Consider the following 120,004-nt stretch of genomic DNA (forward strand, 5'->3'; position numbering starts at 1 on the left):
CCCTGGTGTCCCTCCCTGTTGCTGCTCCAGATTCTGAGGGTAGTAGCAATGGAGACTCAGAGTTGTACTTGGTGAGTCTCTGGGGAGTCCTTTCCTCCCTTCAGCTGTCCCCTTGTTGGTGGAGCAGACTGGAGGTGGTGTCTCCACTGACAAACTGTCGAACTGTTAGCAGTCACTTAATCTCTCCTTAGGCCCCTCTCTCCTCTCTATCACCAGCCACGCGTGTTTGTACTCACGGGTGATTTACTGGGTTCCTGTGGTCATTATAGTCCTGTCTTGTTTTCGGTCCGGGTGGTCTCCTTTAGTATTCCTAGTTGATCCGGGAGAGGAGAGGAGAGGAGAGAAAGCGATCTGCTGCTCGTAGCTCCGCCTCCGGAAGTCGAAAACCCGGCTTGCCCTTCTTCTTAGGTTGTTTCTGAACAATGTTTCAATGTTTCCCCCTTCTTTTTTTTTTGCCACCAGGGTTATTGCTGGGGGCTCGGTGCCTGCACTACAAATTCACTGCTCCCGGAGGCCATTTTTTCCCTCTCCCTTTTGTTGCCCTTGTTGTTTTATCATTGTTGTGGTTATTATGATTGTTGCTATTGCTGAAGTTGTTTTTGGATAGAACAGAGAGAAATGGAGAGAGGAAGGGAAGACAGAGAGGGGGAGAGAAAGATAGACACCTGCAGACCTGCTTCACCGCTTATGAAACCGCCCCCTTGCAGGTGGGGAGCCAGGGGCTCGAACTGGGATCCTTTGTCGGTCCTTGTGCTTTGCGCCATGTGAGCTTAACCCACTGCACTACTGCCCGACCCCCCTCCTTTTTCTTTTTAAAGTTTTCTAATTTCCTTTCAACTTTTATTTATTTATATAGAAGCAGAGAAATTGGGAGGGAAGGGAGAAGATAGGAAAAGAGACGTAGAGACACTTGCAGCCCTGCTTCACCACTCATGAAGCTTTCCCCCTGCAGATGGGGACCAGGGGCTTGAACCTGGGTCCTTGTGCACTGTAAATGTGTGCATTTAACCAGGTGCGCCACCATCTAGTCCCTCGCTCCCTCTTTATTTCTTTCTTTTTTTTAAATAATTTATTTCTTTATTGGGGAATTAATGTTTTACATTCAACAGTAAATACAATAGTTTGTACATGCATAACATTCCCCAGATTCCCATTTAACAGTACAACCCCCACTATGTCATTCATCATCTTTCATGGACCTGTATTCTCCCCACCCACCCACCCACCCCAGAGTCTTTTACTTTGGTGTAATACTCCAATTCCACTTCAGGTTTGACTTCTGTTTTCTTTTCTAATCTTGTTTTTCAACTTCGGCCTGAGAGTGAGATCATCCCATATTCATCCTTCTGTTTCGGACTTATTTCACTCAACATGATTTTTTCAAGGTCCATCCAAGATCGGCTGAAAACGGTGAAGTCACCATTTTTTACAGCTGAGTAGTATTCCATTGTGTATATAGACCACAACTTGCTCAGCCACTCATCTGTGGTTGGACACCTGGGTTGCTTCCAGGTTTTGGCTATTACAAATTGTGCTGCCAAGAACATATGTGTACACAGATCTTTTTGGATGGATGTGTTGGGTTCCTTAGGATATATCCCCAGGAGGGGAATTGCAGGGTCATAGGGTAAGTCCATTTCTAGCCTTGTGAGAGTTCTCCAGACTGTTCTCCACAGAGGTTGGACCAATTGACATTCCCACCAGCAGTGCAGGAGGGTTCCTTTGACCCCACACCCTTTCCAGCATTTGCTGCTGTTACCTTTTCTGATGTATGACATTCTCACAGGAGTGAAGTGATATCTCATTGTTGTCTTGATTTGCATTTCTCTGACAATCAGAGACTTGGAGCATTTTTTCATGTGTTTCTCAGCCTTTTGGATCTCTTCTGTGGTGAATATTCTGTCCAAGTCCTCCCCCCATTTTTGGATGGGGTTATTTGTTGTCTTGTTGTTGAGTCTGGCAAACTCTTTATATATGTTGGTTATTAAACTCTTATCTGATGTATGGCATGTAAAGATCTTCTCCCATTCTGTGAGGGGTCTCTTGATTTGGGTAGTGGTTTCTTTTGCTGTGAAGAAGCTTTTTAATTTGATGTAGTCCCATAGGTTTATACTTGCCTTAGTCTTCCTTGTAATTGGATTCGTTTCATTGAAAATGTCTTTAAAATTTATGCGGAAAAAAGTTCTTCCAATATTTTCCTCTAAGTATCTGATAGTTTCTGGTCTAACATCCAAGTCCTTGATCCACTTGGAATTTACTTTTGTATTTGGTGAAATACAGTGATTCAGCTTCATTCTTCTGCATGTTTCAACCCATTGTTTCCAACACCATTTGTTGAAGAGACTCTGCTTTCCCCATGTAATAGTCTGGGCCCCTTTGTCAAAGATTAGATGTCCATAGGTGTGGGGCCTCATTTCTGGGCTCTCAATTCTATTCCACTGGTCAGTGTGTCTGTTCACGTTCCAGTACCAAGCAGTTTTGATGACAATGGCCCTATAATATAGTTTGAGATCTGGCAGTGTTATGCCTCCGGTTCTGTTCTTTTTTCTCAAGATTGTTTTGGCAATTCTAGGTCTTTTCTGGTTCCAGATAAACATTTGTAGTATTTTTTCTATTTTCCTAAAAATGTGCTTGGGATCTTGATGGGGATAGCATTAAATTTGTAGATGGCTCTGGGTAATATATTCATTTTGATGATGTTAATTCTTCCAACCCATGAACATGGAATATCTTCAATCTTTGATATCAATAAATGTCAATGGCCTGAATTCACCTATTAAAAGACACAGAGTAGGAAGATGGATCAGAAAACACAACCCAACAATATGTTGTCTACAGGAAACTCACCTAACTCAACAAGACAAACACAGACTTAAAGTGAAAGGATGGAAAACTATCATACAAGCCAATGGCCCACAAAAAAGGGCAGGAACAGCTATTCTCATATCTGACATGATAGACTTTAAAATAGATAAGATTTTAAAAGATAGGAATGGACACTACTTAATGCTCAGAGCATTAGTTTTTTTTTTTTTTTTTCTAGTTCCTTCCTTTTAGAAATGATTTATTAGGTTCTGGGTGGTGACTTTTCCAGTAGAGTGCACACATTACTATGTGCAAGGACATGGGTTCAAACCTGGGCTACCACATGGAGACCACCTATAGGAGGGAAGCTTCATGAGCAGTAGGGTGGTGCTGTGGTGTCTTTCCTCTTCTTTTTGTCTCACTCTCCCTCTCTATTTCTTTTTTAAAATTTATTTGTAAAATAGAAAATATCAACAAAACCACAGTATAAGAGTTTCCCACCACCAGAGTTCCATATCTCATCCCCTCCACTGGAAGCTTTCCTATTCTTTATCTCTTTGGAAGCATGGACCCTGGGTCATTATGGGGTGCAGAAGGTGGGTGGTCTGGCTTCTGTAATTGCTTCTCCAATGGACATGGGCATTGACATTTTGATCCATACTCCCAGCCTGTCCCCTATCTTTCCCTAATGGGACAGGGCTCTGGAGAGGTGGGGTTCCAGGTACATTGGTGAGGTCGTCTGTCTGGGCGAGTCAGGTTGACGTCATGGTAGCATCTGCAACTTGGTGTTTGGAACATATTCCTTTGCTTCCTCCATTCTTGTGGGACTCTATTCAGTAGTCCTTGTAAGGTGGGATTGATTGTGGAAAATTCCTTTAGTTCTTGAATATTTGAAAAAACCTTTTTTTCAAATTTAAAAATGGTTTTATATTTATTTATATTTATTTTTCCCTTTTTGTTGCCCTTGTTTTTTATTATTGTTGTAGTTATTGTTGTTCTTGATGTCATCATTGTTAGATAGGACAAGGAGAAATTAAGAGAGAAGGGAAGACAGAGAAGGAGAGAAAGAGAGACACCTGCAGACCTGTTTCACTGCCTGTGAAGCAACCCCCCTGCAGGTGGGGAGCCGGGGCTCAAACCAGGATCCTTACGCCGGTCCTTGTGCTTTGTGCCATGTGCGATTAACCTGCTGCACTACCATCCGACTCCCAGGAAAACCTTTATTTCTCCCTTATATTTGAAGGATAACTTTGCAAGATACAATATTTGTGGCTGGAATTCCCTCCCCATTAGAACTTTGAATGTCATTCCACTCTCTGCTTGCCTCTAGAGTTTGTAAAGAGAAATCTGATGAAAGTCTTATAGCTCTGCCTTTGTATGTAACTTCTTTCCTTTCCCTAGCAAGCAGCAAAAATTTTATTTATTTATTTATTTATTTTCACTTTTGTTGCCCTTGTTTTTCATTGTTGTTGTAGTTACTATTGTTGTTGTTATTGATGTCGTCGTTGTTAGATAGGACAGAGAGAAATGGAGAGAGAAAGGGAAGACAGAGAGGGGGAGAGAAAGATAGACACCTGGGGGGTCGGTCGGTGGCTCAGTGGGTTAAGCGCATGTGGCGCAAAGCGCAGGGACCGGCGTAAGGATCCCAGTTCGAGCCCCCGGCTCCCCACCTGCAGGAGAGTCGCTTCACAGGCGATGAAGCAGTTCTGCAGGTGTCTATCTTTCTCTCCCCTTCTCTGTCTTCCCCTCCTCTCTCCATTTCTCTCTGTCCTATCCAACAACGAATTGCATCAACAAGGGCAATAATAATAACCACAACGAAGCTACAACAAGGGCAACAAAAGGGGGAAAAAAATGGCCTCCAGGAGCGGTGGATTCATGGTGCAGGCACCGAGCCCAGCAATAACCCTGGAGGAGGAAAAAAAAAAAAAAAAAAGAAAGATAGACACCTGCAGACCTGCTTCACCACCTGTGAATCAACTCCCCTACAGGTGGGGAGCCGGGGGCTTGAACCGGGATCCTTTCGCCAGTCCTTGGGCTTTGCGCCATGTGTGCTTAACCCGCTGCACTACTGCCCAACTCCTGCCAGCAAAAATTTTTCCTTGTCGTTAACTTTTGATAGTTTTACAATAATGTGCCTTGGCATTGATATTTTTGTATTTAGGAATCTAGGTGATCGTTCTGCCTCTTGGATGAGAATGTTCTGGTGGTTTCCTAAGTGAGGGAAGTTCTCAGCTAAAATTGCTCTGAAAATGTTCTCTGGGTCTTTGGCCTTGTCCTCCTCTTCAGGTATACCTACCACTCTTACATTCAGTCTTTTGATGAACTCTGCAATTTCAGAGGGTTGCTTCAGTCTTTCTAAACCATTCCTCTCCCTCATCTTTGAATTGAAAGAGTGGGCTGGCCGTATCTTCTGGATTGTAGATTATTTCTTTTTTTTTTTTTTTACATTTTATTTATTTATTCATGAGAAAGATAGGAGGAGAGACAGAGAAAAAACCAGATATCACTCTGGTATATGTGCTGTTGGGGATTGAACTCAGGACCTCCAGCTCAAGGGTCCAGTGCCCCATCCACTGTGCCACCTCCTGGACCATACATTTAAAAAAATTTTTTTTAATTATCTTTATTTATTTATTGGATAGAGACGCCAGAAATTGAGAGTGTAGGGAGACAGAGAGGGAGAGGGACAGAAACACCTGCAACAATGCTTCACTGCTTGTGAAACTTTCCCCCTGCAGGTGGGGACTGGGGGCTGGAACCTGGGTCCTTGCACACTATAACATGTGCGCTCAACCAGGTGCACCACCACCCGATCTCTCTTTTCTTTCTTTCTTTTTTTTTATTATTTATTCCCTTTTGTTGCCCTTGTTGTTTTATTGTTGTTGTTGTTGGATAGGACTAAGAGAAATCGAGAGAGAAAGGGGAGACAAAGAGGGAGAGAGAAAGACAGACACCTGCAGACCTGCTTCACCACTTGTGAAGTGACTGCCCTGCAGGTGGGAAGCCAGGGGCTCGAACTGGGATCTTTACTCCAGTCCTTGCACTTTGCACCATGTGCACTTAGCCTACTGCACTACCACCCAACTCCCGAGATTATTTCTTCTGAATGTGTGGATCTACTCTACTTAGAGTAGTTTTTACTCTCTGGAGTTCTGACTGAAGTTCTTCTTTCAAGATTTGACAATTTTTAGTGATCTCTGTTATAAGTTCCTCTCATGTGTTCTAATTCCATAGTAACATGTTCTTTTAATTCTTGCTTAATTTCTTGGAGAGTTCTCATAATGAGCTCTGTGTAGTCTGCCTCTGAGAATCTCTCTAAATCTGTAATTTCTTGGATTTCCTGTTTCAATTCTGTCTGGCTGATAAGGAATAGTTGGCTCTTTAGTTCTGTTTCTTTGCTTGTGCATTTTTTTTTTTTTGTGCTGGTTATTGATGGCCAGCAGTGGTGTTTTTGTCATCTCTAGCTTTCTCTTGTTTGTATGATCTGTGGCATGTGGGATGGGGTTAAGGGGGGTGGTTGGGCTGTCTTGTGGTCACAAATGCCCTGTTTTATGTTGTGTCCTTGCCTTGAATTCAGAAGGTTAAAGCCCCCTGAGTCAAAGACTGAGAGGTTTTAAGCCCCTGTCTCTTTCCTTCTGGCTCTAGGAACAATGTTACTTGCTTGCTGTGCTTAAAGTGAAATTGCCAAAATGGTGCCGCTCAGTGTCCATGCTATCCCGAGCTCTGATCTGACTTTGCTGTTCTTCAACCCATACCCACACCCCTTTTCGCTCCAACTGCATGGGAGCACCCACCTGAGGCTGCAGAACTTTCAGCTGTAGATTATGACTTCAGTTGGGTCCCTTGTATTTATTTGTTGTTTTGGGACGAGAGGTGATTTGATTCCAGTTATTCCATGGCCATGCCTCCCAGAAGTCTATTTCTCTCTGTCTTTCACCTCTTATCTAGAGGACAGAACAATTGACCACCAGGAGTGGTGGTATTAAGTAGGCATTGAGCCCTAGCAATAATCCTGGTGGCAAAGAAAAGATTTATTTATTTTCTTGAGTGAGAATCACTATGAAATATATGATTCTGGGGCTAGAACTCAGGCCCTTATGTTCTTTTGCCCAATAATCAAGACACTTTTTTCACTTCCTGGGTCACCTTGTTCTAGTTTCTGATCTAACCAAAACCATAGGGACAAACCCTGAGTCCACACTTCAATCATGTGATAGTGAAGACAGGTCCTGGGGCCATAACTGATAGCATTTCTTTTAAAATTAGTCTTCTTATTTTTTATTTAGAGGCAAAGAGGGAAAGAGACCAAAGCTTCCTTCAGTGCTGGGAGACCTGTGCTCAAACCTGAGTTGCACACATGGCAAGACAGCACACTATCCAAGTGAACTATTTTGCCAGGCCCTGACAGCCCTACCTTTTTTTTTTCAAAAAAAAGATTTTATTTATTGATTGATGAGAAAGATAGGAGGAGAGAAAGAACCAGACATCACTCTGGTACATGTGCTGCCAGGGCTTGAACTCAGGACCTCACGCTTGGGAGTCCAGCACTTTATCCACTGTGCCACCTCCCGGACCACAGCCCTACCTTTTTTTTTTTTTTAACTTAGTGCCACCAGAGTTATTGCTGGGGTTCAGTGCCTACATGATGAATTCAACAACAATGATGGCCATTCCCTCCCTTTTTTTTTTTTAAAGATAGAAACAGAAATGGAGAGGGAAGGGGGAGGGAGAGAGAGAGAGATACATGCAGCACTATTTCACTGTTCGTCAAGCTTCCCTCCTACAGGTGGGGACCAAGGACTTGAACCCAGGTCTTCAAGCTAGGTGATGTGTGCACTCTGCTGAGTACGTCACCACCTGGACCCCCTGACAACTGTGTGGTTGAGTGGTTGGAATGGGCTAGGGTTCCTGGCAAAAGGAAGGGCAAGATGAGGAACCACTATAGAGCACCTCTCATTCCAGGGAGAGACTTGGGCAGCACCCCCAGGTTTCTGGTCCTCCCCACAAAATTAGTCTCCACAGGACTCAGCAGGGTTCAAGTGCAGACCAGTTCATCTGTCACAGCAGGGCAAAGCAAGGTAAAGGTCATCAACAGCTCCACCCTCCCCTGATGAGGTGCGGAAGAATCTCACAAGGTTGGATGGAGAGTAGACCCCAGCAGAGTCACTGATAGGAAGAGGACTTCCACAGGGGACTCCAGACAAAGCTTTGGAAGAAGCAGTTTGCAGGCAATTGGCTCTCTGAATAGGGGGGATAAAAAAGGAGCCCAGGCTTGCAGCAATTTTCTGTGGTGGAATTACCCCACCGTGGCCAATTTCAAGCTCCCAGCTGTTTAACAACCAGCTCACAGTTTTCCAAATATGTGAAATGGTGTCTCCAGGGCCAATAGGAGCTGTTCCAACATCCGTGTGTGTGTGTGTGTGTGTGTGTGTGTGTGTGTGTGTGTGTGTGTGTGTGTGTGATGGGGGCGGGGGTGGGTGGCTATGGCGGCAGCACCCCCCTGAGTCATTCCTCCCCTCATTGTTCTGATTTGTCTGGGCAGCAACAAGGCTAATCTGTTAACTCCTCTCCCCCCCCCCCCGCAACTTGCAGTGTCTAAGGCCACAACTTGCAGAGATGGCAGAAGATAAGTCATAACCTCACATGGAGCTCTGGTTTTCAGAGCACCCCATTCACTGGGCCCCTCAAAAGCCCACAGGAGTAACAAGTGCTGTGGGTGGGGCTGGAGCTTATCCACTGTGGACTCCAGTGAGGTTTGGGTCTGCAATAACGGGAAGTGGGTGATTAGCCCCCCCTCCCCAAGCAGCCAGCACGCAGGCACGTGGTCCCAGCCTCTCAGCACTACCTCCCTTCCGCAAGCTTTTGGCTGTGGCTCTAGGGGAAATGCTCTAGGGGAAATGCCACCCTGGTGGTGATACTACAAGGGGAACTGGGAGTGGGACCCTAATGGGACCCGAATGCCTGCTTTGTCCCCTGTGGGGATGTGGGCTCTTGGAGCTCAAGAACCCTAGTTGCTATTGGAGATGGTGACGTCACTTCTAGGGGCGGGGCTTGGTTCATCCTCTGAGTTAGGGAGGTGAAAGCCAGCTCCAGGGGTGGAGGGGACAAAAAAAAAATAGGGTTGTAAGAAGAAGGAGCCGAGCCATGGGGGAAAAGCGAGATGGGTGGGGAAGAGGCAGGAGAGGGGAGAATAGGCTCTGAGATGCCTAGCAGGACACACCTTAAGGGACCCCGTACCACTTAGTGTCTAGCCTTGATCCGCTCTGCTGCAGGCAGAACTCCGTGTGGTCTCGGTTTCTCCACGGTCGGTCTGAGTCCAGAATGAGGACTCTCCTGGAGGAACCAGCTCATTATGGGGCAGCCACTCTCACCCTAGCTGTTTCCTCAACGCTCCTGCGTAACCTAAATCACATGGCCAGTCATCTGGTCTTTTGGAAAAGAAGCGGCTGTCCCTCCCCCCAACGCCCTCCCCGCCACCCTATCCAAAGCATGGCTTAGGCCTTCTCCCACCCCGGGGTCCCGAAAATATCACTGACTGTGGGGGAGAACTCATGCACGCGTGGGCGCGCGAATGCACACACGTGGGGAAGCTATATTCGGTCCTGTTAACAGGCATGCAAAGCTGCACTTAGTGACCCCTCTGGGCTCACCAAACTCAGCCCCCCCGTCGGTCTGAGGCCGCCCTGGCATGATTCCAGAGGCCCCTCCACCCGCGCGCGCCCCCGCGAGCGTCCCCCTCCCTCCCTCGCTGCAACTCGCTGACAAATGCTCACACGGACGCAGGCGCACAGTCTGGCACAGGAGGCGCCCCCGCTCGGCACTGGGAAGCGGGGGCGGCGGGAGGGGTAGCAGGCGAAGGACCCCTCGCGGTTCCGCAGCTGCTGCAGTCCGCGCAGCGTCGGCACTGGGACCCGGGTCCGCGCAGCCCGCAAGGAGCCGCGGCCGCCGTGTCCTCTGGGTGTTGGGCACCCGGAGCTGCCGGGACCCGTTTCAGCACCGGGGACAGCGCCGGGCGCGGGGCGAGTCGAGGAGGGGGCCGCCACTCCAGGACAGCCCCCGCCCCCGGGGGGGCCCTCCGGCCCTCAGGCGTCCGAGGACTCGGGCTCTCGGGGAAGACGTGGCGACCCCAGCCAGCCGGGCCGGGCGCGCGCAAGACGGCCGGGGCTCCCCGCGGGGGATGCGCCCGAGGCCCCACGTTTGCTTTGCGCAGAGCCGGGGCGCTGCCCGGAGCCCATGAGCACCATGCACCTGCTGACACTAGCCCTGCTTTTCTCCTGCTCCTTCGCCCGCGCCGCCTGCGACCCCAAGATCGTCAACATTGGAGCTGTGCTGAGCACGCGGAAGCATGAGCAGATGTTCCGCGAGGCCGTGAACCAGGCCAACAAGCGACACGGCTCCTGGAAGCTCCAGCTCAATGCCACGTCCGTCACCCACAAGCCCAACGCCATCCAGATGGCTCTGTCAGTGTGCGAGGACCTCATCTCCAGCCAGGTACTGCAGCCTCACTCCCACCTAGGGTACCTCATTGCCAGCTCCTGCTCCTCCCCCACGCATGCTATCATCCCTCTTATTCACCCTCTATCCCTCCTGACTTCCCAGTTCACCCCATCCTCTCTCAACCCTCCCCTCCAGACACAATCCCCCTCCCCCCAGTCAGCTGCCTCCTGTAGAGGACTGGGCTCACTGTCAGTCAAGGACCAGGGTGCCAGCAATCTTGGCTTGAACCCCCGCCCACTACCTGCTAGTCCTAGGGAGGGGAAGGTCCAGGACCTGGCCAGGTGTAGACATGTGGCAGGTGGCTTTGATTTGTCCTATCACTGTGTGTCTGTGCATGTGGGGTAGATTTGGGGGCTGCAGACATGGTGCCAGATCACCACACGCCTTGCAGGACTCTTAGCAGGAAGGAGCCTGGACCACCTTTGTTGCTAAATCGAGATTTCCTTCCCTTCCTCTCCTTCCCCCCCAGGGCGGCCTGAGGTGGGCGGTGCCTAGTTGGGGAAGCAGGGTGACATGTATACTGTGGGAGGCAGCAGGCACAGCAGGACAAGGCAGGCAGCACTGTGGGGGAGGACAGGGCTCCCGGATTCTGCCTGCATAGCTGTCCGCCCCTGGGCCACTGCCTGCTGAATGCCAATGAATGCCATGACTGCAATGCAGCCCTTTATGTAAGCACAGTCCCACCTACTGCGTGCTGCGCACACCCTCATGCTTCAATGATGTGCATGCCTGCCTCTGTGCTGTGTACTGAATGACACCAGCATGCTCTATGTACACCGGCATGCACAACCTGCACGTCTCACATTTGCACATGCACATGGCAACGACAGGCACTTGTGTGCCCACACATCTGCTCACTCACATGCAGATCCAGACTCAAGGCATGTCCCACTACATACTTGGGCACGCCTGCACATTCACATGCACATAGTACAGATGCTCCTGCAAACATTGACTGGCATCTCTAGGTCAGGTCAGAGCTTTGATCAGAAAGTCCCTACCCACTCCCCACATCCAGCCTGCAGCACATGGAGCAGAGCTATGTGAAACCTCTGTGGTTGGTGACTTTGTTGCCTGCTTCATCTGGGCAGGGAAGGGCCATGGAAGGGTGCAAAGGGGTCCCAGAAGGACCATTTCTGTGGTGCCTCCTCTAGCTCACTCATAGTTTTGTCCTCTGGAAGAACCATCCTTTCAGAAGTGGAAGCGTGGAGGGGCAGCAGCTGACACTCAGAGCAGTGCTGGCTGCTATCACCATGCAGGCCAGTGTCCACTGCTCACCCCTTTGTAACAGCAAGTGGGCTCCATGGGTCAGAGAAAAATACAGTTGGGGCAGATACCTGTGAAGGTACTGAAAGCTTCCTTGCCTTGGGAGTTGAACCCTGGTGGTGCCAGCAGTCCCCCAGTACCTCCTTACTCTTCCTTGAGGGTATGGTCAGAGCTCATGGACACTTGTTCTGTTCAAAACTGAGCTCTGCTCCCCACAAACCCCAGCAGGGGACAGACCTGAAGCCCCCTTGTCCACTATTCCCACCAGAGCAGGGTCAGAGGTGTCTGTCAGGGGCCTGAGCTCCCTCCTTCTCTGCAGTGTCAGCCCCTCACAGAAACAGGAGAGGTAGTTTAATTCAGGTCAGCTCACTTGGGTACACATCCCACACTAGGGGTGACAGGGATAGGCTTGGGGACGTCACAAGGACAGCCCCTCCAGTGAAAGAGAGAGGGGATGCATGAAGAGGGGCCTGTCATTCTCCTGTGTTCCCTCAGCCCCATCTCCCTCCCATCCTGCTCTGCCCCAGACTCATTTCTGACTCCTTTGTGCTCACAGCACAGCTGTGGAACTTGTCACCCTGCCCTGTGGGTGTGTGCCCTGGGCTGTGTGTGGAAGTGGCTACCCAGGCCCTGCCCTGGCCTGCCAAGCTCAGCATGTATTCCTGCTGAATGGGCACCTGCAAGCACTGCCCAGCTGACCAGCCTTCTGTCCACAGGTTTATGCCATCCTGGTAAGCCACCCACCAACCCCCAATGACCACTTCACTCCCACCCCAGTCTCCTACACTGCTGGCTTCTACCGGATTCCTGTGTTGGGACTGACCACCCGCATGTCCATCTACTCTGACAAGGTAAGTTGGGCACCTGCTTGGGCTGCAGCCTGCCCCTCTAGTCATTCCTACAAGCCAGGCACCCACAAGGACTTCCACCTTTCTTTAAGGTCATAGTGGCACACTATGCAAGTACGCTCTCACACACACAAACTTAGACACATTTACACACACACACACACACACACACACACACACACACACTTGAAGCACTCAGATCAGGGGCTTCACACTCAAGGAGCAGCATGGTGCTACACAAGCACAGTCACACACCAAGTCTCCGACACATTTACTTTATTTTTTTAAAGAATTTATTTATTTATTTATTCATGAGAAAAATAGAAGGAGAGAAAGAACCAGCCATCACTCTGATACCCGTGCTGCTGGGGGATTGAACTCAGGACCTCATGTTTGAGAATCCAATGCTTTATCCACTGCGCCACCTCCCGTACCACACATTTACTTTCATATACACTCACCCACAATCAAAAGTCTCACGCACATGGAAGCCCTCTCACACTCATGTATATACAACACACACACACTTGAGGTCTTGATGTACTCAAACTAGGGGCTCCTCAGTCAGGAAGCAGCAAGGTGCTACACAAGCATACTCACACACATGCATATACACACTCATACCCTCACACTCAAAGCCTCAGACACAAAGAGACCACCTCCCCTATGCACAAGAACATGCACTTGTACACAGTCATATATACTCACCCACAATCAAAAGTCTCAGGCACACGGAAGCCCACTGACACTCATGTATTTACAACACACACACACTCCAGTGAGCAAAGTCTCAGGTACAAACGCAGCCACACTCATACACACCCACAGCTACTCCATGTCTCAGACTCACAGTAACTCACCCCCACACACACACACTCACATACCCGTAGCACACACTCACATTTGCACAGACTCACAGATTCGAATCCACACACTCACATGCAGGTGCCATCACACTCACACATAGACACTCACCTCATGAAGCCCCATGCTCCCCATACCCACACTCTTGGGCAGATACCTCTGATGGGTGGCAGGTACCAGGGAGCATGGACAGACAACTCAATGGGCAGGCCTAGGGTCCCTGGGAGGAAGAGTCTGGAAGGAGGGCATAATAACAGTTATGCAGTTCCAGTGCTCCTGGGGAACTCAGGTGGGAGGGGCTCCACCTGTGCAGATGAGCAGAGGAGGCAGGTCTGGGGTGCGGCTAGTCTGATAACAAGCCTCATGCAACGCCTGGTGCCCACAGTGGGGGTCTGTCTGTCAGGACCCCTCCTGGAACAGCAGCCAAAACAGTAAGGAATCCAGGTAGTTTTGCAGAAAATTGCACCCACAGAAGCAGGGAACTTGCCAGAGGACACACAACTCTCCCACAGCTATGGCCTATGATTTTTTGGCAGCTGGGGGTGGGGTGGGGGGTGCTTCTAGCCAAAGTTGCACACCAGCAGCCTGTTCCGTGGCCACTTGGCAGGAGATACCCAGCTTGCTGTGCAGCCTGAGGGTCTGGAGGACTGAGCCAGGAGGTGATTGGGGATGCCAGGGTGTGTCCTCATCTTTTCTAGAGCACCTCTGAATCTTGGGGTCACAGATAAAGCTGCACTGGCACCAAGTAACCCCAATTGAAAAAAAAACCCAGAGCACTGCTCAGCTCTGGCTTATGGTGGGGCAGGAGACTGAACCTAGGACCTTTGGTACCTCCAGCATGGCATGAAAGTCTTTTTGCATAACCATTATTGCTATCTCCCCAGTCCACAAGTGACCCCAATCAGACCCAAGGGTGTTGGGGAGGGGTCAGGATAAAGGTCTCTCCCTTTTCACTTTTCCTTGCAAAGGGAAAGTGAAAGCACACTTTCTGAGTCGGAACAACGCCCTCTCCATAGAGCCCCCAGACTCCTCAGAGTGCATGGACTCCTCAGCCACCGAGAAGGGAGTTTCAACTCTGCCCTCTAGCTTCTCCTCCTCCCTGAGCACAGTTTCTTCCTTTCCTGGCAGTGGGGTTGGTCAGCCTCTAGTCCAGAAAGAGGGCCAACCCCACAAGACCCATCCCACCTCCCACCATCACCCCCCGCCCAACAGACTATCTCTGCCTAACACCTGGACTAAGAAGGCCTAGGTCAGGGCCAAGAAAGACTCCAGCTACATCTCCCTGCAACCATAGCACCAGGTGAACAGAAACAGGGGGGCATTCCTACTTCTGGTTCTCACATGCTCCCCTGCTCAGATTACAGAGACAGCAGATGGAAAAAAGAAAAATCTGGAGAGCTTAGAGGACTACAAGCTCAGTGTGGGTTATTTATTATTGCCACCGGCTTTATTGCTAGGGCTCAGTGCAGGCTATGAATCCATAGTTCCCAGTGGTCATTTTTCCTCTCACTCTCTTTCTATTTTATTTGCTAGGACAGAGAGAAATTGAGAGGGGAGTGGGAGTTGGAAATAGAGAGGGAGAAAGAGACACTTGCACATGACAATGTCTGTACTCAACCAGGTGTGCCACTCACTGCCTGGCCCACTCAGTGTGAGTCTTTAGGGACTTGAGGGTTTAGTGCTCCCTGGACAGACAGCAAGGACCTTGGCCTAGGAATCCCCAGTTGATGCCATAGAGAAGCAGGCAGTGCCAGCCACAACCTAGTTTTAGGGAAATGATGGCAGACTAGCCCCAATAGGATGAACTCCTTCCCTACCACTTCTCAGTGAATTTGGTGGTGACACAGCTGTGACCCAGTGGAGATGTCTGTGAGAATGTTCTGAGACCAAGTTGTCTGGTAGAAGGTGTGTGTGTGTGGGGGGGGTGGCTGCCAGCAGGTGTTGGGGGGGGTGGTCAGCTCAAGAACAGTTTCACGATGATCAAGTCTGTGAGACAGGCAAACCAAGGGAAGTGGGGAGGCAAGGGATAAACTCACGTCTCTCAGATTAGATGATGTGGGGTGGAGGAAGAAAATGGAGTGGGGAAGGCAGGGTCCTTGGAGTTTGGTGGTCAGTGATATCTCCCACCCAACATTCAGAGGGCAGCAGTTGGAGGAAGTGGGGACCCCAGGATCTAGGGGTCTATCAAATGATACCCAGTGGTACAGGGTCAGTGGAGTTCCTGGGGTCAGGGGTGTCACTTACTAGTATGAGGACAGCAGGGGCCCAGGTGTGGAGATGCTGGAATTGTCTCTGGCAGTGTGAGGACTGCAGTGTGAGGAGGAGTGGTGGCCTCCCTTCAGCCATTTGTGCCCCCCGCAGAGCATCCACCTGAGCTTCCTGCGCACGGTGCCGCCCTACTCCCACCAGTCCAGCGTCTGGTTTGAGATGATGCGCGTGTACAACTGGAACCACATCATCCTGCTGGTGAGCGATGACCACGAGGGCCGCGCGGCGCAGAAGCGCCTGGAGACGCTGCTGGAGGAGCGTGAGTCCAAGGTGAGCGCAGGGAGGCCCGGAGGGCGCCTGTCTGTGCTCCGTGTGACACCTCTTCTCTCCATCTGCATGCTCAGCGCCACCACGTCTGCGCGCCCCGGCCTGTCCTGGCTCATTTCACTTGCTTTCGCCATTAGTCCAAATCTCCTTCGTGTCAGTTCCTGCCGGGCGAGGGCAGGACCACCTGGAGCTCTGCAAACACCCCGCCCCGCAGCTCCCCACCCCGCAGCTCCCTGCCCCGCAGCCTCAGAATCGGATTCCTGCCCACTCGGCACCCTTGTCAGGCTCCACCCCGCCCCGCCCCATGCCGTCACGCCCAATCCCCCCGCACCTCCCCAGAGGCCCCTCCCTGCCTTGACCCTTACATGCCCTCACACACGCCCCTCTCCGGGTGGCCTCTGCCTCATGGTTGCCCCCACACACCACAGCCCCATCTGTGCATAGCTCACAACCCCCCACCCCCAACTCCCCACCACTCCCAGGCCCTATCCCCTCAGATCCGACCAGACCTCTTGATTCCCACTTCCCACACCAGACTGAGCTCCACTTCTGGGGCATCAATTAAAACTTGGTTCTAGGGAAAAATACAGCCCCACTCTGCTCTATGGCTGTCCAATACCAAAAGGAGGATTTCTGGAGGTCCAGGTGACCTCCATGTTCCTTCCCTTGCCCTCCTACAACCAGCCCTAGGAGCTGGTGTCACCAGGGGAGACCAGGGTCCCTCCTTCACCTGGGAGCTCAGCACCCGGGACATGGCCCCCAGGTTGGGTGGAGGCCAAGGAGGGCAGAGAAGGGGGGAGGCCCACACTGGGAGGGCTCAGGGTGGGGTGGACCAAGGGGGTGCTGGGCAGCAATGTTCTTTTGTGAAGTCAGAGTTAGCTTTTTCAAACTTATTGCCAAATCCCCCAAGGCAACACAGGCCCCAATAAGGAGTAAAGGACTGTGATGGGGGGGTGGAAGCCAGGAGGAAGAGCCAGAGGGTCCTGGGGGTCCTTCTGGGTGGTGGGGTGGAGACTGACTCGGTCTTTGGGGGAAGATGGGCTTCTAGCACCTTGGCACTGCATTTCTGAAAACAGCACCCCATGCTCACACACTCAGCTCACCAGCCACACCCCTACTCGAAGACAGCCACCCCCAGGATGACCCTCACAATCTCCCTCTCCTGCCCACCCCTACCACACCCCCAGGCATACCTAGAGGCTGCCCAACACTCACCTGGGCACAGACACATTCCTGTTGTTTGTACACACACACACACACACACACACACGGCATACACAGGACACATATGCACAAGCATTCAGATGCCACTGCCACCCACAGCTTGTGTATACATAGAGGAACACACCCTCGAAGACACAAGTAAGCACAGTAACCCTTGTCACAACCTTTCCAGAACTCCTGTGGGTTGAGTGCAGAATTAGCAAGATTGCCTGGATCTCCACAGTGGCAGAGGGAGGGCAAGGGGGTGGGGCTGGGCACTGGGGACAGGCACAGGAAAGGGCTGCCACCTCAGTTCAGGACTGACATGGGTGGGTGGGCATTTCTGGGCCCACGCAACAGGTGCATGGCAGGGGTGGCGTGGCAGGTGAGACATAAAGGGACATGTCTGGCATGGATGTGAGCAGGGCTGCCCTTTCCCCAAGTGTGACCACGTCCAAGCGCTCAGCTCCACGTGGGGTGCCTTTCTGGCCCTCGTGCCCCTCCACCCCCAGTAGCAGCCCTCCCCACCCCACCCCAGCCCAGGTGTTTGCGAGCTCCAGGTACGTGCCCATCTGCAGACGTGCCGAGGAGGTGGTGTGATTGCTTTAGCGCCGTCATTTTCAACCGTTTATAATCTTCTTCTGTGTCTGCATATTTTCTCTGTGCACATTATTCATCAGAGTAAAAAAAGGAACTATGAAAACCTCGACCAACTGTCCTATGACAACAAGCGCGGACCCAAGGTATATATGCATGGACGTGCACGCCTCCCACCGACTAGGGAGCCCTGGCCTCCGGCGCCTCGGCCACTGGGGCCACTGTCCGGCCCAGCCGTGCTGCACCGCAGGCCTGAGCTTAGGATAGTGAGGTCATGAAGAGGCAGCCACATCAGGAGAGAGCAGTGTGGCCAAGGGGGCAACTGCAGCCCACCCACCGGGGCCTCACCTCCACCTGTGCCTGAGAGGCAGGTTTGGCCACAGGAGGAGCCGCTCTCTGGGGAGTGCATGCAAATCTCTGGGACCCCCAGGGTTTCCTCGAGGAACCCAGGGGAGATCCCAGCCACCCAGGCCCACCTGCCTGCTGGTTTAGGCCACTCCTGCAGGGGCCTGAGTTAGGCCTGAGAGACTCTCCCGGGGTTTTGGAAAAGCCACCCCAGTCCTGCTCCCAGTTGCATTCCAAAACTCTTCTGTTTCCTGTCCGCTGCACGCCTCTTTCTGAGTCTCGGTCCACTTCAACTTGCATGCTCAGTGCAAAAGTGAGGATGGAAGTAAGTGGTGGAAAAGACAGCACAGGCAGCAGAGAGCAGAACAGGTGCAGGAGAGCAAGCAGGTCAAAATCAGAAAGAAGGAAAGAGGCCAGGCCAGGCCAGGTGTGAGTAAGGCAGGTGGACAGCACCGGCGGCAGGTGCAGGCCAGCAGCCTAGCTAAGCTGTCTCGGGATTCCTAGTGGCTGTGGCCAACCCTCAACCCTGAGGCACTGTGTTCTTACCCTGGCTGTCAGCTAACACCCTCTGCTCATACCACAGGCTGAGAAGGTGCTGCAGTTTGACCCTGGAACCAAGAATGTGACAGCCTTGCTGATGGAGGCACGAGAGCTGGAAGCCCGAGTCATCATCCTCTCAGCCAGGTACGATGGGCCATGGCCTCCCCCACTCACCCAGCTGGCCAAAAACCTCAGCTTCAAAATGCCTTTGCCAAGTAAAACATCTCATCTGCAATACAACACACTATTAATTCAGCACCCCATTAGTCTATTTGTCTGCCCTGGGACCCCCTGACTTCTGATCACTGCTACTGACATCCTAAGCTGGGCAGAGGGATGCACCTCTGTTCTCAGGAAGGTAAAGGTTGACACAGGACTCTGGAAGCTAGGCTCAGGGAAAGGGCCCAAGAGTGTAATGAGTGGGTGCACAGCTTACCAGAGTGGAAGAAGGAAGGGCAGAACATTTGGACAGGCAATGCATAAGAGGAAACCAGTTAGGAACTCAGGAACATAAGGCTACCACTGGACAAGGTCTGAGTCCCCAATCACTTCCAGAACTAGCCTTCCAGGCAATGAAAACATTTTTTTTTTTTTGCCTCCAGGGTTATCACTGGAGCTCAGTGCCTACACTATGAATCCACTGCTCCTGGTGGCCATTTCTTTCCTATTTTATTGAATAGGACAGAGAAAAATTGAGAGAGGAAGAGAAGATAGAGAATGGGAGATGGAGAGACACCTTCAGACCTGCTTCACCACTTGTGAAGCAACCCACCTGCAGGTGGGGAGCCAGGGCTCTAACTGAGATCTTGTCCACGTCCTTGTACTTCGTACTATGTGCACTTAACTACCGCCCAACCCCTGGCAATGAAAACTTCCACTAGCAAATGACTGGCTTCTCCTGGGAAGGAAGGGCCAAACTACCTGCAGTTGGAAAAGAAAAAGCCCTCCCTCCACTCACGGGAGAGCCAGGGGGCCTGGGTGGGCTGACTCCACTCTGCTCTGTGCTGGAAGCTTCTCCAGAGTGGAGAAAAGAAGCGTTTTACAGAGAGAGAGAGAGAGAGAGAGAGAGAGAGAAGAGAATACCTCCACTGCCAGTCTGCACTGTCTGTTCTGGCAAAGGGCCAGAGAGAGTGGCAGGATCAATGTCTGTCACATATGCAGTCAACAAGTCTCTGACAGAAAGTCAAGTACTCCTCTCCTCCCAGGGCTGAGAGCAAGGAGTAGGTGCCAGGGATCCTGGGCAAAGAGCCCTTCTTGGTGGCTGGGACAAAAATGTGCAGATCCCCCACTGTCCCTTGTTTTACAGCAGCAAAGCCTGGGATTACTTGCCCACGCCAGCCCTCTAGACCTGGGCACAACAGGGAGAACTTGGGAAGAAAGGTTTAAGGAGGGCCTTATCAAGCTCAGGGGCTGCACATCCATTCCTGGAAGAAACTATATCCTTGGAAAGTTCCCCCCCCTCTCCCTCCTCCCCAGAAAAGCCTGGTCCCCAAAAGCTCCACCCAGAACAAACCCCAGCCCTCCTCTGAGAAATCCTTGCTTCTTGTAAGCTTCTGCCTGGAAACAACACCTCCCTGATTATCCTTGGGGCTTGGTGCCTACGCTAGAAATCCACAGCTCCTAGCAATCATGCCTGACTTCCTTCTTTCCTTCCTTCCTCCCTTCCTTCCTTCCTCTCTTTCCTTTTTTTTTTTTTTTTTTTGTGAGAACAGAGAGAAATTAAGAGGGGAAGGGGAAATAAAGAGGGAGAAAGAGAGATAGGTGGTAGTGTACCTGATTGAGTGCACATGTTACAATGTGCAAGGACCTGGGTTCAAGCCCCCAGTCCCCACCTGCAGGGGGAAAGCTTTGCAAGTGGTGAAGCTGTGTTGCCGGTGTCTCTCTGTCTCCCTCTCTATCACCCCTGCTCTCTCAATTTCTGGCTATCTTTATCCAATAAGTAAACAAAGATAATAAAAAAATTAAAAAGAAAGAAAAATGCCTGCAGAGTTGCTTCACTACTCATGAAGCTTCCCTTCTGCAAGTGGGAAGCAGGAGCTCAAATCCAAGCCCTCACATAATCAGACCCTCTTTAGTTATTTAAAGTTTGGGGTCCTGAGTCCAATCTTTGGCATTTCATGTCTCTTACCCTCCTCTTAAAACAGTATTAATTTTGGGAGTCGGGCAGTAGAGCAGCGGGTTAAGCGCAGGTGGCACAAAGCGCAAGGACCGGCTGAAGGATCCCGGTTCTAGCCCCTGGCTCCCCACCTGCAGGGGAGTCACTTCATAGGCGGTGAGTTAGATCTGCAGGTGTCTATCTTTCTCTCCCCCTCTCTGTCTTCCCCTCCTCTCTCCATTTCTCTCTGTCCTATCCAACAACAATGACATCAGTAACAAGAATAATAACTACAACAATAAAACAACAAGGGCAAAAAAAGGGAATAACTATAAAGAAAAAAATTTAATAAAAAATATTAATTAAAAAATTTTTTTGTCACCAGGAATATTGCTATGGGATTGCACAATGACTCCACTGCTCCTGACAGCCCCTCCCCTTCTGCTTTTTTCCTCTCTCCCTCATTAATAATCAAATAAAACATGTTTTTAAGAAATAGTAGAGGCTAGCTCACCCTATATAATGCAAACTTCACCACTCATGAGGGATCAGGTTTGAGCTCCGGCCCATTGCATGGGCACAACATACAAAGGGGAGGCTTTGTGAGCAGTGGAGCAGTTGTTGGTATGCTTCTAATTCTGCTTCTAAAAACCCCTTCTGTTTCATTTGGTTTAATCCCCCCTGCTTAACACTGTATTCTATTTACATAACCGCTGGTAACTAAGCACCACCCTCCCTCCAGGGCATTGGTGGTTCAGTGGTAGAATTCTCGCCTGCTCTGTCCCCTCTCCTTGTCACACCCTGACTTCCACCAATCTCTTTTTGCTCCACTCTCTCTACGTCACATCCTGTTTACACCCTACTTGGCAAGTATATTAGTTAGTTTAGCTTAGCTTAGTTGGCTTAGATTGTGCTGCGTTCTGCATGAATAAAGACTGATCTACGTACCACTCAGCCATGAATCCCTGGTCATCTGTCTCTGCCCACAAAGCTAGTCCGGCATAATGGCGCCTGCACAGGGACTGGCATAATGAGCACAATCTAAGCCAACTAAAACTAAACTAAACTCACAATCCTATATATACTCGCCAAGTAGGGTGGAAACAGGATGTGACATAGAGAGGGTGGAGCGAAAAGTGACTGTTGCAAATCAGGGTGTACTACGAGAGGGGGCAGAGCAAAAAGACATCATGAACCAGTGGGGATTAAACCAATGTCCTGCAGGCAGGGTGGTGCTTAGTTAAGCAGGATTAGAGACAGAAGCTTTAAGCCAGGGGAGCTGGCATACTACCCAACACTGTATTGTCTCTCTTCTTTATCTCTGTCCCTCTTTGCCTTTTACCTTCTGTATGAAAAGTTTTCAAAATATTTTACTTTACTCTATTTTAGAGAGGGAGGAGAGAGATACACCAAAGCTTTGCTCAGCTCTAGTTTATGGTGTCTGAGGTTGTAAGTAGGGGATCTGGGGCCCCAGTTCTGAAAATCAGGTGCATAACCACTGTGATATTTTCCCCAGCCCTATTTTATTTTTTTATTTTTATGTATTTATTTATTTTCCTTTTTGTTGCCCTTGTTTTTTATTGTTGTTGTAGTTATTATTGTTATTGATGTCATCGTTGTTAGATAGGATAGAGAGAAATGGAGAGAGGAGAGGAAGACAGAGAGGGAGAGAAAAAGATAGACACCTGCAGACCTGTTTCATTGCCTGTGAAGTGACTCCCCTGCAGGTGGGGAGCCAGGGTCTCAAACCGGAATCCTTACTCTGGTCCTTGCACTTTGCGCCACTTAGGCTTAACCCGCTGCACTATCACCCAACTCCCTCTTTTATTTATTTTAAAAGAGTTCTTGTATTATGCCTGTGGAAATAACTCAACAGTTAGAGCATCAGACTTACTTGTCTGAGGTTCTCATTTTGATCTCTGGCACTGCATGTACTAGAGTTGTGCTCTGGTTTCCTTCTCTCTCATATGTACTTTCTCATGTGAAATTTTCTGTCTCTCATGTAATAAATAAAACAAATCTTAAAAAAAAAAGATGAGGTAGGGTTTCATGAGAGAGAGAATGAAGTCTGAGCATCACTCCAGTACATGTGTCACTGGGGATCAGAGAGCCTCTGGCATGCAAGTCAATATCTCCTGCTACAGACCCTCTCCTTTTGTTTTCTCCAAACTTGCCACAGGCATGAGGCCTTTGAGGAATGTGATAGGATGAGTGGATGGATGGGAAATAAAAAGGAAAGAAAGGATGAGCGGGCAGGTGGACCAATGAACAGACAGATGGGCAAGTGGACAGTTAGCTATCTGCCAGAGTGTCTCTTCATCCAGGATAAAGCAAGTCAAGAAACCAAGATCCCAAAATGTAGGTTCAAGAATGTGGTACCCCAATCTGGCCAGGCCTCCAAAGAGGGATGAGCACTTTCTCCACCGTCTTCTCTCTGGTCATTGAGACCTTGTGCCACACACTGTAGTCCTAGGGAAGTCTTCCTTCCACACATGGGCAAAGAAGGGTTTGCTCTGTTTTACCTGCCCCTACTCCCAACCCCCACCAAGGACAGATTTTGCAGACACAGTGCTAAGAAAAATGTCAGCCCAGAGAAGAGGGCATGGTCATAGCAGACAGATGTATACATGTAATACACATACCCTGTGTAATTCCACCTGTGCACACATCACATATGTACGTGCATATACATACATAAATAAACATGGTCGATACGTATATGCAGACACATCCACAAATGCATGCAAAAGATTGCATTTGTGCCCATTGGCATGCAGCATATCCACAAAATCACTTGCCCTGCATATGCACATCCTGTGATCCCATATGGACGCCCAGACACATGCAGACATTATGTATGCTCCACACAAAATGAGCATGTTCATAATGTCATATGCACATCACATGTGCTCACATGCAAACACCATGTGTAGACATGCCACACATGTCACATGTACATATGCTTGATCCCTCTTTATTTCTTATTTATGATGGAGTTATATTCTGACAAACCCATCCTAAGTTAAAACATTATAATTAAAACATTTTGACTGGGAAACACAGGTGGCTGCTGCTACCCAGAATCACAAGTGTATCCTAGTTTTATTTACTTATTAATGACAGCACCACTCTGGGAACCAGGTGGTGGTACACCTGGTTAATCACACACATTACAGTGCACAAGGGCCCAGGTTCAAGCCCCTGGTCCCCACTTGCAGGGGGAAAGCTTCACAAGTGGTGAAGCAGAGCTGCCGGTGTCTCTCTGTTTGTCTCCCTCTCTATCCCCCTCTCAATTTCTGACTTTATCCAGTAAGAAATAAATAAAAATGTTAAAATAAAATTTTTTAAGAATTATTATTTTAATATTTATTTATTTATTCCCTTCTGTTGCCCTTGTTGTTTTTATTGTTGTAGTTATTATTGTTGTTATTGATGTCATTGCTGTTGGATAGAACAGAAAGAAATGGATAGAGGAGGGGAAGATAGAGATGGGGAGAGAAAGATAGACACCTGCAGACCTGCTTCACCACTTGTGAAGTGACTGCCCTGCAGGTGGGGAGCAGGGGGCTCAAACCAGGATCCTTCAGCCAGTCCTTGCACTTTGCGCCACCTGTGCTTAACCCGCTGCGCTACCGCCTGACTCCCAAAATGAAATTTCTAAGAGAAAGAGAGAGAGAACCACTCTGTCTCAAGAAATGTTGGGGATTGGATATAAGACCTCAGGTTTGGGAGTCCAAGGCTTTATCCACTGTGCCACCTCCCAGACCACCACATTAGTATCTTCCCACCATCATAATATTGAAAAATCCCAAGCTCGGTACCATCTATACTGAGTGTTCATGAACACAGTGAGGCACACTTCACACACACATGTGTCTGTGTACACATGCGCAGCCATGTCATGTATGTATTTGGTGTACACATGTGCTGCATACACACCAAGACATTTGTGTGTGCACACAAGCACACCACCAGTGCACTGCACAATTACTCACACTTATCCACAGGAATGTACACACTTAACATGCATATGTATACATGGCACACACTCTGCACCATCACTCAAGCATATGTGTATAACTTTATATACAAATTGTAGCTGCATGAATACATGCCTTTATGTAGAGTCACTGGAAATAAAGTAGCAGGACTCATCTCAACCACACACCCACTAGCATCCATGAGTCTATACAAGGCCACTGGATTGTCAGGGCTGGTGTTGCCCCATCTCTCACTGTAGTCCTCGGAGCAGAGTTCAACACCCCTCACCCCGAGACCAAACTATAACCCTGAAAGTGGCAGGTTCAGGTGTTCTTTTTTTTAATTTCTTTATTGGGGAATTAATGTTTTATATTCAACAGTAAATACAATAGTTTGTACATGCATAACATTTCCCAGTTTTCCATATAACAATACAACCCCCACTAGGTCCTCTGAATCCTTCTTGGATCTGTACTCTCCCCACCCACCCACCCCAGAGTCTTTTACTTTGGTGAAATATGCCAATTCCAGTTCAGGTTCTACTTGTCTTTTCTTTTCTGATCTTGTTTTTCAATTTCTGCCTGAGAGTGAGATCATCCCATACTCATCCTTCGGTTTCTGACTTATTTCACTTAACATGAATTTTTCAAGATCCATCCAAGATCAGCTGAAAACGGTGAAGTCACCATTTTTTTACAGCTGGGTAGTATTCCATTGTGTATGTATACCATAACTTGCTCAGCCACTCATCTGTTGTTGGACACCTGGGTTGCTTCCAGGTTTTGGCTATTACAAATTGTGCTGCCAAGAACAATTTGTATGTATACACAAATCCTTTGGGATGGGTGTGTTGGGCTCCTTAGGATATATCCCCAGGAGAGGAATTGCAGGATCATAGGGTAGGCCCAATTCTAGCCTTCTGAGTGTTCTCCAGACTGTTCTCCACAGAAGTTGGACCAATTTACATTCCCACTAGCAGTGCAGGAGGGTTCCTTTGACCCCAAACCCTCTCCAGCATTTGCTGCTGTTACCTTTTCTGGTGTATGACATTCTCACAGGAGTGAAGTGGTATCTCATTGTTGTCTTTATTTGCATTTCTCTGACAATCATAGACTTGGAGCATTTTTTCATGTGTTTCTCGGCCTTTTGGATCTCTTCTGTGGTGAATATTCTGTCCATAGCCTCTCCCCATTGTTTGCATGGGGTTATTTGTTGTATTATTGTTGAGATTTGCAAGTTCTTTATATATTCTGGTTATTAGCCTCTTGTCTGATGTATGGCATGTAAAGATCTTCTCCCATTCTGTGAGGGGTCTCTTGGTTTGGGTAGTGGTTTCTTTTGCTGTGAAGAAGCTTTTTAATTTCATGTAGTCCCATAGGTTTATGCTTGCCTTAGTCTTCTTTGTAATTGGATTCGTTTCATTAAAAATGTCTTTAAAATTTATGCGGAAAAGAGTTCTGCCAATATTTTCCTCTAAGTATCTAATAGTTTGTGGTCTAACATCCAAGTCCTTGATCCACTTGGAATTTACTTTTGTATTTGGTGAAATATAGTGGTTCAGTTTCATTCCTCTGCATGGTTCAACCCATTTTTTCCAACACCTGTTGTTGAAGAGACTCTGATTTCCCCACTTAATAGTCTGGGCACCTTTGTCAAAGATTAGATGTACATAGGTGTGGGGGCTTACTTCTGGGCTCACAATTCTATTCCACTGGTCATTGTGTCTATTCATGTTCCAGTACCAAGCAGTTTTGGTGACAACGGCCCTATAATACAATTTGAGATCTGGGAGTGTGATGCCTCCGGTTCTGTTCTTTTTTCTCAATATTGTTTTGGCAATTCTCGGCCTTTTCTGGTTCCAGATAAACATCTGTAGCATTTGTTCTATTCTCCTAATAACTATGGTTGGGATCTTGATGGGGATAGCATTAAATTTGTAGATGGCTCTGGGTAGTATATTCATTTTGATGATGTTAATTCTTCCAACCCATGAACATGGGATACCTCTCCACTTCTTTGTGTCTTTTTCTATTTCCTTGAGTAGTGACTCATAATTCTCAGTATACAAGTCTTTCACTTCTTTGGTTAGTTTTATTCCTAGATATTTTATTGTTTTTGTTGCTATAGTAAAAGGAACTGATTTCTAAATTTCATCTTCTTCTAACTTAGTGTTTGCATAGAGGAATGCCACTGACTTTTGAATGTTAATTTTGTAGCCTGACACCTTACTGTGTTGCCTGATGATATCCAAAAGCTTTTTGCTGGATTCCTTAGGTTTTTCTATGTATACTATCATGTCATCTGCAAATAGGGAGAGTTTGACTTATTCTCTTCCAATCTGTATGCCTTTTATTCCTTGCTCTTATGTGATTGCTATGGCAAGAACTTCCAACACTATGTTGAACAGTAATGGTGATAGTGGGCAACCCTGTCTAGTACCTGATCTGAGGGGAAATGCTTCCAGTTTTTCACCATTGAGTATGATGTTGGCTGTAGGTTTGCTATATATAGACTCCACTATCTTCAGGAATTTTCCATCTATTCCCATTTTTGTAGTGTTTTGATCATAAAGGGATGTTGTATTTTGTCAAAGGCTTTCTCTGCATTTATCAATAAGACCATGTGGTTTTTGGTCTTGCTTTTGTTGATGTGGTGGATCACGTTGATTGATTTACATATATTAAACCAACCTTGCATCCCTTAGATAAACCCCACTTGGTCATGATGAACAGTCTTTTTAATTTACTGCTGTATCTGGTTGGCTAGAATTCTGTTCAATATTTTAGCATCTATGTTCATCAGAGATATTGGTTTGTAGTTTTCTTTTTTGGTTGTGTACCTGGTATCAGAGTGATGTTGTCTTCATAGAAGCTGGAAGGGAGTCTTCCAGTGTCTTCAGTCTTCTGGAAGACTTTTAAAAGTAGAGGTATTAGTTCTTCTTTGAAGGTTTTGTAGAATTCATTTGTAAAATCATCTGGTCCAAAACTTTCATTTTGGGGAATATTTTTGGTAACTATTTCAACTTCATTAGCTGTGATGGGCCTGTTCATGTTATCTACTTCCTCTTTACTTAGTTTTGGAAGTTGGTAGGTATGTAGGAAATCGTCCGTTTCTTCCAGGTTCTGTAGTTTGGTGGCATATAGTTGTTCATAGAAGGTCCAGGTGTTCTTGACCCTGGAACTTCCCCCCTTAGAACATTTGGACCCATTCTTTCATGGGGACTTTTGGCAGACTTATTGCAAAGACTCCCTATAGTGCCCCCTTTTTGTCACTAGGTGTTTTTTTTTTTCCTGAGGGTTGGCAGCTGCACAATTTCACTGATCCCGTTGAACTCTCTTTTTTACCTTTTAGTATTTATTTATTGCAGTGTTTATTTATGGATAAAGACAGAGAGAAGGGGGAGAAGACAGAGGCATACCTGGTTAAGGGCACACACTACAATGTGCAAGAACCTTGGTTCAAAGCCCTGATCGCCACCTGCAGGGGTAAAGCTTCATGAGTGGTGAAGCAATGCTGCAGGTGTCTCTCTGTTTCTTTCCCTCTCTATCTCCCCTCCCCTCACAACTTCTCTCTGACTTTATCCAATAATAAATAAATAATTTAAAAGGCAGAACTTAAGTGGAAAGGAGGACACAAAAAGGGAGAGAAAGAGAGATACCAGGGAGTCGGGTGGTAGAGTAGTGGATTAAGCACAGGTGGCGCAAAGTGCAAGGACCGGCCTAAGGATCCTGGTTTGAGCCCCCAACTTCCCACCTGCAGGGGAGTCGCTTCACAGGTTGTGAAGCAGGTCTACAGGTGTCTATCTTTCTCCCCCCTTCTCTGTCTTCCCCTTCTCTCTCCACTTCTTTCTGTCCTATCCAACAACAAGGACATCAGTCACAACAACAATAGAACAACAAGGGCAACAAAAGGGAATAAATAAATATTTAAAAATAAAAGTTATAATAAAAGAAAGAGAGATACCTGCAGACCTGCTTCACCACTTCTGAAGCTTTCCCCCTTGCACTTCCCCCTTCTCTCTCAATTTCCCTCTTTCTTATTATTTATTTATTTTAATGACAGAGATACAGAGAAAAAGAGCACTGTTCAGCTCCGACACATAGTGGTGCTGAAGATTGAACCTGCAACCTCAGAGCCTCAGACATGGAAGTCTTTTGAAAAACCACTATGCTGTTTCCTTTGGCCCCCTTTCAATTTCTCTCTGTCTCTATTGAAGGAAAGAAGGAAGGAAGGAAGGAAGGAAGGAAGGAAGGAAGGAAGGAAGGATGGATGGAAGGAAGGAAATGTAAAAATAGTCATCAGCAGTGAACTTGTCATGCAATTACCAAGCAACAGCTATAACCTTGGTGGCAATAAAAATAACTAAGTTAGTAAATAAACAAATAAATAGGCTTCGGAGGTTGTGTAGTGGATAGGGTATTGGATTTTCAAGCCCCTGAGTTTCATCTCATGTGCCAAAGAAATACTCTGGATCCCCCCACCATCATAAGTAACTAAATAAAATAATATTTAAAAAATAAAGATGGGGAAGAGACACCACAGCACTGCTTTACCACTTATGAAATTTCACCTTTGCACGATGCTTCCATGTGGTAGACAGAAACTAGAGCCCAGATCTTTTGAGCATGATAACTATGTGCTTTACTAGGTGAGCCATATTCCTGCCCTAATAAGCTGATCATTTTTGGCCATTTTTCTATGGGAAGCAAAGAATTCATTTACAACTTTCTTTTTTTTCCAGAGCTCTGCAAAACTCTGGCTTCTGGTGGCACTGGGGTTTGAACCTGGAAACTTGGGTGCCACAGTCATGAAGGTCTTTCTGCATAACCACTGTTATCTCCCCAGTCTACACTTTTCATCTTTATCTTTACCCAAGGCTGATATTGGGACCTACTACTTCTTTCATATTTATTTTATTTGATAGTATAAAGAGAAATTTGGAGGGGAAGAAGAGATACAGAGGGAGAAAGTGAGACACCTGTAGCATTGCTTCACCACTCATGAACCTTCCTCCCTGCAGGTGGGGACCAGGGCCTTGAACCCGGATCCTTGCACATGGTTATGTGTGTACTTAACTGGGTGTGCCTCTACCCACCCCCAAGGACCTACCATTTCCAGGAAAGCACTGGTGGGGCATACAGAATTTCTTCTCTACACTGGTTTGGTGGATGACATGAGTAGAATTGGATAAAGCATGTGTGTATGCCCACCACACCAAGTCAAATGTCCAGACCTGAGCTGCCAAGTGCTTTGGACACTGCACGTAGTGGGCAATTTTCCTGCCAAGTGCTGTGGACACTGCACGTAGTGGGCACAAGAACCCCACTATATGGAAGGTTGGTTTTTCTGGGTATCTTGCTGGATGCTTTTATTCAGGTCACTAGTGCTGAGTGCCTGGAGCACCTTTGTTGACAGTCAATAGCTGCAGTTTAGGGCAAACACTGAGGGCTTGCTTGTCCACACTGACCAATCGTTGAGAATCAAGGTGGAGGTGAAAGCTGGCAGAGTCCTTAGAGAGGCCCCCCAGTGTAGAGGACTCCCCTGTGAGGTCACCCAGAGGGCTCAGGTTCCTGTGTGCCTGCCAGGTGCCCTGTGCAGTTGGTGACTCAACTCTGGTGACAGGAAGGCACAGCCTGTGCAGACTCCAGAAGGGCGAGCTGAACCCTATTTCCTTGGGGCAACTCCCAGTGGCTGGGACCCACCACATGTCACCAACCTACAGTCCTTCATGTCAAAGTTTAGACAAAGAGAACCAGAGAAGTTGTGGTTCTGATCCCAGAAGCACAGACCTGACTGTTCCTTACACCACTCTGCGCTGGGTGTCCATTTCCCTGCTTGACCCAGGGCAACCGGGCATGTGTCTACCTGCAGGAGACATGTAGGAGTGAATGGGGCCAGTTCCAGGAAAGTGGTAACCTGTTATGATGCATTGCCATCCGGGGCTACCAACACCCTGCCTCTCCAAGAGCTGGGGACTGGGAAATGCTGGGAAATTTGAGTGTCTGGCCCCACCTTTCCTGGGAGGTGGGGATCTCCTGGCCAGATGAGTCTGGGGACTTGGGGCGGGGACCGTCCTAGGTTCCAGAGGAACTGTTGGGATGGAAGCAGCAGCAGGCGGGGCTGGCTGGAGTCCGGGGTCACCCCCCTCTGCCCTACAGCGAGGATGACGCCGCCACTGTGTACCGCGCGGCCGCGATGCTGAACATGACTGGCTCAGGGTACGTGTGGCTGGTGGGGGAGCGTGAGATCTCGGGGAACGCCCTGCGCTATGCACCAGACGGTAAGTGCTGGGCCTGTGGGGTCCCAAGTGCAGAGGGGGAGCCACACTCACATGGGCTCTAAGTGTGAGCTCCGTTTGCCCCAGGTATCATCGGGCTACAGCTCATCAACGGCAAGAATGAGTCTGCTCACATCAGCGACGCCGTGGGCGTAGTGGCCCAGGCAGTGCACGAACTGCTGGAGAAGGAGAACATCACTGACCCTCCGCGTGGCTGCGTGGGCAATACCAACATCTGGAAGACCGGGCCACTCTTCAAGAGGTGGGCGGGGCCCTTTTAAGTGGGCGGAGGTCCTCGAAGCCAGCGTAATTCTTGAGTGGGCGGGGCTCCAGAGATGGACGGGTGTTTCCTAGAAAGGAGCATCTCAAAGCAAGTGGGATTTTCGGGTGGGCTGGCATCCTTCGAAGTGGGCGTGGTCCCTGGAGTGGGCGTGGCTCTCGAAGGGGCCGTTGACTTCAGAGCTGGCGGGTCTCCCTTGAAATGGGCTCTGACTCTAAGGGTAGGTAGGTGGCATCTAGTGGATGGGGACTTCAGAAAAACGCAACTGCTTTTAGCAACCTGCGACCCACATCCTACAGATACCTGCCTGCTACCTCCTTTCCCCCACCGCCTGTCCACCACAATTTTTTTTTTATTGGATAGAAACAGCCAGAAATCGGGAGGGTAGGGTGGGGACCGGGGGCTCGAACCTAGGTCCTTGAGCATTCAAACATGTGCACTCAACCAGGTGTGCCACTACCGGCCCTCACCACAATCTCTATCTCCATTGTGATCATCATTCCGCACTGACACAGTAACTGGAATGCCAATGAAGTCATGGTTGCCTCTACTGCTCTCATCCCCCACTTTTTTTTTTTTTTAAGATTTGTTTAGGAGGTGGGGCAGTGATGAACCTGGTTGAGCGCGCATGTTACCATACACAAGGAAGGACCTGGGTTCAAGTCTTGGCTCTCCACTTGCAAGTGTAGCAGGTCTGCAGGTGTCTAGCTTTCTCCTTCTCCCCTTAATTTCTGTCTGTCCTATCCAATAAAAAAGGAAAGAATGGCTGCCAGGAGTGGTGAATTCATAATGCAAGCACCGAACATAGCCCCAGCTATAACCTCTGGTGGCAATAAAAAGAAGGAGGAGGAGAGAAGGAAAAAATTTATTTATGAGAGAGAAAGGAGAGAGAGAGAGAACCAGATTACCTCTCAGGTACATGCAATGCCAGGGATTGAACTCAGTACCTCATACTTAAAAGTCGAACACCTCATTCACTGTACTACCTCCTAGGCTGGTCTAACATCCACCCTAAATTAATTAGTTAATTAATTAATTGCAGCATATAAGAATGATCCCAGGCCCTCGTGTATGTGTCCATGTGCCATACTGGTGGACAATGTCCCTGGGCTTAATTTTTCATTCTGCAGACCTGTGTGTGAGCGCGCGCGTGCATGTGTGTGTGTGTTATTTATTTATTTATTTTCTTTTTTTTGTTACCAGGTTATTGCCAGTATATATATACATTTTGCCACCAGGGTTATTGCTAGGGCTCAGTGCAGCACCATGACTCCATTTCTCCTAGTGGCCATTCCTCCCCCATCCCTTTATTTTCTGTTGCTAAAGGGTGAGAGACAGAGACTGTAGAGCAAAAGAGGAGAGACACCTATAGTATTGCTCCACTGCTCATAAAACTCCCCACTGAAGGTGAAGACTGGGGCTTAAGCCCAGTTCCCCAAGCAGGGTACCATGTGTGTTCTACCAGATGACCACCATCTAGCTCCTTGTTTGTGTTTACTAATGGGAGGGAGGAGAGAGAAAGAATCAGAGCATTATCTGGTACTTATGATGAAGAGGATCGAACTCAGGACTTCATGCCTTTGAGCCCAAAGCTTTATCCACTGTGTCACCTTACAGGTCACACATTCTTTTTTTAAAATTTTTTAAATTATCTTTATTTATTGTTGGACAGAGATAAAAATTGAGAGGGAAGGGGAAGATAGAGAAGGAGAGAGACAGAGATACACTTGCAGCACTGCTTCACCAATCTCAAGGCTTTCCCCCAGCAAGTGGAGACCAGGGGCTCAAACTTGGATCCTTGTGCATTGTAACATGTGTGCTCAACCAGGTATACCACCACCACCCTAAAAATTCTTTAGTTGGGGAGTCCAGCGGTAGTGCAGTGGGTTAAGCACACATGGCACAAAGCACAAGGACCAGCACAAGGATCCCAGATCGAGCCCCCAACTCCCCACCTGTAGGGGAGTCTCTTCACAGGCGGTGAAGCAGGTCTGCAGATGTTTTTTTTTTTTTTTTTTTAATATTTATTTTATTTATTTATTCCCTTTTTGTTGCCCTTGTTGCTTTATTGTTGTAGTTATTATTGTTGTTGTCATTGTTGGATAGGACAGAGAGAAATGGAGAGAGGGAGGGGAAGACAGAGAGGAGGAGAGAAAGACAGACACCTGCAGACCTGCTTCACCGCCTGTGAAGCAACTCCCCTGCAGGTGGGGAGCCGGGGTTCGAACCGGGATCCTTATGCCGGGTCCTTGTGCTTTGCGCCACCTGTGCTTAACCCGCTGCGCTACAGCCCGACTCCCAGGTCTGCAGATGTTTATCTTTCTCTTCCCCCCTCTGTTTCCCCCTCCTCTCTCCATTTCTCTCTGTCCTACCTAACAACAACAACAACAATAATAACTACAACAACAATGAAAAACAACAAGGGCAACAAAAAGGGAAAATAAATATAAAAAAAAATATTTAGTTGTAGAAAGAAACACAGAGAAAAGAGAGAGAAAGAAGCAGCACACCCTTCCACCCTAATGGAGCTCTTCTGGTGCTAGTCATGGTAATCCATTGTGATGCCGGTGTTCAAACCAGAACCCCAGGTAGCGTAGTGAAAATACTCTACCTGGTCAGCTATCTCCTGGACTCTGCCCTTCTCCTCCTCCTTTTTTATTTAAATGTGTTTCTGGCTAATGGTGGTGTAAGGGATGAATTTGGGACATTGGAGCCTCAGGCATGAGAATTTCTTTGTATAACCACCACACTGTCTCCTCTGACCCACCCCAATTTTTCTGCTGTATGTTTTTTTATGAGAAGGAGTGGGGGGAGAGAAGAAAAAGAGATATATGCCAAAACACCACTCTACAATCCATGGAGTTCTACCTGCCTCTGTCTTCGTTGCATCTATATGGTACCAGGGATCAAAAACAAGATCTCATGTATGAAATATATACATTTTACCTGCTGAGTCACTTCCCTGGTTCTTGCCCCTGCCTTTTTTATTTTTCAAAAGAGTTAAATTAACATTAAAAAAAAAAACAGAGCATTGATCAGTTCTGGCTGGTGGTTTGGGGGATTGAACCTGAGACTTTGGAGCCTCAGGTAGGAGATAACCTACCTGCATAACCATTATGTTATCTACCCACACTCTCAACATTTTTTCTTTAATTTGATAGGACAGAAACTAATTGAGAGGGGAGGGGGGATATAGAGGGAGGAGGGTTGGGCTGTGATGTACCCATGTTGTTACCATACACAAGTGGGTTCGAACCCCCACTCTCTACCTGTAAGGAAGAAGCTTTATGAGAAGTGAAGTAGGTCTTTGGGTTTCTCATTGTCTCTCCTTCTCTATCTCCTCTTCCTCTCTTAAATTCTATCTGTCCTGTGGTCCAGGAGGTGGCACAGTGGATAAAGCATTGAATTCTCAACCATAAAGTCCCGAGTTTGATCCCTAGCAGCACATGTACCAGAGTGATGTCTGGTTCATTCTCTCCTCCTATCTTTCTCATGAATAAATAAATAAATTCTTTTAAAAAATTCTATCTGGGGAGTTGGGCAGTAGCACAGCGGGTTAATCGCACCTGGCACAAAGCGCAAGGACCGGCTTAAGAATCCTGGTTTGAGCTCTTGGCTCCCCACCTGCAGGGGAGTCGCTTCACAGGTGGTGAAGCAGATCTGCAGATGTCTATCTTTCTATCCCCCTCTCTGTCTTACTCTCCTCTCTCCTTTTCTCTCTGTCCTATCCAACAACGACGACATTTATAACAAGAATAATAGTTACTACAACAAGGGCAACAAAAGGGAATAAAAATATTTTTTAAATTCTATCTGTCCTATCTAATTCAAATATAAATAAATGAAAAAAGGTTCCAGGAGTGGTGGATTCATAGTACTGACACTGAGCCTCAGCAATAACCCTGGTGGTGACTAGAAAGAGAGAGAGAGATCCAGGAGGTGGTGCAGTGGACAAAGCACTGGATTCTCAAGCATGAGGTCCTGAGTTTGATCCCTGAAAGCACATGTACCAGAGTGATATCTGGTCCTTTCTTTCTCTTCTCCCATCTTTCTCATTAATAAATAAATAAAATATTTTAAGAGAGAGAGACCTGCAGTACTGCTCCTATATTCATAAAGTTTTCACCCTGCAGGTGGGGACTGGTGACTTGAACCTAGGTCCTTGTGCATACTAATGTGTGTACTCAAGCAGATATGCCACTGGCCAGCCCCCTCCCCGCCACACACCTTTTAAACATTGCATCCAACTCAGCCACCCAACTCCACTTCTCAGGGAAGCTTCTAACCCATAGGAAGAGACTCCTGCAGCAGGCAGGGAATGCGAGGCTCCAGAAACACAGGTCAGGGTGACACCTGTAGAGAGTTAGGGCTGACTGAGTTCCAGAGACCAAGTAACTGGCCCCCAGTGGAGCAAAGGTAACTCACAGCATCCTAAACACCATTCTACCTTGGGCTGGGCAGGCCCACCCATCACCAAACCTCACCATACACAGAGTAGTGTGTGCAGAGCTACTGTCCATGGTACTCACAGCAACAGCACACACAATTCATAAACAGGCAGCACATGTGCATGCGTGTTGTGGGTCCTCCCTCCTGGTTGGCATAGAAGGCAAGGTGCAGGCTGCTTGGATGGCTGGGAAGGAGTGTTCCTTAGCAGGCTAATCCTTGCTGCCCTTTCCAGGGTGCTGATGTCTTCCAAGTATGCAGATGGGGTCACTGGTCGTGTGGAGTTCAATGAGGATGGGGACCGGAAATTTGCCAATTACAGCATCATGAACCTGCAGAACCGCAAGCTGGTGCAAGTAGGCATCTACAACGGCACCCATGTAGGTGGGGGTCATGAGGGGGTGGGGGCTGGGGCCTTAGGGTCCTGGGGCCAAGACCCCTGCATGGCCACCCTCCATCTCATACTCCCACCCCCAGGTCATTCCCAACGACAGGAAGATTATCTGGCCAGGCGGGGAGACGGAGAAGCCTCGAGGGTACCAGATGTCCACCAGGTTGAAGGTGGGGTCTCCACCCAGACTCTTTCCAGGCTTTGGGCTCAGAGGAGGGGACAGTATGACCAGTGAAAGTGACTGAAGGAATGAGAATGTGCTATGGCACATGTCTGGCATCAGGATGGGCAGAAAAGGAGGAAGACAGGTGGAAGGTACAGCATAGGTTGCAGGGGGGTGGGGGAGATAGCATAATGGTTATGCAAAGAGACTTTCATGCCTAAGGCTCCAAAAATCCCAGGTTCAATCCCCCAGCACCACCATACCACCATAAGCCAGAGCTGAGCAGTGCTCTGGTAAAAAAAAAAAAAAAAAAAAAAAAAGCCTGCTGGGCTCTCTCCCAACCCAGCCCATGTAAGTCTGGGAAGCCAGATTCTGCTAGGGACTCCCCTGGGATAGGCTGATGGGGAACAGGAGGTACAGATAGGTGATCACTCTGTGGAATTCATCACATTCTGCTCTGAATCTAGTCCTGGAGATGTCACCTTCACCTTCCTCTAGGTCCCCTCAACCCCACTCTTGACAGTGTCCTGCCATGATTATTCCTTCTCCCTAGTATTCCTCATGGTGAGATCCCCTTCAGGACTGTTTCCTTACACCTGTAAGCATGCCTCGCTGGATGGCCCCATGCTCACATCCCTCTCCCTTGACCTGCCTCCTATCTGCTGCTATGAGCTTGTCCCTGAGCAACCCAGTCTTCCAGGCCCTCTGACACTTGCTCCCACATCACATTGATCCTGTGTCTTAGATCACCAAAGGCATGGACAGTCTGTACTGTGCCCCACAACCTTCTCGTATTACCCTTAGGTTCTCCTGTGAGCCCTGACTGTTTTGGGAGCCCACTGCCTAGGCCCATTTGTCAGCACTTCCCACACAATAGGCAGCATGGGGTTTCCCAAAGCCAACATGGCCTCTCCCTGCAGTTCTGAGCCCTCATGTTGACAAGGTTGAAAGTAATAGCCAAATACTGACAGCCAAGTTTCACAACATACTTCTGGCCTCAATGATTTTTCAAAGTATAAACATATATTGCATGTATAAAAGAAAACAATAATGAATTTTTAGAAAGCAAACAGATTCCTACAAGGAACCCCCCCCCCCAGTCTCTGGGGGAGGGACAAAAGCAAAAAAAAAAAAAAATGTTACCCTCCCAGTAAAAGTTTGGATCACCCATCCCTGCAGGCTCATGTACCCATGTCCAAAACAGAGGCTGCCGGGAGTCGGGCGATAGCGCAGCGGGTTAAGCACAGGTGGCGCAAAGCGCAAGGACTGGCATAAGAATCCCTGTTTGATGCCCGGCTCCCCACCTGCAGGGGAGTCGCTTCTTAAGCGGTGAAGCAGGTCTGCAGGTGTCTATCTTTCTCTCCCCCTCTCTGTCTTCCCCTCCTCTCTCCATTTCTCTGTCCTGTCCAACAACGATGATGTCAATAACAACAATAACTACAATAAAACAGCAAGGGCAACAAAGGGGAATAAATAAATAAATAAATATTTTAAAAAAGAGAAAAAAACAGGCTGTCTCTCACACAATCCCTGCCCACCTCTGCAGGCTTCACTCCAGCACCTCCAGTACCACCACGCCTCGCATGGGCCTGTGTTCAGTTCAGCCCCTTTTGCCCTACTGTCCCCCACTGCCAGACTGCAGCTCTCCAAAGAGCAGGGAGTACTCCCTTAGGAGTCTTACCCCCAAAGCCCCCAGGGTTGAGGAGGCAGGCTGTGGAAGAGATGAAGCATCAGTTGGGAAGAGGGAAGAAAGGAAGGCTGAGGAGGCCTCGAGCCACTGCCAGATGGGAAGACAGGATGGCCCATTTGGGTTTCGGATCCTGTGCAGATTCTGGGGGAGATATCAGTGTGTGTTTGGAGGCGGGGGGGGGGGGCGGGAGCGGGGGGGGGGGGGAGTAGCGCTCAAGGACAGCAGGAGCAGGATGCTGAGTTGAAGGCAAGGAGGAAGATGAACAGGGGTTCTGAGATGGGCAGAGGTGGAAGGGGTGACATTGGAAATGTAGAGGGACTCAAGGGTCACTCAAGGCTTCTCAGTCCAGCTTGGTTGTCCCTCATTGCCCTCTCTCCCAGATTGTGACGATCCATCAGGAGCCCTTCGTGTACGTGAAACCCACACTGAGCGACGGCACGTGCAAGGAGGAGTCCACGGTCAATGGCGACCCGGTCAAGAAGGTGATCTGCACTGGGCCCAATGACACATCACCCGGCAGCTGTGAGTGCAGGGCTGGCCTGGAATGGGGGCGGGGGTGCTGGGGGTGGTAGGGGGGCCCTGGTAGGGGCACAGCCCCGAACCCCCGGTTACCGCACATGTCCCGCCACCCAGCCCGACACACTGTACCCCAGTGCTGCTATGGCTTCTGCATCGACTTGCTTATCAAGCTGGCGCGTACCATGAACTTCACCTACGAGGTGCACCTGGTGGCGGATGGAAAGTTCGGCACTCAGGAGAGGGTAGGAGAGGCTCACTGTGAGGCCCCCACAGGGCGAGGACAGAGAGATGGTGGGCGGGGGCCTGCCAGTGGCTGATCCAATGATCTTTGAGGCCGGCGGGGCGATGTCTGCAGTGGGCGTGGTCTACTTAGGTGGGCGTGGTCAGCATGGGGGTCTGCGGTAGGCGAAGGGCTGGGTGAAGCCTGTCTTAGGCTTAGGCGTGGGGCCCAAGGTGTCTGCGCCTTCTCGCAGGTGAACAACAGCAATAAGAAGGAGTGGAACGGGATGATGGGGGAGCTGCTCAGCGGGCAAGCGGACATGATCGTAGCGCCACTGACTATCAACAATGAGCGCGCACAGTATATTGAGTTCTCCAAGCCTTTTAAGTACCAGGGTCTGACTATTCTGGTCAAGAAGGTGGGCAGGGGCATGACAGGGACGGGGGGTGGGGGCTCCCCGGGAGAATGCGAGCGGTGCTGACGGCCTGTCCACCTGCAGGAGATCCCCCGGAGCACGCTGGATTCGTTCATGCAGCCTTTCCAGAGCACGCTGTGGCTGCTGGTGGGGCTGTCCGTGCACGTGGTGGCCGTGATGCTGTACTTGCTGGACCGCTTCAGGTGAGAGCCGTTTGGGGGTCAGACTCCACCAGCAGGTTGGGCTGAATGGGCGGAGCCAGACGAGGGACGTGCCAGGCTGCCTCTCCCGCCCTCTCCCACCCGCACTCTGCACCCCATAGCCCCTTCGGCCGCTTCAAGGTGAACAGCGAAGAGGAAGAGGAGGACGCGCTGACCCTGTCTTCAGCCATGTGGTTCTCTTGGGGGGTCCTTCTGAACTCCGGCATCGGAGAAGGTGCGGTCAAATAGGGGCATCATGTTTACCCCAAACAACCTGCACTCCGGCCCCAGCTAACCACCCGCTGCCCCGCAGGTGCCCCCAGAAGTTTCTCTGCACGTATCTTGGGCATGGTGTGGGCCGGCTTTGCCATGATCATCGTGGCTTCTTACACCGCCAATCTGGCGGCCTTCCTGGTGTTAGACCGGCCAGAGGAGCGTATCACTGGCATCAACGACCCCAGGGTGAGGCCTGGTCCTGCTGGGGGGGGGGGAAGCTGGAGGTCGGAGTGAATTGGCCTGCATTAGGTTGAGAAGAAACCTGGAACCCCGCATTCTCACTCACAGCTAAGGAATCCCTCAGACAAGTTCATCTATGCGACAGTGAAGCAGAGCTCTGTGGACATCTACTTCCGGAGGCAGGTGGAGCTGAGCACCATGTACCGGCATATGGAGAAGCACAACTACGAGAGCGCAGCCGAGGCCATCCAAGCTGTGCGGGACAAGTAAGGGGCACTGCGTGGGGGTACCTGGTCGTGGGTGCCAGTGAGAGGTGTCAAGGGAGTGGTGGGGGCACCTGGCTGGAGGAGGTGGGGAGGGACATGTCCACCTATGCAAGATAAACTGACAGAGGGCCAGGAGATGGCTCACTTGGTACAGTGCACACTCTATCATGCTTAGAGGACCTGGGTTCAAATCCCTGGCCACTACATAGGAGCCTCATGCAAAGGGGAAGCTTCATTAACAGTGGGGGGTGGCTGTGTTATCTCTCCTCTCTGTATTTCTACTTCTCTGTCTCTCATGTGCTGTCTCAAAAAATAAAAAGAAGGGGCCAGGTGGTGGAGCACCTGATTAAGCGCACACACTATAGTGCTCTGGGACCTGGGTTCAGCCCCTGGTCCCCACCTGCAGGGGAAAGCTTCATGAATGGTGAAGTAGAGCTGCAGATGTCTCTCTGCCTCTTTATCTCCCCGCCTCTTTATTTCCCCCTCCCCTCTCAATTTCACTATCCGTTAATAAATAAATTTAAAGAATAGGCTCCAGGCAGTAGTGCAGCGGGCTAAGTGCACATGGCACGAAATGCAAGGACCAGTGTAAGGATCCCAGTTCGAACCCCCAGCTCCCCACCTGCAGGGGGGGTCACTTCATGAGCAGTGAAGCAGGTCTGCAGGTGTTTTTCTCCCCCTCTCTGTCCTCCCCTCCTCTGTCCATTTCTGTCTGTCCTATCCAACAACAACAACATCAGTTACAAGAACAATAATAACTACAACAGTGATAAAACAAAGGCAACAAAAGGGGGAAAATAGCCTCCAGGAGCAGTGGATCTGTAGTGCAGGCACTGAGCCCCAGTGATAACCCTGGAGCTAAAAAACAAAAATTATAAATAAATAAATAAATAAATAAATTTAAAGAATAAATGAAGGAGGTCGGGTGGTAACGCAGTGGGTTAAGCCATATGGTGCAGAGCACAAGGACCGGCGTAAGGATCCCGGTTCAAGCCCCTGGCTTCCCACCTTCAGAGAAGTGGTTTCACAGGCAATGAAGCAGGTTTGCAGGTGTCTATCTTTCTCTCCCCCTCTCTGTCTTCCCCTCCTCTCTCCATTTCTGTCTGTCCTATCCAACAATGAAGACATCAACAACAATAATAACAACAATAATAATAAAAAACAAGGGCAACAAAAGGGAAAATAAATAATAATTAAACATTTTTTTAAAGAAAGAAGAGGAAAAGTCTGCCAAGCGTGGTGTAATCTTGCAGCATGGAGCCCCCAGCTATTATCCTGGTAGCAAATAAACAAAATATAATAATAATAATAATAATAATAATAATAATGTCACAGTGTTTGGACAGGGCATGAGTCAGTCAGATAGGACAGGAAGATCTCCAGGACAGCAGAAAAACTGATGGAAGCTTCTGTGACCCTGCCCCTCCCCCAGCAAGCTTCATGCCTTCATCTGGGACTCAGCGGTGCTGGAGTTTGAGGCCTCACAGAAGTGTGACCTGGTGACTACAGGCGAACTGTTCTTCCGCTCGGGCTTTGGTATCGGCATGCGCAAGGACAGTCCCTGGAAACAGAATGTCTCCTTGTCCATCCTTAAGTGAGTGGGTCTCACCTCAGCTGCTTTCCCCCATGCTGGAGCCCTGACAAGGCCAGACCTATCACCCACATCCATACAAGGCTCCATCCACTTGGGTCAGGTTCCACCCAACAGACGTGTCCCTGTAGGACCTCCCTCCCCACGCACAGAGCCACAGTCCCTAATTCCTGCCCAGGTCTCATGAGAATGGCTTCATGGAAGACCTGGACAAGACTTGGGTTCGGTATCAAGAGTGTGACTCCCGAAGCAATGCCCCCGCCACCCTCACCTTTGAGAACATGGCAGGTAGGTGCCCCTACCCCCATCCCCTCAGCATCTCTTCTGGGTCTGGGTAGCCACAGCCTGGTCAGCCAATGGCTGAAGTGCTGGGCCCTAACCCCCAGGGGTCTTCATGCTGGTGGCTGGAGGCATCGTGGCAGGGATATTCCTGATCTTCATCGAAATTGCCTACAAGCGGCACAAGGATGCCCGACGGAAGCAAATGCAGCTGGCCTTTGCTGCAGTGAACGTGTGGAGGAAGAACCTGCAGGTAGGGTAGGACACCCTCTGAGGCCTGGTGCCCATGGCCCGGCCTGGCCCTGGCCCTCCATCCCATGGGCCGAAGCACTGGCTTTGGCGCCTGGGAGCCCGTGTGGGCAGGACTGGAGCTAGGAGCCACAGCCAGGGGCAGCGTTGGTGGGGTCCACCTGTGGGTGGCCTCCACTGCAAAACCGGGTCCAGGGAGGCCACGCACCCTGCTCCGAACCTCTGCCTGGCTCCTCTGTCTCCAGAGTCACCCGCCGGTGCCCATCCTATAGGAAGGCAAACTGAGGTAGGGTAAGACAGGGACCCTCTGGGGTGTAGCACGTGAGTTCAAGATGCATTCTGCACTCCACCGCCCCTCCTTGTACCTCTCCAGACACCCTTCCCTTCTGCCCTGCTGTGTCCTGTGCTCCATAACCCAGTCTGATGCTGGGAACCCCTAGGCCGCTCTATGGGAACTCGCTCCCATCAGGGAACTGACTACACCAGAAAGGTGGATGGTGGGGTCCATGCTGGCCACTGACTTGCACCTACAGTCCCTCTCTGGTGTGCTCCATCTCTTCTCTTTCTCTGGGTGCCTCCCCAGAGTCTGTGTCCTGGGATGAAGCTGGCGTTGTAGAGGGCAGCCATACAGGGGCAGTGTTGCCGGAGCCCCACTGCTCTCATCTGTCCACTCTTGCTCTTGGGACCTGGTCTCTGCTCTCACTGGTGGGCTCAGGGTCATTCTGGCCCTCAGTCCAGAGGCCAGGCTCCTGGCAGCTGCCTCCATCCACCTGTCACTCCAATTCCATCTCACCACCAGCCGTCAGCCCCCCTCCCACTCCCTCCTGGCCTTGTTGTGCCCCCTTGGGGCTCAGTATGGCTGGAAGGGGGCTCCTCCCCCTTGGGACACCTGTAAGCAGGGCCACCCAGGAGCCAGGCGGATCTCCTTGGAAGAGAGCCAGATGGGACCCCCGAGCACAGCCCCAGCGCAAACAAGGTCAGGCTGGAGACCAGGCAGGAGCAGAGGCCACCTGCACATGTCCTGATGTCAGTCCGTCCATCCAATACAGGCAGCAGGCAGAATCAAGGGCCCAAGTGGCCGGCCAGGCCGGGCAGCGGCCCCCAAAGAGCAGGCGAGGGCAGGTGTGACCCCACGCTTAGCGTCTAATCACTTATACATATTCATTTTAGGATAGAAAGAGTGGTAGAGCAGAGCCCGACCCTAAAAAGAAAGCCACATTTAGGGCTATCACCTCCACCCTGGCTTCCAGCTTCAAGAGACGTAGGTCCTCCAAAGACACGGTAAGGGGAAGACGCCCAGTCCCCGTCTCCCACTCTTCTCTCGCCCACCCTCCGTGTCTGTGTCCCGTGCATCAGGCGTCCTCCTCCCGCACCATCCCACCCTCCGACCACTGTGGCCATCTCTATTCGCCAGCACACAAGGGCTTCTCTTCAAATCTCTGGGCCTTTCGGTCCTTTCTCCTGCTGGCCCTGGCGGCCTTCCCCATGTGTCTGCATCAGTCTGCCCCACGCCATGATGCCACGCGCCATCTGGAAGCTGTCATGTGTTGGTCAGCCTCACCACCTGGGGGCCATGCCCAGGACCCCCAGAACTCAGAGCCGTCCTGTCCTGGGCGTCTCTCATCAGGAGGCCACCTACCTCTGTTATATCCGTCACTCAGCCTCCCTGGAGGAGCCTCCCCTCCCCTGCAATGACCACAAAGGGTGGCTGTAATGTCCCATCCGTCCGTCTGTCTGGCCGCCAGCCCCGCCCCCAGACACCTGTCTCACGTGTCTCACCAGAGCCATGCCTGTTACACCCCCTCCATGTGGTCTCTGTGTGGGCCGGGTCTGGGGGCCGGGCCTGGCTCCATCTTGGTGGACAGCTGGGGCCCAAAGTTGGAACAGGCCCCTGGCCACCTGGGGACTGTCAGCTGGGGGATGGGGTGGAACCAGAGGGGGTGTGTCCCACCCCAAGCTGAACTGGGGCCCTGTGGGAGGTGGGCCAACAGCCCCCAGGGAGGCCTGAGAATAAGTGGGGTGGCCTTGGAAGCTGTGGGCTTTGCAGCCTTGGATACCAAGGCAACCAGACAGGGGAGGCCTCCATGGAGAGCAGTACCCCAGCTCCTAACCCCAGCCAGGTCCCAAAAGCCACTGTCAATACCAGGCCTTCTGCCAGAACCCCTCCCTCCACCCACCCTTCCACCTTGGGCTGCTTGCCTCCACATGGATATCTACACTTCAGACCAAAGCCCCCCATGCAGACTTAGTGCCTCCCAGAGAATTAGCACAGACCTTGATCCAGAAGCCCCCCAATTCAGAAGCTGCCTCACTCTGCAGGGGCTCATGCTCCAAAGCGACAACAGGGTTGCAGCCTGTCTCCCCCTGTGTTTGGGGTCAAGACACAGGCAGGAGAGTCCAGGGCAAACCCACCTACCTAAATGATGCCCCCAAAAGGGCATGAGAGCTGGTCACTCAATTTCCTGCAAAGGAAGCTGCCACAGGAGGACAGGTGGAGACAGAGGGCCCGGAGCTGGTAGTACAGTCCTGGATCACTGAGTCAGGGGTCCTGCCAGAAATGTGGGAAGAGGAGGGTGGGCATTGGATCTGAGAGGAGCAGGGGAAAAGCAAGGAGCATGGGGGTGGGGGGGTGGGGAGAGAGAAGCAGACAGCTAAAAGGGGAGCTCAAAATCCATACAGGTGATGGGACCCTTTCTGAATCCTCTGCACCCTGGCCGCAGCAGACACGCATACCCCTTAGCTGGTCGGGATGTGGCAAGAGCCCCTCACCATACCTTTCTGGGGACACAACCCTAGGAGACTCCTTGCCCAAGCCTCCCTGGGCACCAGGGACCATTCCCCAGGTCAGCCTTGGTAGTATCTGGGGCTGACCCTACCTGTTAGGGTGACTGGGGACACTGCCAGCTGGAAGGGGGGTGGTGGGGGGAAGGGCAGCCCAGCTCCCACCCTGATTTGGGCTGGATGCCTGCCTGCTCAGAGGGAGGTCTGGGTGGGGGGCTTTGTTGGGAGGGTGGGGTTGGTCCAGCTGCTGAGAGCCTCTGCCCCTGTCCTGTGGCCAGTCTGGGCCAGGGTGGCACTGGGCACTCAGGGCTGGGGTCCCTGGCGGCCGGCGGGGCCAGCGGGTATTGATTGTTGGTTCTTATTTATAGAGCACCGGGGGTGGACGCGGCGCTTTGCAAAACCAAAAAGACACGGTGCTGCCGCGACGCGCTATTGAGAGGGAGGAGGGCCAGCTGCAGATGTGTGCCCGTCATAGGGAGAGCTGAGACGCCCTGCCCGCCCTCCTCTGCCCCCCTCCCCCGCAGACAGACAGACAGACGGACGGGACAGCGGCCTGGCCCACGCAGAGTCCCGGAGCACCATGGGGTCAGGGGGAGGAGCGCCCCCCAGCCTCCCCCAGGCTGCGCCCGCACACCCGCCGGCCGGCTGGCTGGCCGGTCCACCAGTCCTGGCCCTGCGCGTGCCCCCGAGCATCGGGGTTAACGGGCTGCCTTGTCTGTGTATTTCTATTTTGCAGCAGTATCATCCCACTGATATCACGGGCCCGCTCAACCTCTCAGATCCCTCGGTCAGCACCGTGGTATGAGGCCCCCGGAGGCGCCCACCTGCCCAGTTAGCCCGGCCAAGGACACTGATGGGTCCTGCTGCTCGGGAAGGCCTGAGGGAAGCCCACCCGCCCCAGAGACTGCCCACCCTGGGCCTCCCATCCATCCGTCCGCTGGCTGCCTGGCGGGCAGCCCCTGCTGGACTGAGGCGCTGACCAGAGCGGCTGCAGATGGACCAGAGCTGAGCTGGCTGGGCAGGGCTGCAGGCGCTCCGGCAGAGGCAGGGCCCTGGGGGCTCTGAGCAGTGGGGAGTAGGGGCATATCAGGCCCCAAGCTGAGGGGCTCAGCGAAAACTGAAGCCCCGACCACCCCCAGCAGTGACCAGCACCACAGTGAGGGCCCACGGCCCCAGCTGGCTGGGTCTCCCCTCTTCCAGCTACTCCGCAGCCTCAGCTACCCCCCTATGTTGGCTCCCCCACGCCCTTCTCCCACCTGACCCCACCACGAGCTGGCCCTGCCTGTCCTTCAAGCAGACTCTGGGCCCTAGCTGGCAGTTGCCTCCTGGGGCGTCCTGCCTCCGACCGACCTTGACTCAGTGGGCAGAGCGTGCGGCCCGGGGCAGGGCTCCCCTAAATGCTGGCTCGGGACGTCAGCACTTTCCGCCCGCTCCACTTTCCGGGTGCGACCTGCCCGCCGCCATGTACAGGCCCAGTTTCCCGTGTCTGAGCGCGTGCCTTCCCCGAGTGGCCGGTGTGTCCCGTGCTGCCCCTCCGCCCGCGGCCGGGGCGCGCCGCTCCCCGACCGGTGTGTGCAGTGGTGATGCTTAAAGGAATGTCGTGAACGTTTCGTCTGTGTCACTTGTTCGACTACAGGGAGGAACATGAAGGGGCAGCAGGGCGGGGAAGGTCGGAGGCCAGCGCGCCGGCTCAAGTTCGGGCACAGGCGGCGACTCTCCCGAGGTCCGCGGGCGATGCCGGGGCAGATCCGGGGTCCGGAGGTCTCCTCGGGGGGCGGCGGGCAGCGGAGCGGCGGCGGCGGCGGGCACGCCAGGCGGCGAGCACGGAGCCCAGAGCCAGGCAGGCGGCCAGGCTGGCGAGGAAGGAGACGGGCCCAAGCGAGCAGATCACCACCAGGTCGCGGGCGGCGAGCGGCTGCGTGCAGTGACTAAAGGCGGAGTCGGGGAAGGCAGCCAGGGGGCTGAGCGTCAAGCGACCTGGCGACACGCAGAGCAGCGCCTCGGTTTCTGCGGGACACGGGCGCGGGTTAGGCGGCGGCAGTAGAGACCGCGCGCGCCCGATCCCGCCGGCCTGCCCGCGTCCCGAGGGTTCACCTGGCGCGGGCCGCGGGTGCCTGCGCAGCCAGGCGCACAGGGGGCGCAGCGCGCACCCGCAGGCCCAGGGGTTGCCGCGCAGACCGAGCGCGCCTAGCGCGGGCAGGTCGGCCAGCACGCCGGGCGCCAGCTCCGACAACTCGTTGTTCTGCAGACTGAGCGCGCGCAGCAGCGGGAGCGCCCCCAGTGTCGCGGGCTCCAGGCGCGCCAGCCTGTTGTCTGCGAGCGAGAGGTTTCGCAGCGCGCGCAGCTGCGCGAAGGTGCCAGGCGCCAGCGCCTCCAGCTGGTTGGCGCCAAGGTCGAGACACTGCAGTGCCGACAGCCCCCAGAAGGCCCGCGCGTGCACCCAGCGCAGCCCGTTCTCACGCAGATCCAGGCGCAGCAGCGCGCCCGCGCCCACGAAAGCACCGGGCGGCAGCGCGCGCACGCGGTTGTGGTCCAGCAGCAGCCTGCGCACGTGCCAACTCAAGCCCGCGGGCACGACGGGCAGCGCGCGCCCTGAGCAGTTGGCCTGGCCGCCCGCCGTGCACGCGCACGCCTCGGGGCAGCCCTGGGCGCCCGGCGTTCCCGAGGGGGCGGACGCGGTGGGAGCCTGGGCCCGCACAGGCAGCGGGCACAGGAGCAACAGCAGCAGGGGCGGCGTTAGCCGCGAGAGAAAGAAAAGGCACCGCATGAGGGCAGCGGCAAGACCCCCCTGGAAGACCTGTGTCCTACACGGCTCCGAGCCTGCCTGTCTCTGCGGCATTCGCACAAATATTAACTCTCCGGCTCAGTTCCGGCCCCACTGCTGGTCCCGCGCCCAGGGCGGGGGCCGGGCGCGGAGCCAGCTCAGGGTGCTGCCAGCCACCGGTCCTAGAGCTCCAGGTTCCTCTTGGCTCTGAATCACCGGTGGCATTGAGAAGACACCCACCCTACCCCCACCTCACCTCACACTCTACCAAGACCGGAGGAGCTGGACCTAGCATCCCTGCACCCAATAACTCAGTGATGCCATATAGATAAATGGCCACAGCTCCTCTCGCAAACATCGCTGTCATCTTAGGCTCAGCAAAGTGACACATACACAGACACACTGGCCACCATGTAGTGACAGTTCCCTCTGTCTTTGGGTGATGGATGATCCAGGCTACAGACTATGTATGGGTGCCCCTGGGACAGAGCAGGCAGAGTAGTCTGCTGTGTCCTCTAAGGGTAACTCAAGGTGAAATAGAGGCGTGGTTGTCAAATCGGTTTCCTCTGGAATCTCCTCCATTTCAGGGGAGTGGCAGTGGGACAGGCAGGGCCCAGAACAAAGACAGAGTGTCCTCCAGCACAGCAGCAGTTGGACCAAGGTCAGAAAGGAGACACACACATACCATACAGTGGCTTCCTCCCTAGGAGTGTGGACAGCAGGCTTCTGTTGTGCAGATCCAGGGCCTGGCAGGCTCCCCCAGCCCTTGATGCTGCTGGCAGAGAGGACCTCGCAGAACCACTAAATAGTATTTAATCCAACCCCCCCCTCCCATTGCCCAAAGCCCTACTGAGGTGGTGGTGGTGGTGGAGGTGGAGGTGGGGGCGGCAGGTCACTCGACACCTCAGAGGTAGCCATGGATTCTGTGGTCATCAGGTCTTGCTCTTCCACGGATGGCATCTCAGACACTTCCAGCTCGGGGTCCATGAGATGGGACTCCACTTGCACAGTGGGCAGGTCTGTGTGATCTTCCTGGACCCCAAAGTTGCCCTCCATCCTGCAGACGCAGGTGAGTCAGGCTGTGCCTAGGTGGGAGCCCCAGCTCACTCCCTGTGAACCACACTTCCCAGGCAGGGCCATCCTGTAGGCACTCACCTGTTCTGGTTTGGAGAGCACGGTTCACTGTAGGGAACAAAGGTGGGTGTGACTCTGAGAACAGTGGGCTGGCTGCTTGGGGCTCAGAAGTGTTCTCCACCTGCTCCCAGTCCACACTTTGGAAGTCTGGTGACACCCACCCCCCACACCACTCCCAAGTGGTTCCTTTCCTGGCAGGATAGCATGGCCAGAGCGGGAAGTGTGGCCTCATGGTCCTCACCCACCTCCCTGGGCCCAGGGCTCACACACCCCTTGGCTTGAAAGATGCCAACTGTCACGATGACAAGGGCACAGAAGCAGCTGGCACTGATGCCTGCCAGCACCACGATCAGGGCAATGAGAGCCTCATGGCTGAGGCCGAGGTTGCAGTCACAGTTGGTTCCAGCTGCAGAGACAAGCCCAGGCAGCCGAGGAGCTGATGTCACCTACTGGTGAGGAGCCCCAGGCTCACCCCCATCCCAGAAGCCACCAGAAGGACAGGGGTGTGCCTGGCCAGCCTGGACCAGGGAAGCTCCCTGACCCGGGTAAGGCTTGGGGGCAGGAGTAGGCACCTGCAGCAGGAAGGAGCGAAAGGGAAAGACATATCAGGCCAAGGGGACTCCCAAGCAGGCAGGAGTCCAGCTGGGAACAGGGAGCCATGTCCAGCCCCCAGGCCCATGCACACCTGTGGACGGAACTTGTTGGAAGGTGCTGACCTCACAGTAGGGCTGTAACGCAGGGAGGGTGAGAGTGTGGGGGCAGGGCCTGTTTCACTTGTTGGTGGATACAGATTCAAGGAGTCTCAGGCAGATGGAGTAGGCAGGAAGACAGAGGAGAGGGTGGGCTGCTAATCTTGGGGGAACTCACATGTGTTGCCCTGGGGGAGCTCCATGGCAGGCATCCCAGGCTTAATTTCTCTCTTTCTTTCTTTTTTTTTTTTTAGTAAAGAATTTATTTATTCATGAGAAAGATAGGAGAGAAAGAACCAGACATCACTCTGGTGCATGTGCTGCCGGGGATCAAACTCAGGACCTCTTGGTTAAGAATCCAATGCTTTATCCACTGTGCCACCTCCCAGACCACACCCAGGCTTAATTTCTTTTTTATTGATTTTATTTTTTTAATTATGGTAGTGCGGGGGGGGGGATTGAACATGGGACTTTGGAGCATCAGGCATGAGAGTCTGTTTGCATCTACCCTCCACCCCCAGGCTTAATTTCTTCTCAGTAGCTCAGAGCTACTGGTGTCATGGAAATCCAAGTGTGAGTCTCAGGCCCTGCTTACTGTCACCTTGCTGTGACTCATGCCTTCCCCCCAAGACAGGAACATGGACAGAACCTCATACTGGTCATTTCAACCTCTAGGAGGACCCCATCACCCAAAATGAGTCACTGCCCACAGATTCCACCCCTACCCTTACCCCACCAAGTAGAAGGCTTGGAAGTAGGCAGACAATAGATATATGTTATTCTCCTCTGCCACCTCCCTCCACCCCACCCATTATCAAGTTCTGCCAGAGGGGGGTACTGTATAGGATGGCCTATGCTAGCCTGTACCTCCTCCCTGCTCGCCCTCATCTTCTAAGGACCAGCAGAGCAAAGCCCCCAAAGCAGGAGGAAATGTCCTGTCCCTGGCTCACCCCATGGGGGAGGGTGCAGTCTTGCCCCCCAGTCAGCCCTGGTCCATTGGCACCTCCCCCATAGGGTCCTCAGGGACAGTTGGAGCTCCTAGCACACTTCTGTATTGCTATGACTCAAGAGGCTTTATCTCTTATCCACAAACCAAGTCCAAAGAGACCTGAAACAGGTGTGCCCAGCTGGCATTTCCACCCTGCCAGGCCAGTACAGCAGGTTTGCATCCTGGTTAGGGTAACAAGTCATAGACTGGGGGCAGGGGGGGGGAGCGGGGTGCCCTCTCTGCCAGAGCTTAGAGGAGAGCAAAAAGCTCCATGCAGTGGATGGGGCAGATTGAACAATTGGCCCTTAGGTGCTCAGTCTGCTAAGCTTCCAGCCTGATCCCTTCCCTGTCCTCCCCTACCCTAGGAACATCTCTGGGCTAAGAAGTCCTAGAAGGACCACACAGGCTGCTGTGTGGAACAGGTGGGGGTGGGCAGGAGCAGACCAGGTAAGTGCAGCTCCAGGCCCCACAGAGGCACTTGCTCTAAAGGGCCCTCAGAGCCTGTGAGGAGAGCATACCAGCTAGTGGGTCTTGTTTCCTGCTCTCAGTTTTGAGGTGCCCTGGGGCTGTGCAGAATCTGTTCAGAGTCCATGGCTCCCACCACTTCCTGGGGCCTGCAGGCCAGTGCTAGGGTAGGTCTGGCCATCAACTCATACTGGGAGCACCAACTGGATGTACTCCTGGCCACACCTTTTGGGGTAGGAGGAACAGCCTGCCTGAGCCTCCACTTCCTGGTGTGAGACGGTAGGCCCAGTCCCTGTTGCCACAATCCAGGTGATTTTTCAGACATGGGCTCTGCTCTGCCAGGCAGTATGGCCCAATCACAGGTATACCCCAGGGTCCCACAAAAACACCAAGACAAGGAACATAAGAGCCATCAGCTTTACTCTACACGGGGGCAGGGCATAGGGTGGGGCTTGATGGGGCATGGGGGGGCTGGGCATTGGGGAGGAGCCTGGCAGGGGCTCAGCTGCAGTTCTTGGGCAGGCGGTAGACGCCAGCAGCATAGATGAGCTGCTGGTCCCGCACCTTCTTCTGCAGGAAGCCCTGCAGCTCCTGCAGGTCGATCTCGGCCAGCGCGGGGCCGGACACCACGAACATGCGCAGCATGCTGTAGATGCGCTCCAGCGACAGGCTCTCCAGGTTGGTCAGCATGGCCTGAATGTACGTCCAGAAGAGCTGGGGGACAGCACAGCCTGTCAGCCTGGCCCTGGGGTGGCGCAAGGGGAGGGGAGACACTCCACCCCAACCCACCCCAGGCCCCAGCCCCCCGCACCAGCAGCTCCTCTTCTTTCTGGTCAGCCTGGGATGCCATGCCCGAGTCACTCTCGTCATCGCTGTCTAGGAGCACCATGCTATCCCGGTCCTGGGGCCGCTCCTCCTCCACCACTGAGAAGGTGCCGGCTGGCTCCTCCCGCAGCACGCCCTGCTGCAGCCACACTGACATGCGGCGCCGCAGCAGCGCCACCGGCATCTTCACCACCTTGCTCAGCTCCTCCAGGGTCCAGCTGGCTGTGGGGAAGCAGGCATTCTGGCCGCTGGGGGGGCCTCCTCCAGGCTTAGCTCCACCCAAACAGAGCGGGGTCTGTGCCAGCCTCACCTTGGTCCTGGAAGTACAGCAAGACCACAGCCTGCACAGGGGTCACGGCCACAGACAGGGTTCGGTCAGCCAGCTCCACGTCCATAGTCACCAGCCCAAGGGTGTGCTTCCAGCTGAGGGTCCGCATGGCCTGCAGAGTGCTGTGGTCAGTACACAATGGCACAGCAGGGCCAGCGGCCTGGCAGCAGGTAGGGGGTGACCTGGGTGGCATGATAAACAGAGGGAGCTCTGCTTCCCAGACACCTCTGCCCCATCTAACTAAGGCTGCTAGCACAAATTAACTGACTTTGAAGGGAGTTTTAACTCAGGACCTTGAAACATGACCTGATCAGGAAGCAGGGTAGAGGGGCAGTTGTACTTACAGATGTACAGTTCCTATTATTATTATTATTATTATTTATCATTATGTCATCACTGGAACTCAGAACCTGCACAACCCACCATTCTAACCACCCCTTTTCTTTTTTTTATTTGATAGGACAGAGAGAAATTGAGAGGGGAGGAGATACAGAGGGAGAAAGACATTTGTTGACCTGCTTTACTGCTTGTGAAGTGCCTCCACCCCACTGAAGGTGGGGAATGGGGGCTCAAACCCTAGTCCTTGCACAATGTGATTTGTGTGCTTAGCCAGGTGTGCCACCACCCTGCCCTCAGATAGATAGTTAAGAAAGATACAGTCACCTGGACCAAAGTCACTATTACTATGAACTGGAAGGTGGCATGAAGACACATGTCAGAAGGTGTGGAGGCAGAAACTGGAGCAGTGAGGCCACAAGCTGAGAAGAAGCCTATTGGACAGGAAGGCCCCTCCCTACAGCTTTAGAGGGTGAGGACTGGGTCCCCAGATTCTAGGCTCTAACCTCCAAAATCAAGACATTTTTGTTTTTAATTGGCTCTGTGATCCCTCATTATGGCTACCTTAGGAAAATGGAGCTTTTGGCTACAGAAAGGAGGCAAGGGGCGGAGGGATGTTGCTGTTGTAACAAACATCTAAAACTAGGGCTGGGAGTCACATGGTAGCACAGTGTGAAGTTAAGCACAGGTGGTGCAAAGCACAAGGACCAGCATAAGAATCCTAGTTCGAGTCCCCCACTCCCCACCTGCAGGAGGGCCACTTCACAAGCGGTGAAGCAGGTCTTTCTCTTCCCCTCCTCCCTCCATTTCTTTCTGTCCTGTCCAACAATGACATCAATAACAACAATAAAACAAGGGCAACAAAAAGAAATAAATATTTTTTAAAAATTAAAAAATAAAAAAACTAGGCCCATGGGGGAGCAGTGAAGAATTTCTGCAGGTTTGTTTCTCTCTCCCTCTCTTTCTTTCCTTCTCTCTCTCTCCCTTTCTTTCTTGCTTTCTTTTTCCCTATCTCCCTCTCCCCTCTCAATTTCTCTCTGTTCTATCAAAGCACAAAGCAATAAAAATGGCCACAAGGGGCAGGGGTAGATAGCATAATGGTTATGCAAAGAGACTCTCATGCCTGAGGCTCCAAAGTCCCAGGTTCAATCCCCTGCACCACCATAAACCCGAGCTGATCAGTGCTCTGGTAAAAAAAAAAAAAAAAAAAGAAAGAAAATAGAGTAAAAAGAAATAATTTTTTTAAAAATGGCCACAAGGAGTAGTGAATTCATCATGCTGGCACCAAACCCCATCAATAATCCTGGTGGCAAAAAAAAATCGGGGCCATGGTGCTGGGTGAGGGTGGATGTCTAGGACTAAGGCATACTGTGGTGGCCAGGATGAGGTTATACAGATGTGGAGGACAATGGCTCCTCTGGGGTATGTGGAGAAGGAAGAACACAGCCACCTGGGCTTGGTGGCAGGCGAAGGTGTGGAGGATGGCAAAGGAGGGGACACTATGGGCTTGTAAACACACAGGTCTAGCCCATGCCCCTCTCCTGAGAAGGGATGCCCTCCACACCACAGCCCCCACTTATCTACACAGGACTGTAAGTGCTAGACTTTGCCACCCACCACTCCTAACTGCCCCACTGGTGCCCTTCTCTCTCCTCCTGACCCGCAAGCCCTGTGCCCTAGGTCCTCAACAGTGAGTATGGTTAGGTCGTCAAACACTGGTCTGGGAGAGAATATTCCAGCGTGGATGGGGCAGAGAAGAGGCAGGGCTGTGGTTTGTTCAAGAGGCATCAGCTTCTCATCCTTGAAAGCAATCTGTAAACTTCCTAGTGGTGTCTGATGGACAAATGGCCCCATTTTCTGGGGCAAACCAGTGCCCTGACCCCTATCCCCGCAGGTCAGAGGTTGGCAACAGAAGAGGAAGGCAAGGGCTGGCTTGGCCCAGAGCTGCAGAGACTGCTGTAAAGAGGGTGGCCACTCAGCACTTTTGAGGTCTAATGTGGGCTACCAGTCTTGCCCTGTTGCAGACACGCTGGGTTTAGAGGAAGAAAGGAGTTGCCTAGCTGTTCCTGCAGACCAGTACCTAGTGGTAAGTTGGGGTGCGGGGGGAGGGGATGTTCAAGGTCAGGATGTGGGCAGACACGAGGCCTACCTTCAGCTTCTCATACTTCTTGCAGTAGACCTCCAGGGCCTCTCGGATGTCCTCAGGGACTTCCAGCTTCTCATCCTTGAAGGGGGGCCAGAACTCACTGGACAGAATGACAGCATAGACACCAAAGGGCGGCTGCTCCTCTGCGGGCCTCTTCTCATCCTCCTCACGAATGTTGGCATTGATGCGGCGGGAGTCCGCCATGTCCTGGGGGGAAAATGTGGGGTTGTATGCAGGTTCCGGGGCTGGGCTGAGAGGGGCTGGGTAGAGTGGGGGCAGAGGTCTACATACCTTTAGCATGACCTCACAAAAGTGCATGGGGGCCTCGCCAAAGCGCAGTTTCAGTAACTCCACGTTGCGGATTTCCCTGGAAGAATGCATCTCTGAGAGGGTGGTGTACACCCACCCTCTAGCATCTGAGGCTCCCTGGGAAGGAAAGGAGGTGGGACACAGCCCTGCCTGGTCACCTCCAGGCCTGGAAATTCCCGAAAGACCTGCTGAGGTGGCAGTGGCAGAGCACAGGCCCATCCCTGCCTGGCCTCCAGACTGTCACTGAAATGGAGAAAGCGGATAGGGAAAGTGAAGCTGACAGCACCCCCTGGAGTCCAGTGCAGGCCTCACCTCTCAGGGCTGAAGCTGAACTGGTGCAGGAGGCGGTCCGCCAGCAGGGAGCGGTATTCATTGATGAAGAGATCCTTGCTGCCATAGATACTGACTAGCAGGCTGATGATGTCTGAAGAGCGTCGCCTGGAGCTGGAGTTCCCTGCACAGATGGTGAGGGGACCGCTGGGACTTCTCAGGCAGGAGGGGTGCATAGGTTAGGGGTGGGAGATGGAGGGGGAGCAGAGCACCTCCCATGGATCTAATGAGGACTCAGGCTACCTCAAGCCCATCCAAGTCAGCTGAAGGACCCCAGGAACTGGGCTAGGAAAAGCGCTGACCCCTGGTACATTAAAGCCCTAGAGCGTGTGTGCCAGCAAAATAACTCAGAGCACTGCTGAAAGGAGGGAGCCTTGCCCCAATGCAGACCTGGGTCAGCATCCACAGGGTCAGGGACCCAGTCCTCCGGCTCGCCAGAGTCGTCCTCACTGTCCTGGCCAGTCTCCAAGCTCGCGGGGTCCGTCCTGGACAGCTCGATGGCCAGGTCCCCTGTTCCATCCGAGTCCCCTGTCAGCCCAGCCACAATCTGCCGCACGGTGTCTTCCCTTGTCCTACAGGCATTCACGCTGCTGGCCTCACAGTGCCTCATGGCACAGCACGGCACAGCCAACCACAGAGCCCACTGAACCCCTCACCACAGTGATCACAGGTCAGGCACATACTTGGGATGAGCCTGACTTTTTCTCAAAAAGGTAAAATAAAAAGCCACCACTGTGGCTGAGTGGTGGCACGTCTGGTTAAATGCACATGTTATCATGTACGAGAGCCCAGGTTCAAGGCCCCAGCCCCACCTGCGGGGGGGTGGTGGTGGTGGTGGGATGGGGAGGGGAAAGCTTCACGAGTAGTGAAGCAGTGCTGAAGGTCTTTTTCTCCTCTATCTCTCTCCTCTCAATTTCTCTGTCTCTATTCAAAATAAATAAATTTAAAAAATTAAACTAAAAAAAAAAAAACCCACTAGGGTAACAGCAATGGTCAGGTCCAGTCTCTACTGCACCTAGGAGCTTCTCGGCTGCAATGCCACAACCCTCTCTCAAATGTGCTCTCCAAAAGATGGCCTCAGCAGCTCATCCTTGTCATGGGAGTGTCTGAGTGAGGACAGCCCCCTCCTCCCTGCAGGTCTGGTCACCAGGAGGCAAAGATGATGCGAGAGTCCCTATGGGATGGGGGGGGCAGGAGGCCTTTCTCTGCCCAGCGGTGTAAGACACTGGGCATCAGTGCAGGCACTGGCATCTGCAGAACAAGGAGCCCAGGGGAAAGGCAAGCAGCCCTAGTGCCCAGGGACACAGAGGTCCAGAGGCCCACGCCTTGAGTCTGGTGCTCACCTGAGATAACGGCGGATTGGCTCACAAGCCACCTCCAGGATGACCATTGATGGGTCCAGCACACGCAGTGCTTTGATGGCAGAGATGTAGAGGGTGATGATGTCGCATGTGTTGACACCTGTGGTGGGAGAGGGCATATTATAGCAGCATCTGGAGGGGAGGCAGACTTGGGTGACAGGACCCATGAGGTCATTACTGTGACCACACTTCCCTGGAGAATGGTGTGAATGGGGTGGGCTGGCCCCTCCTTCCCCTTTCCACTACTCACAAGTGCTTTCTCTAGAACTTTTCCAGGAGCTAGCTATGGGGGTTAGCCAGGCAGTAAGTCTAAATGGCCCCTGCACCACCCCTACCCCCAGGCCAAGCCTGTTAGTTTGAAAGATCCCTTTCAAGGAAGGCTCAGAAAGTCTGCATGCTTAGCCCTGGCCTGCCAGGTGGGGATACCTGGGTGAAGGAGTCGTGTCTCGAGAGCAGCCTTGAGGGAGAGGAGTAGCTGCTGTCGCTGGTCTGTCCTCTCTAGGCAGTACTTGAGGTCCTCGACAGCAGGCCGGGAGTCTGGGAAGTCTGCAGGAGAGGAAGGGTCCTCATGCATACAGGTACCATATGGAAGAGGATCTGCAGGTGGCAGGTGCTTGGAGGGGCCACACTCTTGCCTTTTGTGTATCCCCATCTGGCCACAACCACCCTACAGGCAGGATAGGCCCCCAGCAGCACCCTTGCCCCCCGGCCTGCCCCCCCCCCCGACACACACCACTGACCCTGACCCAGATGATAAGCTGGGGAGCCAAAAGTGGGAGGGGCTCAGTTCGGTTAACAGCCCCAGGTGCTACCCACCCCCCACCCCCTAAAGGACAGGCTCGTGCAAGCTAGGCAAACCTCGGATGATGCTGAAGAGCTCCTCGATGCGCAGGCTGGCGTAGATGCGATAGAAGAACCTCTGCACATGGCAGCGCCAGCGGCGCAGGGAATTCCCAGCCTCGGGGGACGCAGCTCTGGCAGGCCCATCTTGCAGAAACACCTTGCCCAGCCAGCCAACCACCCTCTCAATCCACTGCAGGGAGCACAGATGTGGAGGGTGGAGGTGTGGGGGGCTGGGAGAAGCCACCGCCCATGTGTCCACTGGGTCCCAGGGAGGTCAGAAGCTACCTGCTCTGGAGGCCACACAGGGGCACACAAAGGGCACCTCAGCATAGCACCAACACATGTTGCCCCTTACAAGGGCATCAGCACTGATGCTCATCACTGCTGTTAGGTGTAGAGTGGGACTTCTGGGGGCCACTTACACAGGCCCCTGACAAGAAGTACACAATAAGGACATGTCTTCTACATGCCAGAGAAGCCTGAGGACAGGTGCACATCCCCAAGGTGGTGCCACCTCAGAGATCACCCTGATAGTCCACCTCTACTCAGCCACCATCTAGCTAGGCTCCAGACTCAAGGTTCCTTCAGTGTGGGGATACCCAGCCTCACCTTGTGGAACTCACGGAGGAAAGAGCGCTCGTACTCGCCTCGGCAGCGGTCCTCCATCCGCTCCCGTGTCACCTGGTGCAGGGTAGTGGTGACAGCCTCGGCACTGACCCGCTCTAGCAGACTGAGCCTGTGTCTAGAGAACAGCCCTGCTGTGAACTGCTGGACTGTATACCCCCATCCCCACGTCCAGGACCTACTCGACCCCCAGCCCCCAAGGCCCTTTCGGCTGGAGTGCAAATGAACCAAGGGCTTCACAAAAATCATGCCAAGAAGATAGGCTGCTGGGAAGGCACCCCCTTTCTGGCTTGGTTGGGTCACAGGTCTTTCCTGTGGAAGCAGCATGTGCCTACCTGGCAGAGTCTCCGCTCATAGCAATAGCTCTGATACCAAAAGCTAAATGTAACACAGGTGAATGTGTCTGTCTCTCTCAGTGCAAATCCTGGTCTCCAAGACCACATCTTTCATCCTCTGGCCTCAAGAGTATACAAAAATGTTTCTTCAGAACTTTCAGCAAAAAATGAATGCAAACGAAGCCTTTGGGGCATGCCCACTGGCCCAAATCAGCACAGAACCCTTCTGACTAAAAGCCAGCTGACTTTCCCTAAATAGCTACACTGCTGTCACTTCCAAAGGACACAAATGGCCAGAAGACATATATGTTCACACAATAGGACATACCACTCTCTTTGAAAAGCTAGAAAGCTCAGTAAATTGGTCTAATCTCTTATTTTAAAAAGACCTTTCACAATTACAGGACACTATTTTACCCCTGGAGAGTCTACTGAAAAGGCACAACAGAACTCTGCATAGCCTAAAAAGGGTGGAACAGTGCAAGCTCTTAGTGTGAGCCAAGTGTGAGATACCAGGTCAGTGTGAGTGACAAAGACAGAAAATGTAAACAGGGACCTGGGGACCTTCTCCTCCCTCCTGCTATGTCCACAGCTGTTAAGAGAGGTGACAGAGACATCCTTGCTGGCTCAGCAGCTCTTTGCAGAGACCAGCTGGACCCAGGGGTGCAGTCAGGGAGTCAAAAGGAATGGGAGCACAGCTGTGTAGACATGTATACTCACAGGACCTGGCTGAGCTGATGAAACTGTTCTAGCGCCTGTCGGCACCAGCACTGCTGTTTGTCACTGCCACATCCTGCACACAGTGGGCTCTGCAGAAGCCGGTAATACCGGCGTCGGGCGTACCTGCTGTCCAATTCGCCCTCCAGTTCTGGGTCTGTGCCCCCTTCCCCTTTCCTCTTACTCTGCATATAGACTCTCAAGAAGCGCCCATACAGGCACTGAATCATCTCTTGAAAGGGTCTGGGGGTGGAAAAAAACAGGACGCCCCGCAAAGTGGTGTGGACCTTTTCCCGTAGCCCCTGAGCGCCGGTGCCCATCAGCAAGCCCAGGCGAGTCCATTTCTCCAGGAGCTCCAGGCTGTGCAAGTAGGGATCCAGGCGATTTTCCAGCAAGCCAAAAGCGTCCAGGAGCAAGGCCAGGCACTGAGGTTCATCCGCACAGTTCTCGCGCTGGGCAATGGCATTCCAGAACTCGGGGGAGATGTTGGCCTGTAGATCGTTCTGCAGCACCTCTATGAACCACTCCTCCAGGATCGAGTGCAGGCCGTGGCCTCTCAGGACCTCCACCGCTGCGCGTAGCTCCTCCTCCTTGGGCGGGACAGCACCGCTGGTACGGGAGGATGCCTGGAGTGCAAAAGCTGTTAGACGAAAGCAAAGCACAGAGACGAGGAGAGCAGGGCAGGGTGAGTGGAGGGAGACGTTGAATGATCGGCGGGGCACAGACGCCAGGTCCTGCTAGGGAAGCGGCGCTAGGGGGAATTAGAGGGCGGACACTGCTAAAGCGCGCGGGTTCCGGTCCTCACCAGTCCCAGCGCGGCCGGGGGCACCAGTCCTGTGCTCACGGTATCCCAGGCGACCAGCAACTCTTGTGTGGGCCCGGGGTCGCTGGCCCCCACGGCCACAGCCGCCGCCATCGTCTCACCCTCTCAATCCGGCCGGGCTCGGCGCGCGGCTATGACGCACACTAGAGGCGCGCAATGATGACGCACACGAGGCGCGCGGCGATGGCGCCATGTAGAGGACCGCCGTGACGTCGCGGGCGCGCGGGCTTCGATGTGGTAGCGGCAGTTGGGCCAGAGGACCCGGGGCGGCGACATGACCCAGCAGGGCGCCGCACTGCAGAACTACAACAACGAGCTGGTTAAGTGTGAGCGGCCGCGCGGCGTACCCGCCAGACAGGCTTGGGGCGCGGGGGCGCCGGCCGGGGATCGGGCGGTAGCTGACAGCGCGCGGCCGAGTATCTTAAGCCGTGCCTGTGCGGGTGACCCAGCCGAGGCCGCGGGGAAGCCTTTCGGACCTGCCCCGCGTCCAGCCCCGGAGTGACTCGCACCGGGTGCGGGGCGTCTGGAGAGGCGACAGAAGGAATAGCTGGGGTCCTCAAGGGCTCCCAGGCCCCGCCCCGCCCCGGGGGTGTTCTTTGTGGCTCCTACTTTCACCCGAGAACCTTGAGGGGGAGGTAGGACACCAGCCGCGTCCTGGAAGGCGACCCAGTCGGCACCTGCACCCGCCACCCCATCTCCTGCAAAGCAGTGGGCTCGGGTGGGTTGGACGGCGGCCTTCTTCCTGTCCTGGGTTCACAGCGCTGCCCCTCTGGCCCCACAGGCATCGAGGAGTTGTGTCAGAAGCGGGAGGATTTGTGCCGGCAGATCCAGCAGGAAGAGGATGAGAAGCAGCGTTTGCAGAATGAGGTGAGGCAGCTGACGGAGAAACTGGCCCGCGTGAACGAGAACCTGGCTCGGAAGATCGCCTCCCGCAACGAGTTTGACCGCACCATCGCAGAGACGGAGGCAGCTTATCTCAAGGTGGGGCTAGGAGCCTGCATGGGCCAGTGCTCTGGCGCTTTGGGCTATCTAGGAGGGGTCCCCATAAACAGAAATAGCAGGGCTATAGGCCCACTGCTGTCCTCAAGGGCTGACTGGAAAGCCTTGCTGGCTGCATTGGGCTGGTAACTGTGGCTGTTAAGAGGGAAAAGAACCCATCCATCCCCCAGGTTTCTCTTGACTCTTGTCCCAAGCCTGATGGCCCTGCATGTGAAAGCAGGGCTGCCAGGGCTTTCTGACAGGAGCAACCACTTTGTGTACATTTCCAGATACTGGAGAGCTCACAGACTCTGCTTAATGTCCTGAAGAGAGAGGCTGGGAACTTGAGCAAGGCCACCGGTTCAGATCAGAAGAACAGCAGCGGCAAGGACAGCTGATGAGACCGCGGGTGGGGAGGGGCCTGTCTCCGCCTTTCCCATGTGTGCTAGACCTCAGCAAGCTGTTCTTAGCATCTTTGCTTTTCATGACTGTAGCTTTCTTCTCATTCCGTCAGGTGCCAAGACAGGCAGCTGCCAGCTTTTGTTAGCCTGTTTGACAGAAGTGCTGGGCCCACCATATAGAGGGTCCAGGTTCTGGGGAAAGCAGGCTCTAGGTCACATCTCCCAGACTGTTGGGAAGATTCTGTTTCAGCTCCGTGGACATCCTATCACCTTGTCCCTAGGCCAGTAGGGGCCCAGGCAAGGCCAGTGGGACCAGGGTCCTCCACCTCAGAGCTCACCCCAGTAACCTGTGACTACCAATAAAGGTTTTTTTTTTTTAAGATGCATTCTGGTGTCCTGCTGGTGTCCTGTGTCAGGAGTGTGGAGATGGCAGACCCCTGCCCAGATGGAGTGGCTCTCCTGTCTCACTGGTCACAGATACAATGTGAAAGGTACCTTAGACTCTCTCCTGGAAGCCCAGTGCCAGTCCTTTCCCTACTAGCACAAGGCTTAGCCCGGGGACATGCCCTTCCTGAGCTCAGGTCCCGGACCAGCCTCAGTTCTGAGATTCCACATTGTCTGGCCCAATGGCTTCCCTACCCCTATCCTTGGCCTGTCAGTTCCCATAGGGTGCCTGCAGCTGCTGACATGAAACTGGGGGCAGGATCAAGAAGACCCAAAGAAACCTGAACCACCACCACTACCACCACCCCCCCCAAAAAAAAAAAAAAAAAAAAACTTCCATTCTAAGCCTGGCCAGGTGTTCACTCTCCAGGGGGGCTCTCAATGATAAAACCCTAAATATCCTGGCTCCTGGACATGCACCAGTAGAAGGCAGTGGAAGCTGCTCAGTGGGCAGCTCCAAACTTATCAAGTGTAGGGGTTGGGGATGGGGTGCCTACCAGCTGCACCAGACCCAGGATAGTGGTCTGTCTGCACAATTGTGCTACAGGCTTGTGGGCCGGGAGCTTCTAAGCTAAGTGGAGGCAGGTTCCAGAGGCTCTGCCTGTCCCTCCTGACTCTTGATCCTTCATGGAAACCTCTTCTGACTTAGCGGCTCAGCACTTGATCCTGCTGGCTAGAGTCTGGGCCCCTGGGCATGAGTTAGACCTCAGTCCAACTGTGAGTAGTGCCCACCCTGCCCACTGAGGAAAAGGAGCTGCTCCAAAGACTGGAAGCAATGCTTGGGGTGGGATGTAAGGGAGAGGTGGCAGTTGTGGGGCGGAAGGGTCTGGAGCAAAACTGTGAAGTAGGCATGCCCTGGGGCTACTTCTCACACCTGGTGTGACACACCCAGACTGGGCCCTCATCACATGATGTGGTTGGCTCCCCAGTGCCAGCACCTAGACTGAGCCAAAAGTTCCCACAGAAATCACACAGGGAGGCGGAGACAGCTCATCCAGTGCTGTTTATTCAGAGTCCATCAGACAAGAAAGGACTTGCCATTCGTTACAAAGGGGGCGACAGGCTCCACTGTGCAGGGTCTAGAGGGTCAGGCAGCAGGCCACCTTTTACCCAGGACAGTTGCAGGCATAGCACCTGACACCCTGCTGTCCCATGGGGCAGTGCCCCAGGCCAGGGCCTAACACAGCTAGGCTGTGGGGCCCCAAGGAGGGCAGGAATGTGGAATGTGCAGAGGAGGCTGCAGAATGATGGTGGATCTCCTGGGCTCAGGCTTGGCATTGCTGGCAGGGTCTGGGTCAGAAATACAGGGCTGGCTCGCTGCGGAAGTCAGAGAGATCATTCTGACTGGCCGGGGTGAGCTAAGAGAGAGGGCAGGAATGTAGGTTCTGGGCTCACCCAGGTAGTTCCAACCCCTCCTTCCCAGGGCCACCCCTGCCTCACTTGCTCACCATGACCTCCTTCGGTGGAGGCTCCTCCTCACTGTGAGTTGGCTCCACAGTCTGCTCCTTCCACTTGCTGAAGGCCATGGAGTGCTTGGGAGTATAACTAGACAGGTCTGCAGGCAGAGGGGTCCCCTGTGATGTCAGGTCCCTTCCCCCCAGCCCCTGGCAGCGGCTCTCTGATTCCCACCCCAGTACCAGTGGCACTTACAGGAGCTGCCTTCAGGCAGCCAAGGGCTCTCTGGTCCCACGTTGTTGATGAACGTGGCTCGGGGCAGGAAGAGCTTGAAGGGCGTCACAGCCCCCTCCTCTTCCTCTTCCTCTTCCACCTCTTCCTCCTCTTCCTCCTCCTGTTCCTTTTCCTCAGCTTCCTGCACCAGGGAGCTTTCAGAAGGGTATTCAAATGTGGTCTGCAGACTCTGGTCATTGAAGGAGATCTTCATCTGGTGGGGGGAGGAAGCTATGAGCTGGGCCCCTTGCAATTGGCCCCATTCTTCCCTCCAGCCAGACCCAGCTGGAAGCACACTTAGACTAGTAACAGAATACATTAAGGGTAGTGGCTGCCCCTTGTCAGTAGACCCTCCATCTGGACCTTGTAGACCAAGCCTCTAAGAACCTAGATGCAGCTTCTTGTCACCTTGTGAGACCCACCCTTTCCTGAGACCAGAAGACTGTAGCCTCAATCTCCAGAAACTCCTATGGCAGAGGGCCACTTTCCCACTTGCACCTGCATGGCAGGAATGGTCATGGGGAGGTTGCACTGGTAGGGAGCAGGTTCTGCACTGATGGGGAACAGGGTCTAGGAAGATTGCACTGGTGGGGAGCAGGGTGTAGGGGGGATGCATTGGATCGACCTTCCTGTGGTGCATCCCGTGAGTACCCATTCATTGGGGAAACTGACGATCCTTCCTAGCCGACTGAATCCACATGGATCCCAGTCACTTTCAAAGCCATTAACTGGCTACGGAAGAAGGGCAAACGCTAGAAGAAGAAGAAGGGTGTAGGGGAGGCTGCACTGGAGGGAGGGGGTATATCCTGATCCCCTAAATGTCTCCTATCATCTGGGGCCCTGCTCCAGGGAGTTCAACCCCATCAGTATCCCCTTTCTCCCTACCCTATCCCAAGACTGCTTATCTGATGTCTGATCTCTGCACCCCTTTCCACTCTGCAAGTCCTCACCACCCCCCCATTCCCAACTCAGCAGACAATTTCTTGTTGAAACACTCAATCTCTGCCAACAGCCTGAAAACAGATGGGGCTTCTGGGTGTCAGGGGCAGTGGGGACAGCCTGGCATTGGGCAGTAGCACCAGGGCAGGTCCTCATCCTCCCCACAGGAGCTGCCTGCCCACAGGCCTACTCAGCAGGGCTCAGCCCGCCCAGCAGGTCGGTAATGAATACGAGAGCCGCCTGCCCACCTGCAGCAGATGGAAGCAGCCCTGCTAGAGCTCGAAATATTAAACTCCTGGGCACAGGACACCAGCAGGCAGCTCAGGTTCCTCCTCCTCCCCTGGAAGGAACTGAAGCAGGAGTCGAGCCTCAGGCAGAGAACCTTGGGGCCCAGGGACAGCAAGCCAAGGAGGGCTACTCAGCAAAGGCTGGCCCTGTGACTGTGGGCAGCAAGGGAGCTGGAGCTGGCCAAGGGGGACAGCAGCACCCAGAAAGGCAGGTGCTTGCTTGTTCTGCCCACTGCTCCTAGAACCCTGGATCCCAGCTCTCAAGTTCGGGGTGCCCCCAGCTCAGCAAAGCTCACAGGAATACCTGCTGGGCACCTGCATGAGGGACATAGCAGATGGCGACAGAACACCTGGGACAGATAAAACTGGGAGTAAGATGGATGTTTGTTGCTCAGCCCCCACCCCCCAGACAAGCGGCCCCTTACCCACTCTGTCCTAGGCAGGCTCCACCAGCCACACCCCCAGAGGAGGCTGAGCAGGGCAGGAGCCAGGCACAGGGGGTGACCATAGAGCCTACATATCCACCTGACTGCCAGCCAGGCCAAGAGTCACCCTCCAGGTCTCAGGGACAGAGACTATGGGAGCCTGAGACAGAACCGGCTGGCTAGCTACCCTGGGGCCCAGTCCCGCAGTGACCAGGATCTCAAATGCTTGTCCTGGGTACCTGTACTGTCTCCAGCGACACCCCCCCCCCCGACCTCAGAGCCCATCCCCCAGTGCTCTCAGCTGGGAAGGGCTGGCTGCCAGGGCCTGGCAACATAGTGCTCATTAGTGCACATGACCGGCTCCCAGCAGGGAGATGAGGGGGCTGGGCACATGGGCATTGAGCCTGGTACAGCCTGGCTGGGAGGGGGGCGGGGCTCCCAAGCTCAGGTCACAGCCTGCCTCTCCTTCAGTCTCCCAGCTTCTGGGGCTCCAGTCCCCCCTGGTGTGTGGATGTATGTAGGTCACAGGACTCATGCTGCCGGGGTGGGGGACCCTCTCTAGGCCCTGACCAACAGGAAGTGCAAGAGGGCATGGCTAGGGCTGGCACACCTGCACCTAGTCACCTGATTCTCGGGGACTTTGCCCACTCCACTGAGGACAGAGCAGCAGGAGGTGGGTCCAAGCTCAGGGACTTCCCAGCTCTCACACACCCTTTGTTCTACCTCAACTGGTCCTGCCAGCGCACGCCCAGCTAGGGTTATGAAGGGCGTCAGCTCTCGACTATGGGCCAGAAACTGGGCTCACCCTGCATGCCCCTCACCCCAACACTGCCCTGCCTGGCTCCTACCCCCACCTGGTCTGAGGGTTGAGGGTGCGGTGCAGCTCTAGACCAAGGAAAATCCCAACCAGCATGGGAGCTGAGTGCAGCAGAGGCCAGCCCTGCACCCAGGACAGAGAGAGGGAGGAAAGCGGGGCTCCAGAAACACCACTGGTGTGTGTGTGTGTCTGAGGGAGTCCCGAGGGTGTCACCCACACCTTGAGAGTCCTGCACACCAGCTGTGGGAAGGTCAGGAGGTGCAGCATGAAGGAGGTCACTCCACAGTCTGAGGGGCATGCAGGCTGAGGGTGGCTAAGCCAGCAGAGCTGGGGTGGCAAACACACTGCAGGCAACAGCAGATGGCTGGGGGGTGTTAAGGATCCAGCTCTGGGGATGTTGGCATGGAGTTAAGCAGAGGACCACAGGGGAGGGAAGAGGACAGGTGCAGCTAGGTAGGAGTCAGGCCAGGTGGCACCACACAAAAGGGAGAGGCCAGGTGTGGGGAGCAGTGAGACAGCCCCACCCACTGGAGCAAGGCTGCAGGGTGTGGCCTCCCTGCAGCCATCAGCCCAGGCTTGGCCACCACAGGGAGATAGGACATCTAACAATTCAGCCAGGAGACAACTTAAGTGGGGACGTGTGCCTCTTGGTACACAGATTGGTCAGGGCACCTGCATAGCCCACAGTCTTTCAAGGCCAGGCCACCAACCCAGGGGCAGCCTCAATAACCCCCACTGCCCAGACAGTCCCACTACAGAGCCACCCTCAACTCATAGCCACCCCACTCCACCCCTAGGGAAAGGTACAAGCACACCTCAGGGGGGTTCTAAAACAGTTGGCTTCAAGGTCATGCTGACCTGGGGGAGCAGGACAGTGACCCCCAACTCAGAAAGGCTGAAGTGGTCAGGGGGAGGTGCAGTGGCTCTGGGGATATGAGGAATATAAAAACAGGAAAGGGATATGAGGAAATGGACTTCTCTGAAGAGCTGGGCAGCCACTTGTGCCTGTGTCGCCCACCCTATGGACACTTGGCTCTTCCTGGGTGGGGCAGCTGGTGCACACCCAGGCAGGAAGTCAGTGCCAGAAGGTCATGCTGCTCTGGCGGGGCCCCTGCCAGTCCACTTGGCCAAGCCAGGTGTCATCCATCTGGACCCCCAAACTCCGAAGGCTGGCTCATGGAGTCTGGGCCTGGCTGTTGTAAGCCCATCTCTGCTGCCCAGGCAGAACCAACTTCCTGCCACCATTCCTTAAAAAAAAAAAAAAAAAAAAAAGATCCTTTTTTATAAAGTAAAAAAGAGACCCAGAAAAAAAAGAAATCACAGTGGGGTCGGGCGGTGGCACAGTGGTTAAACGCATGTGGCACAAAGCTCAAGGACCGGCGTAGGGATCCCAGTTCGAGCCCCCGGCTCCCCACCTGCAGGGGAGTCGCTTCACAGGCGGTGAAGCAGGTCTGCAGGTGTCTATCTTTCTCTCCCCCTCTCTGTCTTCCCCTCCTCTCTCCATTTCTCTCTGTCCTGTCCAACAACGAACAACATCAACAATGGCAAATAATAATGGCCACAACAAGGCTACAACAACAAGGGCAACAAAAGGGGGAAAAAATGGCCTCCAGGAGCGGTGGATTCATGGTGCAGGCACCGAGCCCAGCAATAACCCTGGAGGAAAAAAAAGAAAAGAAAGAAATCACAGCATCAAAGCTTCCTTCACTGCAGTAGGGGCCAGGCTTGAACCTGGGTCACACACGTGCTAAAGCAGTGCACTATCCAAGTGTGCTATTTCACCTGCCTGCCATCATTTCTTCCTATTTATCCCCAATTCCTCCCCTCTCACCCCAGTCTAGACATAAGTATTCCTGTTAGGGGTAGGGTGATCAAGCTGTATGCTCCAGTCTTCCAACCCCAGACGCCAGACCACTGCAGAATGGAGGTAGAGCTGGGGTAGGGGAGGCCGAGATAGCAGCCTGCACCTGGTTCTAGCCTGTTTCCTGTCTGGGAAACACCTCCACTTTGAGGCCAAGTGGGAGGGGCTCCCTCCCAATGCTGTGGGCCAAGGGTCAGGAAGCAGGAGAGGAAGAAGCAGACAAGGGGTGGCAAGCACAAGGTGCAGCCAGGTCAGTTACTACTGGAGGGAAACACAGGGGGGAAGGCAAGTGGGAGAATGGCTGTCTACAGCACTAACAAGGGCAAGGATGAGGCCAAGCATAGGCCCATCACCACAGGGAGATGGGCAAGGATGCCTGGTTTGGCAGATGGAGCTGGCGGGAGTGCCAATGCCCTCACCCAAGGATGTATGGGACAGTGCCAAGCCCAATCCAAGACAGGAAGTAGGCAGAGAGAGGAGGTGGTGGGTCTGATTAGACACTCAGCAGAGCAGTGGTGAGGGAGCTCTGTGTGATGTGAGGCAAGAAGGAAACTAGCCCTGGACAGAGGCAGACTCAAAAATGAGCCCAAGTCCCCCAAGTGCCATCCAGGTTCTAGATGCATCCTCCCCAGGCCGGCTGATGGGGATCATGTGGAGCTGGACTTGGAATTTGCCCCTAGTCACACACAGGCACTGGAATGACCAGGAAGAATCTGAGGCACTTTTCCTTGTTCCCGGAGGGTTCCAGGCCATCAAGCAGGGTGAGGCAGGGGTGAGGCTGCTAGCCTTCACCTAGATCTCTCCCTGGCCCTGTAAATTCCTCCCAGTAAGAGGGCCATCACCTACAGCTCAGAACACCTGGTGTTCAAGAAACATTCTCACCAGGCCGGGTGCTACTGAGCCCTAGGTTAACATGCTTTCTAGAGAGCTGAGCATACACCCCCAGTGGCTCCCAGGACTGGGCCCCTAAAGTGACAGTCCCATCCTTTCCCTCACAGGCCAGGCCTCAGGAGTCACGCTGATTTCCTGTACTCCTAAGGTCTAGATACTTCTCCCAACTGGACCCACAAAGAGACAGGCTTGTCTGGCCAATTCCACATGTAGCCCCCAAACCAAAGGTAGAAACAATACCAGCCCAGCCCTACTTACTAACCTTGAAGGGACAGAGAGGGCAAGCTGTTCCCTGGGTCACTAGTACTCTGCTAGGACTCAGGCCAGGGACACCCCGCACCCCCCTTGCAGTATGACCCCTTGGCCACCCAGCTCTGATAGTCTTCTTTGGTGCATGGAGCAGTTGTCACTCACCCAGGGTGGGGGTCCTGCAAACATGGCTCATTCTTTACCCACAGCTCTTTCTGCCCTTTCTCCTTGCCAGTGACTCTGCTCCCACCACTGACCTTCTTTCTGGAAGAGCTGGCCTTAGTGAGGCAGGACTTCTGCAGGGCCAGGTAGCCACCTATCACCTCAATCTCATTCACGGTGGGGTAGCGCTTCTTCAGCTCAGCTCCTGGGGTGGCAGGGGACTCTGAGAGGTTGCCTTTCTCCTCTGGCTCGGCCTCCAGCAGCCCAGGTTCCCCATTGGCATGCAGGGCCCCTGGCCTCCTCTTGGGCACCACCACGAAGGTGTTGCCACCTCTGTGCTGGAGCTCTGATAGGTGTCGAGGCCTGGTTGGGTGCAGATGATACTGGGGAGGTACATTGGCCCCTGAAGGCAGTTTGGCTTCTTGAGGGATCTCATCCTCTGAGTCCACTTCATCGATGAAGGTGATGGGCAGCCCTGGTCTCCCAAGCTCTCCACCATTCCTAACCAAGATGGGAGCTCTGACACTCTGGGCAGGCTCAGCTTCGGCAGGAACCCTTGGGGATGGGGGTGGTGAGGATGACCTCTGCCACTTAACGGCCTGATCCACAAGGGCAATGGCTGGCCTGGGGCAACCCCTCTCTTCAAACCCTAAAGGGCTCCTCCCATGGGAAAGAGAGCCATCTGGTCCAGGTGCCTGCTGAGTTTTTCTATCCAGGCGTTCAGAGGTCCAGCACCCCTCTGGCTCTAGTAGACCCACAGAAAGCCTCCCCTCAGGAGGAGGGGCTCCGGAGGTCTTGCGCTTGGGAACCAGCAGGAAGGAATTTCGAGAGTTCACACGGAGGTTGGCCAGAGCCCTGGCCTGTATATCCCCAACAGGAATCGTGTCCAGGTCTGGCTTGGGGGCTGGCCGTATCTCAAAGGAGTCGTTGGCGCTGGTGGCCGCAGAGACCCACTGGCGCTGACTGGGAGTGGCACTAGCAGGACTGGGCGTGGGGAAGGCCGTAGGCGCGGCTGAAGTGGCACTGGGGGTCCCGGGACTGGGGGACGGGTGGAGGGGAGCTGACCCCGACTCCACCTTTGGCTTCCATTCGCCCAATCCAGGCGGCTCAGGCCCGGAGCCCTCGAGGCCGTTGGCAGCGGCGGCCTGGAGCTCAGGGGTCGGGGGCCCATTGGGGAGCGGACGAGCGCCCACACCGCCGTGCAGGCCCCGAGGGTGGACAGTGAAGGAGTTGCTGCCGGTCTTTTGCAAGAAGTCGCTGCACCGAGCGCCCAGGCCCAGTCCTCCGCGGCGATCGGACTCGGCGCCGGAGGCTCGCTCTCCCTGGCGCGGGGCGGCGGAGCTGGCGGGTGGTGGCCGGCGGCTGCGCTCCGGGCTCCGGCAGCCGCGCGGAGTGGCGGGCGGGTCGAACTTCTGCAGCAGACGACTGACACGGCCGGGCGGCGGTGGTGCCTCGTACACCACCACTTCAGCGGCGCGAATCCGGGCGGCGGCGCCAGGTGCGGGCTCGAAGTCGGACGCAGACTCGATAATGAGGATGTTGTCTGCGCGGATGGTGCGCACACCCGGCACTCGGCGGTAGAGCTCCAGCAGCTGCTGCACCGGCCGCGCCCCCGCCGCGCCCGCGCCCCCACCCCGCAGCGCCCCGCGCCTCCGCTCGGACTCGAGCCGCATGAATAAGTTCTCGCGCAGCGGACCCAGGCTCTCGGCCAGAACCAGCTTCTCATCCTGCGGCGGCGTGGGTTCCGAGCCCGGCCCAGTCCCCGTCCCCGCGCCCCCTCCCAGGGCAGCTAACTTGGCCCGCTTCCGTTCCAGGATCTCCCGCTTCCAAGCGGGCAGCGCGGCGCGGGGCCCTGGGCCCGGCCTTCCCAGGCCGGCCATGCTGCGGAGAGGCCGCCGGAGCCAGCGCGCGCGGGGAACTGAGGACCCAGCCACCTGCCGCTGGCCACCGCGCGGTCACGCCCCCGACTGCCGCCCATTGGGGGAGGCGTTCAGGCCCGCCCCGCGCCCATAGGACCCGCCCCCAAGATGGTCAGCCGGTATGGTTGGAGGTCGCGCCCCCAAGGTCCGCCTTGCCAGGGGCCTCACTGGGCAGTGCTCCGCCGGAGGCCGGCCCTCTCGGACACGCCCCCGGAATCCCCAGCCATTCTTAGGCTGTCTCCACTTCCGCCTCTGCGCCCTGGACCCGAGGGCCCCCCGGGGGCGGGTCCGTTCCAGGTCAGCAGTCCCAGCAGGACCCCTTAGCCTGGAGCCTTGACTGACCTTGGTGGAGACTGTTTTTTCCTCATCTTGCCCACAGAGGCAAGGACGCGATGGAGGAAACACCTCCAGGTGTCTCAGGACCAGAAGGCATTCTCCGCACCCGTTGGCGTGGCACAAGCTGCACACCAGCCTCTCCATGGCCCACCAGTGGCCCTAGGTTCCCAATGGGACTAGACAGAACCCCACCTAATGTGAAGGGACAGTTCCAGGAACCCCTAGCGTTTACCCAGTCGGATCCCAGGTCCAACTCTTGCTCCTAATGCTGCCTTCCAGAGGTTGCCAGGCATGGTAAGGAAGTCAGAAGCTGTGAGGATATGCAGAACAGGTCTCCCTCTTCACATACAATTGGGAGGCTCTCTGATTCAGAACAAGCCCCAGAGAAGGGTCATTCCAGACAGCCTTTTCCACCCCTTTGCATCACCACACTACTACTTTCATTTGTTGAACTTTCCCCACCCCAAAGCTAGTAGGGGGTGTCATTAACCTTATGCCCCAGTTTCCCTGCCCACGTGTCATAAGGGTGCTTATTGCCCACTGAGCACTGTGCAGTGCCTACCACGTTCTTTCAAACTCCCTGCAGTCAAGAGGAGGGAAATTTAGGAGCACTGACAACAGATTATCACCTGCCTTCCCAACACCTGTCCTGAAACCAGCAGTTTTCAATAATAACATTACTGCTTCCCACACCACTCACCTTTCAGGGTACCTGGGCTCTGCAAAGAGGTGTCTTCTCATTCTCTGGGTATCATGGCAGTGGGAAGCAACCACTAATTTAACACAACATTAATCCTGCCAACTCCATTAGCTGAAGAAAAGTAATTGGAGGGGTCAGGAAGGTAGATCAGTGGTAACCTTGTATGCATGAGGCCTGGGATCCATTCCCAGCAGGAAAGAAAAAAAGGAAAGAAGGAAGGAAGGAAGGGAGGGAGGGAGGAAAGAAGGAAAGAGAAAGAAAGCATGCAGTCCAGGAGATGGCGCAGTAAATGAATTGAGGGTGCAACCGCTGTGAGTTTCAGCAAAACATTCTTTTATTTTCACCTCAGCAAGTTGTTTTCATCTGGCACCTGTCTGACACTGAACCTCAGGCCAATAAATGGGGGCCTGGTATCCAAAAACTTCTCACTTGAAAGTTTTGATGCCAATGAGCATCAGAGGACTGTCTGTCATCCTTTAGGAACACTTATATTTGTCTCAGGTGTACTAACAGTGCCAGCCACAAGGTGGTGGGAAAGTCATGATGCTGCAGTCTGCTGGGACAGGAGGCCAAGCAGCAACTTGATAACAAAGTTCTTTTCTCTGGCCACAGATTTTCAAATAGTCTCAGAGATACTTATCCACCATATTTCTCTTGGCTGGGCTGGAATGAAGAGTCATCCTCCTAGAGGGATAGGGGAGGAAACACACGCTGGTTTACATTTTGGAGTTCAAGCATCTAAGGAAGTCTTGTCCGGATGGATAGATATATGGGACAGTGAGCTCTTTAGGTCCACGCTACTGGCCACAGGAAATTCCCAGTCCAGTTTTGCAACTTGCAAAGTGGGACACTTATGAAGTTATGAAAACACTCAAACTCCATTAGTACATATTAATTCTATGGGGTTTCTAACTGTCAAAGGATTTTAGCACTGTCAGATGTTGGTAGTCTCTTCCCAAGATCTCAATCTCTGAGTAGCTACTCAAAAGTATGAAAAAACAGGAAATACATTTTAAAGATCAAAGTTGCTCTTCTTATCCCTGCTGAGGGGATAATTTCAGACATGACTGGTACATAAAAGTGAGCATTTAGCAGGGGCAAGCTGACATGCTTTCAGACCCAGAGTTCTCTGGTGCGATGGAAAAGAGAACTTAACGTCAGCTACCCAGAACTTTTTCCAAGTCCTCCAAGACTAGTTGACCCGGCAGGCGCGGATCATGAGCAGCTGCAGGAGAATGAAGACAGGAGACGTAATCAAGCCAAACCAGAGCTCCCGAGTCTGCTCCACCAGCTTCTGGCACAACAACATCTCAAAGACGAATTTGAGACTAAGAACCGTGAGGACCCAGAAAAGGCGGAGCACGGCCAGCCGCTTCTCTCCGTCCTGGAAGAGGCGCACCGAGACGATGGTAGTGAAATAGGTGCTGAGCCCATCAGCGGCGAAAAAGGGAACAAACACGTTCCACCAGGAAAGGCCTGGGGCCAGGCCGTCCACACGCAGGGCCAGCAACACGGAGAACACCAGCAGTGCCAGCAGGTGCACGAAAATCTCGAAGGTGGCGAAACCCAGCCACTGCACCAGTTCTCGCAGCGAGAAGAGCATTGCGCCGGTGGAACGCAGGCCGGAGGCCGACTGAATGTCCTCCTCGTCCCACGGATCTCGCCAGCGTCTGTAGCCGTCGCGGCGAGTGAGAGGCGGCGAGCGACCTTGCCGCCTCTAGCCCACGGACTCGGTACCCTGGTGACCCTGGGGCCCTAGCCCAGGACCCACGATTAGCGGTCCGTTGACGCTCGCCTCGTTCGGACGCCATGCCCAGTCGGGCGCGGCCCAACAACGTCACTTCCGGTCGACACAGGAAGCCGGAAACTCAGAGCCTGTCAGCCGCCGGGTCTACCGGAAAGTTTGCTGGCCTGCTCCCAGGGTGCCCCTGATGCCAAATCCAGGGCTTTTGGTTCTCTTTGGCAGCCAGACAGGCACGGCCCAGGATGTGTCGGAGCGACTGGGTCGCGAGGCCCGGCGGCGGCGCCTCGACTGCCGTGTACAGGCTTTGGATTCCTACCCAGTGGTGAGGGCTCCCAAGGACCTGCGCGGGAAGACCTGGTTAACCTGGGGCACCTGCCCCTCGGCCCCACCCCACAGGGCTCTACTTTTTGTCTGAGAGGGTCCTTCCAGTAGAGCAGACTTAGGGGATGGAATAGCTTTGAGTATTGAGGTCACATGGAGGAGGGTGGAGCCTTAAGCGGGAGCTCTCTATCCTATCACTCTGGGAGAAAGGGAGGTGCCAGGCTGCCTAGAAAAATCATTACTGCCAGAGATTTTACATGTGTGTCTTTTTGTTGAGGTGAATCTGATTAATGAGCCCCTGGTGATATTTGTTTGTGCAACCACAGGCCAAGGAGACCCCCCTGACAACATGAAGGTAAGACTGACTTGAAGTCAGGGCTTACACAGACCCCCCCCCCCCGCGCTCCCCGCTCACATAGTTTTCATTTCTCTACAGAGTCCCCAAAGCACTACAAATAGTCGCCCACCTGCATCTGCTGCATATTAGTGTGTATTTAGGGTTATGTTTTTCGGTGGAGCTCAGACTCTGTCTTCCCCAATAAATGTGTTCTTTTTTTTTTCTTAAAGCTCTATTTATTTTATTCTTTTTTCTTTTTTTAATTTATAAAAAGGAAGCATTGGGTGTCGGGCGGTAGCGCAGTGGGTTAAGTGCAGGTGGCATAAAGCACAAGGACGGCGCAAAGCGCAAGGACAGCATAAAGATCCCAGTTCGAACCCCCGGCTCTCCACCTGTAGGGGAGTCGCTTTACAAACAGTGAAGCAGGCCTGCAGGTGTCTGTCTTTCTGTCCACTTCTCTGTCTTCCCCTCTCTCCATTTCTCTCTCCATTTCTCTCTGTCCTATCCAACAACAATGACATCAATAACAACAACAATTATAACTACAAAAATAAAAATTTTAAAAAAAGGAAACATTGACTAAACCATAGGATAAGAGGGGTACAACTTCACACAATTCCCACCACCAGAACGCCGTATCCCATTCCATCCCCTGATAGCTTTCCTATTCTTTAACCATCTAGGAGTATGGACCCAAGGTCATTGTGGGATGCATAAGGTGGAAGGCCTGGCTTCTGTAATTGCTTTCCCGCTGAAAATGGGTGTTGACAGGTAGATCCATACTCTCAGCCTGCCTCTCTCTTTCCCTAGTGGGGTGGGGGTCTGGGGAAGCTGAGCTCCAGGACACATTGGTGGGGTTGTCTGTCCAGGGAAGTCTGTTTGGCATGTAGCATCTGGAACCTGGTGGCTGAAAAGAGAATTAACATACAAAGCCAAACAAATTGTTGACCATAAAGCTCTATTTATCTTTTTATTTTTATTTATTTAAATGTCTTTATTGGGGAATTAATGTTTTATGTTAGACAGTAAGTACAATAGTTTGTACATGCATAACATTTCTCAGTTATCCATATAACAATACAACCCCCACTAGGTCCTCTGTCATCCTTCTTGGACCTGTATTCTCCCGCAGCCACCCACCCCAGAGTCTTTTACTTTGGTGCAATACACCAATTCCATTTCAGGTTCTTTTTTTTTTTTTTTTAATAATTTATTTCTTTATTGGGGAATTAATGTTTTACATTCAACAGTAAATACAATAGTTTGTACATGCATAACATTCCCCAGATTCCCATTTAACAGTACAACCCCCACTATGTCATTCATCATCTTTCATGGACCTGTATTCTCCCCACCCACCCACCCACCCCAGAGTCTTTTACTTTGGTGTAATACTCCAATTCCATTTCAGGTTCGACTTGTGTTTTCTTTTCTAATCTTGTTTTTCAACTTCAGCCTGAGAGTGAGATCATCCCGTATTCATCCTTCTGTTTCTGACTTATTTCACTCAACATGAATTTTTCAAGGTCCATCCAAGATGGGCTGAAAACGGTGAAGTCACCATTTTTTACAGCTGAGTAGTATTCCATTGTGTATATATACCACACCTTGCTCAGCCACTCATCTGTTGTTGGACACCTGAGTTACTTTCAGATTTTGGCTATTACAAATTGTGCTGTTAAGAACATATGTGTACACAGATATTTTTGGATGGGTGTGTTGGGTTCCTTAGGATATATCCCCAGGAGAAGAATTGCAGGATCATAGGGTAGGTCCATGTTTAGCCTTCTGAGAGATCTCCAGACTGTTCTCCACAGAGGTTGGACCAATTTACATTGCCACCAGCAGTGCAGGAGGGTTCCTTTGACCCCACACCCTCTCCAGCATTTGCTGCTGTTACCTTTTCTGATGTATGACATTCTCACAGGAGTGAAGTGGTATCTCATTGTTGTCTTGATTTGCATTTCTCTGACAAAGACTTGGAGCATTTTTTCTTGTGTTTCTTGGCCCTTTGGATCTCTTCTATGGTGAATATTCTGTCCATAGCCTCTCCCCATTGTTTGGATGGGGTTATTTGTTGTATTATTGTTGAGATTTCCAAGTTCTTTATATATTCTGGTTATTAGCCTCTTGTCTGATGTATGGCATGTAAAGATCTACTCCCATTCTGTGAGGGGTCTCTTGGTTTGGGTAGTGGTTTCTTTTGCTGTGCAGAAGCTTTTTAATTTCATGTAGTCCCATAGGTTTATGCTTGCCTTAGTTTTCTCTGTAATTGGATTCGTTTCATTGAAGATGTCTAAAATTTATGAGGAAAAGAGTTCTGCCAATATTTTCCTCTAAGTACCTGATAGTTTCTGGTCTAACATCCAGGTCCTTGATCCAGTTGGAATTTACTTTTGTATTTGGTGAAATATAGTGGTTCAGTTTCATTCTTCTGCATGGTTCAACCCATTTTTTCCAACAGCTTTTGTTGAAGAGACTCTGCTTTCCCCATTTAACAGTGGGCACCTTTGTCAAAGATTAGATGTCCGTAGGTGTAGGGGCTCACTTCTGGGCTCTAAATTCTATTCCACTGGTCAGTGTGTCTATTCATGTTCCAGTACCAAGCAGTTTTGATGACAATGGCCCTATAATACAATTTGAGATCTGGGAGTGTGATGCCTCCGGTTCTGTTCTTTCTTCTTAAGATTGTTTTGGCAATTCTAGGTCTTTTCTGGTTCCAGATAAACATTTGTAGTATTTGTTCTATTCTTCTAAAAAATGTGGTTGGGATCTTGATGGGGATAACATTAAATTTGTAGATGGCTCTGGGTAATATATTCATTTTGATGATGTTAATTCTTCCAACCCATGAACATGGAATATCTCTCCACTTCTTTGTGTCTTTTTCAATTTCCTTGCGTAGTGACTCATAATTTTCAGTATACAAGTCTTTCACTTCTTTGGTTAGTTTTATTCCTAGATATTTTACTGTTTTTGTTGTTATAGTAAAAGAAATTGACTTCTGGGTTTCAACTTTTCTACCTTAGTGTTTGCATAGAGGAATGCCACTGACTTTTGAATATAAATTTTGTAGCCTGACACCTTACTGTATTGCCTGGAGATTTCCAAAAGCTTCTTGCTGGATTCCTTAGGTTTTTCTATGTATTCTATTATGTCATCTGCAAGTAGGGAGAGTTTGACTTCTTCTCTTCCAATCTGTATCCCTTTTATTCCTTGCTCCTACATGATTGCTATGGCAAGAACTTCCAACACTATGTTGAATAGTAATGGTGATAGTGGGCAGCCCTGTCTAGTACCTGATCTGAGGGGAAATGCTTCCAGTTTTTCACCATTGAGTATGATGTTGGCTGTAGGTTTGCTGTATATAGACTCCACTATCTTCAGGAATTTTCCATCTATTCCCATTTTTGTAGTGTTTTGATAATAAAGGGATGTTATACTTTGTCAAAGGCTTTCTCTGCATCTATTGATATGACCATGTGGTTTTTGGTCTTGCTTTTGTTGATGTGATGGATCACATTGATTGATTTACATATATTAAACCAACCTTGCATGCCTGGGATAAACCCCACTTGGTCATGATGAACAATCTTTTTAACATACTGCTGTATTTGGTTGGCTAGAATTTTGTCAATATTTTAGCATCTATGTTCATCAGAGATATTGGCCTGTAGTTTTCTTTTTTGGTTGTGACCCTGTCTACTTTTGGTATCAAAGTGATGTTGGCTTCATAGAAGCTGGAAGGGAGTATTTCAGTGTCTTCAATCTTCAGAAGACTTTTATTTATTTATTTTTAAATTTATTTATTTGTTTTCCCTTTTGTTGACCGTGTTATTTTTATTGTTGTTGTAGTTGTTGTTGTTATTGATGTCATTGTTATTGGATAGGACACATAGAAATGGAGAGAAGAGGGGAAGACACAGAGGGGGAGAGAAAGATAGACACCTACAGACCTGCTTCACGCCTGTGAAGCGACTCCCCTGCAGGTGGGGAGCCGGGGGCCTTGAACCTGGATCCTTATGCCCATCCTTGAGCTTCTCGACACATGCACTTAACCCGCTGCACTACCACCTGACTCCACTGGAAGACTTAAACATAGAGGTATTAGTTCTTTGAAGGTTTTGTAGAATTCATTTGTAAAACCATCTGGTCCAGTACTTTTATTCTTGGGAAGGTTTTTGATAACTCTTTCAATTTCTTTAGCTGTGATGGGCCTGTTCATATTATCTACTTCCTCTTTACTTAATTTTGGAAGTTCGTAGGTATCTAGGAAATCATCCATTTCTTCTAGGTTCTCTAGCTTGGTGTCATAGAGTTGTTTATAGAAGCCTTGCATGATATGTTGAATTTCTGTGATGTCTGTTGTGATATCTCCTCTTTTATTTATGATCCGATTTATTTGGGTCTTCCCTGTTTTTTTAATTTTTATTTTATTTATTTATTCCTTTTTGTTGCCCTTGTTTTATTGTTGTAGTTATTATTGTTGTTGTTGTTGTTGTTGGATAGGACGGAGAGAAATGGAAAGAGGAGGGGAAGACAGAGAGGAGGACAGAAAGATAGACAACTACAGACCTGCTTCACCACTTCTGAAACGACTCTCCTGCAAGTAGGGAGCCAGGGCTTGAACCGGGATCCTTATGCCGGTCCTTGCACTTTACCTGCTGTTCTACAGCCCGACTCCTGGGTCTTCTCCCTTTTTTGTTTTGTGAGTCTGGCTAAAGGTTTGTCGATTTTGTTCACTCTTTCGAAGAACCAACATTTACTTTCGTTGATCTTTTGTATGGTTTTCTTATTTTCAATGATACTTATTTCTGCCCTAACTTTAGTGATTTCTGTCCTTCTGGTTGCTTTAGGGTTCCTTTGTTCTTTTCTAGGTCTTTAAGATGTGCGATCAGACTGTTTATTTGTGCGTTTTTCGTGTTTCCTAATGTGTGCTTGTATGGCTATGAACTTCCCTCTTAGGACTGCTTTAGCTGTGTCCCAAATATTTGATAGCTTGTGTCTTCATTTTCATTGAACTCTTGAAACATTTTTATTTCTTCCTTGATTTCCTCTTTGACCCAGTAGTTGTTAAGTAGTGTACTGTTGAGCTTCCACATTTTGGGACTATTACTCATCTTTTGTTGATTGTTAAGTGTTAGTTTAATTCCACTGTGGTCTGAGAAGATGCTTGGGATGATTTCACTGCTCTTGAATTGGCTGATGCTGTCTTTGTGGCCTAACATATGGTCTATCCTTGAGAATGACCCATGTGGACTTGAGTAAAATGTGTATTCCAGTTTCTTGATGAATAACTCTGAAAATGTCCAACAATTCTAATTTATCTATCTCTTCATTTAGCTCCCTTATGTCTTTATTGATTTTCTGCCTGGATTATCTGTCAAGTTGAGAGAGTGGGGTGTTGAAGTCCCCTACTATGACTGTGTTGCTGTTAATATATTGTTGTAGCTCTTTCAGTAGGTGTTTGATGTATTTAGATGGCTTCTCATTGGGTGCATAGATGTTAATAATTGTTAAGTCCTCTTGATTCACTGATACACTGAGCATTAAGTAGTGTCCATCCCTATCTTTTTCAATTTTATTTATCTTAAAGTCTATCACGTCAGATATGATAATAGCTGTTCCTGCCCCTTTTTTGGGCTGTTGGCTTGTATGATAGTTTTCCATCCTTTCACTTTGAGTCTGTGTTTGTTTTGTTGAGTTAGGTGGGTTTCCTGTAGATAGCATATTGTTGGGTTGTGTTTTCTGATCCATCTTCCTACTCTGTGCCTTTTAATAGGTGAATTTGGGCCACTGACATTTATTGATATCAAAGATTGAAGATATTTTAATGCCATTCTTGTAGAGTTTCAGAGTGTTCTGATATATGTCCTATTTGTGGTGGTCTGGTTGTTTATAGGAGACCTTTCAGAACTTCTTTCAGGGCAGGCTTGGTGATAGTTGATTCCTTCAATTGTTGCTTGTCTGAGAAGGTTTTGATGCCTCCATCTAGTCTGATTGACAGTTTAGCAGGATACAGTAGTCTTGGTTGAAAGCCTTTCTCATTGAGCACTCAACAGATATCTTGCCATTCTCTTCTGGCCTGTAGTGTTTATGTGGAGAAGTCTGCTACTAATCTTATGGGTTCTCCTCTTTAGGTGACTCTTTGTTTTCTTTTTGCAGCCTTCAGGATCCTTTCTTTATCCTTATTCCTTTCCATTCTAAATAGGATGTGTCTTGGTGTCTTTAAGTCTTGGTTGATTCTCTTTGGGACCCTCTGGGCTTCTTGAATCTTTATGTCTTTGATGTTGTCTAGACTGGAGAAATTCTCAGCTATTATGTCCTGAAGAATGCTTTCTTCCTCTCCCTCTCTTTCTTCCTCTGGTAAGCCAATAATGCATATATTATTTCTTTTGAAGTCATCCCATAGGTCTTTGTTGTTGTTTTCAATATCTCTTAATCTCTTTTTGAGATCTCTCACTTCTTTTTTTTAGTTGTCTCTAATTTGTCCTCAATCTTGATAATTCTGTCTTCAGCCTCATTTATCTATTCTCTCTCCTCTCTACTGTTTTCTGGAGTTCATCTATTTTGTTACCTGTTCTGATACTGTTTTAGCTTGTTCAGCTAGTTGTGTGCTTAGCTCAGCTATTTCAGCTTTCAGCTCTCTAAGAACCTTAAGATAGTTAGTGTTTGCTTCCAGGGTCTCATTGTTGTTTCTGCATTTCTGATGACAATTCTTTCCAACTCTTTACTCACTCCTGTGATTATTTCCTTAACTAGTGTTTGGATGCTGACCCTGCTTTACCACTCACAAAGCTTTTCTCCTGTAGGTGAGAACCTGGGGCTTGAACCCAGGTCCTTGCACATTGTAAGATGTTCATTCAACCAGATGTGCCACCACCCAGTCCCAAGCAGCTTTTTGATTGAGTCTACTAAGCAAACTGAATACTGGTGCCCAGGAACAGCCTTCAGATAACTCTGAAAGAACTACTTTAAGTTTTGAATTCTGATATATTTTATATTTATTAATATGAAAGAGAGAAGGTGAAACAGAACCAGAACATCACTCCGCTACCAACTGAGGGCCTTATTTTTTTTTTACTTTTTTAAAAAATATTTATTTATTTATTTGCTTTTTGTTGCCCTTGTTGTTTTTATTGTTGTAGTAGTTATTATTGATGTAGTCATTGCTGGATAGGACAGAGAGAAATGGAGAGAGGAGGGGAAGACAGAGAGGGAGGGAGAAAGACAGACACTTGCAGACCTGCTTCACCGCCTGTGAAGCGACTCCCCTGCAGGTGTGGAGCTGGGGGCTCGAACCGGGATCCTTACACCGGTCCTTGTGCTTTGCGCCTCATGCGCTTAACCCACTGCGCTACCGCCCGACTCCCTTTTTTTTTTTTTAAAGAATTTATTTATTCATGAGAAAGATAGGAGAGAAAGAACCAGCCATCACTCTGGTACATGTGCTGCCGGGGATTGAACTCAGGATATCATGCTTGAGAGTCTATGCCTTAGCCACTGCGCCACCTCCCGGATCACCCTTTTTTTTTTTTTTAATAATTTATTTCTTTATTGGGGAATTAATGTTTTACATTCAACAGTAAATACAATAGTTTGTACATGCATAACATTCCCCAGATTCCCATTTAACAATACAACCCCCACTATATCATTCATTATCTTTCATGGACCTGTATTTTCCCCACCCACCCAGCCACCCCAGAGTCTTTTACTTTGGTGTAATACTCCAGTTCCATTTCAGGTTCGACTTGTGTTTTCTTTTCTTTTTAATAATTTATTTCTTTATTGGGGAATTAATGTTTTACATTCAACAGTAAATACAATAGTTTGTACATGCATAACATTCCCCAGATTCCCATTTAACAATACAACCCCCACTATGTCATTCATCATCTTTCATGGACCTGTATTGTCCCCACCCACCCACCCACCCCAGAGTCTTTTACTTTGGTGTAATACTCCAATTCCATTTCAGGTTTAACTTGTGTTTTCTTTTCTAATCTTCTTTTTCAACTTCTGCTTGAGAGTGAGATCATCCCATATTCATCCTTCTGTTTCTGACTTATTTCACTTAACATGGATTTTTCAAGATCCATCCAAGATCGGCTGAAAATCGTGAAGTCACCATTTTTTACAGCTGAGTAGTATTCCATTGTGTATGTATACCACAACTTGCTCAGCCACTCATCTGTTGTTGGACACCTGGGTTGCTTCCAGGTTTTGGCTATTATAAATTGTGCTGTTAAGAACATATGTGTACACAGATCTTTTTGGATGGATGTGTTGGGTTCATAGGGTAGGTCCATTTCTAGCCTTCTGAGAGTTCTCCAGACTGTTCTCCACAGAGGTTGGACCAATTTACATTCACACCAGCAGTGTAGGAGGGTTCCTTTGACCCCACACCCTCTCCAGCATTTGCTGCTATTACCTTTTCTGATGTATGACATTCTCACAGGAGTGAAGTGGTATCTCATTGTTGTCTTGATTTGCATTTCTCTGACAACCAGACACTTGGAGCATTTTTTCATGTGTTTCTCGGTCTTTTGGATCTCTTCTGTGATGAATATTCTGTCCAAGTCCTCCCCCCATTTTTGGATGGGGTTATTTGTTGTCTTGTTGTTTTTTAAAATTTATTAACCAGAGCACTGTTCAGCTCTGGCTTATGGTGGTATGGGGGATTGAACCTGGACTTTGTAGCCTTAGGCATGAGAGTCTGTTTACATAATCATTATGCTATCTACCCTCTGCCCATGGCCTCATGTTTTTAAGTCCAGTACTTTAGCTACTGCACCACCTCCTATGGCCAATAATGTAGATATATATATATTCATGTTCTTAAGGGGAGAATATAGTTAATTAAAGTTTAAGGAATTTGACAATTCTTTTTTTTAAAGAATTTATTTATTCATGAGAGAAATAGGAGGAGAGAAAGACCCAGACATCAGTCTGGTACATGTGCTGCCAGGGATCGAACTCGGGACCTCATGGTTGAGAATCCAGTGCTTTATCCACTGTGCCACCTCCTGGACCATGACAGTTCTTTAAGTAGTAGCAGTTAGGCAGTGCTTCTCTCTCTCTCTCTCTCTCTCTCTTTTTTTTTTGAGAGAAATGCAGAGAGAGAGGGAGACACACAGAGAAACACCAGAGCACTGCTCAGCTCTGGCTTATGGTGGTGCAGGGGACTGAACCTAAGATTTAGGAGCCTCAGGCTTGAGAGTCTGTTTGCATAACCATTATGCTATCTCCCGCCCAGCAGTGTTTCTCATAACTTAATGTTAGCTATGTGTTGAGACAAGCAAGCAAGGTTGTCTTAACTTCCTTATCCCAATCTACCCATTCAGTCCATTTTCTGGGAACTGGGGGCTGAGGGTCCTGTTGCAGTTAGCCCTCCACTACCTTGAAGGTGACCTTGGTCCTGCTGTCTTTCACAAAGGACAGAGATTCTAGGTGTAGCCTCTTCACAGGACCAGGCCAGCTATGTCCTGACGCTTGGTTCAAGTTCATACTGTATTTAAATAATTTAGATTTAGTGATTTCATAGTTGAAGATCTATTTGCAGAGATCAGTTTATTAATAGGTTCCTTTGTACTTGGTGTTTGTTACATAGACCACCAAAATAGGATTGTTCTTCATTTTTAACCTTTTCTACTTTCCTAGGCTATATATGAATCTGGCCTGGATCATATGTGCATTTTGATACTGTTTGCATTTCACAGGAAGTTCCTCAAATCTTTCAACATTTTCCCAGTGCAGTTGATATTCCAAGCATGAGCCAGCAGTGAGAATCCAGACATCCATATTTCCTTCCACATAGAGCCCATAACAGAGCAGTTTTAATGGGGGGGGGGGTAAGCAGTGGCGCACCTGTTGAACATGCTCATTATTATGCGCAAAGACCCAGGTTCAAGCCCCCTTTCCCACCTGCAGGGGCCAAGTTTCACAAATGGTGAAGCAGAGCTACAGGTGTCTGTCTACTTCCCTCTCTATCTCCCCCTCCCCTCTCAGTTTCTCTCTGTCTTTATCTAATAAAATTAAAAAAAAATTGTAGTCCGGCAGGTGGCACAATGGATAATGCATTGGACTCTCAAGCATGAGGTCTTGAGTTCGATCCCTGGAAGCCTATGTACCAGAGTGATGTCTGGTTCTTTCTCTCTCTCCTATCTTTCTCATCAATAAATAAATAAAATCTTTAAAAAAATAAATTAAAAAACTACAACAATAAAACAATAAGGGCAACAAAAGGGAATAAATAAATAAATATTTTTAAAAACCTATCATTATTAATAAAAAAAACATTAAAAATAAGTTTAACGGGAGGCAGGCGATAGCACAGCGGGTTAAATGCACATGGCGCTTTCTCTCCCCCTCTCTGTCTTCCCCATCTCTCTCCATTTCTCTCTGTCCTATCCATCAACAAAAACAGCAATGGCAACAATAACAACAAGGGCAACAAAATAGGAAAATTGGCCAACAGGAGCAGTGGGTTTGTAGTGCAGGCACCGATTCCCAGCAATAACCCTTGTGGCGATAAATAAAGGGTTGGGGCCAGAGGGTAGATAGCATAATGGTTATGCAAACAGACTCTCATGCCTGAAGCTTCAGAGTCTCAGGTTCAGTCCCCCGCACCACCATAAGCCAGAGCTGAACAGTGCTCTGGTTAAAAAATTTTTTAAAGAGTGGGTTGGGGTGGGGGGTGGGGGGGAAATACAGGTCCAAAAAGGATGACAGAGGACCTAATGGGGGTTGTATTGTTATATAGAAAACTGGGAAGTGTTATGCATGTACAAACTATTGTATTTGCTGTCGAATGTAAAACATTAATTCCCCAAAAAATAAATTAAAAAAAATAATAAATAAAATAAATAAGGTGTCGGGCAGTAGCGCAGTGGGTTAAGCGCACATGGCACAAAGCACTAGGACCAGCATAGGGATCCCTGTTCAAGCCCCCTGCTCCCCATCTGCAGGGGGTCGCTTCACAAGCAGTGAAGTAAGTCTGCAAGTATTTATCTTTCTTTTTTTTTAAAGAATTTATTTATTCATGAGAAAGAGGAGAGAAAGAACCAGACATCAATCTGGTACATGTACTGCTGGGGATCAAACTCGAGACCTCATGATTGAGAATCCAGTGCTTTATCCACTGCACCACCTCCCCGACCACGTGTCGATCTTTCTCTCCCTTTCTCTGTCTTCCCTTCCTCTCTGTCCTATCCAACAGCAATAATAATAACAACAGCAATGACAATAAACAACAAGGGCAACACAGGGGGGGAAAGTTCATGAATGTGTACTTTTAAAAGATAAATATAAAAAATTCATTATTAAAAAAAAAAGTTTAACAGGCAGTTACAATGCCTGGAAATGTGTGCAAGCAGGAAATGGTCCCAGGAGAGCATTAGTAAGGCGATCTAGCTCAACCTAGAGGCTTTCTGGAAGAAAGAGTATAGACTATCTTGAAAGATAAATGGGGTTAGTCGAGCGTCGGAACTGCCTGTGCTGAGGAGAAGAATGGCCTGGCCTCTGGGAAAAGTTGAAATTGATTCAGGTTGGCTGAGCAGATGCTTGTGTTGTTTAAGAGAGAAAAAAGACAATATCAAGGTCAAGCCCAAAAAATAAAATAAAATAAAATAAAGGTCAAGCCCAAGTATCCTAGCAGCTTCAGTAAGACAGTGGGGTGGAAGCATTGGCGGTGACACAGAGATCTTCATATTCTAGCAGAAATCCATATAGTGGCAGGGGCCAGTCTATAGGATGGGAAGTGGAGGGGGATGTTTCTACACAGGTGGGATGTGCTGGCAGCACTGACCAAGATGGCAGCAGATATATGAAGAAGTCAGAATCAACATCTCAAAGATGAGAAAGAAGGCTAATGAAATAACTCCATCGACTAGTGCACTGCTTTGCCCTGTGTGTGCAACCCAGGTTTGAGCCCAGGCCCCATGACAGTGAAGGAAGCTTTGGTGCTGTGGTCTCTTTCACTCTCTTTCTTTGCCTCTGTCTGAAAAAAAGAAAAAGTAGGGGCTACACATCCAGTTAAGCACACATAGTACTAAGTGCAAGGGCCCATGCAAGAATTCAGATTCGAGCCTGCAGCTCTCCACCTGCTTGGGGGGGGGGGGCACACGCTTCACAAGTGGTGAAGCAGATCTACAAGTATCTATCTTTCTCCCTCTGTATCTCACCCTTACCTCTCAATTTCTTTCTGTCTTATCCAATAAAATGGTGACCATGGAGGAAAAAAAAAAAAGAAAAGAAAAAGAAAGAAAGAAGGAAAGAAAGAAAAGAAAAAGTGGAGGTCGGGCAGTAGCACAGCAGGTTAAGCTCACGTGGCGCAAAGCACAAGGACTGACTTAAGGATCCCTGTTCGAGCCCCCAGCCCCCCACCTGCAGGGGAGTTGCCTCACAGGCGGTGAAGCAGGTCTGCAGGTGTCTTTCTCTCCCCCTTCTGTCTTTCCCTCCTCTCTCCATTTCTCTCTGTCCTGTCCAACAACGATGGCATCAATAACAACAACAGTAAAAACAACAAGGGCAACAAAAGGGAAAATAAATATAAAAAAATTAAAAAAGAAAAAGTGGTGGTCTGGGAAGATAATACGTTGGCTATGCAAAACACCTTCATGCCTGAGGCTCAAAGGTTGTAAACTCAATCCCTGGCACTACCATAATCCAAAACTGAACAGTGCTCTGGCAAAGCAAGAATAAGTAAAAGAGGAAGGAAGAGAGGGAGTAACAAGATGGGATTGGGTGACCGGGAAGGTGGTGCAGTGGTGGAGCTCTGAGCTTACAAACATGAGGTCCTGAATTAAATCCCTGGGACTGCATATGCCAGAATTCTGCTCTGGCCTCTCTCCACCCCTTGGCCCATGAAGTAAGTAAAGTAAATCTTAAAAATAAATAGTAGAACTTAAAAAAAACTTAAAAAAAAAAAGAAAGACAGGGCTTGTAATTCAGTTTATAGTGTGTACAATAACTTAATCTACATTGATAGAAGATATAAAAGGGGGGAGTTGGGCTGTAGCGCAGCGGGTTAAGCGCAGGTGGCGCAAAGCACAAGGACCGGCATAAGGATCCCGGTTCGAGCCCTGGCTCCCCTGGCATAAGGATCCCGGTTCGAGCCCCGGCTCCCCACCTGCAGGGGAGTCACTTCACAGGCGGTGAAGCAGGTCTGCAGGTGTCTGTCTTTCTCTCCCCCTCTCTGTCTTCCCCTCCTCTCTCCATTTCTCTCTGTCCTATCCAACAACGATGACAACAACAATAATAATAACTACAACAATAAAACAACAAGGGCAACAAAAGGGAATAAATAAAATAAAATTAAAAAAAAGAAGATAGAAAAGGTTGGACTGGGTATTAGCACACCTGGCCCATATATTACTATCTGTGAGAATCTAGGTTCCAGCCCTCAGTTTACACTTACAGGAGGAAAGACTCACAAGCAGTGGAGCAGTCCTGCAGCTATTTTCTCTTTCTCTTCTCCTCTGTCTCTCTCTGTCATAAAGAGAGAGAAAATAAGGGCTCCTGGGATGTGGGCTAGCCTCAGCAGTAACTCTAGTGGCAAAATCAAATAAGAAAAAAGAGAAGTGCCCGCACAGGGGAACAGAGGCACATGAGTGTCATAGGTTGGGTGTAAAGGTTAAAGTGGCCAGAACATTGAGGTTTGACAAAGGAAACTCCTTGCTCTCTTCAGGCAGGCTGCCTGAGCACTAAGAGCATGGGAGAGAGAGAAAGTGTATGGGGAGGGGGTTAGGAAGGTGTTCCCATCAGCAGGAAGAGAGGGGAAGATCTCTAATGTTCAAGACAGCAGGAAGTGGAGTTAGACAGGGTCTGAGAAGCCTACTGGGGTTTATTAGCAAAGGGATAGTTGATGACATTGGGGAAGAAATTAATCCCAAGGTCACAGGGAAACACAGGTAAGTGGGGCTCTTCTACTCCAGGTTGACTTGTCCAAAAAGAGACAGGGAGAGAGGAATGACACCATGGCATCAAAGCTTCCTCTAGTGAGGTCAGGGCCAGGCTTGAACCTGAGTTACACGTGGCAAGCAGACAGCCTCCCAGGTGAGCTGTCTTGCTGGACCCAAACCTTACTGCTTAGGGGATGAGTTCACTTGAAGGTGTGCCTAGCATCTGAGCTCTCCCCTGACCATTTCTCTAGAGAACATTCCTTTTTTTTTTTTTCAATTGTTTTATGTTTATTTATTTTTCCCTCTTGTTGCCCTTGTTTTTAATTTATTTATTCCCTTTTGTTACCCTTGTTTTTTTTTTATTATTGTTGTTGTAGTCGTTGTTGGATAGGACAGAGAGAAACAGAGAGGAGAGAAAGACAGAGAGGGGGAGCGAAAGACACCTACAGACCTGCTACACCGCCTGTGAAGCGACCCCCCTGCAGGTGCGGATCTGGGTGCTCGGACCAGGATCCTTAGGCCATCCTTGCACTTTCCGCCACTTAAGCTTAACCTGCTGTGCTACCGCCCAACTCCCTGCCTTTGTTGTTTTTTATTGTTGTTGTAGTTATTATTGTTATTGATGTCGTAGTTGTTAGGACAGAGAGAAATGGAGAGGGGAGGGGAAGACAGTGAGGGAGAGAGAAAGATAGGCACCTGCAGACCTGCTTCACCGCTTGTGAAGCGGCCCCCCTCCAGGTGGGGATCCTTACGGCGGTCCTTGCACTTCGTGCCACATGCACTTAACCCGCTGCACTACCGCCCAACTCCCTAGAGAACATTCCTCACCAAAGAAGCCAAAAAGAGGCCCTCCAGGTTTTGGAAAAGGTGGTCTCCAAGCAAGGGGGGGAGGGTGTGGTGAGACAGAGTTGGCCTCCATTTCTGCCTGGCTGCCAGCCCCAGCAGAGCCCAGTCACTAAAGTCCCAGAGAAGGTAGGGGTGATCTCAGGCCAGAAGCAGAGCTGACTGGAATCCTACTAGAGCGTCCACCTGGTGAAGCCTGAAGGAGCAGGAAGGTGGGCTCCCACACAGAGGACAGTGTAGTGGGATCAGGTTGTCACAGGCTGAGGGTGACAGAGCTGTACTCTAGAAGCCTCTGAAAGCCTACAGGGCAAGTGTAAAGGGACTTGGGGTCCCTTTCCCTGGCTTGACCACCAGAATCCTGGTGGATGTGAGGATGCCCTGGGAAAAAAGGTGGGTCTACAACCAGTATTGGGAGGTATGGGGGGGGGGGGAGGTAGGTTCCAGGGAGGAAGAATTCCAACGAGTGTGATAAGAGACCTAAATGAGATCTCCATGTCTGCTAGCTCAGCCTAATAAGCCCTCAGAACATAGAATCTGTGGTGTAAGAGGAAGAAGGAACCTCCCACGGTCCTGACAAGGGCCCCTAACCTGGGCTGTGGTCTCCCAGATCTCTCCCGGCGAGCTACAGGCATGGGGCTTTAGGCAGCCTGTTTTTGCACCATCTCTCTGCCCTTTCCCAGGCTCCCTGCCCTTGTGATAAGCCAGTCTTGATCACAAAGCACTGAGCAGCAGGATTCAGCTCCCTCTGCTCCAGGGTTCAGGCACCTCTAACATGGGTTTCTTCTGGTGCAGAGCTTCTGGAAGTTCTTATTTCGGAAGAACCTGCCGCTGACCTCCCTTTGTCAAATGGACTTTGCTGTCTTGGGCCTCGGTGACTCCTCTTATGCCAAGTGAGTTGAGGCGAGCAGGCTTCTGGCCTACGGGAGTCTCCTGGGGTGTTCTGGCAGAGGGACAAGTGCTGAGCTCCTATCATAATTGGGGCCTAACCCTAGTGGCACATCCTGCCTCGTCTTGTACTCCCCAGGGAGCACCACCTCTGTGGCCAGGGGGTCAGATAGCATCATATCATATTCTTTAAACTATCTCCCCATAAAAAAAAAAACCATATATATGTAATATTTTATGGGGCCAGGCAGTGGTGCACCTGGTTGAGTGCACATATTACAGTGCACAAGGATGCAGGTTAAAGCCCCTGGTGCCCACCTGTAGGGGGAAAGTTTCACCAGTGGTGAAGCAGTGCTGTAGGTGTCTCTCTTTCTCCTTCTCTCACTCCCCCTCACCTCTCCCCTTTCTGTCTCTTGTTCAATAAATAAGTAAATATTTCCACCTTTAAAAATATATATTTATTTATTACTGCAGCACTGGTTCACAGCTTGTGAAGCTTTCCCCTTGCAGTTGGAACTCACCCAGGGCTTGAAGCTGCGTCCTCACACACTATAACATGCTCTACCATGAGTGCCACAACCAGTCTCCCCCCAAAAAAAAAAAAAACCTTTCCTACTTTTTATTTATTTATTTTTTTATTTATTTTCCTTTTTGTTGCCCTTGTTGTTTAACATTGTTGTGGTTATTGATGTCGTTGTTGGTTGATCGGACAGAGAGAAATGGAGAGAGGAGGGGAAGACAGAGAGGGGGACAGAAAGACACCTGCAAATCTGCTTCACCGCCTGTGAAGCGACTCCCCTGCAGGTGGGGAGCCGGGGGCTCGAACCGGGATCCTTACACCAGTCCTTGCACTTTGCACCACGTGCACTTAACCCGCTGCACCACCACCCGACTCCCTTTTTCTTTTTTTTTTAATTGCCACTAGGGTTATTGTTGGGGCACTATGAGTCCACTGCTCCCAGTGGCCATTTTTTCCCTTTTTTTTTTTTTTTTCCCTATCTTATTTGATCAGAGAGAAATTGAGATGAGAAGGGGAGAGAGAGGGAGAAGGGGGTTAGATAACATAATGTTTATGCAAAGAGTCTCTCATGCCTAAGGCTCCAAAGTCCCAGATTTAATCCCCTGCACCACCATAAACCAGATCTGAGCAGTGCTCTGGTTAAAAAACTAAACAAAACAGAGAGAGAGGGAGAGAGAGACAGACAACAGAAAGAAACCTGCATACCTGCTTCACTGCTCATGAAGCACCCCACCTGCAGGTGGGGAGCGGGTTCTTGCACATGTTAATTTTAACCCTCTTTCCTACTTTTCTATCACCTTTTTAAATTATTTTTTTTAACTTTTTCTTTTCTTTATTTATTGAATATATATATATATATATATATATATATATAGAGAGAGAGAGAGAGAGAGAGAGAGACCTGAAGAGAGAGAAAGAGAGACCTGAAGCCCTGCTTCACCATTCATGAAGCTTCCCCCCTACAGGTGGGGACCAGGAGCTTGAGCCTGGGTCCTTTAGTTCTATAATGTGTGCGCTTAACCAGGTGTACCGCCGTCTGGCCCCTTTATCACCTTTTATAAATTAAATATTTTATTTTTTTAACTAAGTTCTTTTTATTTATTTATTTCCCCTTTTGTTACCCTTGTTTGACATTGTTGTAGTTATTATTATTGTTGTTGTTATTGATTTTGTTGTTGGATAGGACAGAGAGAAATGGACAGAGGAGGGAAAGACAGAGGGGGAGAAAAAGACAGACACCTGCAGACCTGCTTCACTGCCTGTGAAGCAAACCCCCTGCAGGTGGGGAGCCAGGGGCTTGAACCAGGATCCTTAAGCCAGTCCTTGCGCTTTGCACCACGTGCACTTAACCCGCTGTGCCACTGCCCAAATCCCAATTAAATATTTTATTTACTTTATTTTTATATATATTTTATTTATTTATTCCTTTTTGTTGTCCTTGTTGTTTTATTGTTGTCATTATTGTTGTTAATGTCGTTGTTGTTGGATAGGACAGAGAGAAATGGAGAGAGGAGGGGAAGGTAGAGAGGGGGAGAGAAAGTTAGACACCTGCAGACCTGCTTCACCGCCTGTGAAGCGACTCCCTTGCAGGTGAGGAGCCAGGGCCTCAAACCGGGATCCTTAGGCCGGTCCTTATGCTTTGCACCACCTGCACTTAACCCGCTGTGCTACTTCCTGACTCCCTATTTATTTTAATGAGAGATATACAGACAGATCAGAGCACTGTTCAGCTCTGGCTTATGGTGGTGTTTGGGATTGAACCTGGGACCTCAGATCCTCAGACACGGAAGTTTTTTTTTTTTTTTTTTTTTTGGCAGGAAAGTCTTTTGTAGAACCATTTCTATCATTTCTATCTTGTCAGCTCAATGATCAAAGCCTGTGGTTACATAGCTTGAAGGGGTTACCTCTAGTATCAAAACTTAGACCTTAAGTTTTTCAGTGTCAGCCTAGGATGAAATGAGTAATGGCCTTTTCTTGGGGTCCTTATATTGAGACACCTCCCATGGCAGGAGGTCCAGGTGTCAGTGGCTCCTAACTGACTGAGACGAGCCAGTGTTGTGTTAGTGTGTGATTTAAGACACAAAAATAAACCCCCTGCCCCATTCCTTCCCCCAAATATATAAAAGTGTGTAGACAGGGGCTGGGAGATAGTTCGCCCATTAGAGTGAACACCTTAGACACCTAATTATGTATAAGGATCCAGGTTCCAGCCCCCAGTCACCACTACATAGGAGCACCATGCAAAGGGGAAGCTTTATGAGCAAGGGGATAGTGCTGTAATGTCTCTCCTCCCTCTGTCTATTTTCTTTCTGTGCTTCTCACCCTTTATCCAAAAAGAAAAAAAAAGAAGAAGAAGAAGAAAAGAGGAAAAAATGCAAACATGAAGCCCAAGTGAAAGGCCTACCTGGCAACAACACAGCAAAACAAAATAATGTCAAAGAGCTCAGAACAGCTCTGTGGGGAGGAGTGACACGTGGAAAGACCCCAGCCCTGTGGAAACTGCTCACTGAGTGGTCACTTGCCCCACTTGTTCAGGGTTAGAGTCTGCTCATTCTTTCAGTGTCTTATGCACCTGTGTACTAACACAAGAGCGGTATCACTGTACACCACTTTCCAAGGAAGTGCTGAGGGAGTTGTGTTCAAGGGTGTGCATGTTATCTTTTTGTTTTCCAATTTTTATTAATGAGAGAGGAAAGGATAGATACGGAACCAGGATATCATTTTAGCCTATGCACTCCTGGGGATCAAACTCAGGACTTCATGCTTAAGAGTCGTGTTTTAACCACCTCTCAGGCCACCGCTTGGCATCTTAAGGCATGGAAGCACCTAGCTCTCTCTCTGTCCATTACAGGACTGAGACTGGCACTTAGCTGGGTGTGGTGGGAGGAGACCTGTGATGGCTTTCAGTGATGACAGGAATGGTGGCAGTGTGACCCTTGCCCAGTGTGAGATTTGCTTCTGTGCATAATGTGGGGTTTTGTCCACCCCTCATGCTGTAAATTACAAAACGTGTTTCCTTTTTCTTTTGTTTTTGTTGTTTGCTTCTAGTTTTTTAAGTTTTTTTTTTTCTGCCTCCAGGGTTATTTCTGGGGCTCAGTGCCTACACTGCTCCTAGAGGCCACTTTACCCCCTTTTTGTTGCCCTTGTTATTTATTGTTGTTATTATTACTGTTGTCATTGCTGTCATTGTTATTGGATAGGACAGAGAGAAATCGAGAGAGGAGGGGAAGATAGAAGGGGAGAGAGAGACAGACACCTGCAGACCTGCTTCACCATTTGTGAAGCGACCCTGCTGCAGGTGGGGAGCTGGGGGCTCAAACCGAGATCCTTACACCAGTCCTTGCACTTTGTGCCATGTGCGCTTAACCCGCTGCGTTTATCGCCCGACCCCTGCTTCTAGTTTTTTTTTTTTTTAATGTATTTATTTTTGGATAGAAACAGAAACTGAGAGGGAAGGGGAAGGGAGGGGAAGGAAGGGGAGGGGAGGGGATGGGAGAGGAGAGAGAAAGGGGGGGTCGACCTGCATGTGGGGACTGTTTTTAGTTTCACAAGAGCTAAGCACAAAAGCTCTCAATTATGGTGGTGCTGGGGACTGAACCTTTGATTCCTCAGGCATGGAAGTCTTTCTGCATAGCCATTCTGCTATCCCCTCAGCCCCAGGGTCCCCAGTTATCACTGGCATAGTTTGCCAGGCCTTTGGAGGCTCTGTCCTGCATGTCCCCCAGACCAGACCAGGCCACTCTACCCAACTCTCTTTCCATAGGTTCAACTTTGTGGCCAAGAAATTGCACCGCCGGCTGCTTCAGCTTGGGGGCAGTGCCCTGCTGCCTGTGTGCCTTGGGGATGACCAGCACGAGCTGGGGTAAGTGTGGGGGTGCCCCCTACAAGACTCCAGGGAAAATGAGCTTGTGTGAGTATGTCCTCTTTCCAGACCTGATGCTGCTGTGGATCCCTGGCTGCATGAGCTGTGGGAGAAGGTGCTGAGGCTGTATCCCATCCTCCCAGGCCTCGATGTGATCCCCCCTGGAGTGCCGTGAGTGTGGGACCCCAACTTCGAACCTCCACTACCCTCCACCCCCACCCCTCTGGTCCTGCGCAGTCTGATGAGCACCTGCCCCTCCACAGCCTGCCCTCTACCTTCACCCTGCGCTTCCTCCAGGAGGCCCCCACAGCCTGCTCTGAGGAACAGCATGCAGCCACCACAGACCCTGCTAACACCCCTTCTGAGCTACAGCCCTTCCTGGCCCCCATGGTCACCAACCAGAGGGTCACTGGGCCCTCACACTTTCAGGATGTCCGGCTGATCGAGTTTGACATCACTGGCTCCAGGCTCAGGTGAGGGACTACAGACACCAAGCAAGTGGCAGGGTGTGTCCTGAAGGGCCCTCGAGGGCATGTGGTGGGGGTGTTCTTTTTTTTTTTTAAGATTTTATTTATTGATTGATGAGAAAAATAGGAGGAGAGAGAGAAAGAACCAGACATCACTCTGCTACATGTGCTGCCGGGGCTTGAACTTAGGACCTCACGCTTGAGAGTCAAGCACTTTATCCACTGCACCACCTCCCGAACCACAGAATTTTTAAAAAATATTTATTTATTCCCTTTTGTTGCCCTTGTTGTTTATTGTTGTAGTTATTTGATGTCATTGTTGTTGGATAGGACAGAGAGAAATGGAGAGAGGAGGGGAAGACAAAGAGGGGGAGAGAAAGATAGACACCTGCAGACCTGCTTCACCACTTGTGAAGCAACTCCCCTGAAGGTGGGGAGCCAGGGGCTTGAACTGGGATCCTTACACCAGTCCTTGCACTTTGCGCCACCTGCGCTTAACCTGCTGCGCTTAACCCACTGCGACTTAAGCCCGACTCCCGGGGGGTGTTCCTCTACAGGTAGCAGTACCAGTACTTCCATCCAGGCCCACCCCCCTTGTTCTCTTGGACATGTGATCCCTTCCTCTGTTGTTGCCCCCAATCCAAAGCACCCAACACAGGCAGGCCCCCAGCCCAGCCCTCCCATGCTTCCCACACTGCCTGGTGGCTCTCCCCCAGCTTTTCTGCTGGCAGCGTGGTGTTGATCCAGCCAGAGAACACAGACAGCCATGTCAGGCGTTTCTGCGAGGTGCTGGGCCTTGACCCTGATCAGTACTTCACACTGCAGGCTCGGGAGCCAGGTGAGCCCAGTCTCGAGGACTCTGGACACCCAGTGTCTGCATGTGCTCTGGATTCCATGTCCCTGCTCCCCCAACTTTCATTCTCTGCTACAGGAGTGTCATGCCCTGTGCAGCTGCCCCAGCCCTGCATGCTGCGGCACTTGGTGGCCCGCTACCTGGACATTGCCAGCGTGCCCCGCCGCTCCTTCTTTGAGCTCCTAGCTTGTCTCTCTCCCCATGAGCTGGAGCGGGAGAAACTTCAGGAATTCAGCTCTGCCCAAGGCCAAGAGGATCTGCATGAGTATTGCAACCGGCCCCGCAGGACTATCCTGGAGGTGTGTAGGGGTGGGGCACAGGATGGAGGGGTGGGGTGCAGAGGCTGTTGGACCTGACTCAGAACTCAGTTGTGGGGCAGCCATATTGCAGGCCACCCTCCTGAGGCTGTCTCCATCCTGCATCTAGGTGCTCTGTGACTTCCCACACACAGCTGCTGCCATCCCCCCAGACTACCTGTTGGACCTTATCCCTAGGATCCGGCCACGGGCCTTCTCCATAGCCTCCTCTCTGTTGGTGAGGGTCCAGCAGGTGGAACCCAGGGCTGACCTTGGAGAAGTTGGGGTGGGACCAGTGGGTTAGATCTACACCCAGGCCCACCCCTAAGATGAGCCAAGTACCCAGTGGTCAGGGCACCCACTGCTCCTCCCCAGGTTCACCCTTCAAGACTGCAGATTCTTGTGGCTGTGGTGCAGTACCAGACCCGCCTCAGGGAGCCTCGACGGGGCCTTTGCTCTTCTTGGTTGGCATCTCTGGACCCAGGGAAAGGTGACTGGCCTCTGCTATTTGGATGGGGAGTGGGAGCTTAACTCCTATTCCCCTGCATGTACCCAACAAGTTCAAGCTTCTTCACACCACCTCCCTCCTGCAATAGGACTTGTCCGGGTGCCCCTGTGGGTACGGCCTGGAGGCCTGACCTTCCCAAAGACTCCAGATACACCTGTGATCATGGTGGGGCCAGGCACTGGCGTGGCCCCCTTCCGAGCAGCTGTCCAGGAGCGTGTGGCACAGAGTATGACAGGTGAATACCCAGGAGCTCTCAGGCAGGGTGGTGGTGGCATCAGATGGAGCTAAGCACTGCAGGACCTGACTAGGCTCAGGGCTACCCTGTGCTTCCCCAGGAAATATTTTGTTTTTCGGCTGTCGCTGGAGGGACCAGGACTTCTACTGGGAGGCTGAGTGGAGGGGCCTGGAGGAGAGGGGCTGCCTGGTGCTGATCACAGCCTTCTCCCGAGAACAGGTGTGTATGGGGTGTGGGGGGCAGGGCAGGGAGGGTAGTTGGGGGTATGCTCACCTTCACACACCCCACCCCCACCATAGGAGCAGAAAGTATATGTGCAGCATCGCCTCCGGGAGTCTGGGCCACTGGTGTGGGAGTTGCTGGACCGCCAGGGTGCCTTCTTCTACCTGGCTGGGTGAGTAGGGGCCCTGGGTAGGGTTGTGGAAGGGGCCAATCCTCTCAGGATCCACACCGAGCCTGCCCCACATGTCCTTCCAGCAATGCCAAGTACATGCCCACTGATGTGTCAGAAGCCCTGACGTCCATCTTCCAGGAGGAAGGTGGCCTCTCTGGCCCTGAGTCAGCTGCCTACCTTGCCAGGCTCCAGCAGATGTTGCGTTTCCAGATGGAGACATGGGCCTGAGGGGCCATGCTGTGCCTATGTCGCTCACTGCTTGGGGGCCATCATCATCTCCCACTCCATCTGAGACCAGGAAGGAGGATGCCAGCTCCCTTGTCTTTCCCCACCTCAAACTCCCCCACCCCCAACTCGGCTCTAATTGCTCACCATCCATGCCCCAAACCTCCCCTGGCCATTCCCCACTAGTGTCCAGGCCTATGCCATCTCTCCAGGTTCATTGACCCAGGAAGGTGCAAGCAGCATATGTCAGCCTAGGCATGCAGGTGCCAGGGCCCTGGAGGGGCTGAATTCCCCTCCTCAGCCCTGGGGACAACTAGTTCCCAGCCTCCCTTGGCCATGTCTCCATGTCATGTGACAAAATACCAGGTGCTGTGTGTGGGCCCTGCTGGGCACAGACAACAAGATCCAGTGTAGTGAGAGGTGTCCAAGTCAACACTTCCAACCTCACCCATTCTGGGAAAAATAAATCGTGGATCCTGAATGGCTGTTGTAGATGTGTTTTCTTCACATTGTCCTAGGAACTCTGGTGCTGGGTGGGGTCCACAGATCAGGAGGATACAGTCCCTACAACCCAGGGCTCCATTGCCTATCTACCTTCAACTGCGACATTCTGGTACCTGATCCTAACAAGGAGGATGCAAGCTGGTGTCCCACCCCGTACCTGCACTACCCTGGCCCTGCCTGGTTTCAGGGCTGGTAGAATTGACTGTAGCCAACCCAGGGATTGGGGCCTGTGACACAAGGGGTGTGGCCTGGAGAGTACTGTCCCTGCCCATAGGAGGGGCCTCTCCTGCTGAAAGAGGAAATCCTGTTGGAGGAGTCAGACAAGCTGGCCTACACCACAGAGTCTGGAATTGCTGAGGCAGAGTGGGCTTGGTCGTGCCTGGCTCTGTTAGGTCTGACAGGGGACTAACTCGTGGACCCAGAAGCCACCAGAAGCTGGCTTGGTGCTGGGGCCCAAGCGAAGTTTGCTTTCAGTGGGAGCCAGGACCTGGAGAAGGCGGCTGCTGCTGTGAGGTCAGTGCCAGATCCTGCCCTCTCCCAGAGGGCCACACTGACCATCTAGGCCCCAATCACCTCACTGCCACCCTGGGGTCCCAGCCCACCTATCCTGACTTCTGCCCCAGGGCTGCCACCCCTGAACAGTGCCCCAGGACCCCCACTCCCAGCCCTGCTGACCCCAGCTCTGGGCTCACTAGTTCACCTCCCACCTCCCTGGGCCCAGAATGCTTGGACCCACTGAACGAAATGTCAGCAGATGAAGGAGTGGACAGTGGACCCCTCAAAACCCCCCAGAGTACCAAGACTCTGGAGAGTAGGGAGCCCCTGCTAGGGGCCACTGGGGTAGATGAAGGTGAGGAGCAGGGGGAGGAGGAAGAGTGCCCCATCTGCACAGAGCCCTATGGGCCAGGCGAGCACCATCTGAGCCTGCTTAACTGTGGCCACGGACTATGCCTGGGCTGCCTACACCGGCTGCTGGGCACGGCCCCCAGTGCCGACCTGGGCCGGGTACGCTGCCCCCTGTGTCGGCAGAAGACACCCATGCTGGAGTGGGAGATCTGCAGGCTGCAGGAGGAGCTGCTGCTGGCTGATGGACCCCAGCGTCCCCCACCCCCGGTGCCCCCTGAACTCCCCTCCCGGGCTCCTGGACTCTGGGCTGCTCTAGAGCACCGCTACCGCCTCCGCTTCCTGGCAGGACCTGTGGGTGGCCGGGGATGCCTGCCCTTCCTGCCATGCCCACCCTGCTTGGGTGCCTGGCTCTGGGCCCTGCGAGAGCAGGGACCCTGTGCCCGCCGCCTGGCACTGCTGGGCCTGCTGAGCCTTGAGCTGCTGGGGCTGCTGCTCATCTTCACACCACTCTTGCTGCTGGGGCTGCTCTTCATGCTGCTGGACCGATCAGGCCGCTGAGCAGCGTCTGTCATGCCTACTGCCAGTACTGCTGGACCTGGAGGAGCCCTGACCACCCATAGACCAGGGAGTCCAGAATGGCCATACGCCTTGGTGCCATGGGGCCTTGAGATCTAGTGACCTAATGGGAAAATTCAAGACCGACCATGGCACTGACCTCAGTCAAGACCGAAGATGGGCTCAAGGCCAGTGTGGAACCTGTGCGTAGTCCCAGCTAGTGAGCATCTTCAAACTACTCTGTTACACAGACACTAGCCCTGGTGCCCACAGAGGAGGTGCTAGATGCACAGGCACCTTCAACTTGGCCCCACAGGAGACACAGCAGAGGACAGGAATGTGAACAGGAATGTGAACAGGAACTTGGACAATATTCAGTCCTTGGAAACAGTCCCTCTCCACCTGCCCTGTGTTTAGATAAGAGTCAGGGTATATTCCTTGAAGGTCAGCCAGCAAGGGGAGGGACACCTTGCTGCCCAAGCTCAGCCTGCAGGGGGCCCATCACCTGGCCCAGTCTGGAAAACACCCTTCAGAGCCTGTGGATTCAGTGCATGCCCCTGAGCTGCAAGGGACAGGGGCCCTCCCAGGTCCTGGAGCCTATGGATTCTGATCTCAGGACCCAGCTCTATGACCCCTGCCTGTGGCCTTTATCTGAAGGATGTCATCATCACACTACTTCACTGGCTATGGGTGACATGTCTGACACAAGAAACTGTCTCAATAAACATGAGTGTTCTGACAGTACTGTCACTGCCTTGTCATTTTTACACCTTCCTCACCATCTACATGGCTCTCCTCCACACACCCCTGCAAGGATCATCTCCCCAAATCCAGGTGGTCTGAGTGCCAGGCAGCAGGACAGGGGTGCCAAGGGTGCCCCTGCACCACAGTCTCAGCCAATCTTTGTCCCAGTGCTGGCTCAGACTGACCCAAAGGCTGTCCCCACAACCTCAGAGGGTAAGATAGGCCTGGGAACCAGAGATACTGAGATGACTCCCATGTGGCCACACCCACTTCCTCATGGTCAGCACAGAGGAAGCATCCTCCTGTCCAGCTGGGCCCATTCTGCCTATCCGCCCACACAGAACTGCTCAGCCCACACTGGTAGCCAGCTCTGCACAGGTGTGAGTAGCACTTGTGTGCACACACAGGCACCATGAGCACACGCACACACTCACACTCCAACTCAAGTGACATGTCAGGCCCATCCTGGCATAGCAGTTATACTGTAGGCTGCACTGGGCCTCCATCTGGCAGCTCAAAGTTGAACCCCAGGGCTCCATTGGCCAACAAACCCCCCATCCTCCCTAGTCATGGGAGCAGGTGTCAGTCCAGGGAACAAGGTGCAAACTTTGGCAAAGAGTTTTAATGGCAGAGCTGGCTGCAGCGACAATGCCACATGGGTGAGGGCCAGAAGCTGTGGTGAGTAAGGGGTCAGCAGGCAACAGGGCAGGGTAGGTCCCTGAAGCAGTGAGAGTGAAAACTGGAGGGCGGTGTTGGGCAGGCAGTGGGTGCTACATGATGGAGCAGGCTGACAGTGGATTCCGCACATGGCAGGTGCACGCGGCCCCGCAGTACTGCCGGAAGGTCTGGTAGCAGCTGCCCTCAGGCTCACCCCCCCACTGACCCCCGGATGGGGCAGTGAGTGCCTCAGGGGGCAGGCGGCTCAAGATAGATGTGTTGACAGCCAGCGCAGCCAGGCCGTAGTCAGTGAAGAGCACAGTCTCGCGTCGGCAGGTGGGACAAGAGATGAACTTGTACTTAGGGCAGGACTCATAGAGAATCTGCAGGCACTGCTCACACACTGAGTGCAGGCAGGACAACACGCGAGGCCGCCGCTGGGTGACATTGTACGTGTGCCCACATGTGGGGCACTCCAGGGGCTCGCCTGCAGCGGGGGCTGCCACTGAGGGGCCAGCCGATGTCGCTGAGCCAGGCCGAATCACATACTGGTTCACGATGACCTCGTCGGAAGGTGCCACTCTGGGGAAGCCCAGCTCTGCGCTGCCCTTGCGGGGACGCCGAGGCAGGGGTGGAGTACGGGGTGCCCCTTCCAAGACAGGCATGTCCCCCCCACATGCCTGGTTGACGATGATCTCTGTGTCTGAGGGCCAGGCCCGCTTGGGGGCCAGAGCAGAAGCTGGCCGGGGTGCAGGTGGAAAACAGGGGGCGGCTGCCTGCAACTCAGGAAACTTCTCGGAGTGAACGATCTTCACGGCCTCCATCTTGAGGATGACATGAGGGCCCTTCAGGCAGGACATGAGGAGGCCCGGCCAGCCACTGCCCACCTCGGGCCCAGGGTCAGCCGGCATCCGGCTGTCTCCAGTCAGACTGTGCGATTGGATGGGTGGGGGTGTGGGGTGGGGTCGGGGGGGTGGAGAGGGGGCTGCATCCTGGTCCCGCCAGGCCTGGTGGGGACCCCTGCTGCCCCGTGGACTCCTGGGGGCGACAGGTGAGAGCTGGGAGGGCAGGCTCCCCCCGAGTGGCCACAGCGGCCTCTCTGGTCCAGTCCTAGGAGGAGGAGATAGGGGCGGGGGCGGGGGCGGAAGGCGGGGGCAAGGGGGGTGGGCGGTGGGAGGCTGCCCTGGACTGGATGTCTGGCCCAGGGGCTCACCCAGGGTCTCCGGTGGTTGAGGCTGACGAGGGGGGGTGGAGGGGGCTCCCCCTGCAGCCGAAATCAACAGCCCCCGGGCCGGGACATCCGGGCAGGCAGGGGCTAGGTGGGCTCCATGGCTCCAGGACAGGGCTCCCAGGGACGGCAGCTAACCGGAGCCCTGGCCACCGGCGGAAAGGGGCCTCGGGACTGACGGCAGGTGCGGAGAGGCCTGGCCCAGGCCTGAGCTGCAGGTGAGACACAGCGTGAGGGCAGCGCCCTGGCGCACCCCCACCCCGCACAAAAGATGGGCGCACGACCTCTGACCCTGACCCTGCCAGGTTTGGGGCCCAGCTCCCTCCCCATCACTCGCTCCCCAGGCCCGAACCCTGCGGTCAAGAACTGGGGCGGGGGCGCCCCCCACCTCCCGCCCTCCGCCCCGCCCCGTCCGCGCTCACCTGCCCCAGCCTGGCGTCCCTGGGCCGCGCGCCGCCGCCGCCGCCGCCGCCGCCGCAGAGGTTGTCTCAAAGGCAGGCCCGGATGCAGCGCCCGCGCCTCGGCCCGCAGCTCCCGCAGCAACCTCTGCGATGGAAGATTCCCCTGGCGGGTCCGGGGCGCTGGGCGCGGGTTGTTGGGCGCGGAGCGCGGGCGGACAGGCGCGGGGCTCTGCACAGCGCGGTGCGGTGGCAGGTGCGTGCGGAGCGGGGCGCGCTCTGCGGCGGAGGCGCGGGGACCGCAGTGCGCGCGGCGCCCGCCCGCGCCCGCAGCGCCACCCCCCACTCCCGCCACACACACACAGACACAGACAGACACACACACACACACACACACACACACACACACACACACACACACACACCCGTCAGGCTCTTGCCGCCGCCCCTCTTTCCGCTGCCCCTCTTTCCACCTCAGGCCTGGCGCCTCACCCGGGGTCGCCTCCCCCACCACAGGCTATCGCCCCCCATTCTCTACCCCCACCCCTGCATCCCGCCTATTGACCCTGAGAAATCAAGCCCGCGTCCCAAGTTTGGCAGCGAAATACTGCTCTTCTCTGCCCGAGATCTCAGGATGCCACAGGGAGGAAGGGGAGAGAGCCACAAAGATGGTCCCAGGAGAGTCACCTCATGACTTCTTTGTACACCCTTCCTCCCCCAGGTCAGTGTCTCCTTGGTCAGCCCCAGCAGGGATACCTCCAGAATTTTCTGCTCACAGGTGCAAAGCCTCCCCCCCCCACACACACACACCCCTTTACAGGGTGTGATGCCCACAGGGGATGAGCAGGGTGCCGGAATCAGGGAAGTGGATGGAGGAGATGGGAGAGGATTCCAAGAATAGTACGGTTGGACAGGTAGGTGGGGTGAAGAATATGCAGAAGGTCAGAGGGCCTCAGCAGAGCACAGCCCACAGACGACATGAACCTACCCAGGATGGGGTGACCCCTCCCGGCATCTCATCAGGTCAGTACGTGCCCCACCGTCACATGGTTGTGCACCACTGTGACCCCACCCAGCAGAGGCCCCATTCCTTTGTGCTTCCTCCACTGGGCAGGCTCCTGTGCAGCCCAGGCTCTACTGAGAGGCGGGAGAGGGGAGAGCTGGCAGCTAGAGGGCAAATCAGGGCTGGTACAGCCTCTGGAACTGCCTCTACCAGCTACCAAGTGGCATGCTGGACCTCCTGCCATCTTGCATGTGGGCAGGGGGGGCAGTCCTCTTACCCCACCCATAGACCTGATTGCACCTGTTAAGGACCTGGCCCCACGTCCTGTAGGCAGCAGAGCCAGTGTTCCATGGTGCCAGTGAGGGTGGTCATGTAGCATAACAGGCTGCTGGAGCGTCCTTGGTCCATAGGCCTGCTTTGCCAGTGTGACCTTAGACTAGTGTCTTGGCCTGTTTCTTCCACCACTCAACCATGGCAAAAATGAGAAGTGTGCAAGGGAGCAGATACCCAGGGCGGGAGGGTCGCAAGGTCTGGATGGAGCCCTGGCAGGATAGTGGGGTAACTAAGGCAGCCATGGCCAGTTCAGGGCTGAGAAGACACCCCAGGCCACTAGCACCGCTCATCTCACAGATCAGGAGGCGCGCTCCCGTGGAGGCCCCGCCCCTAGGTACAAAGCCACGCCCAGAACCCCTCCCATCTCCGCGCCTTCCTAGCCTAGCTGTTTGGAGATGGGTGGCTCACGCCAGCAGATCCCGAACCGGGTCTTTCGGAAAGCCTTTCAGCGCAAAGGCTTCTGGGGAGTAAGGTTCCCACCAGCCGATCTCCCCACCCACCCACACCCGGCCAGTTGTGCGCATGCGCCGACCTCTTCCTCACAGCAAGGGGTGGAGTCTGTAGGGCGGTGGACTGCGCCTGTGCAGTGGAGCTCTGCCTTCCACCTTGGAGGTTGAAGCTACCTTCCCCATATCCCTCATATCCGGTGCTACATCAGTAGAACTCGTGTCCTGACCGGTCTGACCAGCTCTACGCAAGCCAACTCGGTCACGCTGGCCTCTGGGGCACGTCTGATTTGGTTCCACCCTTTGAGGGGGTTCCCCCTAACGCCTAAGACTGGGGGTGCAAGTTGTGCCTTCTGCCCCTGGTTGTGGCCCCAGCGCCAGCCCGACCCGGTGCTTATAGTCACTGTCACCCACACTCTGCGACACTGCCAGCTGGGAGTGGGTGCTCAGGCCCAGGAGTGGACACGGGGTGGGGATGACCACACACACACACAACACACACACACTGCCAGCTGGGAGTGGGTGCGCAGGCCCAAAAGTGGACACACACACATACCTCCCCAAGTCTCACCAACCAGAGGGAAACTGCAGTTTCAGAAACAAGCTGGAACACTGTGTATCAAGCCCTGGAAGGTTTTGTCCGTGATTGGGGAAATAGCTCAACTAGCAGAACATGTGACTTTCATCCTGAGTCTCCCAGTTAGATCCCCAGCATTGCATGTGTGGGAGTAGCACTTTGGTCTCTCTCTTCTCCCTGTCTTAAATGAAACTCCTGTGTGTAGGAAGTTAAAAAAAAAAAATTCAAATTAATGTTCTATCTGCAAAGGTGATGTGATTCAAACATGGTCAGTTATAACAGCAGGCCTCTAGGCTGGTAAAATAGCTCGCTTGGATAGTGCTTTGTTAAGTGTGTGACCCAGGTTCAAACCTAGCCTCTAATGCACTGAACGAAGCTTTGGTGTTGTGTTATCTTTCTCTTGCCTCTCTGTGTCTAACAAAATATTAAACGTGTGTGGGAGATAGCATAATAGTTATGCAAAAAGATTCTCATTCCTGAGGCTCCAAAGTGTCATGTTCAATACCCCACACTACTGCAAATCAGAGTTGATCAATGCTCTGGTGTAAAAAAAAAAAAAACATGGGGGAGTCAGGCGGTAGCACAACAGGTTAAGCACACGTTGCGCAAAGTGCAAGGACCTGCAGAAGGATCCTGGTTCGAGCCCCTGGCTCCCCACCTGCAGAGGGGGTCGCTTCACAAGCGGTGAAGCAGGTCTGCAGGTGTCTGTCTTTCTCTCCCCCTCTCTGTCTTCCCCTCCTCTCTCCATTTCTCTCTGTCCTATCCAACAACGATGACAACAACAATAGTTACAACAATAATAAAACAACAAGGGCAACAAAAGGGAAAATAAATAATAATTTTAAAAAATTTTAAAAAAACACAAAACAAATACTATTCAGCAAAATAATTAGAAAAAAATAAAAATTAAACAGTAGCAGCAGGCCTTGAAGTTTGTTCAGTCCAAACATCTTGTGGGGTAGGGAAGGAGGGTGGTGTGGAGAGCTTCTGCCCCTGTCTAATGTGTGAATGATGCCTGGTCTCTGGCCTTCATTCCTGGCCAACTGTCCACAGATCCCTACAGAGCCCAAGACTCAGTTGCTATGTATGTGTCAAGGCTGACACCTGACATTGGCATGCCCCTCAGACCTCAGGCTGCACCACTACCCACCCAAAAGGAAGGGTGGACCTATGGCTGAGCTTGTTCATCTGGGGCCTCCTGTTCACTGAGCTGGAACCTCCCGGGAACCCCACTTTGGGCTCCACCCTGTGGCCCCGCCTCACCCTAGGAGGGAAAAGGCAGCTGCCAGTGGCTCAGCTCACAGGGACTGGACCTGGAGCCCAGAGGACACGAGGACGGACAGCTGCCACTACCACTCCAGGTGGGTCCTTGGCCAAGAGATATCCCTGTACTAGGGGTACCCTGAGAACAGTCCTCTGCATCCCCTGGACCAGCACAGCTGTGTCTGCCAACCTCCTCACCCCAGTGTCAGCTCATGGAAGGGGAGGACACCAATGGTGCTAGGTGATCCCGGTTCTGGTTCTTTCTTACTTCGGGCTCACCCCATGCACACAATGACACACAGGACACACACACACACACACACACACATACACACACACGTCTCTATACACATAGCCTCAGGGACCCTGAACTTGGACAAGGCATAGCCTATCTTGCCTGGGGTGGGTGCTTTCTTGGGCTGGTGTCAGCCCCCTGCACTGAGCCAACCTTAAATCCTCTGCCCACCCTGACAGGCTGGGTCATGGACCCCCACGAGATGGTAGTCAAGAACCCCTATGCCCACATCAGCATCCCCCGGGCTCACCTACGTCCTGACTTGAGCCAGCAGCTTGAGGCTTCGTCTTCCTCAGAGTCTCAGTCTCTGTCTTGCACCCTGGAGCCTGGCCACCTACAGCAGCCCAGCGAGGCCTCAGGGGCCAAGGGGGCTAAGGAGGCCAAGGGGACCACCTCTGCTCAGGGCTCCTGCACCTACCTCCAGCATCCTAATGAGGCGCCAGGGGCCAAGGGGGCTGCCACTGCCCAGAGCTCCTGCACCGTGGAAACTGGTTACCTCCAGCAGCCCAGCGAGGGCCTAGGGGCCAAGGGAGCTAAGGGAGCCAAGGGCCAGCAGGCCTGGCATCCACCTGGTAATCCGTACTGCAGCGGGCAGCACTCAGGAGGACTGACCTACTCAGGGCTGCCACCCGTGGCTCGTGGTGATGACATTGCCCACCACTGCTGCTGCTGCCCATGCTGCTCCTGCTGTCATTGCCCTCGCTTCTGCCGCTGCCACAGCTGCTGCACCATCTCCTAATCTCCCTGGGCTGTGGGACCATAAAGGACCCCTGACATGGAGGCCCCAGGCCATGCTCAGGTGGCCACAGCAACACCCAGATACCTGGGATGGACACTGGACCATAACCACGGATGCCATACCATCCACCCTGGACAGGGACACCCATCCACTGAGGAGGCTGCTACTCAGCTCAGGCCCCTTGAAGTAGAGCCCTATGCACTGACCATGAGGGGGACACCACTGCCACCTCCCTTTGGGCCAGGCCGAACAATAAATCAGGGTGAGCTTTGTTCTTGCCACAATTCTCTGCTGTTTCCTTTTTGGGAGGGGTTCCTGGCTAGTGACAGGCCCCAGCTCTGTAACATACTGGGGCCCGTAACACACAGGACACTGTTACCTGGACTGCAAGTCCCTGGTCTGCCCAGAGGATGGGCAGGAACTGTTGGGCTGTGTCCCCTAGCCTGGCCAGGCCTGGGCATAGACTGGCCTGCTTTGTGGAGAAGACAGGTGAGAGCAAGGGTCAAGTGTCTGGAGGATGTGGAGCCGGATCAGGGGCTGAGCCAGACGAAGGCACAGGAGGATGGAACTGGCAGGGAAGCCGTGAGGGAGGGCCAGGCAGATTTCTGGGAGGGGAGCTCGGCAGCAGGAAGAGCCTTACCTGCAGTGAGTCACAGCCCTACCTTGGCTCTAGGTTATTATTATATGTTCTTCCTAGTTTCTCACAAAATATCTGATTGCTGTGTGGTGACTTCCTGTCCTGCATCAAGGGCTGGACTTCTTAGGAAGGTGGGCTTGTGGTGGTGGGTGGCTGTATCCCTGTCACAACTGCCTGAGTAGCAAGCAGACCTGCTCAGAGTTTTTCAAGGAGCCCAGCTGCTAAGTGTTGGGGTTGCCCCTGCTGGGGGGAGGCCACAGGAGTGTGGCCAGCCCAGGGCCAGACACCTAAGACTTCTGGGGCTGGGTAGAGCTGAGCAAGCAGAGGAGGAAGCTGAGCTGGCTTTGCAGGACAGACGGGTCATGATGCCCGCCCTCTGCTGACCCACAGTGACTGGTCACAGGGTGTGGGTGGGCATGTCACTCATCTGATGCACAAGGAGTGAGGTGTGTCATGCTCCTGCCCCGATGGCCAGCCCCCATCAGAGAAGGACTCCACCCAGGCCAGCCACCAGAGCCTGTCTGACCAGTCTTGGGAGGTGGGAGGGAGACCCTGGCCTTCCTTTCAGTCAGCCTGAAGGTTACAGGGTCCCAGCCCCAACCCTTCACGCCCCCCACTCTGCACTGCACTAGGACCTGGTCACCCAGCTGGTCCCTGAAGAGGTGTCTGATGGTTCAGGCAGGCCTCTGATCAGAGCTCCCTGAATGTGAGTGGGACTCCCACCCAGGCAGGGTGCACTTGAGGGTCATTCTATGATGGGGCAGCCACAACACAAGCCTAGGTGAGGCCTGGGAACAGGTCACTATAGACACACACTGACTAAGCTCCACAACAGAAGCCCTCCAGGCTCTGAGCCGGTGTGGATTCTGGCAGGCTTCCAAAAGGAGGTAACAGTTGAACCCAGAGCTAAAGAATGGACATCACTCTGGTCAAAGCCAAGGGGAGTACAAGGGTGGGGGTGGGTCTGAGCTCAGAGAGGGTGGGGCAATAGGAATTGGGGGTGCACCTTATCTCCCGATGCCTTCGAGGTGCTGATGGATCCAGTTGCAGTCTCTTTGTGGCTGAAAGGGGAGCCCACACCTGCCCCACAGCCACCACCTGCCTCCCTGCTGACTTGTCTGCGCTTGGCCAGTAATGCGAGCCCCAGGGAGAGAGCCGCGGGGCGCCCTGGGTCCCCCCCATATCAGGCACCCTCTGGCTGGGCATAGCTACCCAGTGGAGTGGATGCAGGTAAGAGAGGCCTGGGGCTCAGGCAGGAAAGGGGAATGGCTGGGGACCCAGAGATGGGCAGGTGGGTTGTGAAGGTGGGTTGGGCAGGCCGGGGTGCTGTCCCAGCAGTGGCCAAGGGAGCCCACCAAGTTATGCCCAAATCCTAGCATCCATTAACCCTGCCAACCCTCCTTTCTTGCTGTTGGGGCCCTGGATCACAGGGGCTGTGGAAAGGTGGGAAAATGTGGCTGCAGACCTGTATACGCCTCCCCCTAGGATGCTGCAGCCTGAGAGCCCCTGGGCCTCTGAGGAGGGCATGACCCCTGGGACTCGGCGGGGCGACTGCATCATCTGCTACTCTGCCTATGACCTGGCCGGGCACCTGCCACGACGACTCTACTGCGGCCACACTTTCTGTCAGGCATGTGTGCGACGGCTGGACACAGCAGCCCATGAGCAGCGCTGGATACCCTGCCCGCAGTGCCGCCAGAGCACGCCCACACCCCGGGGAGGGGTGGCCATGCTCGACCTCGATCTGACTGCCTTCCTGGCTGTTAAGGCTGAGCGGGAGCCATCCCGCACAGAGCCCAGGCCCCCTGTGCTGCTCAAAGGTGGCCCAGCTATCATCACCCAGCAGCCAGCAGGGCCCTTCCCCACCCTTGGCCCCCAGCCCTACTTCCCCATGCGCAGGTGTTGCTGCTGGAGCTGCAGCAGCCTCTGTTGGGCTCCCCCAGGTGGCCCTGAGGCCTGAGATCTGGGCACCCCCCATTCCTGGAAGAGGAACTACCACCCCCAACACACTTGCCTCAGACCTTTGACCCCTGCACAGCCCATCCAGAGGCATGGCCTGACTGTGGACACCCTCTGACCACGGCCTAAGATGGAGACTCCAGGAAGCCAAAGATCTGCTTTCTTTGTCCCCCAGCCCCCAAGGGGCCTCTTCAGCAGGTGCTGCTGTGAGTTGTAGGCACACCTGGTCTGGTTGGACTTGACTTGCAGGAGGGAGGACTAGTGAAAAGGGCTGGTGGCTGGTCCCCAGCGCCCTGGACAAGACTGTGCTTGGCTGTCCAGAGATGTGGTCCCACCCCTATGAAAGTCAATCCAGAGGTGTGAATTGAGGTTAGGGCTTGGGGCCACCCTCCTACCCCTCCAGCTTGTGAAGTTCATTCACTCAACAAAGTACCCTGAGCCCCCATTGTGAGTCTGACTCTGTTCCATAGGCCACCCTGTGGCAGGACTGTGGCACCAAGTGGTAAGAGGAAGGAATGGAGGAAGGACAGGCTCCGGGCACAGAGAGGGTAGGGACCTGCTAGAGTACGCACAGCGGTGCAGCCGTTTGCTCGGAGCTGGCCCTCCCTCACTTCCTTCTGCCCCCTAGTGGTTGTTGCACAGATCCCCTTGGAAGGGCCCACAGGTGCTGGAGACTAACCCCCTGAACTGTGCATCGCCCACATCTCCACCGAAAGAGGAACTTTTCTTTAAGGGACTATGGGGCCTGCCCTGGGCAGTGGGCAGCAAAGCTGGGAGGAACAGGAGAATCTGCTGAGAGGACACTCAGAAACCTCCTCCTTGCTTGGGGCAAAGTCCCCCAGCACAGGCTGATCAGCGAACAGGGTGCTGGGCCAGCAGGCCCCCTGGAGAGACTAGGCCCCAGGGGGAGGAGCAGCCCCAGCAGTCCTAGCCACTGGGAGAGGACCCAGAGGATCCTACAAGAGGTGTCCTACCTATGCTAAATGGCTGGCCACAGGCAGGGCTGGGCAGCATAATGGTGGTGGCTGGAGGTGTGTGTGGGAGTGGGAGTAGTCTTCCTTGGGAACTCTTGCCAGGCTGTCCACAGGGGCTGGATCCCTTGCTGGACACATTATCAGGCCTTCAGAGTTCAGGACAGATTCCCCCAGAAGTCACCATGTCAGAGCACTTGCATGCTGCCCTATGTGGTGTCACCCGTGGGAGTCCAGCACTCAGCCAGTGTTTGTCCCAGCATTGCCCTGCCTTGGCCCTGCCCAACCAGTGGTGAGATACCTTGTTCCAGAGGGCAGAGCTGGGCCCCAGGGATACAATGGGATCCTTTCTGGCCCCAGCTACTGGGGCTACGCGAGCACCCCTAGGGCCCCAGCAGCTGGGTAAACATTAATGGGCTCCACACACAGCGGGTCATGTGTGCACCCAGTGGATCTTTGACCTTCAGCTGCTCCCACCCTGCGCTTCCTCCCGCAGGTGCTCCTCACCACCCACACAGGTAGGAGCTGCTAGAACCAGACTGGGAGGCCAGGCACAACGCAGTGAGGGCCAGGTGACCTCCAGGCCCAGCGCCGAGGCCCCATGCTGAGTTTCCAGGAGCTAAGGGCAGGAGACAGCAGCAAGGACAGGCAGGATGGGGTACAGGGGAGCCCCAGGGGCTTGAGCTCTGGGATGCGGGAGGGAGCCAGGCAGAGGGCTGGACAGGTCACTGCCTCAGCAGGCTGAGGAGGCAGAGGCCATGGGAAAGTGTTGTCAAGTGGGGGTCGGGCACCCAAGCCCCTTGCCCTGCCCCTTTCACTGAGGGGTGGGGCCCTTATCAAGCAGAGGCGTCACCGTTTGGTATCAAATGCCAAAGTCTAAGGGGACCATCTGCAGTGTCCCTGATGACACCTGATATCAGAGGTTCACTGTTCCCATTGCTTCCGGCCTGTACCCCAGCACCTCAGGTCCTGGGTCACCTCCCAGGCCTCCTTCCAGCCAGTACCAGCAAGGCAGCCAGGGAGCTGGGGCCTCGCGACTCTGCACCCTGACACTGGACTGGGCTTGTTGGACAGCTGCTGGAGGTCACTTTGGCCATCCCTTAGTGGATGGAGGAAGAGCTGGTCACCAAAGCCAACAGGGTGGGAAGGGAGAGCAAGATGAGTGTCTAGGCAGGGGCCCCCGAGTGAGTGTCTGACCTGCCCATCCCCTCCGCAGATCTGAGTTGGGGCCTGGGTCCATTCCTGCCTGAAATTGATGCCGCACTCCTGCACCAGCAGTCAGCTCCCACACCCCCCCCTGGATGAGATGGGCCTGGGAAATGCAGGTACTAGGCGCCCCAGAACCAGGCCTACTGGGCTTCCCCAACTGCACTGGCCTGCCCTGCCCCACTGCTCTGGGCAAGTGGAGAGGGGTCCCACCAAGGGGCTGGTGTTGACAACTTCAGTCAGTCCCAGATGAGCAAGCACCTCTCTTTCCTCCCTGCTTCATGCCTCTGTCCCTCCCCCCAGTGCCCCCCTCTTCAGTCGAGGGAGAAGCCAGGCTTCTGGCCCTACCAGACGCCCTCCATACACAGGAACCTCCAGTCCTGCTCCTATCTTGGAAGAAGGGGACAAGGATCCCTGGGCCCTCCCTCAGCTAAAGGACACTGGGCAGTCCTGGAAAGGTATGTCTGGTGGGGTCAGGTAACTGGGCAAACAGAGTTCCAACTCTAAGGAGTCTGGGAGGGAGTAGGACCACCTACACCCATTCTTCAGGCCTGGGCTCAGCCCTCCGTCCTGACCTAACACAGGACACTCCCCCTCCGCAAGCTTCCAGGAAGGCCTTCCTCAAAAGAATAAAGGGGCTGCCCTAGGAGTAATGGGGAGAATCCAATCCTTCCCTGGGGAAGTCAGAGAGGGAACCCCAGCCTGTCTATGAGAGAGGGAAGGGGTTAGACCCTGTCTTCAGCGGCAGAGTGTGTGGCACAGCATTGCTCTATGCCTGCAGACCTCAGTGTGGCTGGCAGGGTACGCAAGATGGTTGTGGGCTTCCTGAAGGCCATAGGGCTCCTGGGAAACCTCTACCTCTTCATCTGCTCCTTGGACATCCTCAGCTCGGCCTTCCAGCTGCTGGGCAGTGAGTGGGGCCAGTGTTGCCTGGGTGGGGCAGGTGTGGGAAGCTGTCCGCCACAGTCTTAGCACCTCTCTTCCGGGCATAGGCAAAGTGGCTGGGGACATCTTCAAGGACAATGTGGTGCTGTCCAACCCCGTAGCTGGACTGGTCATTGGGGTGCTGGTCACCGTCCTGGTGCAGAGCTCCAGCACATCTTCCTCTATTGTGGTCAGCATGGTGGCCTCTAAGTGTGAGTGTGCCCTCTCCTCTGGGTGTGGGCAAGCAGGCTGGCCGAGAATGACTATGGAACCCTCTCCAACCCCACAGTGCTGACTGTCCGGGCATCTGTGCCCATCATCATGGGTGTCAATGTGGGCACATCCATCACCAGCACCCTGGTCTCCATGGCCCAGTCAGGGGACCGGGATGAGTTTCGGAGGTGAGTTGGAATGGAGCAGGGGTGGTGGACGAGGCCACAGTCAGGCAGCTGACCAGCAGGCTCATGTGACCACAGAGCCTTCGGAGGTTCTGCTGTGCATGGCATCTTCAACTGGCTGACAGTGCTGATCCTGCTGCCACTGGAAAGTGCAACAGCCGCACTGGAGAAGCTCAGCGACCTGATAGTGGGTGCCACCAGCCTGGAGCCCGGCACCCATACGCCAGACATTCTCAAGGTGCTGACCCAGCCGCTCACGCACCTCATTGTGCAGGTAAGAAGGTGGGTGCACAGGGCAGGAGGGCATCGGCCAGCCTGGTTAGTCTTGAAGGTCTAGCACACAGGCCTGGCCACTCTAATTCCCAGCTGGATGCTGACGTGATCGCAGACAGCGCCACAGGCAACCGCACCAACAGCAGCCTCATCAAGCGCTGGTGCGGCACCAAAGAGGAGCCAGTGAGACCTCCCCCCACCCCGCCCACCCTCCCAGTCCCTCCCCTGTACCCACCCCAACTCTGACAGAGTCCCTTCACCTCGCCTCCCCAGACCACAGGGAACCTCAGCAACTGTGAAGGACTGTGCCCTGGGACGAATAACTCAACCTCGAATAACTCAACCTCGCAGCTGCTGCCCTGTGAGCCTCCCGCCCGCCCCTTTACACCCTCCTGTCCCCTGGCCCTGCCCCCTCACCAGGTGTTTTGCTCCCAGGCCACCACCTGTTTGCTCACACCTCGCTCACTGACCTGGCCGTGGGCCTCATCCTGCTAGCGGGCTCGCTGCTGGTGCTGTGCTCCTGTCTGGTCCTTATTGTCAAGTTGCTGAATTCAGTGCTGCGCGGCAGCGTGGCCCAGGCTGTGAGAACCATCATCAACGCAGGTGTGTGGGGTGGGGACGGGTGTCGTGTGGGACAGGTGTGGGGCAGGCTGTGACACTTGCTCTCCCTCAAACCCCCAGACTTTCCCTTCCCCTTCGGCTGGCTCAGTGGCTACCTGGCCATCCTGGTGGGCGCAGGCCTGACCTTCGTGCTCCAGAGTAGCAGTGTCTTCACAGCAGCTATAGTGCCACTCATGGGTAAAGGGGGGCAGAAGGGACAGAGCATGGGGGTCATGGGGAAGGGGTGGGTGCTCAGGACTCTATGGTGACTCTCGGCTCTCCTAGGGGTTGGAGTGATCAGCCTAGAACGGGCATACCCCCTCTTCTTGGGATCCAACATTGGCACCACGACCACAGCCGTGCTGGCTGCCCTGGCCAGCCCCTCAGGCATGCTACTCAGTGCTGTCCAGGTACTTCCTTCCTCTCTGAGCCCCAGTTTCTCCCACCACCAGCACCCTCCTGCTGTTTTCCCTCCTTCCACCCCTGCAGACAGGAGGGGCAAGTAAGGCCTGTCCCAAGGCTACAGGCTGGACTGAGGCACATTCTTCTCAGCAGCTCACTGGGCCCACAACCCCATCTCCTGGGACCCTGGGATCTCTATGGACATCTCCTGGACTCTCAATTCCACTTTTCCTCCCCTGAAACCTGGTAGTTTATAGGACTGCTAATTCTAGAACCACTTTGCTCACACCTTCCTGTCCTTTCTCTCTGGCAGCTCCTACCCTCAACTCAGTCCCCAAGGCAGCCCTTGCTGTAGTCCTTCAAGGCCTTTGGACCTAGAGGACCCTAGCCCCTCTATTTCACCACCACCAGGGTACCCTCCAAAGACACTCCACAGTTTCCTACAGGGACCTCACACCATTTTCCTGCCCACCTATGAGGGTTCTGTGCCACTCTTACCCCCAGCAAAGTTCTGCCTCCAGGAAGACACCCCCAATTTCCCAGCTACTCTCTGTTATGTTTTGAAATATTTATTTATTTACACTAGAGAAAAAGAGGGGGGGGGAACACTAGACTATCATTCTGGTACATGTGATGCCAGGGTTCCAACTCAAGATCTCATGTTCCAGTGTCTAATATTTTACTCACTGTGGCATCTCCCAGGTCACCCCCTCTGGCTCTACCCTCAGGTTGGTTGGTTTGTTTGTTCATGAGAGGGAACCAGAACAAGGCTCTGGCATATATAATGCTGGGGAGTGAACGAACTCAGGACCTTGTGCTGGCAAAGCTGGGGCTTTACCTCCCAGACTGCTGCTGACTCTACAGAGCAAATCCTTAGTGGGTCATTGCCCCAGCTCCAGTCCCCTCCCCACTGCCTACCTGGGGGCTGGACAGGCACTACCCCTGGCTCTTGAAGCAGATCAGGGCTTATCCCAGCCCCCACCAGACTTCCTGTGCTTTCTGCTCTGGTTCCCCTAGTGCAGGCCCTGACCCACCACTCTGGGAAGGCCTCCAGACTGTGGATGCTGCACCAACAGCTCCAGGCAGCTTCCCTGAGGGGCTGCACCCTGCCCACCAGTGGCCGGAAGATCCTAGGACCCCTGCCTACCCCCCCCAATTAGGCTCAGCTAAGTCTGGGGAGGGAAGACCAGGTCTGCCTTGTTGCCCTGGTGCAGCAGTCACACTGGAATGTGGTTCAGGCTTCTGATGCCCAGTACAGGAGAGTGACACATGAGGCACATGCCCACACCTGGCTGTGCTCTGCCCCACTGGCCCATAGTGACCACTGGACAGGACCCTGAACAGGCTTTAGACTCAGAGGCCCTTCTGCCAAGCTGTATGTATACTGGGGTAGGGGGAGGGAGAGGGGCTACCTGCCTAGCTCCTGACCCCTGCCTGCCCTGGGCCCACAGGTTGCTCTCATCCACTTCTTCTTCAACCTGGCGGGTATCCTGCTATGGTATGTGGTGCCTGTGCTGCGGCTGCCCATCCCTCTGGCCAAGAGCTTTGGGAACCTGACAGCCCGCTACCGGTGGGTAGCCATCGCCTACCTACTGCTCACCTTCCTGCTGCTGCCCTTGGCTGCCTTTGGACTCTCACTGGCAGGAAGTATGGTACTAGCTGCAGTGGGGGGGCCCCTGCTGGGGCTGCTGCTCCTTATTATCATCGTGAATGTCCTGCAGCGGCGCCGACCCACCTGGCTGCCCCGATGCCTGCGCTCCTGGGACTGGCTGCCCTACTGGCTTCACTCCCTGGAGCCCTGGGACCGCCTGGTGACCCGCTGCTGCCCCTGCAAGGCCTGCAGCTCCCCTAAAGCTCCTATCAAGAAGGCCCATTGCTATGAGAATCCTGAGGTCCTGGCCTCCCAGTGGTTTTAAGACTAGGCACCAGTCTCCTGACCTCGGGCACGCTGGGGGACTTGGTGACAGCAGACTTCTGAGTCATCTGTCTCCTGTTCTTTGCAAAATAAATAAGGTTATGACCCAGGTGTGGGTAGTCTTCACCCTTGCCCCTCCCCTAGAGATTTGATGGGGACGGTCCTGCTATTGGCACAGACCTGGAGTGGAGCAGCACCCATGCTGCCCCCTAGTGGACAAGAGTCATCATCTCAGGTGGTGTAGTGTGGACACCCCAGACCCCGCATCCCAGGTATCCACTTTGTTTCTCTGCTCCACCTCTGGAGCAGGAAGAGCCAGATAAAAGCAGGTCTAAGCAATGGAGACTTCCAGCATCAAAAAGCTGGGGTCGGGAGTTGGCCTGTTGATTAGTGGCCTGGAGGGTGTCCCTGGAGACATGGGGGAGTGAGGAAGAAAGGGTGGGTGCTTCTGTCTCCAGGGGCGCTGTACAAAGGGTAGGGGGAGGGGTGCCACCAGGCAGATGGTGGGGTCCTGTGTGCCCCTGGAACACACTCTGCACACACCTGCAGGGGCTTCAGATCATGTGGGGGAGATGGGTCGTCCAGGGTCTCCTGAGAGCAATGTGTTCCCCCTCACTCCCAAAAGCTTCTGTGTGGAAAATCTCCCAGTCAGAAGGTTGGTCCCCCATCCAAGGACCAAAGGAGCATTGAGTCACTTCCAGCCTGGGGCCACCCCCAGATTTTATACTCAGCAGGGGGCTTGGACAGAGCGGAGGGCCCCATGCCAGTCAGGACCACCCAAAATATGCCCTCCCCCCAGATACTGCCTTGATGTGAAGGGGGCCTAGTCAAATGACATCTCTGTCAAGTTGGAAGAGAGCAACTGGGGGAGTCCCAGGGTCGATTCTTGTACACTATTATGTCCTTTACTTCCCCTAGGCCCTTTAGCTGACTCTTGTCTCTAGTCCTACTTAACTTCCTCTAAGCCCTTCTGGCTCTCCAGTCTTTTAGGTCCCCCCATGTCTTTCATATACCCCTAGTTCCTTTCACCCTTTTAAAAAAATATTTATTTTACTTATTTATTCCATTTTGTTGCCCTGGTTGTTTTATTGCTGTAGTTATTATTGTTGTTGGATAGGACAGAGAGAAATAGAGAGAGGAGGGGAAGACAGAGAAGGGGAGAGAAAGACAGACACCTGCAGACCTGCTTCACCGTCTGTGAAGCCACTCCCCTGCAGGTGGGGAGCCAGGGGCTGGAACCCAGATCCTTATGCCGGTCCTTGCACTTTGCGCCCCTGCGCTTAACCCGCTGCACTAGCGCCCGACTCCCTCCTTTCACCCTTTTAATCTTCCCTGAACCTCTTCTGGTTCAGGGATTCACCCTGCCCACCTTGCCAGGGAACAGCTATTCTGGAGCTGTGAGAGGCATGTGAGGACAAATACCCCACATACCCATGTCTCTCAGCAGCGGTCCTCCACTCTGTGACTTCAGGACAGACACTCCTTGGTAACCCTGGTGCAAGTCCCCAGCAGAGGGCCCCACGTACCTAGGTCCTTGGGGAGGTAGCAGGGGGTCGTTAGGGGGAAGAAAGTACCCGGACACTTCTTTTCCGGGGCAGGTGAGGCCACCCACAAAGACTGACCATCAGGTCCTTTGAGGCCGTGAGGCCTGTCTGCCTGCTGCCCCTGCCTGGCAGTAACGCACCCTCCCTCTGGGACCATGGCCACCGGTAAACAGAGCCAGCCGTTGTGGCTGTCTCCAACAGCTGCAGGGGGGTGGCCCTGTGCAGTATCTCCAGGGCCCAGCCCAGGCTGCCTTGCCCGTCTGTGTTCCTGCCCCAACCCTCCACCCTGCACTACAGGCCTACCTCCCCACCTGCTCAGGGGCATCCTTGGCTCAGGATGGGACCTGCAGCTCCCCGGCCCCCTGACCTATGTATCAGTGAGAGGTTGCGGCTGCCTTGTCCCCAACCTGCGCCCACCACTTCAGGAGAACAAAAGGGCCCAAATGATGACTAGCTCCATGAGCTCTCAGGCTCACACCTGAGCTGGCCTCATTTATTTCTTTTACCTGTCAATTAGGGGTGCATCATTGATCTCCCAGCCCTTATTCTTTCTTTCTTTTTTCTTTCTTTTTTCCCAGACCTTTTTCTTTCTTCCTTTTCTTTTCTTTTCTTTTTTTTTAGAGGGGTATGTTTCATGCCACTCATTTCAAAAGTGAGGACAGATTTACACATACTTCAAGGACAGCAACCTTAACAGGACTTTGCATAGTTCACAGACTCATTAGGGAAAAACCTCAGCTCTTCCCTTTCTCCCTGATGCAGGAACAACTCAATACCAGGAGGCCCAGATACCCTCTGAACCTGGCTGGCACCTGCTTGGATAGTAAAGCAACTTTGCAGGGCACTGTGAGGACTCAGGGTGCCAAGCGGTGATGGCTTGTACACCAAGTGCCCTGAGGGTACTGGTCAGAAGCCAGCCCATTCTGAAGATCTGTAGAAGGGGTTAACTTCCTAGTGTCCCTGGGGGAATTGGCACTACTTGAACTTGCTGATTCTCTGTCAAGGTCAGGAGTGCACTTGCAGACCCTTTTCCAGGGGACAAGACAGCTATGCCCTGGTTAGTATACTGCCAGGCCAAGTAAAAATCACTCTCAAGTGGAATTCCTGCCCACTGTACAATACACACAATATGTTGCTTATCTGTGATCCAAAGTGAGAATGAAGTGCTTTTTGTTGAAATAAATCACCAAGTACTGCCCCCCAACACTCAGGCTGGGAAACCAAAAGGTCAAGTTCACTGAAATAATGCAGCTTAAGTGGCAACATCCAGGGAAAACCTGAGTGTGTGAAATATTCTTTCTGGAATGTCACAAATACAGTGCTTTCAATTAAATAGATTAGCTGCCTAAGAGGTGTATCAGTGGGTAAAGCGCTGAATTTGTGTACATGAGGTTCTGAGCCAGAGCTCTGGCGCTGGCTGTATATACCAAAGCAATGCTCTGGTTCTCTCAAGAGTTTGATCCCAAGCATTGCATATGACAGAGTGATACTGAGGTAGAAGGCACAGGAGTCAGAGCCAAACTGCTGCAGCCCCATAAAATAGGTGAGGGAGGGGGAAGTTTGGAATGAAAGTAACTTGTAAAGTTTGAAAGTTTTCATTCGGAACAGCTAAATCGTGCTTCTGTGAAATTGCCTGCAGCTACCCACAAGCAGCTCCTCCCAGTCAACTGAGCCCAAGTAGCAACACCCCTCCAACCCCAACCACAGATAAAAGTCTGCATCCAGCCCAGTCCTGGACTCGACCTGGACGATAGCATAAATAAATGCACTCCTTCTTTTCCCAAGTGTCTATTGGTTTGCTGTTTGTCCTGAGTAACCCGTGCAGTTCTGTTTGCTGCAACAATACTATAGATCTCTCTTCTTCTCGCAATAATAAATACATCTTTTAAAAAATGCAACTTTTTAAAAAACAGGTTAGTGGTGGCTCGGACACCTAAACATGTAAATACACTAGAGTTGTGGCGACATAGAGTTTTTTTGGTTTTTTTTTTTTTTTTTTTTGCCAGAGCACTGCTCAGCTCTGGTTTATGGTGGTGCATGGGATTGAACCTGGGACTTTGGAGCCTCAGGCATGGGAGTATGTTTGCATAACTATTATGCTATCTACCCCTGCAAGCGACATAGAGTTTAGCAAGGATCCCTTCGCATGGATGACATGCACACAAATTCATGAGTCGGTTTCTTCAAAAGAAAAAAATCGACTGATTACAGGTGCAGCCATGTGTACTTTGTTTTCCAAGAACAAGCTTTTTTCTTCAAAGGAATCAAGTCATAAACTAGGACGATATAAAGTAATT

The 120,004-nt window shown here is 52.5% G+C and overlaps 13 protein-coding genes and 1 long non-coding RNA gene across 34 annotated transcripts; 8 read left to right on the forward strand and 6 right to left on the reverse strand.

Annotated features, from left to right (window-relative positions):
* The first annotated feature begins 9,619 nt into the window (after positions 1–9,619).
* On the forward strand, positions 9,620–46,407 carry GRIN1 (glutamate ionotropic receptor NMDA type subunit 1). 9 transcript variants are annotated; one of them, XM_007521481.3, is made up of 21 exons: positions 9,620–10,299; positions 12,288–12,422; positions 15,645–15,821; positions 17,702–17,764; positions 18,547–18,647; positions 30,738–30,859; positions 30,944–31,118; positions 35,818–35,962; positions 36,060–36,143; positions 38,207–38,348; positions 38,460–38,587; positions 38,819–38,983; positions 39,065–39,183; positions 39,303–39,415; positions 39,494–39,642; positions 39,745–39,902; positions 41,335–41,496; positions 41,672–41,781; positions 41,880–42,025; positions 43,192–43,302; positions 45,171–46,407. In XM_007521481.3, the coding sequence occupies exons 1-21, from the start codon at positions 10,042–10,044 to the stop codon at positions 45,285–45,287; spliced, it is 2,880 nt and encodes a 959-aa protein (XP_007521543.1). In that variant the 5' UTR covers positions 9,620–10,041; the 3' UTR covers positions 45,288–46,407. The 9 variants fall into 9 exon arrangements, with proteins under 9 accessions (XP_007521543.1, XP_007521544.1, XP_016042946.1 ...); XM_007521482.3 differs by having other exon boundaries at positions 45,539–46,407; XM_060199425.1 differs by having other exon boundaries at positions 9,951–10,299; positions 35,818–35,938.
* Positions 46,408–46,414: 7 nt separating this feature from the next.
* Positions 46,415–47,899, reverse strand: LRRC26 (leucine rich repeat containing 26). The gene is made up of 2 exons (XM_007521554.3): positions 46,897–47,899; positions 46,415–46,809 (listed from the first exon to the last, which is right to left on the reverse strand). The coding sequence occupies exons 1-2, from the start codon at positions 47,639–47,641 to the stop codon at positions 46,493–46,495; spliced, it is 1,062 nt and encodes a 353-aa protein (XP_007521616.3). The 5' UTR covers positions 47,642–47,899; the 3' UTR covers positions 46,415–46,492.
* An 81-nt stretch (positions 47,900–47,980) lies between these two features.
* TMEM210 (transmembrane protein 210) lies at positions 47,981–49,360 on the reverse strand. The gene is made up of 4 exons (XM_060199426.1): positions 49,273–49,360; positions 48,971–49,106; positions 48,722–48,748; positions 47,981–48,623 (listed from the first exon to the last, which is right to left on the reverse strand). The coding sequence occupies exons 1-4, from the start codon at positions 49,358–49,360 to the stop codon at positions 48,413–48,415; spliced, it is 462 nt and encodes a 153-aa protein (XP_060055409.1). The 3' UTR covers positions 47,981–48,412.
* A 1,885-nt stretch (positions 49,361–51,245) lies between these two features.
* ANAPC2 (anaphase promoting complex subunit 2) lies at positions 51,246–59,957 on the reverse strand. The gene is made up of 13 exons (XM_007521490.3): positions 59,802–59,957; positions 59,000–59,622; positions 57,930–58,062; positions 57,336–57,510; positions 56,904–57,023; positions 56,460–56,577; positions 55,507–55,688; positions 55,099–55,240; positions 54,769–54,844; positions 54,481–54,684; positions 51,978–52,107; positions 51,654–51,889; positions 51,246–51,556 (listed from the first exon to the last, which is right to left on the reverse strand). The coding sequence occupies exons 1-13, from the start codon at positions 59,910–59,912 to the stop codon at positions 51,344–51,346; spliced, it is 2,463 nt and encodes an 820-aa protein (XP_007521552.1). The 5' UTR covers positions 59,913–59,957; the 3' UTR covers positions 51,246–51,343.
* Positions 59,958–59,986: 29 nt separating this feature from the next.
* On the forward strand, positions 59,987–61,584 carry SSNA1 (SS nuclear autoantigen 1). The gene is made up of 3 exons (XM_007521491.3): positions 59,987–60,145; positions 60,601–60,800; positions 61,088–61,584. The coding sequence occupies exons 1-3, from the start codon at positions 60,094–60,096 to the stop codon at positions 61,193–61,195; spliced, it is 360 nt and encodes a 119-aa protein (XP_007521553.1). The 5' UTR covers positions 59,987–60,093; the 3' UTR covers positions 61,196–61,584.
* A 1,043-nt stretch (positions 61,585–62,627) lies between these two features.
* TPRN (taperin) lies at positions 62,628–70,956 on the reverse strand. Its single transcript, XM_007521492.3, has 4 exons — positions 69,037–70,956; positions 63,293–63,524; positions 63,091–63,197; positions 62,628–63,000 (listed from the first exon to the last, which is right to left on the reverse strand). The coding sequence occupies exons 1-4, from the start codon at positions 70,819–70,821 to the stop codon at positions 62,938–62,940; spliced, it is 2,187 nt and encodes a 728-aa protein (XP_007521554.1). The 5' UTR covers positions 70,822–70,956; the 3' UTR covers positions 62,628–62,937.
* A 1,252-nt stretch (positions 70,957–72,208) lies between these two features.
* TMEM203 (transmembrane protein 203) lies at positions 72,209–73,502 on the reverse strand. The gene has a single exon (XM_060199430.1). The coding sequence runs from the start codon at positions 73,497–73,499 to the stop codon at positions 73,089–73,091; it is 411 nt and encodes a 136-aa protein (XP_060055413.1). The 5' UTR covers positions 73,500–73,502; the 3' UTR covers positions 72,209–73,088.
* A 176-nt stretch (positions 73,503–73,678) lies between these two features.
* Positions 73,679–97,975, forward strand: NDOR1 (NADPH dependent diflavin oxidoreductase 1). 5 transcript variants are annotated; one of them, XM_060199429.1, is made up of 14 exons: positions 73,679–73,962; positions 74,239–74,316; positions 89,838–89,935; positions 94,214–94,312; positions 94,382–94,483; positions 94,576–94,785; positions 95,496–95,617; positions 95,711–95,931; positions 96,059–96,166; positions 96,304–96,418; positions 96,525–96,671; positions 96,751–96,890; positions 96,971–97,065; positions 97,809–97,975. In XM_060199429.1, exons 1-14 carry the CDS (start codon positions 73,828–73,830, stop codon positions 97,909–97,911), a joined length of 1,773 nt encoding a protein of 590 aa, XP_060055412.1. In that variant the 5' UTR covers positions 73,679–73,827; the 3' UTR covers positions 97,912–97,975. The 5 variants fall into 5 exon arrangements, with proteins under 5 accessions (XP_060055412.1, XP_016042948.1, XP_060055411.1 ...); XM_016187462.2 differs by lacking the exon at positions 97,809–97,975 and adding an exon at positions 97,149–97,771; XM_060199428.1 differs by lacking the exon at positions 97,809–97,975 and adding an exon at positions 97,204–97,771.
* LOC132540864 (uncharacterized) lies at positions 85,057–87,215 on the forward strand. The gene is made up of 2 exons (XR_009551992.1): positions 85,057–85,899; positions 85,935–87,215. It is a non-coding gene; the product is annotated as an uncharacterized LOC132540864 (long non-coding RNA).
* Positions 97,976–98,038: 63 nt separating the features above from the next.
* LOC107522421 (E3 ubiquitin-protein ligase TRIM47) lies at positions 98,039–99,936 on the forward strand. Its single transcript, XM_016187464.2, has one exon. It carries the CDS (start codon positions 98,539–98,541, stop codon positions 99,196–99,198), a length of 660 nt encoding a protein of 219 aa, XP_016042950.1. The 5' UTR covers positions 98,039–98,538; the 3' UTR covers positions 99,199–99,936.
* A 607-nt stretch (positions 99,937–100,543) lies between these two features.
* RNF208 (ring finger protein 208) lies at positions 100,544–101,815 on the reverse strand. Its single transcript, XM_007521497.3, has one exon. It carries the CDS (start codon positions 101,505–101,507, stop codon positions 100,710–100,712), a length of 798 nt encoding a protein of 265 aa, XP_007521559.1. The 5' UTR covers positions 101,508–101,815; the 3' UTR covers positions 100,544–100,709.
* Positions 101,816–101,904: 89 nt separating this feature from the next.
* On the forward strand, positions 101,905–107,162 carry CYSRT1 (cysteine rich tail 1). 2 transcript variants are annotated; one of them, XM_060199433.1, is made up of 2 exons: positions 101,905–102,042; positions 106,319–107,162. In XM_060199433.1, exon 2 carries the CDS (start codon positions 106,327–106,329, stop codon positions 106,876–106,878), a length of 552 nt encoding a protein of 183 aa, XP_060055416.1. In that variant the 5' UTR covers positions 101,905–102,042; positions 106,319–106,326; the 3' UTR covers positions 106,879–107,162. The 2 variants fall into 2 exon arrangements, with proteins under 2 accessions (XP_060055416.1, XP_060055415.1); XM_060199432.1 differs by lacking the exon at positions 101,905–102,042 and adding an exon at positions 105,850–105,942.
* Positions 107,163–108,480: 1,318 nt separating this feature from the next.
* On the forward strand, positions 108,481–109,908 carry RNF224 (ring finger protein 224). The gene has a single exon (XM_060199434.1). The coding sequence runs from the start codon at positions 109,002–109,004 to the stop codon at positions 109,473–109,475; it is 474 nt and encodes a 157-aa protein (XP_060055417.1). The 5' UTR covers positions 108,481–109,001; the 3' UTR covers positions 109,476–109,908.
* Positions 109,909–110,860: 952 nt separating this feature from the next.
* SLC34A3 (solute carrier family 34 member 3) lies at positions 110,861–116,272 on the forward strand. 8 transcript variants are annotated; one of them, XM_060199441.1, is made up of 14 exons: positions 111,130–111,585; positions 111,662–111,770; positions 112,020–112,109; positions 112,433–112,561; positions 112,644–112,787; positions 112,865–112,976; positions 113,052–113,247; positions 113,340–113,429; positions 113,520–113,607; positions 113,682–113,849; positions 113,928–114,044; positions 114,132–114,256; positions 115,700–115,895; positions 115,970–116,272. In XM_060199441.1, exons 2-14 carry the CDS (start codon positions 111,701–111,703, stop codon positions 116,098–116,100), a joined length of 1,656 nt encoding a protein of 551 aa, XP_060055424.1. In that variant the 5' UTR covers positions 111,130–111,585; positions 111,662–111,700; the 3' UTR covers positions 116,101–116,272. The 8 variants fall into 8 exon arrangements, with proteins under 8 accessions (XP_007521620.1, XP_060055419.1, XP_060055422.1 ...); XM_060199442.1 differs by lacking the exon at positions 115,970–116,272 and adding an exon at positions 115,463–115,623 and having other exon boundaries at positions 115,700–115,781; XM_007521558.3 differs by lacking the exon at positions 111,130–111,585 and adding an exon at positions 110,861–110,963 and having other exon boundaries at positions 115,700–116,272.
* Positions 116,273–120,004: the final 3,732 nt, after the last annotated feature.

Source organism: Erinaceus europaeus, chromosome 10 (assembly GCF_950295315.1).
Source record: "Erinaceus europaeus chromosome 10, mEriEur2.1, whole genome shotgun sequence".
NCBI classification, from domain to species: domain Eukaryota; kingdom Metazoa; phylum Chordata; class Mammalia; order Eulipotyphla; family Erinaceidae; genus Erinaceus; species Erinaceus europaeus.

Coding starts and splice junctions, on each gene's coding strand:
- GRIN1 (XM_007521481.3), top strand. CDS start 10,042: ATGAGCACCATGCACCTGCTGACACTAGCCCTGCTTTTCTCCTGCTCC. Junction 17,765..18,546: donor ACAACAAGCGCGGACCCAAG/GTATATATGCAT, acceptor CTCATACCACAG/GCTGAGAAGGTGCTGCAGTT. Junction 39,416..39,493: donor GAACTCCGGCATCGGAGAAG/GTGCGGTCAAAT, acceptor GCTGCCCCGCAG/GTGCCCCCAGAAGTTTCTCT.
- LRRC26 (XM_007521554.3), bottom strand. CDS start 47,641: ATGCCGCAGAGACAGGCAGGCTCGGAGCCGTGTAGGACACAGGTCTTC. Junction 46,810..46,896: donor GCACCCGCGGCCCGCGCCAG/GTGAACCCTCGG, acceptor CGTGTCCCGCAG/AAACCGAGGCGCTGCTCTGC.
- TMEM210 (XM_060199426.1), bottom strand. CDS start 49,360: ATGGCTCCCTGTTCCCAGCTGGACTCCTGCCTGCTTGGGAGTCCCCTT. Junction 49,107..49,272: donor TTCGCTCCTTCCTGCTGCAG/GTGCCTACTCCT, acceptor TTGTCTCTGCAG/CTGGAACCAACTGTGACTGC. Junction 48,624..48,721: donor TGCTCTCCAAACCAGAACAG/GTGAGTGCCTAC, acceptor CTGCGTCTGCAG/GATGGAGGGCAACTTTGGGG.
- ANAPC2 (XM_007521490.3), bottom strand. CDS start 59,912: ATGGCGGCGGCTGTGGCCGTGGGGGCCAGCGACCCCGGGCCCACACAA. Junction 56,578..56,903: donor GACACGACTCCTTCACCCAG/GTATCCCCACCT, acceptor CTCCCACCACAG/GTGTCAACACATGCGACATC. Junction 55,241..55,506: donor CCCTGTGGATGCTGACCCAG/GTCTGCATTGGG, acceptor CCATCTGTGCAG/GGAACTCCAGCTCCAGGCGA.
- SSNA1 (XM_007521491.3), top strand. CDS start 60,094: ATGACCCAGCAGGGCGCCGCACTGCAGAACTACAACAACGAGCTGGTT. Junction 60,146..60,600: donor CAACAACGAGCTGGTTAAGT/GTGAGCGGCCGC, acceptor CTGGCCCCACAG/GCATCGAGGAGTTGTGTCAG. Junction 60,801..61,087: donor CGGAGGCAGCTTATCTCAAG/GTGGGGCTAGGA, acceptor GTACATTTCCAG/ATACTGGAGAGCTCACAGAC.
- TPRN (XM_007521492.3), bottom strand. CDS start 70,821: ATGGCCGGCCTGGGAAGGCCGGGCCCAGGGCCCCGCGCCGCGCTGCCC. Junction 63,525..69,036: donor CCAGCTCTTCCAGAAAGAAG/GTCAGTGGTGGG, acceptor TCCCCCCACCAG/ATGAAGATCTCCTTCAATGA. Junction 63,001..63,090: donor CTCCACCGAAGGAGGTCATG/GTGAGCAAGTGA, acceptor CCTCTCTCTTAG/CTCACCCCGGCCAGTCAGAA.
- TMEM203 (XM_060199430.1), bottom strand. CDS start 73,499: ATGCTCTTCTCGCTGCGAGAACTGGTGCAGTGGCTGGGTTTCGCCACC.
- NDOR1 (XM_060199428.1), top strand. CDS start 73,828: ATGCCAAATCCAGGGCTTTTGGTTCTCTTTGGCAGCCAGACAGGCACG. Junction 73,963..74,238: donor CTTTGGATTCCTACCCAGTG/GTGAGGGCTCCC, acceptor CTTTTTGTTGAG/GTGAATCTGATTAATGAGCC. Junction 94,786..95,495: donor ATCACTGGCTCCAGGCTCAG/GTGAGGGACTAC, acceptor GCTCTCCCCCAG/CTTTTCTGCTGGCAGCGTGG.
- LOC107522421 (XM_016187464.2), top strand. CDS start 98,539: ATGTCAGCAGATGAAGGAGTGGACAGTGGACCCCTCAAAACCCCCCAG.
- RNF208 (XM_007521497.3), bottom strand. CDS start 101,507: ATGCCGGCTGACCCTGGGCCCGAGGTGGGCAGTGGCTGGCCGGGCCTC.
- CYSRT1 (XM_060199433.1), top strand. CDS start 106,327: ATGGACCCCCACGAGATGGTAGTCAAGAACCCCTATGCCCACATCAGC.
- RNF224 (XM_060199434.1), top strand. CDS start 109,002: ATGCTGCAGCCTGAGAGCCCCTGGGCCTCTGAGGAGGGCATGACCCCT.
- SLC34A3 (XM_007521558.3), top strand. CDS start 111,701: ATGCCGCACTCCTGCACCAGCAGTCAGCTCCCACACCCCCCCCTGGAT. Junction 112,977..113,051: donor GACCGGGATGAGTTTCGGAG/GTGAGTTGGAAT, acceptor ATGTGACCACAG/AGCCTTCGGAGGTTCTGCTG. Junction 113,608..113,681: donor AACCTCGCAGCTGCTGCCCT/GTGAGCCTCCCG, acceptor TTTTGCTCCCAG/GCCACCACCTGTTTGCTCAC.